General features: G+C 53.8%; 1 protein-coding gene across 1 annotated transcript; it reads left to right on the forward strand.

Moving 5' to 3' along the window:
* The first annotated feature begins 13,382 nt into the window (after window positions 1-13,382).
* On the forward strand, window positions 13,383-115,806 carry LOC140721956 (ribonuclease inhibitor-like). Its single transcript, XM_073036781.1, has 5 exons — window positions 13,383-13,548; window positions 113,932-114,018; window positions 114,174-114,344; window positions 114,500-114,667; window positions 114,832-115,806. The coding sequence occupies exons 1-5, from the start codon at window positions 13,400-13,402 to the stop codon at window positions 114,935-114,937; spliced, it is 681 nt and encodes a 226-aa protein (XP_072892882.1). The 5' UTR covers window positions 13,383-13,399; the 3' UTR covers window positions 114,938-115,806.
* The last annotated feature ends 26,123 nt before the right edge of the window (window positions 115,807-141,929 follow it).

Raw genomic sequence — 141,929 nt, forward strand, 5'->3', positions numbered from 1 at the left:
TACGCCATTAAACGCTTCTGAAAGAATGTCTATGCCCAGATCTTCTTGGGCTTGTATCAGTTCCATTGATATTTCATCAGGTCCAGTGGCTTTACCATGCTTCATGCTTTTCATTGCTTTAGTTATTTCTTCTTTGGCAATCGGTGGGCCAGAATTAGGGTGTTTAATATCTGGGGGTTCCCCTCTACAACCTTCAGAAAAAGCTGCTCTATATACTGAATCCAGCTCTCACATACTTTATTGATCTGTTATGCATCCTGTAGAGGAGGTTTCCTTAATCCCAGTAATTTCCTTTTTTTGTGCATATCTTTGCTGTTGTTAACATAGCCTTCTAATTGATTGCATTTTTGATTCAGCGATTTTTCCTTTGCAATATTGCACAATTGTCTGGTCTGTGACATTGATTCTATGTTCATAAGTTGACGTTGGGTACAGGAATGTCTGGACATCCGGAGAGTGACATTGATTGTCTGTCCATAAAGTGAGGTTAAGCACAGGAGTGTCTGGACATATGGGGACTGACATTGATTGTCTGTCCATAAAATGACGTTAGGCACAGGAGTGTCTGGACATATGGAGACTGACATTGATTGTCTGTCCATAAAGTGACGTTAGGCACAGGAGTGTTTGGAACTGTCAGGAAATGTTAAACTGGTAGTGGGTGGGGTGTGGAGCGTGGGTTAGTGAGTAGAGGTGTTGATCAGGCTTACTACTTGGGGAAAATAACTGTTTTGAGCCTGATTGTCCTGGTGTGGGTGTTACAGATCCACAATTCCTTTAAGGTAGCACCAGAGTCATAAACAGAGTTTTGGGCAGATTGACCTTCACAACGCGGGCTATTACGAAGAGGGGTTGGGATATTAATGCTAAAGTTGAAAAGGGCACCATGATTCTACAATAGGCAGAATTGTCTGCAGTTCTGGTCAGCTACTTGGAGGAAAGTTACCGATCAGCGTGAAAGAGTGCAGGGAAAATTACACGGACATTGCTGGTATTTCAGGAATTAATTATAGTGATAGTTTGAACAGGTGAATCTTTATTATCCGGAATACAAGGGAATGACGGGGTACCCGAGCAGTGTTCCAACTTTTCTAAGCCATTTTGCCCTACAATTAAAGGAAGGGTGTATGGACCCAAGTTGGGAACCCCTGCTAGAGATACATAAATCTATGATGCTATAAGCAGGGTGAATGCAGGGAGACATTTTCCCCTCAGGCTGGGTAAGATCAAGGATTTGGGGCAAAAACTGACACATTGAAGGGGAATCTGAGGGGGAACTACTTCACTCACTGGGTGGTGCGAATGCGGAACAAGCTCCCAGCAGAAGTGAGAGATGAAGGTTCGATTGTGGTATTTGAGCGATGTTTGGTTGGGTATCTAGATGAGTGAGGTATAGAGGGCTGTGGTCTGGGTGAAGGGGGTTGGGACCACACCGAACACGGCACGGACTGGATGGGCTAACAGTCCTGTGTCTGTGCTCTAAGGACTCTGCGAATCTCAATTGAAACTTCTGCACATCATCGACATTTGTTGCAGAAGGGTCATATCCAACAATTTGTTTTTATGTTGGACCAGCATCTACGCCGCTGAGAGTTCTGTAGAGCTGGAACCACCATGAGATTTACCGAATGAACCTCGACAGGGTAAAAACAACCACCGGAATTTTAGTGTCACCATTACAAAATGGCTGAATGTTCAGTTCATCTTCCTCACAATGAAACTGAGAACATGTCACACTGAGTTTGTTATTTCCCCGCTCGGTTATCTTTGCGAGCCACTTCCTCCGTCGCCAGGGCAACAGCTCACCAGAGCTGCAGAGAGTGTTGAACATGTTTCTCGCTCTCTGGTTGCTGACTCCCAGAGGAGAGAGAGTGGCCTCAGAGACGAGGATGCTTTGAGCATTTACTGTCCGGGATGGAATGAAGAAGATTGCAGGGATAGTATTTATGCAATTCTGTTCTGGGTGTCAAACACCTTGCAGTCAGTGAATCGTTTCTACGTCAAAAGAACAAAAAAAAATCTCCTGTACTGAGGGCTATATTTTCAATTTAATATTTAAAACATTTTGTTCCTGTTACACGACGAGGAAAGGGGCTGCTAATTGAACTGGGCTACACTGCACTCAACAATAAAATAATGAACAACTGTGCTCAATGTAACTGCGGAGACAAGTATCAGCGCCCTCTTTGTGACCCAATGCCCACGTTTCCCGGCTGATCCCCGTCCAGACAAAGGATCATCAGGCTCCAGTTCTGCCGTGGGTTGGTGTGGGAGTGTACGTTTTTGAACTGGGATTAGCTGAGACACTGCCGCATATTACCGGCAGCACAGAGCCCTGAGAGAGTTGGTGCTTGAGATACAATCTTGGGATGGGGGCTCCAGGAATATGGAACTGGCAGTGTCTGGGCTTCGGTCTGCGTCGGTGCTTTTACAGAGGCGGCTTGATGTTCCTCCTTCCGCAATGATGCAGACGTCTCCGGGGGCTGGATATTAGTAGCATGAATCTCTCATTGTGAGATGTGGGAACTCCCAGTGTGAGGTGTGGGAAAGATGTGAGAGTCTCTCATTGTGAGATGTGGGAACTCCCAGTGTGAGGTGTGGGAAAGATGTGAGAGTCTCTCGGTGTGGGCTGTGGGAACACCCAGTGTGAGGTGTGGGAAGGATGAGAGAGTCTCTCGGTGTGGGCTGTGACCCTCTGAGGTTGGACCTGGGATACCACACCTGATCTGATCCAGATAAAATGAGTCAGGGGATCAAGCTGTCCGGATTTATGAGATGCGGAGCGAGTATTTCTGTTCTGTGCTCAGGTGTTTGGTTGTGAAGTTCCTTTGGAAGCAAAGCAGAGAACGAGTCCCCGTTCCATCCCTCACAGGGAGAGGCTGTGGTTAAATACGCTGTTTTGTGTTTGCACCGGTAGAAGGAGACCGGGGTTTCAAAATTCAATTCGTATTTGGAAATTCCCCCTGACTGTCACCTGTCCATCTGCCAGTGGGAGTCAAAGAGAAATTCCTGGTGCTGAAAATGGAACAGAACATGGAACAGTACATCGCAGGAACAGGTCTTCCCGCCACAATGGTGTGTCAAACCAACTGAAAAGTAAATCAACACCCCCGAAATAAACTAATGACTCCCTCCTACACAATGTCCATATCCTCTCAGTCTTCCTCACACCCATGTGCTTATCTTAACGTCGCTTAGAAGCCCCCATTGTATTTGCTTCCACCTCCATAACAGACAGGGCAATCCGGGCATCCACACCTCTCTGAGTAGAACAACTTACCCTCAGTCAGAATCAGAGTTTCCATTGACTCACTCAGGAGAAAGTTTGGTGAGTCTCATTCACTCAAACGCTAGTTCTTTAGACATTACATTTCTGTACCAAGGAAGGTAGAAAATAGCTGGAGTCAGACTGAATAAGCCTAGAAATACCATTTATGCCTCTATCAGACTCAGTCGCAATCATTGCAGATGTCAGCATCAGCTCTGCGAAGCCACGCACATTCCCTCACATTGCTTGTCCATTTCCAACATCACCTCTGACCTTTCCTTGCTTCGTCTGTGTTACGTCACAATTATCTCAAAATGCGTGGAGAATTTCCTCCCGTTAGAAGACGCCGCCTTTGTTTCCTGCTGCAGTGATTGCAGAAATGTGGAATCACCATGAACTACAGCAACATCTCATTGACTCCTCTGTCTATTGCAAGCTGCAATTATATACTTGCCCTCGAGTATATCGTCGTGCGAGCCTCTGCTGAAAGCAAACCCCCTTGAAGCCAAATGTCCCAACACTACATTTCATTCAGTCCGAACTAGCAAATGCCAACCAATAATTTGCATTGACATACCCTGTCGTCATCAAGTGCTTTTCTACTAATAAATTGTCAGAACCTGCGAATCTGTGATTAAGCAGAATTAGGTTTTACAATGAAGTTATGTTCCTGTTTGACCATTTCAGTACCAAAGGCCTGAAAATTAGGACCATCTCAGTGCACACTGTGGTCAGCATTGTCTCGATGGGCTGAAGGGTCAGTATCTGTGATCTGTTGCTCTGTGCCTCTATAGGAAGTATGTTCCAGATATCATTGGACAGACATACAGATATGGTTTGGGAGTTGATGCGAACTGCGGCTCTGATACAGAGAATGGCTGTACTGTCACATTTGCAAAGTAATCCAACTCTCTCTGACTCACTGTCTGCTTGTTGTGTGTAATTCAGGTCATCACCAGAAGGCGGCGCTGTCCTGCACCGGGATCAAAGTGTAAACAAGACGACGACAATCAACAACCGTCAGTCAGAATCAGAATGGCTACAGGTATGTTCACCCGGATCTTTATAACTAAACTTCTGCCCTGTTGGTGCACAATAGTTCAGATGAAGAAGCTTACACAGGCGCTAACAGGGCAGAGAAAAAGTTTCATCAAGCAGTGTCATTGATCCCACTGGTAAAGTGCCTTTGTGTAATCGATGGGTCCCATAGTTCCAGCGCAGGGACCTGACACCAGTAATGGTCGAATGACTCCACTCACCAGGCAAAGCTTCACCTGAGTGAAAGGAGCCGGAGACCCTGAATCAGCAGGTTGAGAGTGAAACACAAACAGGAATGTGACAGCGGTGCTGTTTGTTATGTAAAAGTCTACAGACAGACGGACATACTTTATTGATCCCGAGGGAAATTGGATTTCGTTACAGCCGCACCAACCACGGATAGTGCAGAAATATAGCAAAATAAAACCATAAACAATTAAATAATAATAAGTTAATCACGCAGTGGAAATAAGTCCAGGACCCGCCTATTGGCTCAGGGTGTCTGACACTCCGAGGGAGGAGTTGTAAAGTTTGATGGCCACAGGCAGGAATGACTTCCTATGACGCTCAGTGTTGCATCTCGGTGGAATGAGTCTCCGGCTGAATACTCCTGTGCCTAACCAGTACATTATTGAGTGGATGGGAGCATTTTCCAAGATGGCATGCAACTTGGACAGCATCCTCTTTTCAGACACCACCGTCAGAGAGTCCAGTTCCACCCCTACAACATTATCTAGGTTCAGGGTCTGTTGCACATCAGGGCCTGTTTAGAGGTGAAAGAAATCTTCAACTTAAAGTTATAAAATTCAGAGGCAGGTGACAAGAGCATTTCCTGGATTTCAAAGATTGTGCGATAATACAACACTTCATGTTTTGTCCGGGCAGCTCTCAACTCCCCGCTCGCTGCGCAAAGTAGATGAGGGGAGTTTTCCGAACTCAGTTTTCTGTAGCCGAGCCGAGAACATTGCCAGCCTTGGAAATAGCTGAGGATCAGGAGACACTTCATTTGTGGTCTGCATCGGTCTGTCACTGTCTGGTATGGAGGGGCTACTGCACAGGACCGAGAGAAGCTGCCGGAAGTTGTAAATCTTCAGGGAGCGGTGTCTCAGAAAGGCAGCGTCCATTATTAAGGACGTGTAGCACCCAGGGCATGCCCTTTTCTCACTGTTACCATCAGGGAGTAGGTACAGAAGCCTGAATGCACACACTCAGTGATTCAGGAACAGATTCGTCCTCTCTGCCATCCCATTCCTAAATGGACATTGAATCTTTGGACACTACCTAACTTTGTTCAAAATATACAGTCTTTCTGTTTTTGCACATTTTTTAAAAATCTATTCAATATACATAATTGGTTTAATTGTGTACTTTTTAAAAATTTTAATCATTATTATTTTTTCCCTGCTGGATTACCTATTGCATTGAACTGCTGCTGCTAAGTTAACAAATTTCACCTCACATGCCGGTGATAATAAAACTGATTCTGATTCTGATTCTGTTTTACGTGTGCAGGTTTACCCTTCAAGCTCCCGTGTTCCGGGGCAAACTGTCCCAGCCGAACCAGATAACAAACAACCCCATCCGGTAACGTACTTGTGAATCTCCCCGACACTCTTCCCAGCTGAGTCACATCCATCCTGTAGATTGCTAGCAACTGCATCCTTAGCAAATGCAAAGCTCTCTCAGCGAGACTTTGTTCAGCTACTGGAACTGCACGCAAGATTCTCCCTTTGCCAATGACTTGTATAGTTGCTACATGACAATTATTATCCAGGAGACGGGATGGGACCCAGGGGACCAGGCATCATGGGCTTCAAGGTTATGTTCAATCTGTAACCCAGGGGACTGGACGTTGTCCGTCTCAAGGCAGTGGTCAGTCTTTGACCCAGGGGACAAGACAGTGTGTGACAAAGCAACCGGAGAACGTTTGATCTGGAGGATCGGACCACGAGTAATCCAGTGGATTGTCTGTGAGTGATACAGGTGACTGGACAGTTTGTGATCCAGGGAGATTTATGTTTGTGGGAGTTAATCCCAGTGATAATTCCCGGTATCACCTGATGCCGTTCATTAATAACCGCTGGTTATTGGTGTGTTCAGCTAATGCGTAGTCGGTGATCAGTATTACTGTGTCTATCTAGTTCTTTTTCTGGGAGTGGATGTGTCCACTCACTGGCTTACCGGGATGGTAACCTGGCAGGAGGTGTGGTTCACATTCACCAGCACAGTCCCACTCCAAATCCGGTCAGCCGGGTTCCTGGCTCCATTGCAGACACCCATTGAGAATCCTTGTTCGAGCATAAATCACTCTAAACCTGCAATTCATCATTTACTGCAGGTGGGAAATTAAATCCGGTACAGAAAGTACTCGAGGCTTTTACCAGGTAGCTCATCGAGGAAGATGATCGGGACACGGGAAGCAAGGTTCCAAAGCAGGGTCAGATTGAGAGCAATGTCCCAATGGATTGCGGTCCGGCCGCAGAGGAGGAGGAGCAAATTCAGCTCAGAGACAGTGACGTCAGAGACACTGAGCAGGTCCCTGGACCCAGCACAAGTGAGGCGACTGCCTGTCAGCCCAGAGACAGTGACGTCAGAGACACTGAGCAGGACCCTAGAACCGGCACAAGTGAGGCGACTGCCTGTCAGCTCGGAAACTCATTAAACACGGAATTGTCAAGTGCCCAACAGGGAGTGGGTGAGTAAAACATGAGGGTGATGTGTTCGCAGAATGAGGGGGGAAGTGGGTAAATGTGATTCCTTGTTGGAGGGTTGGTCAGAGAGGGGGAAAGTGTGGGCGTGGTGCATGCGGTGTAGTGTGGCACCGGTTACCGCACTACAGGAAATGTCCTACCTGCTCTGAGGATTTCCAGGATGTGTATCGGAGGAAATGCAGCTATCCGGATAAGGGAGTATTTCCAGGATATGAGTTATGGGAAATGCATTCGCCAGGATAGAGAGAGTGTCTCTGGGAAGCGACTATATTGACAGTCCCAACATTTATTGCCCATTTTAAACTGAAATCGGTGAGTGGGTGGGACGGTGGGAGAGACAGGTTTCTGGTGAATGGGTTCCTTCTGGGAACGTCTAGCACAGCGCATTGATGGGTCGGTTTTTTAAGGCCAGTGTTGGAGATTAGGGCAAAATACGTGTTTCCAGCTGAAAGCAGGTAAACACTGAGGTTCAAGACATGACTGGTTTGTTAGGGCTGGGTGAGAGCGGTGGAGACAAGCGAGATTTGAGTTTGTGACTACATTCTCATTTTATATTTGCCGAGCCAGAGTTTACAATCTCCGACCTCCTGGCAGAGGGGGGCGAGTATCGACTGTACCAACTGACCAAGTTCTACAGGGACAGACTCAAACAAGCGATTGAAGAAAAGGTTGAAAGACTCGGTTGGATGTTGACAAAGGAGGGACATTTCAGTAGAGAAGAAAATGAGGTGAGTGTATTCAGTGTAATGCCACTGAACTGCCGGTATCAGAGGGAATAGTGATCGATATTAATCTCCTGCACGTTCTAGGAGTTCTACATGGCAATGGAGACTTTGCTCTCTGACTTGTCTTCAGTAGATCTGATTCGGCTGTTCAGGTGGGGAGCACTGGGAACTGCAGGTTCAGAGTCACCTTCTCCTCTCACACCTGCTGTATTTATCAGTGTACCGGAACTCAGTAAGACCTTTGTCTTCAGTAGATCTGTTTCAGCTGTTCAGGTGGGGAGCACTGGGAACTGCAGGTTCAGAGTCACCTTCTCCTCTCACACCTGCTGTATTTATCAGTGTACCGGACCTCAGTCAGACCTTTGTCTTCAGTAGATCTGTTTCAACTGTTCAGGTGGGGAGCACTGGGAACTGCAGGTTCAGAGTCACCTTCTCCTCTCACACCTGCTGTATTTATCAGTGTACCGGACCTCAGTCAGACCTTTGACTTCAGTAGATCTGTTTCGGCTGTTCAGGTGGGGAGCACTGGGAACTGCAGGTTCAGAGTCACCTTCTCCTCTCACACCTGCTGTATTTATCAGTGTACCAGACCTCAGTCAGACCTTTGACTTCAGTAGATCTGTTTCAGCTGTTCAAATGGGGAGCACTGGGAACTGCAGGTTCAACGTCACCTTTTCCTCTCACACCTGCTGTATTTATCAGTGTACCAGACCTCAGTCAGACCTTTGTCTTCAGTAGATCTGTTTCAGCTGTTCAGGTGGGGCGCACTGGGAACTGCAGGTTCAGAGTCACCTTCTCCTCTCACACCTGCTGTATTTATCAGTGGACCGGACCTCAGTAAGACCTTTGACAAGGTTCCGCACGGTAGGTTAGTTAGGAAGGTTCAATCGTTAGGTATTAATATTGAAGTTGTGAAATGGATTCAACAGTGGCTGGATGGGAGATCCCAGAGAGTATTGGTGGATAACTGTTTGTCAGGATGGAGGCCGGTGACTGGTGGTGTGCCTCAGGGATCTGTAATGGGTCCAGTGTTGTTTGTAATGTACATAAATGATCTGGATGATGGGGTGGTACATTGGATTACTAAGTATGCAGAGGACACTAAGATAGGTGGCGTTGTGGATAATGAAGTAGGTTTTCAAATCTTACAGAGAGATTTAGGCCAGTTAGAAGAGTGGGCTGAAAGATAGCAGATGGAGTTTAATGCTGATAAGTGTGAGGTGCTACATTTTGGTAGGACTAATCAAAATAGGACATACATGGTAAATGGTAGGGCATTGAGGAATGCAGTATAACAGAGTGAACTATTAATAATGGTGCATAGTTCACTGAAGGTGGAATCTCATGTGGATAGGGTGGTGAAGAAAGCTTTTGGTATGCTGTCCTTCATAAATCAGAACATTGAGTACAGGAGTTGGGAAGTAAAGATATATTGTACAAGGCATTGGTAAGGTCAAATTTGGAGTATTGTGTACAGTTCTGGCCACTGAAATATAGGAAAGATGTCAACAAAATATAGAGAGTACAGAGGAGATTTACTAGAATGTTAACTGGGTCTCAGCACCTAAGTACAGAGAAAGGTTGAACAAGTTAAGTCTTTATTCTTTAGAGCGTTGAACTTTGGGGGGGGGGACTTGATAGAGGCATTTAAAATTATGAGGGGATAGATAGAGTTGACGTGCATAGGGTTTTTTCCATTTAGAGTAGACGAGATTCAAACAAGAGGACATGAGTTGAGAGTTGGGTGCAAAAGTTTAGGGGTAACACGAGGGGGAACTTCTTTACTCAGAGAGTGGTAACTGTGTGGAATGAGCTTACAGTAGAAGTGGCAAAGGCAGGTTCAATATTGTCATTTTAAAAACTGGATATGTATATGGACAGGAAGAGAATGGAGGGTTATGGGCTGAGTGCAGTTAGGTGGGACTAGGTGAGAGTAAGCGCTCGGCACGGACTGTGTTACTGTGCTGTAATAGTCATATCGTTGTATGACATAAGTGCAAGGGCTGCATATCTGGACTGTTGAAATTAATTTTGCATCTTATCAGGACCGTCGGTCAAACTCACCTCAGCTCATTAATCCAGGATGAATATTAATCTGTGAGATTCGCCATGTCTGTCCATCTACTCCACAATAAATTAATTGTTTGCTTTTATAGAAAGTCACTGAACTGACAGAGAAGGGAAACCGGACAGAGAGTTCCAGACTCTTCCTCAGTTTGGTGATGGGCAAAGGTTCCCGGGCCCGGAGGGCGATGTGGGAATCCTTTGTGATGTGGAGGACTGAGTTACCGAAGTTGGACAGGATACTGAGGGAAATACAGGAGCTCGGTATGTTAAAAACACGCACTGAACACAAAGGCACATTGAATAGTTGTAATTATTTTAGTTCTGTTTTCATGAACTCTTTTGTTGATTTAAACAGGTCCTGACCCAGAGGAATACATAAACATTGCACAAGGGTTGTCTGAGTTACCCACTGAACTGACAGGTGAGTGATGAAATGCTCAGTTCAAACCACATCTCAAATGTTAGACTGTGACTTGGCAGAATCTGGGAACGAAAATCCACCATCAATCATTCGCCGATCTCTGGTTTCAGGTTACAATTCAGATCATCTCTCGTTGCAGCCTGAACATTGTAAAGCGTATTTTTCCAGCTGTTCCAGCTGTTGATGTATTAATCCAGCCCTTGTGTCTCTGAACCCTCCACTCCGGGTCCTAACGCTCTGGGAATCCCCACACACCCCAGACAGGCTCCTGACACACTGTATGACCCAGTCCAGGTGACCTTTCTCTCTTCAGACCTTTCAGATTCCGAAGCACCTTCTCCTTCGTAATAGCAGCTGCACTCAATTCTGTCCGCTGATGCTCTTTACAATTTGGAATTCTGCTAGTGACTTCCACAGAGTATGTCTGACATTTCCTTTTGCACCCATTACTAAATCTACAACTTCATTTTCCAGCGGTTCGATATCAACCCTCTACTTTTTTTACTCTTTATATATCTGGGAAAGAACAAAAAAAACCACTTTGTTATCCTCTCTTATGCTATTGACCATACCCTCGCATTTCCTGCACATTCACGTATCCCTTGAAGAACCTATAACATAGTTGCCTCCAACACGACCCAGGCTGTAAATTCCAGGCACACACCACTCAGTGAAAAATCTGCCCACATGTACTCTAAATTTATCCCATTTCAACTTTACCAAATGCCCTCTGCTATGAGTCATCAATCCTAAGTTGAAAGTAAAATACAGGCTCTCTACCCCAAATCTTATCTCTCAATCTTATAAACATCAGGCAGATCTCTATTCTAACTCCAGAATAAACAATCCAAGTTTCTCAAAGCTCTACTTGCCTCACATGCCTCCGAATCCAAGCAACATCCTGGTGAACCTGTTCTGCACCCTCTCCAATCATCCCCAGTGCTGGACAAGCAGAAGTGAACACAATACTCTAGATACTCCCTAAAACCATAAGTCTTAGGAAGATAATGAAGCCATTCAGCTCATTGAATTTGCTCTGCAATTCTTCTCAACCCCATTATCCTGCCTTCTCTAAATGCTGACGCTCTTCCGAATCAGGAACATCTCTGAGTAAAGAAACCCCCATTTCCCGCATGTTCTGTTCCTGTTTTGACACCATTGGTGTTTGCAGTGGACACCTGTGACTCCCCAGTGTGTAGCTTTGCCAAAATGCACAGTGTCCTGCTCTCCATATTTCCACACCAGGTCAGCAATAACATCGTCTGTTAATGATGCAAACAATGCTTTAAATATAGTGGAATATTGTAATGGGAGTGCAGTCAGGATTGCAATGGGATATCCGGGGAACGTTCACCTTCATCAGTCATTAGCGTCAGAATATCAGGATTGGACATTTTTCTGAGACAATCATCGCTGTTAGCTCCTGTGTCTGTGAACAGAATTTTACTTTCTGTCCTAATATCCATGGAAGCATTGAATTAATTCATGTAATCCCAAACACTGAATATTGGAATGCAGTTATAAAGACCTTTGTCAGTTGAGCTAGTTAACATTTTGAATATGTTTTTGTTCCCATGAAGATGTTCAACAGAAACACAAGGAGACTCTGCGGGCACAAACTGAAACATTGAGAGTGAACACGATCCTGATGAGGGAGAAGGTGAAGGTTTTCCAGCTGGATGATCGATACACAAAGCTCACGGTCATTTCTACTCTTCGAGATCGGAGACTGGTGGAACACGAGCTGCTGGCAAGAGGCAGAGACCACGAGGATTATAGAGAGAAACATTTCCGTGGAGCGTTAGAAAAAATACAGACTGCTCAGTTATTCCACAGCAGTTTTTCCCGCAGTAAATCCAAATCTGGGAGTTCCGCAGCAGTAGCCGGAGTGCCAGGAATAGGGAAAACAACAATGGTACAAAAGATTGTTTATGACTGGGCCGCCGGGAAAATATTCCAACAATTCCAGTTTGTCTTCAGTTTCACATTCCGGGATTTAAACTCTATTAACTGCAGAATAAACCTGAGGGAACTGATTCTGGATCAGTATCCTTACTTTGGGAATATCCTGAGAGAGGTCTGGAAGAACCCAGAGGGATTGCTGTTTATATTCGATGGTTTGGATGAATTCAAGCACAGAATCGATTTTGCGGACAGTCGGAGAGATACAGAACCCAAGCACCAGTGCCCAGATCCCGAGTGGTGGTGTGAAGTGTCTGACATAGTGTACAGTTTAATCCAGGGCAAGCTGCTCCCAGGGTGTTCAGTGCTGGTGACCACCCGTCCCACTGTGTTACATTTATTGAAAGAGGCGAAGATCGGTGTCTGGGCTGAAATCCTGGGATTGGTTGGTGAGGAACGGAAGGAATATTTCATCCGGTATTTTGAAGATCAGACGGTGGCAGCAGCTGTTTTCAAACACGTGCAGGAGAACGAGATCCTGTACACCATGAGCTACAACCCCTCCTACTGCTGGATCCTCGCTCTGACACTGGGCCCCTTCTTCACACAAAGAGTCAGGGACCCGCAGCGAGTTCCCAAGACCATCACTCAACTGTACTCCTACTATATTTACAATATCCTGAAAAACCACGGCCGTGAGATTGAGAGACCCCGTGATGTGTTACTCAGGGTGGGTCAGATGGCCTACAGAGGAGTGTCCGAGAAGAAGATTGTGTTTACAGACGGAGATTTGATCAAGTTCAATCTGCAGCCTTCCCAGTTCCTGTCCGGGTTCCTGATGGAGCTTTTGGAGAGAGAGGATTCTGCCCACAGCGTGGTGTACACATTCCCACACCTCACCATCCAAGAGTTTGTAGCTGCAGTCGCACAATTCCTGACTGTACATCCCGAGGATATCCTGAAATTCCTCATTGAAGCCCACAAGACGGAAGATGGGCGATTTGAGGTATTTCTCCGTTTTGTTGCTGGTCTCTCCAACCCAATGACAGCTCGGGGCCTGGAGGAGTTTCTGGGTCCATTTCCTAATCAAACAACCTGCCGGGTGATTGACTGGGTGAAGGAGGAGGTTAAACGCCAGAGTGGAAACACGGAGAGTGAAGCTGGTAAAAGGAGCCTCCTGAACACATTGCACTTCCTGTTTGAGTCTCAGAATCGTGGACTGGCTCAGGCTACACTGGGATCTATGAAAACACTTTCATTCAGTGGAATGACACTGACCCCTATTGACTGCGCGGTCCTGTCTCATGCCATTGGACTCTGTGATACAATAAAACACCTCGACCTGCAGCGCTGCCACATTCAGTGTGAAGGAATCCAGCGGCTGGGACCCGGGCTGCACAAGTGCCAGGAGTTGGGGTAACTTGATTTAGCTCTCACTCAGAACTGTGAAACTGTTCCATTGTGCTGTTTGAATGAAAAGGGATTTGGGTAAAACTGCAGTAAATCAGATTGAGATGAATTGTGACAAATGCCACCCCCTTCATCCTGTGCAACCACTCTTCCCCATCCCCCTTTTTCCTGTTGGATTTCTCTTAGCCATTACCCTTCCTCTTTTCAGATTTCTCCTCCACACCCACGTTCCTGCTGTGGGATCTCCCTCCTGTCGGATCTCTTTCCCCATCCCCCTTCCTGTGGGATCTCTCATCCCCATCCCCCTTCTTCCCGAGGGATCTCTCTTCCCCAAACCCCCAACTCTTGTGGGATCTCTTCTCCCCATCCCAGTTCTTCCTGCGGGATCTCATTTCCTCATCCCCTTCCTCCTGTGGGATGTTTCTTCCCCATCCCCCTTCCTCCTGCAGGATCTCTCTTTCCTATCCCCCTTCCACATGTGGGAACTCTCTTCCCAATCCCCCCATAACTGTGGTATCTCTCTTCCCCATCCCTCTTCCTCCTGTGGGACCTCTCTTCCCCATCCTCTTCATCCTGTAGGATCTCCCTTCCCCATCCCCGTCCTCCTGTGGGATCTCTCTTCCCCATCCCAGTCCTCCTGTGGGATCTTGCCTTCCCAACCCCTTTCCTCCTGTGGGATCACCTTTCCCCATCCCCTTCCTCATGTAGGATCTCCCTTCCCCATCCCCATTCCTGCATTGGGATCTCTTTTCCCCATCCCCCATGTAGATTTATTTTCCCGATCTCCTTCCTCACTTTCTATCTCTCTTCCTAATTCAGCTTCCTACTGCGGGATCTCTCTTCTATATCCCTTGGATCTCTCTTCCCCAGCCCTCTTCCTCCTGTGGGATCTCTCTTCGCCATCCGCTTCCCCGTGTATATTTATTTTCCAGATCTCCTTCCTCCCGTTCGATCTCTCTTCCTGATTCAGCTTCCTACTGCAGGATCTCTCTTCTATATCCACTTCCTCCTCTGGGATCTCTCTTCACCAGCCCTCTTCCTCCTGTGGGATATCTCTTTCCCATCCTCTTCCTCCTGTAACATCTGTCTTCCCCATCCGCCTTCCACGTGTGGGATCTCTTTTCCCCATCACCCTTCCTCCTGTGGGATCTCTCTTCCCATTTCTCCTTCCGCCTGTGGGATCACTCTTCCCTATCTATTTCGTCCTGTGGGATCTCTTCCCCATCCCCATCCTCCTGTGGGATCTCTCATCCCCATCCCCCTTCCTCCTGTGGGATCTCTTTTTTCCTATCTATTTCCTCCTGAGGGAATTCTCTTCCACATCCCCCTTCCTCCTGTGGGATCTCTCTCCCCAGCCCCCTTCCTCCTGTAGGATCTCTCTTCCCCAGCCCCCTGCCTCCTGCAGGATCGCTCTTCCCCAGCCCCCTTCCTCCTGTGGGATCTCTCTTCCCCAGCCCCCTTCCTCCTGTGGGATCTCTTTTTCCCCATAAGCCTTCCTCCTGTGGGAACTTTCTTCCACATCCCCCTTCCTCCTGTGGGATCTCTTTTTTCCTATCTATTTCCTCCTGAGGGAACTCTCTTCCACATCCCACTTCCTCCTGTGGGATCTCTCTCCCCAGCCCCCTTCCTCCTGTAGGATCTCTCTTCCCCAGCCCCCTTCCTCCTGTAGGATCTCTCTTCCCCAGCCCCCTTCCTCCTGTGGGATCTCTCTTCCCCAGCCCCCTTCCTCCTGTGGGATCTCTTTTTCCCCATAAGCCTTCCTCCTGTGGGAACTTTCTTCCACATCCCCCTTCCTCCTGTGGGATCTCTCTTCCCCATCCCCCTTCCTCCTGTGGGATATCTTTTCCACATCCCACTTCCTCCTGTGGGATCTCCTTTCCCAATCAGCCTTCCTCCTGTTGAATCTCTCTTCCCCAGCCCCCTTCCTCCTATGGGATGTCTCTTCCCCATCCCCCTTCCTCCTTTGGGATCTCTTTTCCCCATCCACTTTCTCCTGTGGGATCTCTCTTCCCCATCCCCCTACCTCCTGTTTGATCTCTCTTCCTGATTCTGCTTCCTACTGTGGGATCTCTCTTCCCCATCCGCGTTCCTCCTGCCGGAAATTTCTTCCCTATCACACTTTCGCCTGAGGGATCTCTCTGCCGCATCCCACTTCCTCCTGTGGTTTCTCTCTTTCCCATCCCCCTTGCTCCTATGTGATCTCTCTTCCCATCTTGCTCCTGTGGGATCTCTCATCGCCTTCCCATTCTCCTGTGGGATCTCTATTCACCTTCCCCTTCTCCTGTGGGATCTCTCTTCCCCATCCCTCTTCCTCCTGTGGTTTCTCTCTTTCCCATCCCCCTTGCTCCTATGTGATCTCTCTTCCGATCTTGCTCCTGTGGGATCTCTCATCACCTTCCCCTTCTACTGTGGGATCTCTATTTCCCATCCCCCTTCCTCCTGTGGGATCTCTCTTCCCCATCCCCCTTCCTCCTGTGGGATATCTTTTCCACATCCCCCTTCCTCCTGTGGGATCTCTCTCCCCAGCCCCCTTCCTCCTGTAGGATCTCTCTTCCCCAGCCCCCTTCCTCCTGTAGGATCTCTCTTCCCCAGCCCCCTTCCTCCTGTAGGATCTCTCTTCCCCAGCCCCCTTCCTCCTGTAGGATCTCTCTTCCCCAGCCCCCTTCCTCCTGTGGGATCTCCTTTCCCCATCAGCCTTCCACCTGTTGAATCTCTCTTCCCCAGCCCCCTTCCTCCTATGGGATCTCTCTTCCCCATCCCCCTTCCTCCTTTGGGATCTCTTTTCCCCATCCACTTTCTCCTGTGGGATCGCTCTTCCCCAGCCCCCTTCCTCCTGTGGGATCTCCTTTCCCCATCCCCCTCCCTCCTGTGGTATCTCTCTTCCCCATTCTCCTTCCTACTGTGTGATCTCTCTTCCCAATCGCCTTCCTCCTGTGGGATCTCCCTTCCCCATCCCCTTCCTCCTGTGGGACCTCTTCCCCATCCCCCTTCCTCCTGTGGGACCTCTCCTACCGTTACCCCCCAAATCCTGTGGGATCTCTTCTCCCCATCCCAATTCTTCCTGCGGGATCTCATTTCCTCATCCTCTCCCTCCTGTGGGATGTTTCTCACCCATTAACCTTCCTGCTTTGGGATCTCTTTACCCATCCCCCATGTATATTTATTTTCCCGATCTCCTTCCTCCCTTTCGATCTCTCTTCCTGATTCAGCTTCCTACTGCGGGATCTCTCTTCAATGTCCACTTCCGCCTCCGGGATCTCTCTTCCCCATCCCTCTTCCTCCTGTGGGATATCTCTTTCCCATCCCCTTCCTCCTGTGGGATCTCTCTTCCCCTTTCTCCTTACTCCCGTAGGCTCTCTCTTCCCCATCCCCCTACGACTGTGGGATCTCTTTTCCCCATCCCAATTCCACCTGTGGGATCTCTTTTTCCCATCCCTCTTCCTCCTGTGGGATCTCTTTTTCCCATCCCCTTCGTCCTCTGGGATCTCTCTTCCCATTCCATTCCGCCTGTGGGATCTCTCTTCTCTATATCCACTTCCTCCACTGGGATCACTCTTCCCCATCCCCCTCCTCCTCTGGGAAGTCGATTCCCCATTCTCCTTCCTACTGTGTGATCTCTCTTCCCCATCCCCCTTTTTCCTGTGCGATCTCCCTTCCCCATCCCCCTTCCTCCTGTGGGATCTCTCTCCGCAGCCCCCTTCCTCCTGTGGAATCTCTCTTCCCCAGCCCCCTTCCTCCTGTAGGATTTCACGTCCCAAGCCCCCTTCCTCCTGTGGGATCTCTTTTTGCCCATCAGCCTTCCTCCTGTGGGATATCTCTTCCCCAGCCCCCTTCCTCCTGTAGGATTTCTCGTCCCAAGCCCCCTTCCTCCTGTGGGATCTCCTTTTGCCCATCAGCCTTCCTCCTGTGGGATATCTCTTCCCCAGCCCCCTTCCTCCTGTAGGATCTCTCGTCCCAAGCCCCCTTCCTCCTGTGGGATCTCTTTTTCCCCATCAGCCTTCGTCCTGTGGGAACTTTCTTCCACATCCCCCTTCCTCCTGTGGGATCTCTCTTCCCCATCCCCCTTCCTCCTGTGGGATCTCTCTTTCCCATCCCCCTACCTGCAGTAGGATCTCTCTTCCCCATCTCCCTTCCTCCTGAGGGAACTCTCTTCCACATCCCCCTTCCTCCTGTGGGATCTCTCTTTCCCATCCCCCTACCTGCAGTAGGATCTCTCTTCCCCATCTCCCTTCCTCCTGAGGGAACTCTCTTCCACCTCCCCCTTCCTCCTGTGGGATCTCTCTTCCCCATCCCCCTTCCTCCTGTGGGATCTCTCTTTCCCCAGCCCCCTTCCTCCTGTGGGATCTCTCTTTCCCCAGCCCCTACCTGCAGTGGGATCTCTCTACCCCATCTCCCTTCCTCCTGAGGGAACTCTATTCCACATCCCCCTTCCTCCTGTGGGATCTCTCTTCCACATCCCCCTTCCTCCTGTAGGATCTCTCTTCCCCAGCCCCCTTCCTCCTGTGGGATCTCTTTTTCCCCATCAGCCTTCCTCCTGTGGGAACTTTCTTCCACATCCTCCTTCCTCCTGTGGAATCTCTCTTCTCCATCCCCCTTCCTCCTGTAGGATCTCTCTTCCCCATCCCCCTTCCTCCTGTGGGATCTCTCTCCCCAGCCCCCTTCCTCCTTTGGAATCTCTCTTCCCCATCCCCCTTCCTCCTGTGGGATCTTTCTCCCCAGCCCCCTTCCTCCTTTGGAATCTCTCTTCCCCATCCCCCTTACTCCTGTGGGATCTCTTTCCCCATCCCCCTCCCGCCTGTGGGATCTCTTTTTCCCATCCACTTTCTCCTGTGGGATCGCTCTTCCCCAGCCCCCTTCCTCCTGTGGGATCTCCTTTCCCCATCCCCCTCCCTCCTGTGGTATCTCTCTTCCCCTTTCTCCTTACTCCCGTAGGCTCTCTCTTCCCCAGCCCCCTTCCTCCTGTAGGATTTCACGTCCCAAGCCCCCTTCCTCCTGTGGGATCTCTTTTTGCCCATCAGCCTTCCTCCTGTGGGATATCTCTTCCCCAGCCCCCTTCCTCCTGTAGGATTTCTCGTCCCAAGCCCCCTTCCTCCTGTGGGATCTCCTTTTGCCCATCAGCCTTCCTCCTGTGGGATATCTCTTCCCCAGCCCCCTTCCTCCTGTAGGATCTCTCGTCCCAAGCCCCCTTCCTCCTGTGGGATCTCTTTTTCCCCATCAGCCTTCGTCCTGTGGGAACTTTCTTCCACATCCCCCTTCCTCCTGTGGGATCTCTCTTCCCCATCCCCCTTCCTCCTGTGGGATCTCTCTTTCCCATCCCCCTACCTGCAGTAGGATCTCTCTTCCCCATCTCCCTTCCTCCTGAGGGAACTCTCTTCCACATCCCCCTTCCTCCTGTGGGATCTCTCTTTCCCATCCCCCTACCTGCAGTAGGATCTCTCTTCCCCATCTCCCTTCCTCCTGAGGGAACTCTCTTCCACCTCCCCCTTCCTCCTGTGGGATCTCTCTTCCCCATCCCCCTTCCTCCTGTGGGATCTCTCTTTCCCCAGCCCCCTTCCTCCTGTGGGATCTCTCTTTCCCCAGCCCCTACCTGCAGTGGGATCTCTCTACCCCATCTCCCTTCCTCCTGAGGGAACTCTATTCCACATCCCCCTTCCTCCTGTGGGATCTCTCTTCCACATCCCCCTTCCTCCTGTAGGATCTCTCTTCCCCAGCCCCCTTCCTCCTGTGGGATCTCTTTTTCCCCATCAGCCTTCCTCCTGTGGGAACTTTCTTCCACATCCTCCTTCCTCCTGTGGAATCTCTCTTCTCCATCCCCCTTCCTCCTGTAGGATCTCTCTTCCCCATCCCCCTTCCTCCTGTGGGATCTCTCTCCCCAGCCCCCTTCCTCCTTTGGAATCTCTCTTCCCCATCCCCCTTCCTCCTGTGGGATCTTTCTCCCCAGCCCCCTTCCTCCTTTGGAATCTCTCTTCCCCATCCCCCTTACTCCTGTGGGATCTCTTTCCCCATCCCCCTCCCGCCTGTGGGATCTCTTTTTCCCCATCTATTTCCTCCTGTGGGAACTTTCTTCCACATCCCCCTTCCTCCTGTGGGATCTCTCTTCCCCAGCCCCCTTCCTCCTGTAGGATCTCTCTTCCCCAGCCCCCTTCCCCCTGTGGGATCTCTTTTTCCCCATCAGCCTTCCTCTTGTGGGAACTTTCTTCCACATCCCCCTTCCTCCTGTGGAATCTCTCTTCCCCAGCCCCCTTCCTCCTGTGGGATCTCTCTCCCCAGCCCCCTTCCTCCTGTGAAATCTCGCTTTCCTATCACCTTTCCTCCTGTGGGATCTCTCTTCCCCATCCCTCTTCCTCCTGTGGTTTCTCTCTTTCCCATCCCCCTTGCTCCTATGTGATCTCTCTTCCCATCTTGCTCCTGTGGGATCTCTCATCACCTTCCCCTTCTCCTGTGGGATCTCTCTTCCCCATCCCCTTCATCCTGTGAGATCTCTATTTCCCATCCCCCTTCCTCCTGTGGGATCTCCTTTCCCCATCCCCCTTCCTCCTGTGGGATCTCTCTTCCCCATCCCCCTTCCTCCTGTGGGATATCTTTTCCACATCCCCCTTCCTCCTGTGGGATCTCTCTCCCCAGCCCCCTTCCTCCTGTGAGATCTCTATTTCCCATCCCCCTTCCTCCTGTGGGATCTCCTTTCCCCATCCCCCTTCCTCCTGTGGGATCTCTCTTCCCCATCCCCCTTCCTCCTGTGGGATATCTTTTCCACATCCCCCTTCCTCCTGTGGGATCTCTCTCCCCAGCCCCCTTCCTCCTGTAGGATCTCTCGTCCCAAGCCCCCTTCCTCCTGTGTGATCTCTTTTTCCCCATCAGCCTTCCTCCTGTGGGAACTTTCTTCCACATCCCCCTTCCTCCTGTGGGATCTCTCTTCCCCATCCCCCTTCCTCCTGTGGGATCTCTCTTTCCCATCCCCCTACCTGCAGTAGGATCTCTCTTCCCCATCTCCCTTCCTCCTGAGGGAACTCTCTTCCACATCCCCCTTCCTCCTGTGGGATCTCTCTTTCCCATCCCCCTACCTGCAGTAGGATCTCTCTTCCCCATCTCCCTTCCTCCTGAGGGAACTCTCTTCCACATCCCCCTTCCTCCTGTGGGATCTCTCTTCCCCATCCCCCTTCCTCCTGTGGGATCTCTCTTTCCCCAGCCCCCTTCCTCCTGTGGGATCTCTCTTTCCCCAGCCCCTACCTGCAGTGGGATCTCTCTACCCCATCTCCCTTCCTCCTGTGGGAACTTTCTTCCCCATCCCCCTTCCTCCTGTGGAATCTCTCTTCTCCATCCCCCTTCCTCCTGTGGGATCTCTCTCCCCAGCCCCCTTCCTCCTTTGGAATCTCTCTTCCCCATCCCCCTTCCTCCTGTGGGATCTTTCTCCCCAGCCCCCTTCCTCCTTTGGAATCTCTCTTCCCCATCCCCCTTACTCTTGTGGGATCTCTTTCCCCATCCCCCTCCCGCCTGTGGGATCTCTTTTTTCCCATCTATTTCCTCCTGTGGGAACTTTCTTCCACATCCCCCTTCCTCCTGTGGGATCTCTCTTCCCCAGCCCCCTTCCTCCTGTAGGATCTCTCTTCCCCAGCCCCCTTCCCCCTGTGGGATCTCTTTTTCCCCATCAGCCTTCCTCTTGTGGGAACTTTCTTCCACATCCCCCTTCCTCCTGTGGAATCTCTCTTCCCCAGCCCCCTTCCTCCTGTGGGATCTCTCTCCCCAGCCCCCTTTTTCCTGTGCGATCTCCCTTCCCCATCCCCCTTCCTCCTGTGGGATCTCTCTCCCCAGCCCCCTTCCTCCTGTGGAATCTCTCTTCCCCAGCCCCCTTCCTCCTGTAGGATTTCTCGTCCCAAGCCCCCTTCCTCCTGTGGGATCTCTTTTTGCCCATCAGCCTTCCTCCTGTGGGATATCTCTTCCCCAGCCCCCTTCCTCCTGTAGGATCGCTCGTCCCAAGCCCCCTTCCTCCTGTGGGATCTCTTTTTCCCCATCAGCCTTCGTCCTATGGGAACTTTCTTCCACATCCCCCTTCCTCCTGTGGGATCTCCCTTCCCCATCCCCCTTCCTCCTGTGGGATCTCTCTTTCCCATCCCCCTACCTGCAGTAGGATCTCTCTTCCCCATCTCCCTTCCTCCTGAGGGAACTCTCTTCCACATCCCCCTTCCTCCTGTGGGATCTCTCTTTCCCATCCCCCTACCTGCAGTAGGATCTCTCTTCCCCATCTCCCTTCCTCCTGAGGGAACTCTCTTCCACATCCCCCTTCCTCCTGTGGGATCTCTCTTCCCCATCCCCCTTCCTCCTGTGGGATCTCTCTTTCCCCAGCCCCCTTCCTCCTGTGGGATCTCTCTTTCCCCAGCCCCTACCTGCAGTGGGATCTCTCTACCCCATCTCCCTTCATCCTGTGAGATCTCTATTTCCCATCCCCCTTCCTCCTGTGGGATCTCCTTTCCCCATCCCCCTTCCTCCTGTGGGATCTCTCATCACCTTCCCCTTCTCCTGTGGGATCTCTCTTCCCCATCCCCTTCATCCTGTGAGATCTCTATTTCCCATCCCCCTTCCTCCAGTGGGATCTCCTTTCCCCATCCCCCTTCCTCCTGTGGGATCTCTCTTCCCCATCCCCCTTCCTCCTGTGGGATATCTTTTCCACATCCCCCTTCCTCCTGTGGGATCTCTCTTCCCCAGACCCCTTCCTCCTGTAGGATCTCTTGTCCCAAGCCCCCTTCCTCCTGTGGGATCTCTTTTTCCCCATCAGCCTTCCTCCTGTGGGAACTTTCTTCCACATCCCCCTTCCTCCTGTGGGATCTCTCTTCCCCATCCCCCTTCCTCCTGTGGGATCTCTCTTTCCCATCCCCCTACCTGCAGTAGGATCTCTCTTCCCCATCTCCCTTCCTCCTGAGGGAACTCTCTTCCACATCCCCCTTCCTCCTGTGGGATCTCTCTTTCCCATCCCCCTACCTGCAGTAGGATCTCTCTTCCCCATCTCCCTTCCTCCTGAGGGAACTCTCTTCCACATCCCCCTTCCTCCTGTGGGATCTCTCTTCCCCATCCCCCTTCCTCCTGTGGGATCTCTCTTTCCCCAGCCCCCTTCCTCCTGTGGGATCTCTCTTTCCCCAGCCCCTACCTGCAGTGGGATCTCTCTACCCCATCTCCCTTCCTCCTGAGGGAACTCTCTTCCACATCCCCCTTCCTCCTGTGGGATCTCTCTTCCACATCCCCCTTCCTCCTGTAGGATCTCTCTTCCCCAGCCCCCTTCCTCCTGTGGGATCTCTTTTTCCCCATCAGCCTTCCTCCTGTGGGAACTTTCTTCCACATCCTCCTTCCTCCTGTGGAATCTCTCTTCTCCATCCCCCTTCCTCCTGTGGGATCTCTCTCCCCAGCCCCATTCCTCCTGTGAAATCTCGCTTTCCTATCCCCCTTCCTCCTGTGGGATCTCTCTTCCCCATCCCTCTTCCTCCTGTGGTTTCTCTCTTTCCCATCCCCCTTGCTCCTATGTGATCTCTCTTCCCATCTTGCTCCTGTGGGATCTCTCATCACCTTCCCCTTCTCCTGTGGGATCTCTCTTCCCCATCCCCTTCATCCTGTGAGATCTCTATTTCCCATCCCCCTTCCTCCTGTGGGATCTCCTTTCCCCATCCCCCTTCCTCCTGTGGGATCTCTCTTCCCCATCCCCCTTCCTCCTGTGGGATATCTTTTCCACATCCCCCTTCCTCCTGTGGGATCTCTCTCCCCAGCCCCCTTCCTCCTGTAGGATCTCTCTTCCCCAGCCCCCTTCCTCCTGTAGGATCTCTCTTCCCCAGCCCCCTTCCTCCTGTAGGATCTCTCTTCCCCAGCCCCCTTCCTCCTGTAGGATCTCTCTTCCCCAGCCCCCTTCCTCCTGTAGGATCTCTCTTCCCCAGCCCCCTTCCTCCTGTGGGATCTCCTTTCCCCATCAGCCTTCCTCCTGTTGAATCTCTCTTCCCCAGCCCCCTTCCTCCTATGGGATCTCTCTTCCCCATCCCCCTTCCTCCTTTGGGATCTCTTTTCCCCATCCACTTTCTCCTGTGGGATCTCTCTTCCCCATCCCCCTACCTCCTGTTTGATCTCTCTTCCTGATTCTGCTTCCTACTGTGGGATCTCTCTTCCCCATCCGCGTTCCTCCTGCCGGAAATTTCTTCCCTATCACACTTTCGCCTGAGGGATCTCTCTGCCGCATCCCTCTTCCTCCTGTGGTTTCTCTCTTTCCCATCCCCCTTGCTCCTATGTGATCTCTCTTCCCATCTTGCTCCTGTGGGATCTCTCATCGCCTTCCCATTCTCCTGTGGGATCTCTATTCACCTTCCCCTTCTCCTGTGGGATCTCTCTTCCTCATCCCTCTTCCTCCTGTGGTTTCTCTCTTTCCCATCCCCCTTCCTCCTGTGGGATCTCTCTTCCCCATTCTCCTTCCTACTCTGTGATCGCTCTTCCCTATCGCCTTCCTCCTATTGGACCTATTCCCCATCCCCCTCCCTCCTGTGGTATCTCTCTTCCCCATTCTCCTTCCTACTGTGTGATCTCCCTTCCCCATCCCCTTCCTCCTGTGGGACCTCTTCCCCATCCCCCTTCCTCCTGTGGGACCTCTCCTACCGTTACCCCCAAATCCTGTGGGATCTCTTCTCCCCATCCCACTTCTTCCTGCGGGATCTCATTTCCTCATCCTCTCCCTCCTGTGGGATGTTTCTCACCCATTAACCTTCCTGCTTTGGGATCTCTTTACCCATCCCCCATGTATATTTATTTTCCCGATCTCCTTCCTCCCTTTCGATCTCTCTTCCTGATTCAGCTTCCTACTGCGGGATCTCTCTTCAATGTCCACTTCCGCCTCCGGGATCTCTCTTCCCCATCCCTCTTCCTCCTGTGGGATATCTCTTTCCCATCCCCTTCCTCCTGTGGGATCTCTCTTCCCCTTTCTCCTTACTCCCGTAGGCTCTCTCTTCCCCATCCCCCTACGACTGTGGTATCTCTTTTCCCCATCCCAATTCCACCTGTGGGATCTCTTTTTCCCATCCCTCTTCCTCCTGTGGGATCTCTTTTTCCCATCCCCTTCGTCCTCTGGGATCTCTCTTCCCATTCCATTCCGCCTGTGGGATCTCTCTTCTCTATATCCACTTCCTCCACTGGGATCACTCTTCCCCATCCCCCTCCTCCTCTGGGAAGTCGATTCCCCATTCTCCTTCCTACTGTGTGATCTCTCTTCCCCATCCCCCTTTTTCCTGTGCGATCTCCCTTCCCCATCCCCCTTCCTCCTGTGGGATCTCTCTCCCCAGCCCCCTTCCTCCTGTGGAATCTCTCTTCCCCAGCCCCCTTCCTCCTGTAGGATTTCTCGTCCCAAGCCCCCTTCCTCCTGTGGGATCTCTTTTTGCCCATCAGCCTTCCTCCTGTGGGATATCTCTTCCCCAGCCCCCTTCCTCCTGTAGGATCTCTCGTCCCAAGCCCCCTTCCTCCTGTGGGATCTCTTTTTCCCCATCAGCCTTCGTCCTGTGGGAACTTTCTTCCACATCCTCCTTCCTCCTGTGGAATCTCTCTTCTCCATCCCCCTTCCTCCTGTAGGATCTCTCTTCCCCATCCCCCTTCCTCCTGTGGGATCTCTCTCCCCAGCCCCCTTCCTCCTTTGGAATCTCTCTTCCCCATCCCCCTTCCTCCTGTGGGATCTTTCTCCCCAGCCCCCTTCCTCCTTTGGAATCTCTCTTCCCCATCCCCCTTACTCCTGTGGGATCTCTTTCCCCATCCCCCTCCCGCCTGTGGGATCTCTTTTTCCCCATCTATTTCCTCCTGTGGGAACTTTCTTCCACATCCCCCTTCCTCCTGTGGGATCTCTCTTCCCCAGCCCCCTTCCTCCTGAGGGATCTCTCTTCCCCAGCCCCCTTCCCCCTGTGGGATCTCTTTTTCCCCATCAGCCTTCCTCTTGTGGGAACTTTCTTCCACATCCCCCTTCCTCCTGTGGAATCTCTCTTCCCCAGCCCCCTTCCTCCTGTGGGATCTCTCTCCCCAGCCCCCTTCCTCCTGTGAAATCTCGCTTTCCTATCCCCTTTCCTCCTGTGGGATCTCTCTTCCCCATCCCTCTTCCTCCTGTGGTTTCTCTCTTTCCCATCCCCCTTGCTCCTATGTGATCTCTCTTCCCATCTTGCTCCTGTGGGATCTCTCATCACCTTCCCCTTCTCCTGTGGGATCTCTCTTCCCCATCCCCTTCATCCTGTGAGATCTCTATTTCCCATCCCCCTTCCTCCTGTGGGATCTCCTTTCCCCATCCCCCTTCCTCCTGTGGGATCTCTCTTCCCCATCCCCCTTCCTCCTGTGGGATCTCTTTTCCACATCCCCCTTCCTCCTGTGGGATCTCTCTCCCCAGCCCCCTTCCTCCTGTGAGATCTCTATTTCCCATCCCCCTTCCTCCTGTGGGATCTCCTTTCCCCATCCCCCTTCCTCCTGTGGGATCTCTCTTCCCCATCCCCCTTCCTCCTGTGGGATCTCTCTTCCCCATCCCCCTTCCTCCTGTGGGATATCTTTTCCACATCCCCCTTCCTCCTGTGGGATCTCTCTCCCCAGCCCCCTTCCTCCTGTAGGATCTCTCGTCCCAAGCCCCCTTCCTCCTGTGTGATCTCTTTTTCCCCATCAGCCTTCCTCCTGTGGGAACTTTCTTCCACATCCCCCTTCCTCCTGTGGGATCTCTCTTCCCCATCCCCCTTCCTCCTGTGGGATCTCTCTTTCCCATCCCCCTACCTGCAGTAGGATCTCTCTTCCCCATCTCCCTTCCTCCTGAGGGAACTCTCTTCCACATCCCCCTTCCTCCTGTGGGATCTCTCTTTCCCATCCCCCTACCTGCAGTAGGATCTCTCTTCCCCATCTCCCTTCCTCCTGAGGGAACTCTCTTCCACATCCCCCTTCCTCCTGTGGGATCTCTCTTCCCCATCCCCCTTCCTCCTGTGGGATCTCTCTTTCCCCAGCCCCCTTCCTCCTGTGGGATCTCTCTTTCCCCAGCCCCTACCTGCAGTGGGATCTCTCTACCCCATCTCCCTTCCTCCTGTGGGAACTTTCTTCCCCATCCCCCTTCCTCCTGTGGAATCTCTCTTCTCCATCCCCCTTCCTCCTGTGGGATCTCTCTCCCCAGCCCCCTTCCTCCTTTGGAATCTCTCTTCCCCATCCCCCTTCCTCCTGTGGGATCTTTCTCCCCAGCCCCCTTCCTCCTTTGGAATCTCTCTTCCCCATCCCCCTTACTCCTGTGGGATCTCTTTCCCCATCCCCCTCCCGCCTGTGGGATCTCTTTTTTCCCATCTATTTCCTCCTGTGGGAACTTTCTTCCACATCCCCCTTCCTCCTGTGGGATCTCTCTTCCCCAGCCCCCTTCCTCCTGTAGGATCTCTCTTCCCCAGCCCCCTTCCCCCTGTGGGATCTCTTTTTCCCCATCAGCCTTCCTCTTGTGGGAACTTTCTTCCACATCCCCCTTCCTCCTGTGGAATCTCTCTTCCCCAGCCCCCTTCCTCCTGTGGGATCTCTCTCCCCAGCCCCCTTTTTCCTGTGCGATCTCCCTTCCCCATCCCCCTTCCTCCTGTGGGATCTCTCTCCCCAGCCCCCTTCCTCCTGTGGAATCTCTCTTCCCCAGCCCCCTTCCTCCTGTAGGATTTCTCGTCCCAAGCCCCCTTCCTCCTGTGGGATCTCTTTTTGCCCATCAGCCTTCCTCCTGTGGGATATCTCTTCCCCAGCCCCCTTCCTCCTGTAGGATCGCTCGTCCCAAGCCCCCTTCCTCCTGTGGGATCTCTTTTTCCCCATCAGCCTTCGTCCTATGGGAACTTTCTTCCACATCCCCCTTCCTCCTGTGGGATCTCTCTTCCCCATCCCCCTTCCTCCTGTGGGATCTCTCTTTCCCATCCCCCTACCTGCAGTAGGATCTCTCTTCCCCATCTCCCTTCCTCCTGAGGGAACTCTCTTCCACATCCCCCTTCCTCCTGTGGGATCTCTCTTTCCCATCCCCCTACCTGCAGTAGGATCTCTCTTCCCCATCTCCCTTCCTCCTGAGGGAACTCTCTTCCACATCCCGCTTCCTCCTGTGGGATCTCTCTTCCCCATCCCCCTTCCTCCTGTGGGATCTCTCTTTCCCCAGCCCCCTTCCTCCTGTGGGATCTCTCTTTCCCCAGCCCCTACCTGCAGTGGGATCTCTCTACCCCATCTCCCTTCATCCTGTGAGATCTCTATTTCCCATCCCCCTTCCTCCTGTGGGATCTCCTTTCCCCATCCCCCTTCCTCCTGTGGGATCTCTCATCACCTTCCCCTTCTCCTGTGGGATCTCTCTTCCCCATCCCCTTCATCCTGTGAGATCTCTATTTCCCATCCCCCTTCCTCCAGTGGGATCTCCTTTCCCCATCCCCCTTCCTCCTGTGGGATCTCTCTTCCCCATCCCCCTTCCTCCTGTGGGATATCTTTTCCACATCCCCCTTCCTCCTGTGGGATCTCTCTTCCCCAGACCCCTTCCTCCTGTAGGATCTCTCGTCCCAAGCCCCCTTCCTCCTGTGGGATCTCTTTTTCCCCATCAGCCTTCCTCCTGTGGGAACTTTCTTCCACATCCCCCTTCCTCCTGTGGGATCTCTCTTCCCCATCCCCCTTCCTCCTGTGGGATCTCTCTTTCCCATCCCCCTACCTGCAGTAGGATCTCTCTTCCCCATCTCCCTTCCTCCTGAGGGAACTCTCTTCCACATCCCCCTTCCTCCTGTGGGATCTCTCTTTCCCATCCCCCTACCTGCAGTAGGATCTCTCTTCCCCATCTCCCTTCCTCCTGAGGGAACTCTCTTCCACATCCCCCTTCCTCCTGTGGGATCTCTCTTCCCCATCCCCCTTCCTCCTGTGGGATCTCTCTTTCCCCAGCCCCCTTCCTCCTGTGGGATCTCTCTTTCCCCAGCCCCTACCTGCAGTGGGATCTCTCTACCCCATCTCCCTTCCTCCTGAGGGAACTCTCTTCCACATCCCCCTTCCTCCTGTGGGATCTCTCTTCCACATCCCCCTTCCTCCTGTAGGATCTCTCTTCCCCAGCCCCCTTCCTCCTGTGGGATCTCTTTTTCCCCATCAGCCTTCCTCCTGTGGGAACTTTCTTCCACATCCTCCTTCCTCCTGTGGAATCTCTCTTCTCCATCCCCCTTCCTCCTGTGGGATCTCTCTCCCCAGCCCCCTTCCTCCTGTGAAATCTCGCTTTCCTATCCCCCTTCCTCCTGTGGGATCTCTCTTCCCCATCCCTCTTCCTCCTGTGGTTTCTCTCTTTCCCATCCCCCTTGCTCCTATGTGATCTCTCTTCCCATCTTGCTCCTGTGGGATCTCTCATCACCTTCCCCTTCTCCTGTGGGATCTCTCTTCCCCATCCCCTTCATCCTGTGAGATCTCTATTTCCCATCCCCCTTCCTCCTGTGGGATCTCCATTCCCCATCCCCCTTCCTCCTGTGGGATCTCTCTTCCCCATCCCCCTTCCTCCTGTGGGATATCTTTTCCACATCCCCCTTCCTCCTGTGGGATCTCTCTCCCCAGCCCCCTTCCTCCTGTAGGATCTCTCTTCCCCAGCCCCCTTCCTCCTGTAGGATCTCTCTTCCCCAGCCCCCTTCCTCCTGTAGGATCTCTCTTCCCCAGCCCCCTTCCTCCTGTAGGATCTCTCTTCCCCAGCCCCCTTCCTCCTGTAGGATCTCTCTTCCCCAGCCCCCTTCCTCCTGTGGGATCTCCTTTCCCCATCAGCCTTCCTCCTGTTGAATCTCTCTTCCCCAGCCCCCTTCCTCCTATGGGATCTCTCTTCCCCATCCCCCTTCCTCCTTTGGGATCTCTTTTCCCCATCCACTTTCTCCTGTGGGATCTCTCTTCCCCATCCCCCTACCTCCTGTTTGATCTCTCTTCCTGATTCTGCTTCCTACTGTGGGATCTCTCTTCCCCATCCGCGTTCCTCCTGCCGGAAATTTCTTCCCTATCACACTTTCGCCTGAGGGATCTCTCTGCCGCATCCCTCTTCCTCCTGTGGTTTCTCTCTTTCCCATCCCCCTTGCTCCTATGTGATCTCTCTTCCCATCTTGCTCCTGTGGGATCTCTCATCGCCTTCCCATTCTCCTGTGGGATCTCTATTCACCTTCCCCTTCTCCTGTGGGATCTCTCTTCCTCATCCCTCTTCCTCCTGTGGTTTCTCTCTTTCCCATCCCCCTTCCTCCTGTGGGATCTCTCTTCCCCATTCTCCTTCCTACTCTGTGATCGCTCTTCCCTATCGCCTTCCTCCTATTGGACCTATTCCCCATCCCCCTCCCTCCTGTGGTATCTCTCTTCCCCATTCTCCTTCCTACTGTGTGATCTCCCTTCCCCATCCCCTTCCTCCTGTGGGACCTCTTCCCCATCCCCCTTCCTCCTGTGGGACCTCTCCTACCGTTACCCCCAAATCCTGTGGGATCTCTTCACCCCATCCCACTTCTTCCTGCGGGATCTCATTTCCTCATCCTCTCCCTCCTGTGGGATGTTTCTCACCCATTAACCTTCCTGCTTTGGGATCTCTTTACCCATCCCCCATGTATATTTATTTTCCCGATCTCCTTCCTCCCTTTCGATCTCTCTTCCTGATTCAGCTTCCTACTGCGGGATCTCTCTTCAATGTCCACTTCCGCCTCCGGGATCTCTCTTCCCCATCCCTCTTCCTCCTGTGGGATATCTCTTTCCCATCCCCTTCCTCCTGCGGGATCTCTCTTCCCCTTTCTCCTTACTCCCGTAGGCTCTCTCTTCCCCATCCCCCTACGACTGTGGTATCTCTTTTCCCCATCCCAATTCCACCTGTGGGATCTCTTTTTCCCATCCCTCTTCCTCCTGTGGGATCTCTTTTTCCCATCCCCTTCGTCCTCTGGGATCTCTCTTCCCATTCCATTCCGCCTGTGGGATCTCTCTTCTCTATATCCACTTCCTCCACTGGGATCACTCTTCCCCATCCCCCTCCTCCTCTGGGAAGTCGATTCCCCATTCTCCTTCCTACTGTGTGATCTCTCTTCCCCATCCCCCTTTTTCCTGTGCGATCTCCCTTCCCCATCCCCCTTCCTCCTGTGGGATCTCTCTCCCCAGCCCCCTTCCTCCTGTGGAATCTCTCTTCCCCAGCCCCCTTCCTCCTGTAGGATTTCTCGTCCCAAGCCCCCTTCCTCCTGTGGGATCTCTTTTTGCCCATCAGCCTTCCTCCTGTGGGATATCTCTTCCCCAGCCCCCTTCCTCCTGTAGGATCTCTCGTCCCAAGCCCCCTTCCTCCTGTGGGATCTCTTTTTCCCCATCAGCCTTCGTCCTGTGGGAACTTTCTTCCACATCCCCCTTCCTCCTGTGGGATCTCTCTTCCCCATCCCCCTTCCTCCTGTGGGATCTCTCTTCCCCATCCCCCTTCCTCCTGTGGGATCTCTCTTTCCCATCCCCCTACCTGCAGTAGGATCTCTCTTCCCCATCTCCCTTCCTCCTGAGGGAACTCTCTTCCACATCCCCCTTCCTCCTGTGGGATCTCTCTTCCCCATCCCCCTTCCTCCTGTGGGATCTCTCTTCCCCATCCCCCTTCCTCCTGTAGGATCTCTCTTTCCCATCCCCCTACCTGCAGTAGGATCTCTCTTCCCCATCTCCCTTCCTCCTGAGGGAACTCTCTTCCACATCCCCCTTCCTCCTGTGGGATCTCTCTTTCCCATCCCCCTACCTGCAGTAGGATCTCTCTTCCCTATCTCCCTTCCTCCTGAGGGAACTCTCTTCCACATCCCCCTTCCTCCTGTGGGATCTCTCTTCCCCATCCCCCTTCCTCCTGTGGGATCTCTCTTTCCCCAGCCCCCTTCCTCCTGTGGGATCTCTCTTTCCCCAGCCCCTACCTGCAGTGGGATCTCTCTACCCCATCTCCCTTCATCCTGTGAGATCTCTATTTCCCATCCCCCTTCCTCCTGTGGGATCTCCTTTCCCCATCCCCCTTCCTCCTGTGGGATCTCTCATCACCTTCCCCTTCTCCTGTGGGATCTCTCTTCCCCATCCCCTTCATCCTGTGAGATCTCTATTTCCCATCCCCCTTTCTCCTGTGGGATCTCCTTTCCCCATCCCCCTTCCTCCTGTGGGATCTCTCTTCCCCATCCCCCTTCCTCCTGTGGGATATCTTTTCCACATCCCCCTTCCTCCTGTGGGATCTCTCTTCCCCAGACCCCTTCCTCCTGTAGGATCTCTCGTCCCAAGCCCCCTTCCTCCTGTGGGATCTCTTTTTCCCCATCAGCCTTCCTCCTGTGGGAACTTTCTTCCACATCCCCCTTCCTCCTGTGGGATCTCTCTTCCCCATCCCCCTTCCTCCTGTGGGATCTCTCTTTCACATCCCCCTACCTGCAGTAGGATCTCTCTTCCCCATCTCCCTTCCTCCTGAGGGAACTCTCTTCCACATCCCCCTTCCTCCTGTGGGATCTCTCTTTCCCATCCCCCTACCTGCAGTAGGATCTCTCTTCCCCATCTCCCTTCCTCCTGAGGGAACTCTCTTCCACATCCCCCTTCATCCTGTGGGATCTCTCTTCCCCATCCCCCTTCCTCCTGTGGGATCTCTCTTTCCCCAGCCCCCTTCCTCCTGTGGGATCTCTCTTTCCCCAGCCCCTACCTGCAGTGGGATCTCTCTTCCCCATCTCCCTTCCTCCTGAGGGAACTCTCTTCCACATCCCCCTTCCTCCTGTGGGATCTCTCTTCCCCATCCCCCTTCCTCCTGTGGGATCTCTCTTTCCCCAGCCCCCTTCCTCCTGTGGGATCTCTCTTTCCCCAGCCCCTACCTGCAGTGGGATCTCTCTACCCCATCTCCCTTCCTCCTGAGGGAACTCTCTTCCAAATCCCCCTTCCTCCTGTGGGATCTCTCTTCCACATCCCCCTTCCTCCTGTAGGATCTCTCTTCCCCAGCCCCCTTCCTCCTGTGGGATCTCTTTTTCCCCATCAGCCTTCCTCCTGTGGGAACTTTCTTCCACATCCTCCTTCCTCCTGTGGAATCTCTCTTCTCCATCCCCCTTCCTCCTGTGGGATCTCTCTCCCCAGCCCCCTTATGCTTTGGAATCTCTCTTCCCCATCCCCCTTCCTCCTGTGGGATCTTTCTCCCCAGCCCCCTTCCTCCTTTGGAATCTCTCTTCCCCATCCCCCTTACTCCTGTGGGATCTCTTTCCCCATCCCCCTCCCGCCTGTGGGATCTCTTTTTTCCCATCTATTTCCTCCTGTGGGAACTTTCTTCCACATCCCCCTTCCTCCTGTGGGATCTCTCTTCCCCAGCCCCCTTCCTCCTGTAGGATCTCTCTTCCCCAGCCCCCTTCCCCCTGTGGGATCTCTTTTTCCCCATCAGCCTTCCTCTTGTGGGAACTTTCTTCCACATCCCCCTTCCTCCTGTGGAATCTCTCTTCCCCAGCCCCCTTCCTCCTGTGGGATCTCTCTCCCCAGCCCCCTTCCTCCTGTGAAATCTCGCTTTCCTATCCCCCTTCCTCCTGTGGGAGCTCTCTTCCCCATCCCTCTTCCTCCTGTGGTTTCTCTCTTTCCCATCCCCCTTGCTCCTATGTGATCTCTCTTCCCATCTTGCTCCTGTGGGATCTCTCATCACCTTCCCCTTCTCCTGTGGGATCTCTCTTCCCCATCCCCTTCATCCTGTGAGATCTCTATTTCCCATCCCCCTTCCTCCTGTGGGATCTCCTTTCCCCATCCCCCTTCCTCCTGTAGGATCTCTCTTCCCCAGCCCCCTTCCTCCTGTAGGATCTCTCTTCCCCAGCCCCCTTCCTCCTGTAGGATCTCTCTTCCCCAGCCCCCTTCCTCCTGTAGGATCTCTCTTCCCCAGCCCCCTTCCTCCTGTGGGATCTCCTTTCCCCATCAGCCTTCCTCCTGTTGAATCTCTCTTCCCCAGCCCCCTTCCTCCTATGGGATCTCTCTTCCCCATCCCCCTTCCTCCTTTGGGATCTCTTTTCCCCATCCACTTTCTCCTGTGGGATCTCTCTTCCCCATCCCCCTACCTCCTGTTTGATCTCTCTTCCTGATTCTGCTTCCTACTGTGGGATCTCTCTTCCCCATCCGCGTTCCTCCTGCCGGAAATTTCTTCCCTATCACACTTTCGCCTGAGGGATCTCTCTGCCGCATCCCTCTTCCTCCTGTGGTTTCTCTCTTTCCCATCCCCCTTGCTCCTATGTGATCTCTCTTCCCATCTTGCTCCTGTGGGATCTCTCATCCCCTTCCCATTCTCCTGTGGGATCTCTATTCACCTTCCCCTTCTCCTGTGGGATCTCTCTTCCTCATCCCTCTTCCTCCTGTGGTTTCTCTCTTTCCCATCCCCCTTCCTCCTGTGGGATCTCTCTTCCCCATTCTCCTTCCTACTCTGTGATCGCTCTTCCCTATCGCCTTCCTCCTATTGGACCTATTCCCCATCCCCCTCCCTCCTGTGGTATCTCTCTTCCCCATTCTCCTTCCTACTGTGTGATCTCCCTTCCCCATCCCCTTCCTCCTGTGGGACCTCTTCCCCATCCCCCTTCCTCCTGTGGGACCTCTCCTACCGTTACCCCCAAATCCTGTGGGATCCCTTCTCCCCATCCCACTTCTTCCTGCGGGATCTCATTTCCTCATCCTCTCCCTCCTGTGGGATGTTTCTCACCCATTAACCTTCCTGCTTTGGGATCTCTTTACCCATCCCCCATGTATATTTATTTTCCCGATCTCCTTCCTCCCTTTCGATCTCTCTTCCTGATTCAGCTTCCTACTGCGGGATCTCTCTTCAAGGTCCACTTCCGCCTCCGGGATCTCTCTTCCCCATCCCTCTTCCTCCTGTGGGATATCTCTTTCCCATCCCCTTCCTCCTGTGGGATCTCTCTTCCCCTTTCTCCTTACTCCCGTAGGCTCTCTCTTCCCCATCCCCCTACGACTGTGGGATCTCTTTTCCCCATCCCAATTCCACCTGTGGGATCTCTTTTTCCCATCCCTCTTCCTCCTGTGGGATCTCTTTTTCCCATCCCCTTCGTCCTCTGGGATCTCTCTTCCCATTCCATTCCGCCTGTGGGATCTCTCTTCTCTATATCCACTTCCTCCACTGGGATCACTCTTCCCCATCCCCCTCCTCCTCTGGGAAGTCGATTCCCCATTCTCCTTCCTACTGTGTGATCTCTCTTCCCCATCCCCCTTTTTCCTGTGCGATCTCCCTTCCCCATCCCCCTTCCTCCTGTGGGATCTCTCTCCCCAGCCCCCTTCCTCCTGTGGAATCTCTCTTCCCCAGCCCCCATCCTCCTGTAGGATTTCACGTCCCAAGCCCCCTTCCTCCTGTGGGATCTCTTTTTGCCCATCAGCCTTCCTCCTGTGGGATATCTCTTCCCCAGCCCCCTTCCTCCTGTGGGATATCTCTTCCCCAGCCCCCTTCCTCCTGTAGGATCTCTCGTCCCAAGCCCCCTTCCTCCTGTGGGATCTCTTTTTCCCTATCAGCCTTCGTCCTGTGGGAACTTTCTTCCATATCCCCCTTCCACCTGTGGGATCTCTCTTCCCCATCCCCCTTCCTCCTGTGGGATCTCTCTTTCCCATCCCCCTACCTGCAGTAGGATCTCTCTTCCCCATCTCCCTTCCTCCTGAGGGAACTCTCTTCCACATCCCCCTTCCTCCTGTGGGATCTCTCTTTCCCATCCCCCTACCTGCAGTAGGATCTCTCTTCCCCATCTCCCTTCCTCCTGAGGGAACTCTCTTCCACATCCCCCTTCCTCCTGTGGGATCTCTCTTCCCCATCCCCCTTCCTCCTGTGGGATCTCTCTTCCCCAGCCCCCTTCCTCCTGTAGGATCTCTCTTCCCCAGCCCCCTTCCCCCTGTGGGATCACTTTTTCCCCATCAGCCTTCCTCTTGTGGGAACTTTCTTCCACATCCCCCTTCCTCCTGTGGAATCTCTCTTCCCCAGCCCCCTTCCTCCTGTGGGATCTCTCTCCCCAGCCCCCTTCCTCCTGTGAAATCTCGCTTTCCTATCCCCCTTCCTCCTGTGGGATCTCTCTTCCCCATCCCTCTTCCTCCTGTGGTTTCTCTCTTTCCTATCCCCCTTGCTCCTATGTGATCTCTCTTCCCATCTTGCTCCTGTGGGATCTCTCATCACCTTCCCCTTCTCCTGTGGGATCTCTCTTCCCCATCCCCTTCATCCTGTGAGATCTCTATTTCCCATCCCCCTTCCTCCTGTGGGATCTCCTTTCCCCATCCCCCTTCCTCCTGTGGGATCTCTCTTCCCCATCCCCCTTCCTCCTGTGGGATATCTTTTCCACATCCCCCTTCCTCCTGTGGGATCTCTCTCCCCAGCCCCCTTCCTCCTGTAGGATCTCTCTTCCCCAGCCCCCTTCCTCCTGTAGGATCTCTCTTCCCCAGCCCCCTTCCTCCTGTAGGATCTCTCTTCCCCAGCCCCCTTCCTCCTGTAGGATCTCTCTTCCCCAGCCCCCTTCCTCCTGTGGGATCTCCTTTCCCCATCAGCCTTCCTCCTGTTGAATCTCTCTTCCCCAGCCCCCTTCCTCCTCTGGGATCTCTCTTCCCCATCCCCCTTCCTCCTTTGGGATCTCTTTTCCCCATCCACTTTCTCCTGTGGGATCTCTCTTCCCCATCCCCCTACCTCCTGTTTGATCTCTCTTCCTGATTCTGCTTCCTACTGTGGGATCTCTCTTCCCCATCCGCGATCCTCCTGCCGGAAATTTCTTCCCTATCACACTTTCGCCTGAGGGATCTCTCTGCCGCATCCCTCTTCCTCCTGTGGTTTCTCTCTTTCCCATCCCCCTTGCTCCTATGTGATCTCTCTTCCCATCTTGCTCCTGTGGGATCTCTCATCGCCTTCCCATTCTCCTGTGGGATCTCTATTCACCTTCCCCTTCTCCTGTGGGATCTCTCTTCCTCATCCCTCTTCCTCCTGTGGTTTCTCTCTTTCCCATCCCCCTTCCTCCTGTGGGATCTCTCTTCCCCATTCTCCTTCCTACTCTGTGATCGCTCTTCCCTATCGCCTTCCTCCTATTGGACCTATTCCCCATCCCCCTCCCTCCTGTGGTATCTCTCTTCCCCATTCTCCTTCCTACTGAGTGATCTCTCTTCCCAATCGCCTTCCTCCTGTGGGTTCTCCCTTCCCCATCCCCTTCCTCCTGTGGGACCTCTTCCCCATCGCCCTTCCTCCTGTGGGACCTCTTCCCCATTCACTTACTCCTGTTTGATCTCTCTTTCCTATCCCCCTTCCTCCTGTGGGATCTCTCCTACCATTACCCCCAAATCCTGTGGGATCTCTTCTCCCCATCCCACTTCTTCCTGCGGGATCTCATTTCCTCATCCTCTCCCTCCTGTGGGATGTTTCTCACCCATTAACCTTCCTGCTTTGGGATCTCTTTACCCATCCCCCATGTATATTTATTTTCCCGATCTTCTTCCTCCCTTTCGATCTCTCTTCCTGATTCAGCTTCCTACCTCGGGATCTCTCTTCAATGTCCACTTCCGCCTCCGGGATCTCTCTTCCCCATCCCTCTTCCTCCTGTGGGATATCTCTTTCCCATCCCCTTCCTCCTGTGGGATCTCTCTTCCCCTTTCTCCTTACTCCCGTGGGATCCCTCTTCCCCATCCCCCTACAACTGTGGTATCTCTTTTCCCCATCCCAATTCCACCTGTGGGATCTCTTTTTCCCATCCCTCTTCCTCCTGTGGGATCTCTTTTTCCCATCCCCTTCGTCCTCTGGGATCTCACTTCCCATCCCATTCCGCCTGTAGGATCTCTCTTCTCTATAACCACTTCCTCCACTGGGATCACTCTTCCCCATCCCCCTCCTCCTCTGGGAAGTCGATTCCCCATTCTTCTTCCTACTGTGTGATCTCTCTTCCCCATCCCCCTTTTTCCTGTGGGATCTCCCTTCCCCATCCCCCTTCCTCCTGTGGAATCTCTCTTCCCCAGCCCCCTTCCTACTGTAGGATTTCTCGTCCCAAGCCCCCTTCCTCCTGTGGGATCTCTTTTTGCCCATCAGCCTTCCTCCTGTGGGATATCTCTTCCCCAGCCCCCTTCCTCCTGTAGGATCTCTCGTCCCAAGCCCCCTTCCTCCTGTGGGATATCTCTTCCCCAGCCCCCTTCCTCCTGTAGGATCTCTCGTCCCAAGCCCCCTTCCTCCTGTGGGATCTCTTTTTCCCCATCAGCCTTCCTCCTGTGGGAACTTTCTTCCACATCCCACTTCCTCCTGTGGGATCTCTCTCCCCAGCCCCCTTCCTCCTTTGGAATCTCTCTTCCCCATCCCCCTTCCTCCTGTGGGATCTCTCTCCCCAGCCCCCTTCCTCCTGTAGGATCTCTCTTCCCCAGACCACTTCCTCCTGTGGAATCTCTCTTCCCCAGCCCCCTTCCTCCTGTTTGATCTCTCTTCCTGATTCTGCTTCCTACTGTGGGATCTCTCTTCCCCATTCACTTCCTCCTGCCGGAAATATCTTCCCTATCACACTTTCGCCTGAGGGATCTCTCTGCCGCATCCCCCTTCCCCCTGTGGGATCTCTCTTCAACCATCCCCCATCCTCCTTTGGGATCTCTTTTCCCCATCCCCCTCCCGCCTGTGGGATCTCTTTTTTCCCATCTATTTCCTCCTGTGGGAACTTTCTTCCACATCCCCCTTCCTCCTGTGGGATCTCTCTTCCCCAGCCCCCTTCCTCCTGTGGGATGTCTATTCCCCATCCCTCTTCCTCCTGTGGGATATCTCTTCCCATCTTGCTCCTCTGGGATCTCTCATCACCTTCCCCTTCTCCTGTGGAATCTCTCTTCCCCTGCCCCCTTCTCCTGTGGGATCTCTCTTCCTGATTCTGTTTCTGACTGCGAGATCTCTCTTCCCAATCTCTTTCACCATGTGGTATCTCTTCCCCATCCTCCTTACTCCTGCGGGATCTCAGTTCCACATCCCCTCCTTCCTGTGGGATCTATCTTCCCCAGCCCCCTTCCTCCTGTGGGATCTCTCTTCCCCATCCCCCTTCCTTCTGTGGGAATTCTCTTCCGGATCCCCTTCCTCCTGTGGTATCTCTCTTCCCCATCCCCTTCCTCCTGTGGGACCTCTTCCCCATCCCCCTTCCTCCTGTGGGAGCTCTTCCCCATTCCCCTTACTCCCGTTTGATCTCTCTTTCCTATCCCCCTTCCTCCTGTGGGATCTCTCCTACCATTACCCCCAAATCCTGTGGGATCTCTTCTCCCCATCCCACTTCTTCCTGCGGGATCTCATTTCCTCATCCTCTCCCTCCTGTGGGATGTTTCTCACCCATTAACCTTCCTGCTTTGGGATCTCTTTACCCATCCCCCATGTATATTTATTTTCCGGATCTCCTTCCTCCCTTTCGATCTCTCTTCCTGATTCAGCTTCCTACTGCGGGATCACTCTTCAATGTCCACTTCCGCCTCCGGGATCTCTCTTCCCCATTCCTCTTCCTCCTGTGGGATATCTCTTTCCCATCCCCTTCCTCCTGTGGGATCTCTATTCCCCTTTCTCCTTACTCCCGTCGGATCTCTCTTCCCCATCCCCCTACAACTGTGGTATCTCTTTTCCCCATCCCAATTCCACCTGTGGGATCTCTTTTTCCCATCCCTCTTCCTCCTGTGGGATCTCTTTTTCCCATCCCCTTCGTCCTCTGGGATCTCCCTTCCCCATCCCCCTTCCTCCTGTGGGATCTCTCTCCCCAGCCCCCTTCCTCCTGTAGGATTTCTCGTCCCAAGCCCCCTTCCTCCTGTGGGATCTCTTTTTGCCCATCAGCCTTCCTCCTGTGGGATATCTCTTCCCCAGCCCCCTTCCTCCTGTAGGATCTCTCGTCCCAAGCCCCCTTCCTCCTGTGGGATCTCTTTTTCCCCATCAGCCTTCCTCCTGTGGGAACTTTCTTCCACATCCCCCTTCCTCCTGTGGGATCTCTCTTCCCCATCCCCCTTCCTCCTGTGGGATCTCTCTTTCCTATCCCCCTACCTGCAGTAGGATCTCTCTTCCCCATCTCCCTTCCTCCTGAGGGAACTCTCTTCCACATCCCCCTTCCTCCTGTGGGATCTCTCTTTCCCCAGCCCCTACCTGCAGTGGGATCTCTCTTCCCCATCTCCCTTCCTCCTGAGGGAACTCTCTTCCACATCCCCCTTCCTCCTGTGGGATCTCTCTTCCACATCCCCCTTCCTCCTGTAGGATCTCTCTTCCCCAGCCCCCTTCCTCCTGTGGGATCTTTTTTTCCCCATCAGCCTTCCTCCTGTGGGAACTTTCTTCCACATCCCCCTTCCTCCTGTAGGATCTCTCTTCCCCAGCCCCCTTCCTCCTGTGGGATCTTTTTTTCCCCATCAGCCTTCCTCCTGTGGGAACTTTCTTCCACATCCTCCTTCCTCCTGTGGAATCTCTCTTCCCCATCCCCCTTCCTCCTGTGGGATCTCTCTCCCCAGCCCCCTTCCTCCTTTGGAATCTCTCTTCCCCATCCCCCTTCCTCCTGTGGGATCTTTCTCCCCAGCCCCCTTCCTCTTTTGGAATCTCTCTTCCCCATCCCCCTTCCTCCTGTGGGATCTCTTTCCACATCCCCCTTCCTCCTGTGGAATCTCTCTTCCCCATCCCCGTTCCTCCTGTGGGATCTCTCTTTCCCATCCCCCTACCTGCAGTAGGATCTCTCTTCCCCATCTACCTTCCTCCTGAGGGAACTCTCTTCCACATCCCCCTTCCTCCTGTGGGATCTCTCTTCCCCATCTCCCTTCCTCATGTGGGAACTCTCTTCCACATCCCCATTCCTCCTGTGGGATCACTCTTCCACATCCCCCTTCCTCCTGTAGGATCTCTCTTCCCCAGCCCCCTTCCTCCTGTGGGATCTCTTTTTCCCCATGAGCCTTCCTCTTGTGGGAACTTTCTTCCACATCCCCCTTCCTCCTGTGGAATCTCTCTTCCCCATCCCCCTTCCTCCTGTGGGATCTCTCTTCCCCATCCCCCTTCCTCCTGTGGGATCTCTCTCCCCAGCCCCCTTCCTCCTGTGGAATCTCTCTTCCCCATCCCCCTTCCTCCTGTGGGATATCTCTCCCCAGCCCCCTTCCTCCTGTAGGATCTCTCTTCCCCAGACCCCTTCCTCCTGTGGAATCTCTCTTCCCCAGCCCCCTTCGTCCTGTGGGATCTCACTTCCCCATCCCCCTACCTCCTGTTTGATCTCTCTTCCTGATTCTGCTTCCTACTTTGGGATCTCTCTTCCCCATCCACTTCCTCCTGCCGGAAATTTCTTCCCTATCACCCTTTCTCCTGAGGGATCTCACTGCCGCATCCCTCTTCCTCCTGTGGGATCTCTCATCACCTTCCCCTTCTCCTGTGGGATCTCTCTTCCCCTGCCCCCTTCTCCTGTGGGATCTCTCTTCCTGATTCTGTTTCTGACTGCGAGATCTCTCTTCCCAATCTCTTTCACCATGTGGTATCTCTTCCCCATCCTCCTTACTCCTGTGGGATCTCAGTTCCACATCCCCTCCTTCCTGTGGGATCTATCTTCCCCAGCCCCCTTCCTCCTGTGGGATCTCTCTTCCCCATCCCCCTTCCTTCTGTGGGAATTCTCTTCCGGATCCCCTTCCTCCTGTGGTATCTCTCTTCCCCATCCCCCTTGCTCCTATGTGATCTCTCTTCCGATCTTGCTCCTGTGGGATCTCTCATCACCTTCCCCTTCTACTGTGGGATCTCTCTTCCCCATCCCCCTACCTCCTGTTTGATCTCTCTTCCTGATTCTGCTTCCTACTTTGGGATCTCTCTTCCCCATCCACTTCCTCCTGCCGGAAATTTCTTCCCTATCACCCTTTCTCCTGAGGGATCTCACTGCCGCATCCCTCTTCCTCCTGTGGGATCTCTCATCACCTTCCCCTTCTCCTGTGGGATCTCTCTTCCCCTGCCCCCTTCTCCTGTGGGATCTCTCTTCCTGATTCTGTTTCTGACTGCGAGATCTCTCTTCCCAATCTCTTTCACCATGTGGTATCTCTTCCCCATCCTCCTTACTCCTGCGGGATCTCAGTTCCACATCCCCTCCTTCCTGTGGGATCTATCTTCCCCAGCCCCCTTCCTCCTGTGGGATCTCTGTTCCCCATCCCCCTTCCTCCTGTGGGATCTCTCTTTCCCATCCCCCTACCTGCAGTAGGATCTCTCTTCCCCATCTCCCTTCCTCCTGAGGGAACTCTCTTCCACATCCCCCTTCCTCCTGTGGGATCTCTCTTTCCCCAGCCCCTACCTGCAGTGGGATCTCTCTTCCCCATCTCCCTTCCTCCTGAGGGAACTCTCTTCCACATCCCCCTTCCTCCTGTGGGATCTCTCTTCCACATCCCCCTTCCTCCTGTAGGATCTCTCTTCCCCAGCCCCCTTCCTCCTGTGGGATCTTTTTTTCCCCATCAGCCTTCCTCCTGTGGGAACTTTCTTCCACATCCCCCTTCCTCCTGTAGGATCTCTCTTCCCCAGCCCCCTTCCTCCTGTGGGATCTTTTTTTCCCCATCAGCCTTCCTCCTGTGGGAACTTTCTTCCACATCCTCCTTCCTCCTGTGGAATCTCTCTTCCCCATCCCCCTTCCTCCTGTGGGATCTCTCTCCCCAGCCCCCTTCCTCCTTTGGAATCTCTCTTCCCCATCCCCCTTCCTCCTGTGGGATCTTTCTCCCCAGCCCCCTTCCTCTTTTGGAATCTCTCTTCCCCATCCCCCTTCCTCCTGTGGAATCTCTCTTCCCCATCCCCGTTCCTCCTGTGGGATCTCTCTTTCCCATCCCCCTACCTGCAGTAGGATCTCTCTTCCCCATCTACCTTCCTCCTGAGGGAACTCTCTTCCACATCCCCCTTCCTCCTGTGGGATCTCTCTTCCCCATCTCCCTTCCTCCTGTGGGAACTCTCTTCCACATCCCCATTCCTCCTGTGGGATCACTCTTCCACATCCCCCTTCCTCCTGTAGGATCTCTCTTCCCCAGCCCCCTTCCTCCTGTGGGATCTCTTTTTCCCCATGAGCCTTCCTCTTGTGGGAACTTTCTTCCACATCCCCCTTCCTCCTGTGGAATCTCTCTTCCCCATCCCCCTTCCTCCTGTGGGATCTCTCTTCCCCATCCCCCTTCCTCCTGTGGGATCTCTCTCCCCAGCCCCCTTCCTCCTGTGGAATCTCTCTTCCCCATCCCCCTTCCTCCTGTGGGATATCTCTCCCCAGCCCCCTTCCTCCTGTAGGATCTCTCTTCCCCAGACCCCTTCCTCCTGTGGAATCTCTCTTCCCCAGCCCCCTTCGTCCTGTGGGATCTCACTTCCCCATCCCCCTACCTCCTGTTTGATCTCTCTTCCTGATTCTGCTTCCTACTTTGGGATCTCTCTTCCCCATCCACTTCCTCCTGCCGGAAATTTCTTCCCTATCACCCTTTCTCCTGAGGGATCTCACTGCCGCATCCCTCTTCCTCCTGTGGGATCTCTCATCACCTTCCCCTTCTCCTGTGGGATCTCTCTTCCCCTGCCCCCTTCTCCTGTGGGATCTCTCTTCCTGATTCTGTTTCTGACTGCGAGATCTCTCTTCCCAATCTCTTTCACCATGTGGTATCTCTTCCCCATCCTCCTTACTCCTGCGGGATCTCAGTTCCACATCCCCTCCTTCCTGTGGGATCTATCTTCCCCAGCCCCCTTCCTCCTGTGGGATCTCTCTTCCCCATCCCCCTTCCTTCTGTGGGAATTCTCTTCCGGATCCCCTTCCTCCTGTGGTATCTCTCTTCCCCATCCCCCTTGCTCCTATGTGATCTCTCTTCCGATCTTGCTCCTGTGGGATCTCTCATCACCTTCCCCTTCTACTGTGGGATCTCTCTTCCCCATCCCCCTACCTCCTGTTTGATCTCTCTTCCTGATTCTGCTTCCTACTTTGGGATCTCTCTTCCCCATCCACTTCCTCCTGCCGGAAATTTCTTCCCTATCACCCTTTCTCCTGAGGGATCTCACTGCCGCATCCCTCTTCCTCCTGTGGGATCTCTCATCACCTTCCCCTTCTCCTGTGGGATCTCTCTTCCCCTGCCCCCTTCTCCTGTGGGATCTCTCTTCCTGATTCTGTTTCTGACTGCGAGATCTCTCTTCCCAATCTCTTTCACCATGTGGTATCTCTTCCCCATCCTCCTTACTCCTGCGGGATCTCAGTTCCACATCCCCTCCTTCCTGTGGGATCTCTCTTCCCCATCCCCCTTCCTCCTGTTTGATCTCTCTTCCTGATTCTGCTTCCTACTTTGGGATCTCTCTTCCCCATCCACTTCCTCCTGCCGGAAATTTCTTCCCTATCACCCTTTCTCCTGAGGGATCTCACTGCCGCATCCCTCTTCCTCCTGTGGGATCTCTCATCACCTTCCCCTTCTCCTGTGGGATCTCTCTTCCCCTGCCCCCTTCTCCTGTGGGATCTCTCTTCCTGATTCTGTTTCTGACTGCGAGATCTCTCTTCCCAATCTCTTTCACCATGTGGTATCTCTTCCCCATCCTCCTTACTCCTGCGGGATCTCAGTTCCACATCCCCTCCTTCCTGTGGGATCTCTCTTCCCCATCCCCCTTCCTCCTGTGGGATCTCTCTTCCCCATCCCCCTTCCTTCTGTGGGAATTCTCTTCCGGATCCCCTTCCTCCTGTGGTATCTCTCTTCCCCATCCCCCTTGCTCCTATGTGATCTCTCTTCCGATCTTGCTCCTGTGGGATCTCTCATCACCTTCCCCTTCTACTGTGGGATCTCACTTCCCCATCCCCCTACCTCCTGTTTGATCTCTCTTCCTGATTCTGCTTCCTACTTTGGGATCTCTCTTCCCCATCCCCCTTCCTTCTGTGGGAATTCTCTTCCGGATCCCCTTCCTCCTGTGGTATCTCTCTTCCCCATCTCCCTTCCTCCTGTGGGATCTCTCTGCCGCATCCCTCTTCCTCCTGTGGTTTCTCTCTTTCCCATCCCCCTTGCTCCTATGTGATCTCTCTTCCGATCTTGCTCCTGTGGGATCTCTCATCACCTTCCCCTTCTACTGTGGGATCTCTCTTCCCCATCCCCTTCATCCTGTGAGATCTCTATTTCCCATCCCCCTTCCTCCTGTGGGATCTCCTTTCCCCATCCCCCTTCCTCCTGTGGGATCTCTCTTCCCCATCCCTCTTCCTCCTGTGGGATATCTTTTCCACATCCCCCTTCCTCCTGTGGGATCTCTCTCCCCAGCCCCCTTCCTCCTGTAGGATCTCTCGTCCCAAGCCCCCTTCCTCCTGTGGGATCTCTTTTTCCCCATCAGCCTTCCTCCTGTGGGAACTTTCTTCCACATCCCACTTCCTCCTGTGGGATCTCTCTCCCCAGCCCGGTTCCTCCTTTGGAATCTCGCTTCCCCATCCCCCTTCCTCCTGTGGGATCTCTCTCCCCAGCCCCCTTCCTCCTGTGGGATCTCTTTCCACATCCCCCTTCCTCCTGTGGAATCTCTCTTCCCCATCCCCGTTCCTCCTGTGGGATCTCTCTTTCCCATCCCCCTACCTGCAGTAGGATCTCTCTTCCCCATCTACCTTCCTCCTGAGGGAACTCTCTTCCACATCCCCCTTCCTCCTGTGGGATCTCTCTTCCCCATCTCCCTTCCTCCTGTGGGAACTCTCTTCCACATCCCCATTCCTCCTGTGGGATCACTCTTCCACATCCCCCTTCCTCCTGTAGGATCTCTCTTCCCCAGCCCCCTTCCTCCTGTGGGATCTCTTTTTCCCCATGAGCCTTCCTCTTGTGGGAACTTTCTTCCACATCCCCCTTCCTCCTGTGGAATCTCTCTTCCCCATCCCCCTTCCTCCTGTGGGATCTCTCTTCCCCATCCCCCTTCCTCCTGTGGGATCTCTCTCCCCAGCCCCCTTCCTCCTGTGGAATCTCTCTTCCCCATCCCCCTTCCTCCTGTGGGATATCTCTCCCCAGCCCCCTTCCTCCTGTAGGATCTCTCTTTCCCAGACCCCTTCCTCCTGTGGAATCTCTCTTCCCCAGCCCCCTTCGTCCTGTGGGATCTCACTTCCCCATCCCCCTACCTCCTGTTTGATCTCTCTTCCTGATTCTGCTTCCTACTTTGGGATCTCTCTTCCCCATCCACTTCCTCCTGCCGGAAATTTCTTCCCTATCACCCTTTCTCCTGAGGGATCTCACTGCCGCATCCCTCTTCCTCCTGTGGGATCTCTCATCACCTTCCCCTTCTCCTGTGGGATCTCTCTTCCCCTGCCCCCTTCTCCTGTGGGATCTCTCTTCCTGATTCTGTTTCTGACTGCGAGATCTCTCTTCCCAATCTCTTTCACCATGTGGTATCTCTTCCCCATCCTCCTTACTCCTGTGGGATCTCAGTTCCACATCCCCTCCTTCCTGTGGGATCTATCTTCCCCAGCCCCCTTCCTCCTGTGGGATCTCTCTTCCCCATCCCCCTTCCTTCTGTGGGAATTCTCTTCCGGATCCCCTTCCTCCTGTGGTATCTCTCTTCCCCATCCCCCTTGCTCCTATGTGATCTCTCTTCCGATCTTGCTCCTGTGGGATCTCTCATCACCTTCCCCTTCTACTGTGGGATCTCTCTTCCCCATCCCCCTACCTCCTGTTTGATCTCTCTTCCTGATTCTGCTTCCTACTTTGGGATCTCTCTTCCCCATCCACTTCCTCCTGCCGGAAATTTCTTCCCTATCACCCTTTCTCCTGAGGGATCTCACTGCCGCATCCCTCTTCCTCCTGTGGGATCTCTCATCACCTTCCCCTTCTCCTGTGGGATCTCTCTTCCCCTGCCCCCTTCTCCTGTGGGATCTCTCTTCCTGATTCTGTTTCTGACTGCGAGATCTCTCTTCCCAATCTCTTTCACCATGTGGTATCTCTTCCCCATCCTCCTTACTCCTGCGGGATCTCAGTTCCACATCCCCTCCTTCCTGTGGGATCTATCTTCCCCAGCCCCCTTCCTCCTGTGGGATCTCTGTTCCCCATCCCCCTTCCTCCTGTGGGATCTCTCTTTCCCATCCCCCTACCTGCAGTAGGATCTCTCTTCCCCATCTCCCTTCCTCCTGAGGGAACTCTCTTCCACATCCCCCTTCCTCCTGTGGGATCTCTCTTTCCCCAGCCCCTACCTGCAGTGGGATCTCTCTTCCCCATCTCCCTTCCTCCTGAGGGAACTCTCTTCCACATCCCCCTTCCTCCTGTGGGATCTCTCTTCCACATCCCCCTTCCTCCTGTAGGATCTCTCTTCCCCAGCCCCCTTCCTCCTGTGGGATCTTTTTTTCCCCATCAGCCTTCCTCCTGTGGGAACTTTCTTCCACATCCCCCTTCCTCCTGTAGGATCTCTCTTCCCCAGCCCCCTTCCTCCTGTGGGATCTTTTTTTCCCCATCAGCCTTCCTCCTGTGGGAACTTTCTTCCACATCCTCCTTCCTCCTGTGGAATCTCTCTTCCCCATCCCCCTTCCTCCTGTGGGATCTCTCTCCCCAGCCCCCTTCCTCCTTTGGAATCTCTCTTCCCCATCCCCCTTCCTCCTGTGGGATCTTTCTCCCCAGCCCCCTTCCTCTTTTGGAATCTCTCTTCCCCATCCCCCTTCCTCCTGTGGGATCTCTTTCCACATCCCCCTTCCTCCTGTGGAATCTCTCTTCCCCATCCCCGTTCCTCCTGTGGGATCTCTCTTTCCCATCCCCCTACCTGCAGTAGGATCTCTCTTCCCCATCTACCTTCCTCCTGAGGGAACTCTCTTCCACATCCCCCTTCCTCCTGTGGGATCTCTCTTCCCCATCTCCCTTCCTCCTGTGGGAACTCTCTTCCACATCCCCATTCCTCCTGTGGGATCACTCTTCCACATCCCCCTTCCTCCTGTAGGATCTCTCTTCCCCAGCCCCCTTCCTCCTGTGGGATCTCTTTTTCCCCATGAGCCTTCCTCTTGTGGGAACTTTCTTCCACATCCCCCTTCCTCCTGTGGAATCTCTCTTCCCCATCCCCCTTCCTCCTGTGGGATCTCTCTTCCCCATCCCCCTTCCTCCTGTGGGATCTCTCTCCCCAGCCCCCTTCCTCCTGTGGAATCTCTCTTCCCCATCCCCCTTCCTCCTGTGGGATATCTCTCCCCAGCCCCCTTCCTCCTGTAGGATCTCTCTTCCCCAGACCCCTTCCTCCTGTGGAATCTCTCTTCCCCAGCCCCCTTCGTCCTGTGGGATCTCACTTCCCCATCCCCCTACCTCCTGTTTGATCTCTCTTCCTGATTCTGCTTCCTACTTTGGGATCTCTCTTCCCCATCCACTTCCTCCTGCCGGAAATTTCTTCCCTATCACCCTTTCTCCTGAGGGATCTCACTGCCGCATCCCTCTTCCTCCTGTGGGATCTCTCATCACCTTCCCCTTCTCCTGTGGGATCTCTCTTCCCCTGCCCCCTTCTCCTGTGGGATCTCTCTTCCTGATTCTGTTTCTGACTGCGAGATCTCTCTTCCCAATCTCTTTCACCATGTGGTATCTCTTCCCCATCCTCCTTACTCCTGCGGGATCTCAGTTCCACATCCCCTCCTTCCTGTGGGATCTATCTTCCCCAGCCCCCTTCCTCCTGTGGGATCTCTCTTCCCCATCCCCCTTCCTTCTGTGGGAATTCTCTTCCGGATCCCCTTCCTCCTGTGGTATCTCTCTTCCCCATCCCCCTTGCTCCTATGTGATCTCTCTTCCGATCTTGCTCCTGTGGGATCTCTCATCACCTTCCCCTTCTACTGTGGGATCTCTCTTCCCCATCCCCCTACCTCCTGTTTGATCTCTCTTCCTGATTCTGCTTCCTACTTTGGGATCTCTCTTCCCCATCCACTTCCTCCTGCCGGAAATTTCTTCCCTATCACCCTTTCTCCTGAGGGATCTCACTGCCGCATCCCTCTTCCTCCTGTGGGATCTCTCATCACCTTCCCCTTCTCCTGTGGGATCTCTCTTCCCCTGCCCCCTTCTCCTGTGGGATCTCTCTTCCTGATTCTGTTTCTGACTGCGAGATCTCTCTTCCCAATCTCTTTCACCATGTGGTATCTCTTCCCCATCCTCCTTACTCCTGCGGGATCTCAGTTCCACATCCCCTCCTTCCTGTGGGATCTCTCTTCCCCATCCCCCTTCCTCCTGTTTGATCTCTCTTCCTGATTCTGCTTCCTACTTTGGGATCTCTCTTCCCCATCCACTTCCTCCTGCCGGAAATTTCTTCCCTATCACCCTTTCTCCTGAGGGATCTCACTGCCGCATCCCTCTTCCTCCTGTGGGATCTCTCATCACCTTCCCCTTCTCCTGTGGGATCTCTCTTCCCCTGCCCCCTTCTCCTGTGGGATCTCTCTTCCTGATTCTGTTTCTGACTGCGAGATCTCTCTTCCCAATCTCTTTCACCATGTGGTATCTCTTCCCCATCCTCCTTACTCCTGCGGGATCTCAGTTCCACATCCCCTCCTTCCTGTGGGATCTCTCTTCCCCATCCCCCTTCCTCCTGTGGGATCTCTCTTCCCCATCCCCCTTCCTTCTGTGGGAATTCTCTTCCGGATCCCCTTCCTCCTGTGGTATCTCTCTTCCCCATCCCCCTTGCTCCTATGTGATCTCTCTTCCGATCTTGCTCCTGTGGGATCTCTCATCACCTTCCCCTTCTACTGTGGGATCTCACTTCCCCATCCCCCTACCTCCTGTTTGATCTCTCTTCCTGATTCTGCTTCCTACTTTGGGATCTCTCTTCCCCATCCCCCTTCCTTCTGTGGGAATTCTCTTCCGGATCCCCTTCCTCCTGTGGTATCTCTCTTCCCCATCTCCCTTCCTCCTGTGGGATCTCTCTGCCGCATCCCTCTTCCTCCTGTGGTTTCTCTCTTTCCCATCCCCCTTGCTCCTATGTGATCTCTCTTCCGATCTTGCTCCTGTGGGATCTCTCATCACCTTCCCCTTCTACTGTGGGATCTCTCTTCCCCATCCCCTTCATCCTGTGAGATCTCTATTTCCCATCCCCCTTCCTCCTGTGGGATCTCCTTTCCCCATCCCCCTTCCTCCTGTGGGATCTCTCTTCCCCATCCCTCTTCCTCCTGTGGGATATCTTTTCCACATCCCCCTTCCTCCTGTGGGATCTCTCTCCCCAGCCCCCTTCCTCCTGTAGGATCTCTCGTCCCAAGCCCCCTTCCTCCTGTGGGATCTCTTTTTCCCCATCAGCCTTCCTCCTGTGGGAACTTTCTTCCACATCCCACTTCCTCCTGTAGGATCTCTCTCCCCAGCCCCCTTCCTCCTTTGGAATCTCGCTTCCCCCATCCCCCTTCCTCCTGTGGGATCTCTCTCCCCAGCCCCCTTCCTCCTGTAGGATCTCTCTTCCCCAGACCACTTCCTCCTGTGGAATCTCTCTTCCCCAGCCCCCTTCCTCCTGTTTGATCTCTCTTCCTGATTCTGCTTCCTACTGTGGGATCTCTCTTCCCCATTCACTTCCTCCTGCCGGAAATTTCTTCCCTATCACCCTTCCTTCTGAGGGATCTCTCTGCCGCATCCCCCTTCCCCCTGTGGGATCTCTCTTCAACCATCCCCCTTCCTCCTTTGGGATCTCTTTTCCCCATCCCCCTCCCGCCTGTGGGATCTCTTTTTTCCCATCTATTTCCTCCTGTGGGAACTTTCTTCCACATCCCCCTTCCTCCTGTGGGATCTCTCTTCCCCAGCCCCCTTCCTCCTGTGGGATGTCTATTCCCCATCCCTCTTCCTCCTGTGGGATATCTCTTACGCATCCTCTTCCTCCTGTGGGATCTCTCTTTCCCATCCCCCTACCTGCAGTAGGATCTCTCTTTCCCATCTACCTTCCTCCTGAGGGAACTCTCTTCCACATCCCCCTTCCTCCTGTGGGATCTCTCTTCCCCAGCCCCCTTCCTCCTGTGGGATCTCTCTTTCCCCAGCCCCTACCTGCAGTGGGATCTCTCTTCCCCATCTCCCTTCCTCCTGAGGGAACTCTCTTCCACATCCCCCTTCCTCCTGTGGGATCTCTCTTCCACATCCCCCTTCCTCCTGTAGGATCTCTCTTCCCCAGCCCCCTTCCTCCTGTGGGATCTTTTTTTCCCCATCAGCCTTCCTCCTGTGGGAACTTTCTTCCACATCCCCCTTCCTCCTGTAGGATCTCTCTTCCCCAGCCCCCTTCCTCCTGTGGGATCTTTTTTTCCCCATCAGCCTTCCTCCTGTGGGAACTTTCTTCCACATCCCCCTTCCTCCTGTAGGATCTCTCTTCCCCAGCCCCCTTCCTCCTGTGGGATCTTTTTTTCCCCATCAGCCTTCCTCCTGTGGGATCTCTTTCCACATCCCCCTTCCTCCTGTGGAATCTCTCTTCCCCATCCCCGTTCCTCCTGTGGGATCTCTCTTTCCCATCCCCCTACCTGCAGTAGGATCTCTCTTCCCCATCTACCTTCCTCCTGAGGGAACTCTCTTCCACATCCCCCTTCCTCCTGTGGGATCTCTCTTCCCCATCTCCCTTCCTCCTGTGGGAACTCTCTTCCACATCCCCATTCCTCCTGTGGGATCACTCTTCCACATCCCCCTTCCTCCTGTAGGATCTCTCTTCCCCAGCCCCCTTCCTCCTGTGGGATCTCTTTTTCCCCATGAGCCTTCCTCTTGTGGGAACTTTCTTCCACATCCCCCTTCCTCCTGTGGAATCTCTCTTCCCCATCCCCCTTCCTCCTGTGGGATCTCTCTTCCCCATCCCCCTTCCTCCTGTGGGATCTCTCTCCCCAGCCCCCTTCCTCCTGTGGAATCTCTCTTCCCCATCCCCCTTCCTCCTGTGGGATATCTCTCCCCAGCCCCCTTCCTCCTGTAGGATCTCTCTTCCCCAGACCCCTTCCTCCTGTGGAATCTCTCTTCCCCAGCCCCCTTCGTCCTGTGGGATCTCACTTCCCCATCCCCCTACCTCCTGTTTGATCTCTCTTCCTGATTCTGCTTCCTACTTTGGGATCTCTCTTCCCCATCCACTTCCTCCTGCCGGAAATTTCTTCCCTATCACCCTTTCTCCTGAGGGATCTCACTGCCGCATCCCTCTTCCTCCTGTGGGATCTCTCATCACCTTCCCCTTCTCCTGTGGGATCTCTCTTCCCCTGCCCCCTTCTCCTGTGGGATCTCTCTTCCTGATTCTGTTTCTGACTGCGAGATCTCTCTTCCCAATCTCTTTCACCATGTGGTATCTCTTCCCCATCCTCCTTACTCCTGCGGGATCTCAGTTCCACATCCCCTCCTTCCTGTGGGATCTATCTTCCCCAGCCCCCTTCCTCCTGTGGGATCTCTCTTCCCCATCCCCCTTCCTTCTGTGGGAATTCTCTTCCGGATCCCCTTCCTCCTGTGGTATCTCTCTTCCCCATCTCCCTTCCTCCTGAGGGATCTCTCTGCCGCATCCCTCTTCCTCCTGTGGTTTCTCTCTTTCCCATCCCCCTTGCTCCTATGTGATCTCTCTTCCGATCTTGCTCCTGTGGGATCTCTCATCACCTTCCCCTTCTACTGTGGGATCTCTCTTCCCCATCCCCTTCATCCTGTGAGATCTCTATTTCCCATCCCCCTTCCTCCTGTGGGATCTCCTTTCCCCATCCCCCTTCCTCCTGTGGGATCTCTCTTCCCCATCCCTCTTCCTCCTGTGGGATATCTTTTCCACATCCCCCTTCCTCCTGTGGGATCTCTCTCCCCAGCCCCCTTCCTCCTGTAGGATCTCTCTTCCCCAGCCCCCTTCCTCCTGTAGGATCTCTCTTCCCCAGCCCCCTTCCACCTGTAGGATCGCTCTTCCCCAGCCCCCTTCCTCCTGTGGGATCTCCTTTCCCCATCCCCCTCCCTCCTGTGGTATCTCTCTTCCCCATTCTCCTTCCTACTGTGTGATCTCTCTTCCCAATCGCCTTCCTCCTGTGGGATCTCCCTTCCCCATCCCCTTCCTCCTGTGGGACCTCTTCCCCATCCCCCTTCCTCCTGTGGGACCTCTTCCCCATTCCCCTTACTCCCGTTTGATCTCTCTTTCCTATCCCCCTTCCTCCTGTGGGATCTCTCCTACCATTACCCCCAAATCCTGTGGGATCTCTTCTCCCCATCCCACTTCTTCCTGCGGGATCTCATTTCCTCATCCTCTCCCTCCTGTGGGATGTTTCTCACCCATTAACCTTCCTGCTTTGGGATCTCTTTACCCATCCCCCATGTATATTTATTTTCCCGATCTCCTTCCTCCCTTTCGATCTCTCTTCCTGATTCAGCTTCCTACTGCGGGATCACTCTTCAATGTCCACTTCCGCCTCCGGGATCTCTCTTCCCCATTCCTCTTCCTCCTGTGGGATATCTCTTTCCCATCCCCTTCCTCCTGTGGGATCTCTATTCCCCTTTCTCCTTACTCCCGTCGGATCTCTCTTCCCCATCCCCCTACAACTGTGGTATCTCTTTTCCCCATCCCAATTCCACCTGTGGGATCTCTTTTTCCCATCCCTCTTCCTCCTGTGGGATCTCTTTTTCCCATCCCCTTCGTCCTCTGGGATCTCCCTTCCCCATCCCCCTTCCTCCTGTGGGATCTCTCTCCCCAGCCCCCTTCCTCCTGTGGAATCTCTCTTCCCCAGCCCCCTTCCTCCTGTAGGATTTCTCGTCCCAAGCCCCCTTCCTCCTGTAGGATATCTCTTCCCCAGCCCCCTTCCTCCTGTAGGATCTCTCGTCCCAAGCCCCCTTCCTCCTGTGGGATCTCTTTTTCCCCATCAGCCTTCCTCCTGTGGGAACTTTCTTCCACATCCCCCTTCCTCCTGTGGGATCTCTCTTCCCCATCCCCCTTCCTCCTGTGGGATCTCTCTTTCCCATCCCCCTACCTGCAGTAGGATCTCTCTTCCCCATCTCCCTTCCTCCTGAGGGAACTCTCTTCCACATCCCCCTTCCTCCTGTGGGATCTCTCTTTCCCCAGCCCCCTTCCTCCTGTGGGATCTCTTTCCCCAGCCCCTACCTGCAGTGGGATCTCTCTTCCCCATCTCCCTTCCTCCTGAGTGAACTCTCTTCCACATCCCCCTTCCTCCTGTGGGATCTCTCCTCCACATCCCCCTTCCTCCTGTAGGATCTCTCTTCCCCAGCCCCCTTCCTCCTGTGGGATTTTTTTTTCCCCATCAGCCTTCCTCCTGTGGGAACTTTCTTCCACATCCCCCTTCCTCCTGTAGGATCTCTCTTCCCCAGCCCCCTTCCTCCTGTGGGATCTTTTTTTCCCCATCAGCCTTCCTCCTGTGGGAACTTTCTTCCACATCCTCCTTCCTCCTGAGGAATCTCTCTTCCCCATCCCCCTTCCTCCTGTGGGATCTCTCTCCCCAGCCCCCTTCCTCCTTTGGAATCTCTCTTCCCCATCCCCCTTCCTCCTGTGGGATCTTTCTCCCCAGCCCCCTTCCTCCTTTGGAATCTCTCTTCCCCATCCCCCTTCCTCCTGTGGGATCTCTTTCCCCAGCCCCCTTCCTCCTGTGAGATCTCTCTTCCCCATCCCCCTTCCTCCTGTAGGATCTCTCTTCCCCAGACCCCTTCCTCCTGTGGAATCTCTCTTCCCCAGCCCCCTTCCTCCTGTGGGATCTCTCTTCCCCAGCCCCCTTCCTCCTGTAGGATCTCTCTTCCCCAGCCCCCTTCCCCCTGTGGGATCTCTTTTTCCCCATCAGCCTTCCTCTTGTGGGAACTTTCTTCCACATCCCCCTTCCTCCTGTGGAATCTCTCTTCCCCATCCCCCTTCCTCCTGTGGAATCTCTCTTCCCCATCCCCCTTCCTCCTGTGGGATCTCTCTCCCCAGCCCCCTTCCTCCTGTGAAATCTCGCTTTCCTATCCCCCTTCCTCCTGTGGGATCTCTCTTCCCCATCCCTCTTCCTCCTGTGGTTTCTCTCTTTCGCATCCCCCTTGCTCCTATGTGATCTCTCTTCCCATCTTGCTCCTGTGGGATCTCTCGTCACCTTCCCCTTCTCCTGTGGGATCTCTCTTCCCCATCCCCTTCATCCTGTGAGATCTCTATTTCCCATCCCCCTTCCTCCTGTGGGATCTCCTTTCCCCATACCCCTTCCTCCTGTGGGATCTCTCTTCCCCATCCCCCTTCCTCCTGTGGGATATCTTTTCCAAATCCGCCTTCCTCCTGTGGGATCTCTCTCCCCAGCCCCCTTCCTCCTGTAGGATCTCTCTTCCCCAGCCCCCTTCCTCCTGTAGGATCTCTCTTCCCCAGCCCCCTTCCTCCTGTAGGATCTCTCTTCCCCAGCCCCCTTCGTCCTGTGGGATCTCCTTTCCCCATCTGCCTTCCTCCTGTTGAATCTCTCTTCCCCAGCCCGCTTCCTCCTATGGGATCTCTCTTCCCCATCCACTTTCTCCTGTGGGATCTCTCTTCCCCATCCCCCTACCTCCTGTTTGATCTCTCTTCCTGATTCTGCTTCCTACTGTGGGATCTCTCTTCCCCATCCGCGTTCCTCCTGCCGGAAATTTCTTCCCTATCACACTTTCGCCTGAGGGATCTCTCTGCCGCAACCCTCTTCCTCCTGTGGTTTCTCTCTTTCCCATCCCCCTTGCTCCTATGTGATCTCTCTTCCCATCTTGCTCCTGTGGGATCTCTCATCGCCTTCCCATTCTCCTGTGGGATCTCTATTCACCTTCCCCTTCCTCCTGTAGAATCTCTCTTCCCCAGACCCCTTCCTCCTGTGGAATCTCTCTTCCCCAGCCCCCTTCGTCCTGTGGGATCTCACTTCCCCATCCCCCTACCTCCTGTTTGATCTCTCTTCCTGATTCTGCTTCCTACTTTGGGATCTCTCTTCCCCATCCACTTCCTCCTGCCGGAAATTTCTTCCCTATCACCCTTTCTCCTGAGGGATCTCACTGCCGCATCCCTCTTCCTCCTGTGGGATCTCTCATCACCTTCCCCTTCTCCTGTGGGATCTCTCTTCCCCTGCCCCCTTCTCCTGTGGGATCTCTCTTCCTGATTCTGTTTCTGACTGCGAGATCTCTCTTCCCAATCTCTTTCACCATGTGGTATCTCTTCCCCATCCTCCTTACTCCTGCGGGATCTCAGTTCCACATCCCCTCCTTCCTGTGGGATCTATCTTCCCCAGCCCCCTTCCTCCTGTGGGATCTCTCTTCCCCATCCCCCTTCCTTCTGTGGGAATTCTCTTCCGGATCCCCTTCCTCCTGTGGTATCTCTCTTCCCCATCTCCCTTCCTCCTGAGGGATCTCTCTGCCGCATCCCTCTTCCTCCTGTGGTTTCTCTCTTTCCCATCCCCCTTGCTCCTATGTGATCTCTCTTCCGATCTTGCTCCTGTGGGATCTCTCATCACCTTCCCCTTCTACTGTGGGATCTCTCTTCCCCATCCCCTTCATCCTGTGAGATCTCTATTTCCCATCCCCCTTCCTCCTGTGGGATCTCCTTTCCCCATCCCCCTTCCTCCTGTGGGATCTCTCTTCCCCATCCCCCTTCCTCCTGTGGGATATCTTTTCCACATCCCCCTTCCTCCTGTGGGATCTCTCTCCCCAGCCCCCTTCCTCCTGTAGGATCTCTCTTCCCCAGCCCCCTTCCTCCTGTAGGATCTCTCTTCCCCAGCCCCCTTCCACCTGTAGGATCGCTCTTCCCCAGCCCCCTTCCTCCTGTGGGATCTCCTTTCCCCATCCCCCTCCCTCCTGTGGTATCTCTCTTCCCCATTCTCCTTCCTACTGTGTGATCTCTCTTCCCAATCACCTTCCTCCTGTGGGATCTCCCTTCCCCATCCCCTTCCTCCTGTGGGACCTCTTCCCCATCCCCCTTCCTCCTGTGGGACCTCTTCCCCATTCCCCTTACTCCCGTTTGATCTCTCTTTCCTATCCCCCTTCCTCCTGTGGGATCTCTCCTACCATTACCCCCAAATCCTGTGGGATCTCTTCTCCCCATCCCACTTCTTCCTGCGGGATCTCATTTCCTCATCCTCTCCCTCCTGTGGGATGTTTCTCACCCATTAACCTTCCTGCTTTGGGATCTCTTTACCCATCCCCCATGTATATTTATTTTCCCGATCTCCTTCCTCCCTTTCGATCTCTCTTCCTGATTCAGCTTCCTACTGCGGGATCACTCTTCAATGTCCACTTCCGCCTCCGGGATCTCTCTTCCCCATTCCTCTTCCTCCTGTGGGATATCTCTTTCCCATCCCCTTCCTCCTGTGGGATCTCTATTCCCCATTCTCCTTACTCCCGTCGGATCTCTCTTCCCCATCCCCCTACAACTGTGGTATCTCTTTTCCCCATCCCAATTCCACCTGTGGGATCTCTTTTTCCCATCCCTCTTCCTCCTGTGGGATGTCTTTTTCCCATCCCCTTCGTCCTCTGGGATCTCCCTTCCCCATCCCCCTTCCTCCTGTGGGATCTCTCTCCCCAGCCCCCTTCCTCCTGTGGAATCTCTCTTCCCCAGCCCCCTTCCTCCTGTAGGATTTCTCGTCCCAAGCCCCCTTCCTCCTGTAGGATATCTCTTCCCCAGCCCCCTTCCTCCTGTAGGATCTCTCGACCCAAGCCCCCTTCCTCCTGTGGGATCTCTCTTCCCCATCCCCCTTCCTCCTGTGGGATCTCTCTTTCCCATCCCCCTACCTGCAGTAGGATCTCTCTTCCCCATCTCCCTTCCTCCTGAGGGAACTCTCTTCCACATCCCCCTTCCTCCTGTGGGATCTCTCTTCCCCATCCCCCTTCCTCCAGTGGGATCTCTCTTTCCCCAGCCCCCTTCCTCCTGTGGGATCTCTCTTTCCCCAGCCCCTACCTGCAGTGGGATCTCTCTTCCCCATCTCCCTTCCTCCTGAGGGAACTCTCTTCCACATCCCCCTTCCTCCTGTGGGATCTCTCTTCCACATCCCCCTTCCTCCTGTAGGATCTCTCTTCCCCAGCCCCCTTCCTCCTGTGGGATCTTTTTTTCCCCATCAGCCTTCCTCCTGTGGGAACTTTCTTCCACATCCCCCTTCCTCCTGTAGGATCTCTCTTCCCCAGCCCCCTTCCTCCTGTGGGAACTTTCTTCCACATCCCCCTTCCTCCTGTGGGATCTCTCTTCCCCATCCCCCTTCCTCCTGTGGGATCTCTCTTTCCCATCCCCCTACCTGCAGTAGGATCTCTCTTCCCCATCTCCCTTCCTCCTGAGGGAACTCTCTTCCACATCCCCCTTCCTCCTGTGGGATCTCTCTTCCCCATCCCCCTTCCTCCTGTGGGATCTCTCTTTCCCCAGCCCCCTTCCTCCTGTGGGATCTCTCTTTCCCCAGCCCCTACCTGCAGTGGGATCTCTCTTCCCCATCTCCCTTCCTCCTGAGGGAACTCTCTTCCACATCCCCCTTCCTCCTGTGGGATCTCTCTTCCACATCCCCCTTCCTCCTGTAGGATCTCTCTTCCCCAGCCCCCTTCCTCCTGTGGGATCTCTTTTTCCCATCCCTCTTCCTCCTGTGGGATGTCTTTTTCCCATCCCCTTCGTCCTCTGGGATCTCCCTTCCCCATCCCCCTTCCTCCTGTGGGATCTCTCTCCCCAGCCCCCTTCCTCCTGTGGAATCTCTCTTCCCCAGCCCCCTTCCTCCTGTAGGATTTCTCGTCCCAAGCCCCCTTCCTCCTGTAGGATATCTCTTCCCCAGCCCCCTTCCTCCTGTAGGATCTCTCGTCCCAAGCCCCCTTCCTCCTGTGGGATCTCTCTTCCCCATCCCCCTTCCTCCTGTGGGATCTCTCTTTCCCATCCCCCTACCTGCAGTAGGATCTCTCTTCCCCATCTCCCTTCCTCCTGAGGGAACTCTCTTCCACATCCCCCTTCCTCCTGTGGGATCTCTCTTCCCCATCCCCCTTCCTCCAGTGGGATCTCTCTTTCCCCAGCCCCCTTCCTCCTGTGGGATCTCTCTTTCCCCAGCCCCTACCTGCAGTGGGATCTCTCTTCCCCATCTCCCTTCCTCCTGAGGGAACTCTCTTCCACATCCCCCTTCCTCCTGTGGGATCTCTCTTCCACATCCCCCTTCCTCCTGTAGGATCTCTCTTCCCCAGCCCCCTTCCTCCTGTGGGATCTTTTTTTCCCCATCAGCCTTCCTCCTGTGGGAACTTTCTTCCACATCCCCCTTCCTCCTGTAGGATCTCTCTTCCCCAGCCCCCTTCCTCCTGTGGGAACTTTCTTCCACATCCCCCTTCCTCCTGTGGGATCTCTCTTCCCCATCCCCCTTCCTCCTGTGGGATCTCTCTTTCCCATCCCCCTACCTGCAGTAGGATCTCTCTTCCCCATCTCCCTTCCTCCTGAGGGAACTCTCTTCCACATCCCCCTTCCTCCTGTGGGATCTCTCTTCCCCATCCCCCTTCCTCCTGTGGGATCTCTCTTTCCCCAGCCCCCTTCCTCCTGTGGGATCTCTCTTTCCCCAGCCCCTACCTGCAGTGGGATCTCTCTTCCCCATCTCCCTTCCTCCTGAGGGAACTCTCTTCCACATCCCCCTTCCTCCTGTGGGATCTCTCTTCCACATCCCCCTTCCTCCTGTAGGATCTCTCTTCCCCAGCCCCCTTCCTCCTGTGGGATCTTTTTTTCCCCATCAGCCTTCCTCCTGTGGGAACTTTCTTCCACATCCCCCTTCCTCCTGTAGGATCTCTCTTCCCCAGCCCCCTTCCTCCTGTGGGATCTTTTTTTCCCCATCAGCCTTCCTCCTGTGGGAACTTTCTTCCACATCCTCCTTCCTCCTGTGGAATCTCTCTTCCCCATCCCCCTTCCTCCTGTGGGATCTCTCTTCCCCATTCCTCTTCCTCCTGTGGGATATCTCTTTCCCATCCCCTTCCTCCTGTGGGATCTCTATTCCCCTTTCTCCTTACTCCCGTCGGATCTCTCTTCCCCATCCCCCTACAACTGTGGTATCTCTTTTCCCCATCCCAATTCCACCTGTGGGATCTCTTTTTCCCATCCCTCTTCCTCCTGTGGGATCTCTTTTTCCCATCCCCTTCGTCCTCTGGGATCTCCCTTCCCCATCCCCCTTCCTCCTGTGGGATCTCTCTCCCCAGCCCCCTTCCTGCTGTGGAATCTCTCTTCCCCAGCCCCCTTCCTCCTGTAGGATTTCTCGTCCCAAGCCCCCTTCCTCCTGTAGGATATCTCTTCCCCAGCCCCCTTCCTCCTGTAGGATCTCTCGTCCCAAGCCCCCTTCCTCCTGTGGGATCTCTCTTCCCCATCCCCCTTCCTCCTGTGGGATCTCTCTTTCCCATCCCCCTACCTGCAGTAGGATCTCTCTTCCCCATCTCCCTTCCTCCTGAGGGAACTCTCTTCCACATCCCCCTTCCTCCTGTGGGATCTCTCTTCCCCATCCACCTTCCTCCTGTGGGATCTCTCTTTCCCCAGCCCCCTTCCTCCTGTGGGATCTCTCTTTCCCCAGCCCCTACCTGCAGTGGGATCTCTCTTCCCCATCTCCCTTCCTCCTGAGGGAACTCTCTTCCACATCCCCCTTCCTCCTGTGGGATCTCTCTTCCACATCCCCCTTCCTCCTGTAGGATCTCTCTTCCCCAGCCCCCTTCCTCCTGTGGGATCTTTTTTTCCCCATCAGCCTTCCTCCTGTGGGAACTTTCTTCCACATCCCCCTTCCTCCTGTAGGATATCTCTTCCCCAGCCCCCTTCCTCCTGTGGGAACTTTCATCCACATCCCCCTTCCTCCTGTGGGATCTCTCTTCCCCATCCCCCTTCCTCCTGTGGGATCTCTCTTTCCCATCCCCCTACCTGCAGTAGGATCTCTCTTCCCCATCTCCCTTCCTCCTGAGGGAACTCTCTTCCACATCCCCCTTCCTCCTGTGGGATCTCTCTTTCCCCAGCCCCCTTCCTCCTGTGGGATCTCTCTTTCCCCAGCCCCTACCTGCAGTGGGATCTCTCTTCCCCATCTCCCTTCCTCCTGAGGGAACTCTCTTCCACATCCCCCTTCCTCCTGTGGGATCTCTCTTCCACATCCCCCTTCCTCCTGTAGGATCTCTCTTCCCCAGCCCCCTTCCTCCTGTGGGATCTTTTTTTCCCCATCAGCCTTCCTCCTGTGGGAACTTTCTTCCACATCCCCCTTCCTCCTGTAGGATCTCTCTTCCCCAGCCCCCTTCCTCCTGTGGCATCTTTTTTTCCCCATCAGCCTTCCTCCTGTGGGAACTTTCTTCCACATCCTCCTTCCTCCTGTGGAATCTCTCTTCCCCATCCCTCTTCCTCCTGTGGGATCTCTCTCCCCAGCCCCCTTCCTCCTTTGGAATCTCTCTTCCCCATCCCCCTTCCTCCTGTGGGATCTTTCTCCCCAGCCCCCTTCCTCCTTTGGAATCTCTCTTCCCCATCCCCCTTCCTCCTGTGGGATCTCTTTCCCCAGCCCCCTTCCTCCTGTGGGATCTCTCTTCCCCATCCCCCTTCCTCCTGTAGGATCTCTCTTCCCCAGACCCCTTCCTCCTGTGGAATCTCTCTTCCCCAGCCCCCTTCCTCCTGTGGGATCTCTCTTCCCCAGCCCCCTTCCTCCTGTAGGATCTCTCTTCCCCAGCCCCCTTCCCCCTGTGGGATCTCTTTTTCCCCATCAGCCTTCCTCTTGTGGGAACTTTTTCCACATCCCCCTTCCTCCTGTGGAATCTCTCTTCCCCATCCCCGTTCCTCCTGTGGGATCTCTCTCCCCAGCCCCCTTCCTCCTGTGAAATCTCGCTTTCCTATCCCCTTCCTCCTGTGGGATCTCTCTTCCCCATCCCTCTTCCTCCTGTGGTTTCTCTCTTTCCCATCCCCCTTGCTCCTATGTGATCTCTCTTCCCATCTTGCTCCTGTGGGATCTCTCGTCACCTTCCCCTTCTCCTGTGGGATCTCTCTTCCCCATCCCCTTCATCCTGTGAGATCTCTATTTCCCATCCCCCTTCCTCCTGTGGGATCTCCTTTCCCCATCCCCCTTCCTCCTGTGGGATCTCTCTTCCCCATCCCCCTTCCTCCTGTGGGATAGCTTTTCCAAATCCGCCTTCCTCCTGTGGGATCTCTCTCCCCAGCCCCCTTCCTCCTGTAGGATCTCTCTTCCCCAGCCCCCTTCCTCCTGTAGGATCTCTCTTCCCCAGCCCCCTTCCTCCTGTAGGATCTCTCTTCCCCAGCCCCCTTCGTCCTGTGGGATCTCCTTTCCCCATCTGCCTTCCTCCTGTTGAATCTCTCTTCCCCAGCCCGCTTCCTCCTATGGGATCTCTCTTCCCCATCCACTTTCTCCTGTGGGATCTCTCTTCCCCATCCCCCTACCTCCTGTTTGATCTCTCTTCCTGATTCTGCTTCCTACTGTGGGATCTCTCTTCCCCATCCGCGTTCCTCCTGCCGGAAATTTCTTCCCTATCACACTTTCGCCTGAGGGATCTCTCTGCCGCATCCCTCTTCCTCCTGTGGTTTCTCTCTTTCCCATCCCCCTTGCTCCTATGTGATCTCTCTTCCCATCTTGCTCCTGTGGGATCTCTCATCGCCTTCCCATTCTCCTGTGGGATCTCTATTCACCTTCCCCTTCCTCCTGTAGGATCTCTCTTCCCCAGACCCCTTCCTCCTGTGGAATCTCTCTTCCCCAGCCCCCTTCGTCCTGTGGGATCTCACTTCCCCATCCCCCTACCTCCTGTTTGATCTCTCTTCCTGATTCTGCTTCCTACTTTGGGATCTCTCTTCCCCATCCACTTCCTCCTGCCGGAAATTTCTTCCCTATCACCCTTTCTCCTGAGGGATCTCACTGCCGCATCCCTCTTCCTCCTGTGGGATCTCTCATCACCTTCCCCTTCTCCTGTGGGATCTCTCTTCCCCTGCCCCCTTCTCCTGTGGGATCTCTCTTCCTGATTCTGTTTCTGACTGCGAGATCTCTCTTCCCAATCTCTTTCACCATGTGGTATCTCGTCCCCATCCTCCTTACTCCTGCGGGATCTCAGTTCCACATCCCTTCCTTCCTGTGGGATCTATCTTCCCCAGCCCCCTTCCTCCTGTGGGATCTCTCTTCCCCATCCCCCTTCCTTCTGTGGGAATTCTCTTCCGGATCCCCTTCCTCCTGTGGTATCTCTCTTCCCCATCTCCCTTCCTCCTGAGGGATCTCTCTGCCGCATCCCTCTTCCTCCTGTGGTTTCTCTCTTTCCCATCCCCCTTGCTCCTATGTGATCTCTCTTCCGATCTTGCTCCTGTGGGATCTCTCATCACCTTCCCCTTCTACTGTGGGATCTCTCTTCCCCATCCCCTTCATCCTGTGAGATCTCTATTTCCCATCCCCCTTCCTCCTGTGGGATCTCCTTTCCCCATCCCCCTTCCTCCTGTGGGATCTCTCTTCCCCATCCCTCTTCCTCCTGTGGGATATCTTTTCCACATCCCCCTTCCTCCTGTGGGATCTCTCTCCCCCGCCCCCTTCCTCCTGTAGGATCTCTCTTCCCCAGCCCCCTTCCTCCTGTAGGATCTCTCTTCCCCAGCCCCCTTCCACCTGTAGGATCGCTCTTCCCCAGCCCCCTTCCTCCTGTGGGATCTCCTTTCCCCATCCCCTCCCTCCTGTGGTATCTCTCTTCCCCATTCTCCTTCCTACTGTGTGATCTCTCTTCCCAATCGCCTTCCTCCTGTGGGATCTCCCTTCCCCATCCCCTTCCTCCTGTGGGACCTCTTCCCCATCCCCCTTCCTCCTGTGGGACCTCTTCCCCATTCCCCTTACTCCCGTTTGATCTCTCTTTCCTATCCCCCTTCCTCCTGTGGGATCTCTCCTACCATTACCCCCAAATCCTGTGGGATCTCTTCTCCCCATCCCACTTCTTCCTGCGGGATCTCATTTCCTCATCCTCTCCCTCCTGCGGGATGTTTCTCACCCATTAACCTTCCTGCTTTGGGATCTCTTTACCCATCCCTCATGTATATTTATTTTCCCGATCTCCTTCCTCCCTTTCGATCTCTCTTCCTGATTCAGCTTCCTACTGCGGGATCACTCTTCAATGTCCACTTCCGCCTCCGGGATCTCTCTTCCCCATTCCTCTTCCTCCTGTGGGATATCTCTTTCCCATCCCCTTCCTCCTGTGGGATCTCTATTCCCCTTTCTCCTTACTCCCGTCGGATCTCTCTTCCCCATCCCCCTACAACTGTGGTATCTCTTTTCCCCATCCCAATTCCACCTGTGGGATCTCTTTTTCCCATCCCTCTTCCTCCTGTGGGATCTCTTTTTCCCATCCCCTTCGTCCTCTGGGATCTCCCTTCCCCATCCCCCTTCCTCCTGTGGGATCTCTCTCCCCAGCCCCCTTCCTCCTGTGGAATCTCTCTTCCCCAGCCCCCTTCCTCCTGTAGGATTTCTCGTCCCAAGCCCCCTTCCTCCTGTAGGATATCTCTTCCCCGGCCCCCTTCCTCCTGTAGGATCTCTCGTCCCAAGCCCCCTTCCTCCTGTGGGATCTCTTTTTCCCCATCAGCCTTCCTCCTGTGGGAACTTTCTTCCACATCCCCCTTCCTCCTGTGGGATCTCTCTTCCCCATCCCCCTTCCTCCTGTGGGATCTCTCTTTCCCATCCCCCTACCTGCAGTAGGATCTCTCTTCCCCATCTCCCTTCCTCCTGAGGGAACTCTCTTCCACATCCCCCTTCCTCCTGTGGGATCTCTCTTCCCCATCCCCCTTCCTCCTGTGGGATCTCTCTTTCCCCAGCCCCCTTCCTCCTGTGGGATCTCTCTTTCCCCAGCCCCTACCTGCAGTGGGATCTCTCTTCCCCATCTCCCTTCCTCCTGAGGGAACTCTCTTCCACATCCCCCTTCCTCCTGTGGGATCTCTCTTCCACATCCCCCTTCCTCCTGTAGGATCTCTCTTCCCCAGCCCCCTTCCTCCTGTGGGATCTTTTTTTCCCCATCAGCCTTCCTCCTGTGGGAACTTTCTTCCACATCCCCCTTCCTCCTGTAAGATCTCTCTTCCCCAGCCCCCTTCCTCCTGTGGGATCTTTTTTTCCCCATCAGCCTTCCTCCTGTGGGAACTTTCTTCCACATCCTCCTTCCTCCTGTGGAATCTCTCTTCCCCATCCCCCTTCCTCCTGTGGGATCTCTCTCCCCAGCCCCCTTCCTCCTTTGGAATCTCTCTTCCCCATCCCCCTTCCTCCTTTGGAATCTTTCTTTCCAGCCCCCTTCCTCCTGTGGGATCTCTCTTCCCCATCCCCCTTCCTCCTGTGGGATCTCTTTCCCCATCCCCCTTCCTCCTGTGGGATCTCTCTTCCCCAGACCCCTTCCTCCTGTGGAATCTCTCTTCCCCAGCCCCCTTCCTCCTGTGGGATCTCTCTTCCCCAGCCCCCTTCCTCCTGTAGGATCTCTCTTCCCCAGCCCCCTTCCCCCTGTGGGATCTCTTTTTCCCCATCAGCCTTCCTCTTGTGGGAACTTTCTTCCACATCCCCCTTCCTCCTGTGGAATCTCTCTTCCCCATCCCCTTTCCTCCTGTGGGATCTCTCTCCCCAGCCCCCTTCCTCCTGTGAAATCTCGCTTTCCTATCCCCCTTCCTCCTGTGGGATCTCTCTTCCCCATCCCTCTTCCTCCTGTGGTTTCTCTCTTTCCCATCCCCCTTGCTCCTATGTGATCTCTCTTCCCATCTTGCTCCTGTGGGATCTCTCATCACCTTCCCCTTCTCCTGTGGGATCTCTCTTCCCCATCCCCTTCATCCTGTGAGATCTCTATTTCCCATCCCCCTTCCTCCTGTGGGATCTCCTTTCCCCATCCCCCTTCCTCCTGTGGGATGTCTCTTCCCCATCCCCCTTCCTCCTGTGGGATATCTTTTCCAAATCCGCCTTCCTCCTGTGGGATCTCTCTCCCCAGCCCCCTTCCTCCTGTAGGATCTCTCTTCCCCAGCCCCCTTCCTCCTGTAGGATCTCTCTTCCCCAGCCCCCTTCCTCCTGTAGGATCTCTCTTCCCCAGCCCCCTTCCTCCTGTAGGATCTCTCTTCCCCAGCCCCCTTCGTCCTGTGGGATCTCCTTTCCCCATCTGCCTTCCTCCTGTTGAATCTCTCTTCCCCAGCCCGCTTCCTCCTATGGGATCTCTCTTCCCCATCCACTTTCTCCTGTGGGATCTCTCTTCCCCATCCCCCTACCTCCTGTTTGATCTCTCTTCCTGATTCTGCTTCCTACTGTGGGATCTCTCTTCCCCATCCGCGTTCCTCCTGCCGGAAATTTCTTCCCTATCACACTTTCGCCTGAGGGATCTCTCTGCCGCATCCCTCTTCCTCCTGTGGTTTCTCTCTTTCCCATCCCCCTTGCTCCTATGTGATCTCTCTTCCCATCTTGCTCCTGTGGGATCTCTCATCGCCTTCCCATTCTCCTGTGGGAACTCCATTCACCTTCCCCTTCTCCTGTGGGATCTCTCTTCCTCATCCCTCTTCCTCCTGTGGTTTCTCTCTTTCCCATCCCCCTTCCTCCTGTGGGATCTCTCTTCCCCATTCTCCTTCCTACTCTGTGATCGCTCTTCCCTATCGCCTTCCTCCTATTGGACCTATTCCCCATCCCCCTCCCTCCTGTGGTATCTCTCTTCCCCATTCTCCTTCCTACTGTGTGATCTCTCTTCCCAATCGCCTTCCTCCTGTGCGATCTCCCTTCCCCATCCCCTTCCTCCTGTGGGACCTCTTCCCCATCCCCCTTCCTCCTGTGGAACCTCTTCCCCATTCCCCTTACTCCTGTTTGATCTCTCTTTCCTATCCCCCTTCCTCCTGTGGGATCTCTCCTACCATTACCCCCAAATCCTGTGGGATCTCTTCTCCCCATCCCACTTCTTCCTGCGGGATCTCATTTCCTCATCCTCTCCCTCCTGTGGGATGTTTCTCACCCATTAACCTTCCTGCTTTGGGATCTCTTTACCCATCCCCCATGTATATTTATTTTCCCGATCTCCTTCCTCCCTTTCGATCTCTCTTCCTGATTCAGCTTCCTACCTCGGGATCTCTCTTCAATGTCCACTTCCGCCTCCGGGATCTCTCTTCCCCATCCCTCTTCCTCCTGTGGGATATCTCTTTCCCATCCCCTTCCTCCTGTGGGATCTCTCTTCCCCTTTCTACTTACTCCCGGGGGATCCCTCTTCCCCATCCCCCTACAACTGTGGTATCTCTTTTCCCCATCCCAATTCCACCTGTGGGATCTCTTTTCCCCATCCCAATTCCACCGGTGGGATCTCTTTTTCCCATCCCTCTTCCTCCTGTGGGATCTCTTTTTCCCATCCCCTTCGTCCTCTGGGATCTCTCTTCCCATCCCATTCCGCCTGTGGGATCTCTCTTCTCTATATCCACTTCCTCCACTGGGATCACTCTTCCCCATCCCCCTCCTCCTCTGGGAAGTCGATTCCCCATTCTCCTTCCTACTGTGTGATCTCTCTTCCCCATCCCCCTTTTTCCTGTGGGATCTCCCTTCCCCATCCCCCTTCCTCCTGTGGGATCTCTCTCCCCAGCCCCCTTCCTCCTGTGGAATCTCTCTTCCCCAGCCCCCTTCCTCCTGTAGGATTTCTCGTCCCAAGCCCCCTTCCTCCTGTGGGATCTCTTTTTGCCCATCAGCCTTCCTCCTGTGGGATATCTCTTCCCCAGCCCCCTTCCTCCTGTAGGATCTCTCGTCCCAAGCCCCCTTCCTCCTGTGGGATCTCTTTTTGCCCATCAGCCTTCCTCCTGTGGGATATCTCTTCCCCAGCCCCCTTCCTCCTGTAGGATTTCTCTTCCCAAGCCCCCTTCCTCCTGTGGGATCTCTTTTTCCCCATCAGCCTTCCTCCTGTGGGAAGTTTCTTCGACATCCCCCTTCCTCCTGTGCGATCTCTCTTCCCCATCCCCCTTCCTCCTGTGGGATCTCTCTTTCCCCAGCCCCCTTCCTCCTGTAGGATCTCTCTTCCCCAGCCCCCTTCCCCCTGTGGGATCTCTTTTTCCCCATCATCCTTCCTCCTGTGGGAACTTTCTTCCACATCCCCCTTCCTCCTGTGGAATCTCTCTTCCCCATCCCCCTTCCTCCTGTGGGATCTCTCTCCCCAGCCCCCTTCCTCCTTTGGAATCTCTCTTCCCCATCCCCCTTCCTCCTGTGGGATCTCTCTCCCCAGCCCCCTTCCTCCTGTAGGATCTCTCTTCCCCAGACCACTTCCTCCTGTGGAATCTCTCTTCCCCAGCCCCCTTCCTCCTGTGGGATCTCTCTTCCCCATCCCCCTACCTCCTGTTTGATCTCTCTTCCTGATCCTGCTTCCTACTGTGGGATCTATCTTCCCCATCCACTTCCTCCTGCCGGAAATTTCTTCCCTATCACCCTTCCTCCAGAGGGATCTCTCTGCCGCATCCCCCTTCCCCCAGTGGGATCTCTCTTCAACCATCCCCCTTCCTCCTTTGGGATCTCTTTTCCCCATCCCCCTCCCGCCTGTGGGATCTCTTTTTTCCCATCTATTTCCTCCTGTGGGAACTTTCTTCCACATCCCCCTTCCTCCTGTGGGATCTCTCTTCCCCAGCCCCCTTCCTCCTGTGGGATGTCTATTCCCCAGCCCTCTTCCTCCTGTGGGATATCTCTTACGCATCCTCTTCCTCCTGTGGGATCTCTCTTCCCCATCCCCCTTCCTCCTGTGGGATCTCTCTTTCCCATCCCCCTACCTGCAGTAGGATCTCTCTTCCCCATCAGCCTTCCTCCTGTGGGATATCTCTTCCCCAGCCCCCTTCCTCCTGTAGGATCTCTCGTCCCAAGCCCCCTTCCTCCTGTGGGATCTCTTTTTCCCCATCAGCCTTCCTCCTGTGGGAACTTTCTTCGACATCCCCCTTCCTCCTGTGGGATCTCTCTTCCCCATCCCACTTCCTCCTGTGGGATCTCTCTTTCCCATCCCCCTACCTGCAGTAGGATCTCTCTTCCCCATCTCCCTTCCTCCTGAGGGAACTCCCTTCCACATCCCCCTTCCCCCTGTGCGATCTCTCTTCCCCATCCCCCTTCCTCCTGTGGGATCTCTCTTTCCCCAGCCCCCTTCCTCCTGTGGGATCTCTCTTTCCCCAGCCCCTACCTGCAGTGGGATCTCTCTTCCCCATCTCCCTTCCTCCTGAGAGAACTCTCTTCCACATCCCCCTTCCTCCTGTAGGATCTCTCTTCCCCAGCCCCCTTCCCCCTGTGGGATCTCTTTTTCCCCATCAGCCTTCCTCCTGTGGGAACTTTCTTCCACATCCCCCTTCCTCCTGTGGAATCTCTCTTCCCCATCCCCCTTCCTCCTGTGGGATCTCTCTCCCCAGCCCCCTTCCTCCTTTGGAATCTCTCTTCCCCATCCCCCTTCCTCCTGTGGGATCTCTCTCCCCAGCCCCCTTCCTCCTGTAGGATCTCTCTTCCCCAGACCACTTCCTCCTGTGGAATCTCTCTTCCCCAGCCCCCTTCCTCCTGTAGGATCTCTCTTCCCCAGCCCCCTTCCTCCTGTAGGATCTCTCTTCCCCAGCCCCCTTCGTCCTGTGGGATCTCCTTTCCCCATCTGCCTTCCTCCTGTTGAATCTCTCTTCCCCAGCCCGCTTCCTCCTATGGGATCTCTCTTCCCCATCCACTTTCTCCTGTGGGATCTCTCTTCCCCATCCCCCTACCTCCTGTTTGATCTCTCTTCCTGATTCTGCTTCCTACTGTGGGATCTCTCTTCCCCATCCGCGTTCCTCCTGCCGGAAATTTCTTCCCTATCACACTTTCGCCTGAGGGATCTCTCTGCCGCATCCCTCTTCCTCCTGTGGTTTCTCTCTTTCCCATCCCCCTTGCTCCTATGTGATCTCTCTTCCCATCTTGCTCCTGTGGGATCTCTCATCGCCTTCCCATTCTCCTGTGGGAACTCCATTCACCTTCCCCTTCTCCTGTGGGATCTCTCTTCCTCATCCCTCTTCCTCCTGTGGTTTCTCTCTTTCCCATCCCCCTTCCTCCTGTGGGATCTCTCTTCCCCATTCTCCTTCCTACTCTGTGATCGCTCTTCCCTATCGCCTTCCTCCTATTGGACCTATTCCCCATCCCCCTCCCTCCTGTGGTATCTCTCTTCCCCATTCTCCTTCCTACTGTGTGATCTCTCTTCCCAATCGCCTTCCTCCTGTGCGATCTCCCTTCCCCATCCCCTTCCTCCTGTGGGACCTCTTCCCCATCCCCCTTCCTCCTGTGGAACCTCTTCCCCATTCCCCTTACTCCTGTTTGATCTCTCTTTCCTATCCCCCTTCCTCCTGTGGGATCTCTCCTACCATTACCCCCAAATCCTGTGGGATCTCTTCTCCCCATCCCACTTCTTCCTGCGGGATCTCATTTCCTCATCCTCTCCCTCCTGTGGGATGTTTCTCACCCATTAACCTTCCTGCTTTGGGATCTCTTTACCCATCCCCCATGTATATTTATTTTCCCGATCTCCTTCCTCCCTTTCGATCTCTCTTCCTGATTCAGCTTCCTACCTCGGGATCTCTCTTCAATGTCCACTTCCGCCTCCGGGATCTCTCTTCCCCATCCCTCTTCCTCCTGTGGGATATCTCTTTCCCATCCCCTTCCTCCTGTGGGATCTCTCTTCCCCTTTCTACTTACTCCCGGGGGATCCCTCTTCCCCATCCCCCTACAACTGTGGTATCTCTTTTCCCCATCCCAATTCCACCGGTGGGATCTCTTTTTCCCATCCCTCTTCCTCCTGTGGGATCTCTTTTTCCCATCCCCTTCGTCCTCTGGGATCTCTCTTCCCATCCCATTCCGCCTGTGGGATCTCTCTTCTCTATATCCACTTCCTCCACTGGGATCACTCTTCCCCATCCCCCTCCTCCTCTGGGAAGTCGATTCCCCATTCTCCTTCCTACTGTGTGATCTCTCTTCCCCATCCCCCTTTTTCCTGTGGGATCTCCCTTCCCCATCCCCCTTCCTCCTGTGGGATCTCTCTCCCCAGCCCCCTTCCTCCTGTGGAATCTCTCTTCCCCAGCCCCCTTCCTCCTGTAGGATTTCTCGTCCCAAGCCCCCTTCCTCCTGTGGGATCTCTTTTTGCCCATCAGCCTTCCTCCTGTGGGATATCTCTTCCCCAGCCCCCTTCCTCCTGTAGGATCTCTCGTCCCAAGCCCCCTTCCTCCTGTGGGATCTCTTTTTGCCCATCAGCCTTCCTCCTGTGGGATATCTCTTCCCCAGCCCCCTTCCTCCTGTAGGATTTCTCTTCCCAAGCCCCCTTCCTCCTGTGGGATCTCTTTTTCCCCATCAGCCTTCCTCCTGTGGGAAGTTTCTTCGACATCCCCCTTCCTCCTGTGCGATCTCTCTTCCCCATCCCCCTTCCTCCTGTGGGATCTCTCTTTCCCCAGCCCCCTTCCTCCTGTAGGATCTCTCTTCCCCAGCCCCCTTCCCCCTGTGGGATCTCTTTTTCCCCATCATCCTTCCTCCTGTGGGAACTTTCTTCCACATCCCCCTTCCTCCTGTGGAATCTCTCTTCCCCATCCCCCTTCCTCCTGTGGGATCTCTCTCCCCAGCCCCCTTCCTCCTTTGGAATCTCTCTTCCCCATCCCCCTTCCTCCTGTGGGATCTCTCTCCCCAGCCCCCTTCCTCCTGTAGGATCTCTCTTCCCCAGACCACTTCCTCCTGTGGAATCTCTCTTCCCCAGCCCCCTTCCTCCTGTGGGATCTCTCTTCCCCATCCCCCTACCTCCTGTTTGATCTCTCTTCCTGATCCTGCTTCCTACTGTGGGATCTATCTTCCCCATCCACTTCCTCCTGCCGGAAATTTCTTCCCTATCACCCTTCCTCCAGAGGGATCTCTCTGCCGCATCCCCCTTCCCCCAGTGGGATCTCTCTTCAACCATCCCCCTTCCTCCTTTGGGATCTCTTTTCCCCATCCCCCTCCCGCCTGTGGGATCTCTTTTTTCCCATCTATTTCCTCCTGTGGGAACTTTCTTCCACATCCCCCTTCCTCCTGTGGGATCTCTCTTCCCCAGCCCCCTTCCTCCTGTGGGATGTCTATTCCCCAGCCCTCTTCCTCCTGTGGGATATCTCTTACGCATCCTCTTCCTCCTGTGGGATCTCTCTTCCCCATCCCCCTTCCTCCTGTGGGATCTCTCTTTCCCATCCCCCTACCTGCAGTAGGATCTCTCTTCCCCATCAGCCTTCCTCCTGTGGGATATCTCTTCCCCAGCCCCCTTCCTCCTGTAGGATCTCTCGTCCCAAGCCCCCTTCCTCCTGTGGGATCTCTTTTTCCCCATCAGCCTTCCTCCTGTGGGAACTTTCTTCGACATCCCCCTTCCTCCTGTGGGATCTCTCTTCCCCATCCCACTTCCTCCTGTGGGATCTCTCTTTCCCATCCCCCTACCTGCAGTAGGATCTCTCTTCCCCATCTCCCTTCCTCCTGAGGGAACTCCCTTCCACATCCCCCTTCCCCCTGTGCGATCTCTCTTCCCCATCCCCCTTCCTCCTGTGGGATCTCTCTTTCCCCAGCCCCCTTCCTCCTGTGGGATCTCTCTTTCCCCAGCCCCTACCTGCAGTGGGATCTCTCTTCCCCATCTCCCTTCCTCCTGAGAGAACTCTCTTCCACATCCCCCTTCCTCCTGTAGGATCTCTCTTCCCCAGCCCCCTTCCCCCTGTGGGATCTCTTTTTCCCCATCAGCCTTCCTCCTGTGGGAACTTTCTTCCACATCCCCCTTCCTCCTGTGGAATCTCTCTTCCCCATCCCCCTTCCTCCTGTGGGATCTCTCTCCCCAGCCCCCTTCCTCCTTTGGAATCTCTCTTCCCCATCCCCCTTCCTCCTGTGGGATCTCTCTCCCCAGCCCCCTTCCTCCTGTAGGATCTCTCTTCCCCAGACCACTTCCTCCTGTGGAATCTCTCTTCCCCAGCCCCCTTCCTCCTGTGGGATCTCTCTTCCCCATCCCCCTACCTCCTGTTTGATCTCTCTTCCTGATTCTGCTTCCTACTGTGGGATCTATCTTCCCCATCCACTTCCTCCTGCCGGAAATTTCTTCCCTATCACCCTTCCTCCAGAGGGATCTCTCTGCCGCATCCCCCTTCCCCCAGTGGGATCTCTCTTCAACCATCCCCCTTCCTCCTTTGGGATCTCTTTTCCCCATCCCCCTACCGCCTGTGGGATCTCTTTTTTCCCATCTATTTCCTCCTGTGGGAACTTTCTTCCACATCCCCCTTCCTCCTGTGGGATCTCTCTTCCCCAGCCCCCTTCCTCCTGTGGGATGTCTATTCCCCATCCCTCTTCCTCCTGTGGGATATCTCTTACGCATCCCCCTTCCTCCTGTGGGATCTCTCTTTCCCATCCCCCTACCTGCAGTAGGATCTCTCTTCCCCATCTACCTTCCTCCTGAGGGAACTCTCTTCCACATCCCCCTTCCTCCTGTGGGATCTCTCTTCCCCATCTCCCTTCCTCCTGTGGGAACTCTCTTCCACATCCCCATTCCTCCTGTGGGATCACTCTTCCACATCCCCCTTCCTCCTGTGGGATCTCTTTTTCCCCATCAGCCTTCCTCTTGTGGGAACTTTCTTCCACATCCCCCTTCCTCCTGTGGAATCTCTCTTCCCCATCCCCCTTCCTCCTGTGGGATCTCTCTTCCCCATCCCCCTTCCTCCTGTGGGATCTCTCTCCCCAGCCCCCTTCCTCCTGTGGAATCTCTCTTCCCCATCCCCCTTCCTCCTGTGGGATCTCTCTCCCCAGCCCCCTTCCTCCTGTAGGATCTCTCTTCCCCAGACCCCTTCCTCCTGTGGAATCTCTCTTCCTCAGCCCCCTTCGTCCTGTGGGATCTCTCTTCCCCATCCCCCTACCTCCTGTTTGATCTCTCTTCCTGATTCTGCTTCCTACTTTGGGATCTCTCTTCCCCATCCACTTCCTCCTGCCGGAAATTTCTTCCCTATCACCCTTTCTCCTGAGGGATCTCACTGCCGCATCCCTCTTCCTCCTGTGGGATCTCTCTTTCCCATCCCCCTTCCTCCTATGTGATCTCTCTTCCCATCTTGCTCCTCTGGGATCTCTCATCACCTTCCCCTTCTCCTGTGGGATCTCTCTTCCCCAGCCCCCTTCTCCTGTGGGATCTCTCTTCCTGATTCTGTTTCTGACTGCGAGATCTCTCTTCCCAATCTCTTTCACCATGTGGTATCTCTTCCCCATCCTCCTTACTCCTGCGGGATCTCAGTTCCACATCCCCTCCTTCCTGTGGGATCTATCTTCCCCAGCCCCCTTCCTCCTGTGGGATCTGTCTTCCCCATCCCCCTTCCTTCTGTGGGAATTCTCTTCCGGATCCCCTTCCTCCTGTGGTATCTCTCTTCCCCATCTCCCTTCCTCCTGAGGGATCTCTCTGCCGCATCCCTCTTCCTCCTGTGGTTTCTGTCTTTCCCATCCCCCTTGCTCCTATGTGATCTCTCTTCCGATCTTGCTCCTGTGGGATCTCTCATCATCTTCCCCTTCTACTGTGGGATCTCTCTTCCCCATCCCCTTCATCCTGTGAGATCTCTATTTCCCATCCCCCTTCCTCCTGTGGGATCTCCTTTCCCTATCCCCCTTCCTCCTGTGGGATCTCTCTTCCCCATCCCCCTTCCTCCTGTGGGATATCTTTTCCACATCCCCCTTCCTCCTGTGGGATCTCTCTCCCCAGCCCCCTTCCTCCTGTAGGATCTCTCTTCCCCAGCCCCCTTCCTCCTGTAGGATCTCTCTTCCCCAGCCCCCTTCCTCCTGTAGGATCGCTCTTCCCCAGCCCCCTTCTTCCTGTGGGATCTCCTTTCCCCATCCCCCTCCCTCCTGTGGTATCTCTCTTCCCCATTCTCCTTCCTACTGTGTGATCTCTCTTCCCAATCGCCTTCCTCCTGTGGGATCTCCCTTCCCCATCCCCTTCCTCCTGTGGGACCTCTTCCCCATCCCCCTTCCTCCTGTGGGAACTCTTCCCCATTCCCCTTACTCCTGTTTGATCTCTCTTTCCTATCCCCCTTCCTCCTGTGGGATCTCTCCTACCATTACCCCCAAATCCTGTGGGATCTCTTCTCCCCATCCCACTTCTTCCTGCAGGATCTCATTTCCTCATCCTCTCCCTCCTGTGGGATGTTTCTCACCCATTAACCTTCCTGCTTTGGGATCTCTTTACCCATCCCCCATGTATATTTATTTTCCCGATCTCCTTCCTCCCTTTCGATCTCTCTTCCTGATTCAGCTTCCTACTGCGGGATCTCTCTTCAATGTCCACTTCCGCCTCCGGGATCTCTCTTCCCCATTCCTCTTCCTCCTGTGGGATATCTCTTTCCCATCCCCTTCCTCCTGTGGGATCTCTCTTCCCCTTTCTCCTTACTCCCGTGGGATCTCTCTTCCCTGATCCCAGTACAACTGTGGTATCTCTTTTCCCCATCCCAATTCCACCTGTGGGATCTCTTTTTCCCATCCCTCTTCCTCCTGTGGGATCTCTTTTTCCCATCCCCTTCGTCCTCTGGGATCTCCCTTCCCCATCCCCCTTCCTCCTGTGGACTCTCTCTTCCCCAGCCCCCTTCCTCCTGTAGGATTTCTCGTCCCAAGCCCCCTTCCTCCTCTGGGATCTCTTTTTGCCCATCAGCCTTCCTCCTGTGGGATATCTCTTCCCCAGCCCCCTTCCTCCTGTAGGATCTCTCGTCCCAAGCCCCCTTCCTCCTGTGGGATCTCTTTTTCCCCATCAGCCTTCCTCCTGTGGGATCTCTCTTCCCCATCCCCCTTCCTCCTGTGGGATCTCTCTTTCCCATCCCCCTTCCTGCAGTAGGATCTCTCTTCCCCATCTCCCTTCCTCCTGAGGGAACTCTCTTCCACATCACCCTTCCTCCTGTGGGATCTCTCTTCCCCATCCCCCTTCCTCCTGTGGGATCTCTCTTTCCCCAGCCCCCTTCCTCCTGTGGGATCTCTCTTTCCCCAGCCCCTACCTGCAGTGGGATCTCTCTTACCCATCTCCCTTCCTCCTGAGGGAACTCTCTTCCACATCCCCCTTCCTCCTGTGGGATCTCTCTTCCCCAGCCCCCTTCCTCCTGTGGGATCTTTTTTTCCCCATCAGCCTTCCTCCTGTGGGAACTTTCTTCCACATCCCCCTTCCTCCTGTAGGATCTCTCTTCCCCAGCCCCCTTCCTCCGGTGGGATCTTTTTTTCCCCATCAGCCTTCCTCCTGTGGGAACTTTCTTCCACATCCCCCTTCCTCCTGTAGGATCTCTCTTCCCCAGCCCCCTTCCTCCTGTAGGATCTCTCTTCCCCAGCCCCCTTCCTCCTGTAGGAACTCTCTTCCCCAGCCCCCTTCCTCCTGTAGGATCTCTCTTCCCCAGCCCCCTTCCTCCTATGGGATCTCTCTTCCCCATCCCCCTTCCTCCTTTGGGATCTCTTTTCCCCATCCACTTTCTCCTGTGGGATCTCTCTTCCCCATCCCCCTACCTCCTGTTTGATCTCTCTTCCTGATTCTGCTTCCTACTGTGGGATCTCTCTTCCCCATCCGCGTTCCTCCTGCCGGAAATTTCTTCCCTATCACACTTTCGCCTGAGGGATCTCTCTGCCGCATCCCTCTTCCTCCTGTGGTTTCTCTCTTTCCCATCCCCCTTGCTCCTATGTGATCTCTCTTCCCATCTTGCTCCTGTGGGATCTCTCATCGCCTTCCCATTCTCCTGTGGGATCTCTATTCACCTTCCCCTTCTCCTGTGGGATCTCTCTTCCTCATCCCTCTTCCTCCTGTGGTTCTCTCTTTCCCATCCCCCTTCCTCCTGTGGGATCTCTCTTCCCCATTCTCCTTCCTACTCTGTGATCGCTCTTCCCCATCGCCTTCCTCCTATTGGACCTATTCCCCATCCCCCTCCCTCCTGTGGGATCTCCCTTCCCCATCCCCTTCCTCCTGTGGGACCTCTTCCCCATCCCCCTTCCTCCTGTGGGACCTCTTCCCCATTCCCCTTACTCCTGTTTGATCTCTCTTTCCTATCCCCCTTCCTCCTGTGGGATCTCTCCTACCATTACCCCCAAATCCTGTGGGATCTCTTCTCCCCATCCCACTTCTTCCTGCGGGATCTCATTTCCTCATCCTCTCCCTCCTGTGGGATGTTTCTCACCCATTAACCTTCCTGCTTTGGGATCTCTTTACCCATCCCCCATGTATATTTATTTTCCCGATCTCCTTCCTCCCTTTCGATCTCTCTTCCTGATTCAGCTTCCTACTGCGGGATCTCTCTTCAATGTCCACTTCCGCCTCCGGGATCTCTCTTCCCCATCCCTCTTCCTCCTGTGGGATATCTCTTTCCCATCCCCTTCCTCCTGTGGGATCTCTCTTCCCCTTTCTCCTTACTCCCGTGGGATCTCTCTTCCCTGATCCCCCTACAACTGTGGTATCTCTTTTCCCCATCCCAATTCCACCTGTGGGATCTCTTTTTCCCATCCCTCTTCCTCCTGTGGGATCTCTTTTTCCCATCCCCTTCGTCCTCTGGGATCTCTCTACCCATCCCATTCCGCCTGTGGGATCTCTCTTCTCTATATCCACTTCCTCCACTGGGATCACTCTTCCCCATCCCCCTCCTCCTCTGGGAAGTCGATTCCCCATTCTCCTTCCTACTGTGTGATCTCTCTTCCCCATCCCCCTTTTTCCTGTGGGATCTCCCTTCCCCATCCCCCTTCCTCCTGTGGGATCTCTCTCCCCAGCCCCCTTCCTCCTGTGGAATCTCTCTTCCCCAGCCCCCTTCCTCCTGTAGGATTTCTCGTCCCAAGCCCCCTTCCTCCTGTGGGATCTCTTTTTGCCCATCAGCCTTCCTCCTGTGGGATATCTCTTCCCAAGCCCCCTTCCTCCTGTGGGATCTCTTTTTCCCCATCAGCCTTCCTCCTGTGGGAACTTTCTTCGACATCCCCCTTCCTCCTGTGCGATCTCTCTTCCCCATCCCCCTTCCTCCTGTGGGATCTCTCTTTCCCCAGCCCCCTTCCTCCTGTAGGATCTCTCTTCCCCAGCCCCCTTCCCCCTGTGGGATCTCTTTTTCCCCATCAGCCTTCCTCCTGTGGGAACTTTCTTCCACATCCCCCTTCCTCCTGTGGAATCTCTCTTCCCCATCCCCCTTCCTCCTGTGGGATCTCTCTCCCCAGCCCCCTTCCTCCTTTGGAATCTCTCTTCCCCATCCCCCTTCCTCCTGTGGGATCTCTCTCCCCAGCCCCCTTCCTCCTGTAGGATCTGTCTTCCCCAGACCACTTCCTCCTGTGGAATCTCTCTTCCCCAGCCCCCTTCCTCCTGTGGGATCTCTCTTCCCCATCCCCCTACCTCCTGTTTGATCTCTCTTCCTGATTCTGCTTCCTACTGTGGGATCTATCTTCCCCATCCACTTCCTCCTGCCGGAAATTTCTTCCCTATCACCCTTCCTCCAGAGGGATCTCTCTGCCGCATCCCCCTTCCCCCAGTGGGATCTCTCTTCCCCAGCCCCCTTCCTCCTGTGGGATGTCTATTCCCCACCCCTCTTCCTCCTGTGGGATATCTCTTACGCATCCTCTTCCTCCTGTGGGATCTCTCTTCCCCATCCCCCTTCCTCCTGTGGGATCTCTCTTTCCCATCCCCCTACCTGCAGTAGGATCTCTCTTCCCCATCAGCCTTCCTCCTGTGGGATATCTCTTCCCCAGCCCCCTTCCTCCTGTAGGATCTCTCGTCCCAAGCCCCCTTCCTCCTGTGGGATCTCTTTTTCCCCATCAGCCTTCCTCCTGTGGGAACTTTCTTCGACATCCCCCTTCCTCCTGTGGGATCTCTCTTCCCCATCCCACTTCCTCCTGTGGGATCTCTCTTTCCCATCCCCCTACCTGCAGTAGGATCTCTCTTCCCCATCTCCCTTCCTCCTGAGGGAACTCTCTTCCACATCCCCCTTCCTCCTGTGCGATCTCTCTTCCTCATCCCCCTTCCTCCTGTGGGATCTCTCTTTCCCCAGCCCCCTTCCTCCTGTGGGATCTCTCTTTCCCCAGCCCCTACCTGCAGTGGGATCTCTCTTCCCCATCTCCCTTCCTCCTGAGGGAACACTCTTCCACATCCCCCTTCCTCCTGTAGGATCTCTCTTCCCCAGCCCCCTTCACCCTGTGGGATCTCTTTTTCCCCATCAGCCTTCCTCCTGTGGGAACTTTCTTCCACATCCCCCTTCCTCCTGTGGAATCTCTCTTCCCCATCCCCCTTCCTCCTGTGGGATCTCTCTCCCCAGCCCCCTTCCTCCTTTGGAATCTCTCTTCCCCATCCCCCTTCCTCCTGTGGGATCTCTCTCCCCAGCCCCCTTCCTCCTGTAGGATCTCTCTTCCCCAGACCACTTCCTCCTGTGGAATCTCTCTTCCCCAGCCCCCTTCCTCCTGTGGGATCTCTCTTCCCCATCCCCCTACCTCCTGTTTGATCTCTCTTCCTGATTCTGCTTCCTACTGTGGGATCTCTCTTCCCCATCCACGTCCTCCTGCCGGAAATTTCTTCCCTATCACCCTTCCTCCTGAGGGATCTCTCTGCCGCATCCCCCTTCCCCCTGTGGGATCTCTCTTCAACCATCCCCCTTCCTCCTTTGGGATCTCTTTTCCCCATCCCCCTCCCGCCTGTGGGATCTCTTTTTTCCCATCTATTTCCTCCTGTGGGAACTTTCTTCCACATCCCCCTTCCTCCTGTGGGATCTCTCTTCCCCAGCCCCCTTCCTCCTGTGGGATGTCTATTCCCCATCCCTCTTCCTCCTGTGGGATATCTCTTACGCATCCTCTTCCTCCTGTGGGATCTCTCTTCCCCATCCCCCTTCCTCCTGTGGGATCTCTCTTTCCCATCCCCCTACCTGCAGTAGGATCTCTCTTCCCCATCTACCTTCCTCCTGAGGGAACTCTCTTCCACATCCCCCTTCCTCCTGAGGGAACTCTCTTCCACATCCCCATTCCTCCTGTGGGATCACTCTTCCACATCCCCCTTCCTCCTGTAGGATCTCTCTTCCCCAGCCCCCTTCCTCCTGTGGGATCTCTTTTTCCCCATCAGCCTTCCTCTTGTGGGAACTTTCTTCCACATCCCCCTTCCTCCTGTGGAATCTCTCTTCCCCATCCCCCTTCCTCCTGTGGGATCTCTCTTCCCCATCCCCCTTCCTCCTGCGGGATCTCTCTCCCCAGCCCCCTTCCTCCTGTGGAATCTCTCTTCCCCATCCCCCTTCCTCCTGTGGAATCTCTCTTCCCCATCCCCCTTCCTCCTGTGGGATCTCTCTCCCCAGCCCCCTTCCTCCTGTAGGATCTCTCTTCCCCAGACCCCTTCCTCCTGTGGAATCTCTCTTCCCCAGCCCCCTTCCTCCTGTGGGATCTCTCTTCCCCATCCCCCTACCTCCTGTTTGATCTCTCTTCCTGATTCTGCTTCCTACTGTGGGATCTCTCTTCCCCATCCCCCTTCCTCCTGCGGGATCTCTCTCCCCAGCCCCCTTCCTCCTGTGGAATCTCTCTTCCCCATCCCCCTTCCTCCTGTGGAATCTCTCTTCCCTATCACCCTTTCTCCTGAGGGATCTCTCTGCCGCATCCCTCTTCCTCCTGTGGGATCTCTCTTTCCCATCCCCCTTCCTCCTATGTGATCTCTCTTCCCATCTTGCTCCTGTGGGATCTCTCATCACCTTCCCCTTCTCCTGTGGGATCTCTCTTCCCCAGCCCCCTTCTCCTGTGGGATCTCTCTTCCTGATTCTGTTTCTGACTGCGAGATCTCTCTTCCCAATCTCTTTCACCATGTGGTATCTTGTCCCCATCCTCCTTACTCCTGCGGGATCTCAGTTCCACATCCCCTCCTTCCTGTGGGATCTATCTTCCCCAGCCCCCTTCCTCCTGTGGGATCTCTCTTCCCCATCCCCCTTCCTTCTGTGGGAATTCTCTTCCGGATCCCCTTCCTCCTGTGGTATCTCTCTTCCCCATCTCCCTTCCTCCTGTGGGATCTCTCTTCCCCAGCCCCCTTCCTCCTGTGGGTTCTCTCTTCCCCATCAACCTTCCTCCTGTGAGATCTCGCTTTCCTATCCCCCTTCCTCCTGTGGGATCTCTCTTCCCCAGCCCCCTTACTCCAGTGGGATCTCTCTTTCCCATTCTCCTTCCTCTTGTGGGAACTGTCTTCCCCATCTCCCTTCCTTCTGTGGGAATTCACTTCCGGATCACCTTCCTCCTGTGGGATCTATCTTCCCCATCCCCCTTCCTCCTGTGGGATCTCACTTTCCCAAGCCCCCTTCCTCCTGTGGGATCTCTCTTTCCCATCCCCCTACCTGCAGTGGGATCTCTCTTCCCCCATCTCCCTTCCTTCTGTGGGAATTCTCTTCTGGATCCCCTTCCTCCTGTGGTATCTCTCTTCCCCATCTCCCTTCCTCCTGTGGGATATCTCTTCCCCAGCCCCCTTCCTCCTGTGGGATCTCTCTTCAACCATCCCCCTTCTTCCTTTGGGATCTCTTTTCCCCATCCCCCTCCCGCCTGTGGGATCTCTTTTTTCCCATCTATTTCCTCCTGTGGGAACTTTCTTCCACATCCCCCTTCCTCCTGTGGGATCTCTCTTCCCCAGCCCCCTTCCTCCTGTGGTATGTCTATTCCCCATCCCCCTACCTCCTGTTTGATCTCTTTTCCTGATTCTGCTTCCTACTGTGGGATCTCTCTTCCCCATCCACTTCCTCCTGCCGGAAATTTCTTCCCTATCACCCTTTCTCCTGAGGGATCTCTCTGCCGCATCCCTCTTCCTCCTGTGGGATCTCTCTTTCCCATCCCCCTTCCTCGTATGTGATCTCTCTTCCCATCTTGCTCCTGTGGGATCTCTCATCACCTTCCCCTTCTCCTGTGGGATCTCTCTTCCCCAGCCCCCTTCTCCTGTGGGATCTCTCTTCCTGATTCTGTTTCTGACTGCGAGATCTCTCTTCCCAATCTCTTTCACCATGTGGTATCTCTTCCCCAGCCCCCTTCCTCCTGTGGGATCTCCTTTCCCCATCAGCCTTCCTCCTGTTGAATCTCTCTTCCCCAGCCCCCTTCCTCCTATGGGATCTCTCTTCCCCATCCCCCTTCCTCCTTTGGGATCTCTTTTCCCCATCCACTTTCTCCTGTGGGATCTCTCTTCCCCATCCCCCTACCTCCTGTTTGATCTCTCTTCCTGATTCTGCTTCCTACTGTGGGATCTCTCTTCCCCATCCGCGTTCCTCCTGCCGGAAATATCTTCCCTATCACACTTTCGCCTGAGGGATCTCTCTGCCGCATCCCTCTTCCTCCTCTGGTTTCTCTTTTTCCCATCCCCCTTGCTCCTATGTGATCTCTCTTCCCATCTTGCTCCTGTGGGATCTCTCATCGCCTTCCCATTCTCCTGTGGGATCTCTATTCACCTTCCCCTTCTCCTGTGGGATCTCTCTTCCCCATCCCTCTTCCTCCTGTGGTTTCTCTCTTTCCCATCCCCCTTGCTCCTATGTGATCTCTCTTCCCATCTTGCTCCTGTGGGATCTCTCATCACCTTCCCCTTCTACTGTGGGATCTCTCTTCCCCATCCCCTTCATCCTGTGAGATCTCTATTTCCCATCCCCCTTCCTCCTGTGGGATCTCCTTTCCCCATCCCCCTTCCTCCTGTGGGATCTCTCTTCCCCATTCTCTTTCCTACTCTGTGATCGCTCTTCCCCATCGCCTTCCTCCTATTGGACCTATTCCCCATCCCCCTCCCTCCTGTGGTATCTCTCTTCCCCATTCTCCTTCCTACTGTGTGATGTCTCTTCCCAATCGCCTTCCTCCTGTGGGATCTCCCTTCCCCTTCCCCTTCCTCCTGTGGGACCTCTTCACCATCCCCCTTCCTCCTGTGGGACCTCTTCCCCATTCCCCTTACTCCTGTTTGATCTCTCTTTCCTATCCCCCTTCCTCCTGTGGGATCTCTCCTACCATTACCCCCAAATCCTGTGGGATCTCTTCTCCCCATCCCACTTCTTCCTGCGGGATCTCATTTCCTCATCCTCTCCCTCCTGTGGGATGTTTCTCACCCATTAACCTTCCTGCTTTGGGATCTCTTTACCCATCCCCCATGTATATTTATTTTCCCGATCTCCTTCCTCCCTTTCGATCTCTCTTCCTGATTCAGCTTCCTACTGCGGGATCTCTCTTCAATGTCCACTTCCGCCTCCGGGATCTCTCTTCCCCATTCCTCTTCCTCCTGTGGGATATCTCTTTCCCATCCCCTTCCTCCTGTGGGATCTCTCTTCCCCTTTCTCCTTACTCCCGTGGGATCTCTCTTCCCTGATCCCCCTACAACTGTGGTATCTCTTTTCCCCATCCCAATTCCACCTGTGGGATCTCTTTTTCCCATCCCTCTTCCTCCTGTGGGATCTCTTTTTCCCATCCCCTTCGTCCTCTGGGATCTCCCTTCCCCATCCCCCTTCCTCCTGTGGACTCTCTCTTCCCCAGCCCCCTTCCTCCTGTAGGATTTCTCGTCCCAAGCCCCCTTCCTCCTCTGGGATCTCTTTTTGCCCATCAGCCTTCCTCCTGTGGGATATCTCTTCCCCAGCCCCCTTCCTCCTGTAGGATCTCTCGTCCCAAGCCCCCTTCCTCCTGTGGGATCTCTTTTTCCCCATCAGCCTTCCTCCTGTGGGAACTTTCTTCCACATCCCCCTTCCTCCTGTGGGATCCCTCTTCCCCATCCCCTTCCTCCTGTGGGATCTCTCTTTCCCATCCCCCTACCTGCAGTAGGATCTCTCTTCCCCATCTCCCTTCCTCCTGAGGGAACTCTCTTCCACATCACCCTTCCTCCTGTGGGATCTCTCTTTCCCCAGCCCCCTTCCTCCTGTGGGATCTCTCTTTCCCCAGCCCCTACCTGCAGTGGGATCTCTCTTCCCCATCTCCCTTCCTCCTGAGGGAACTCTCTTCCACATCCCCCTTCCTCCTGTGGGATCTCTCTTCCCCAGCCCCCTTCCTCCTGTGGGATCTTTTTTTCCCCATCAGCCTTCCTCCTGTGGGAACTTTCTTCCACATCCCCCTTCCTCCTGTAGGATCTCTCTTCCCCAGCCCCCTTCACCCTGTGGGATCTCTTTTTCCCCATCAGCCTTCCTCCTGTGGGAACTTTCTTCCACATCCCCCTTCCTCCTGTGGAATCTCTCTTCCCCATCCCCCTTCCTCCTGTGGGATCTCTCTCCCCAGCCCCCTTCCTCCTTTGGAATCTCTCTTCCCCATCCCCCTTCCTCCTGTGGGATCTCTCTCCCCAGCCCCCTTCCTCCTGTAGGATCTCTCTTCCCCAGACCACTTCCTCCTGTGGAATCTCTCTTCCCCAGCCCCCTTCCTCCTGTGGGATCTCTCTTCCCCATCCCCCTACCTCCTGTTTGATCTCTCTTCCTGATTCTGCTTCCTACTGTGGGATCTCTCTTCCCCATCCACGTCCTCCTGCCGGAAATTTCTTCCCTATCACCCTTCCTCCTGAGGGATCTCTCTGCCGCATCCCCCTTCCCCCTGTGGGATCTCTCTTCAACCATCCCCCTTCCTCCTTTGGGATCTCTTTTCCCCATCCCCCTCCCGCCTGTGGGATCTCTTTTTTCCCATCTATTTCCTCCTGTGGGAACTTTCTTCCACATCCCCCTTCCTCCTGTGGGATCTCTCTTCCCCAGCCCCCTTCCTCCTGTGGGATGTCTATTCCCCATCCCTCTTCCTCCTGTGGGATATCTCTTACGCATCCTCTTCCTCCTGTGGGATCTCTCTTCCCCATCCCCCTTCCTCCTGTGGGATCTCTCTTTCCCATCCCCCTACCTGCAGTAGGATCTCTCTTCCCCATCTACCTTCCTCCTGAGGGAACTCTCTTCCACATCCCCCTTCCTCCTGAGGGAACTCTCTTCCACATCCCCATTCCTCCTGTGGGATCACTCTTCCACATCCCCCTTCCTCCTGTAGGATCTCTCTTCCCCAGCCCCCTTCCTCCTGTGGGATCTCTTTTTCCCCCATCAGCCTTCCTCTTGTGGGAACTTTCTTCCACATCCCCCTTCCTCCTGTGGAATCTCTCTTCCCCATCCCCCTTCCTCCTGTGGGATCTCTCTTCCCCATCCCCCTTCCTCCTGCGGGATCTCTCTCCCCAGCCCCCTTCCTCCTGTGGAATCTCTCTTCCCCATCCCCCTTCCTCCTGTGGAATCTCTCTTCCCCATCCCCCTTCCTCCTGTGGGATCTCTCTCCCCAGCCCCCTTCCTCCTGTAGGATCTCTCTTCCCCAGACCCCTTCCTCCTGTGGAATCTCTCTTCCCCAGCCCCCTTCCTCCTGTGGGATCTCTCTTCCCCATCCCCCTACCTCCTGTTTGATCTCTCTTCCTGATTCTGCTTCCTACTGTGGGATCTCTCTTCCCCATCCCCCTTCCTCCTGCGGGATCTCTCTCCCCAGCCCCCTTCCTCCTGTGGAATCTCTCTTCCCCATCCCCCTTCCTCCTGTGGAATCTCTCTTCCCTATCACCCTTTCTCCTGAGGGATCTCTCTGCCGCATCCCTCTTCCTCCTGTGGGATCTCTCTTTCCCATCCCCCTTCCTCCTATGTGATCTCTCTTCCCATCTTGCTCCTGTGGGATCTCTCATCACCTTCCCCTTCTCCTGTGGGATCTCTCTTCCCCAGCCCCCTTCTCCTGTGGGATCTCTCTTCCTGATTCTGTTTCTGACTGCGAGATCTCTCTTCCCAATCTCTTTCACCATGTGGTATCTTGTCCCCATCCTCCTTACTCCTGCGGGATCTCAGTTCCACATCCCCTCCTTCCTGTGGGATCTATCTTCCCCAGCCCCCTTCCTCCTGTGGGATCTCTCTTCCCCATCCCCCTTCCTTCTGTGGGAATTCTCTTCCGGATCCCCTTCCTCCTGTGGTATCTCTCTTCCCCATCTCCCTTCCTCCTGTGGGATCTCTCTTCCCCAGCCCCCTTCCTCCTGTGGGTTCTCTCTTCCCCATCAACCTTCCTCCTGTGAGATCTCGCTTTCCTATCCCCCTTCCTCCTGTGGGATCTCTCTTCCCCAGCCCCCTTACTCCAGTGGGATCTCTCTTTCCCATTCTCCTTCCTCTTGTGGGAACTGTCTTCCCCATCTCCCTTCCTTCTGTGGGAATTCACTTCCGGATCACCTTCCTCCTGTGGGATCTATCTTCCCCATCCCCCTTCCTCCTGTGGGATCTCACTTTCCCAAGCCCCCTTCCTCCTGTGGGATCTCTCTTTCCCATCCCCCTACCTGCAGTGGGATCTCTCTTCCCCCATCTCCCTTCCTTCTGTGGGAATTCTCTTCTGGATCCCCTTCCTCCTGTGGTATCTCTCTTCCCCATCTCCCTTCCTCCTGTGGGATATCTCTTCCCCAGCCCCCTTCCTCCTGTGGGATCTCTCTTCAACCATCCCCCTTCTTCCTTTGGGATCTCTTTTCCCCATCCCCCTCCCGCCTGTGGGATCTCTTTTTTCCCATCTATTTCCTCCTGTGGGAACTTTCTTCCACATCCCCCTTCCTCCTGTGGGATCTCTCTTCCCCAGCCCCCTTCCTCCTGTGGTATGTCTATTCCCCATCCCCCTACCTCCTGTTTGATCTCTTTTCCTGATTCTGCTTCCTACTGTGGGATCTCTCTTCCCCATCCACTTCCTCCTGCCGGAAATTTCTTCCCTATCACCCTTTCTCCTGAGGGATCTCTCTGCCGCATCCCTCTTCCTCCTGTGGGATCTCTCTTTCCCATCCCCCTTCCTCGTATGTGATCTCTCTTCCCATCTTGCTCCTGTGGGATCTCTCATCACCTTCCCCTTCTCCTGTGGGATCTCTCTTCCCCAGCCCCCTTCTCCTGTGGGATCTCTCTTCCTGATTCTGTTTCTGACTGCGAGATCTCTCTTCCCAATCTCTTTCACCATGTGGTATCTCTTCCCCATCCTCCTTACTCCTGCGGGATCTCAGTTCCACATCCCCTCCTTCCTGTGGGATCTATCTTCCCCAGCCCCCTTCCTCCTGTGGGATCTCTCTTCCCCATCCCCCTTCCTTCTGTGGGAATTCTCTTCCGGATCCCCTTCCTCCTGTGGTATCTCTCTTCCCCATCCCCCTTGCTCCTATGTGATCTCTCTTCCGATCTTGCTCCTGTGGGATCTCTCATCACCTTCCCCTTCTACTGTGGGATCTCTCTTCCCCATCCCCCTACCTCCTGTTTGATCTCTCTTCCTGATTCTGCTTCCTACTTTGGGATCTCTCTTCCCCATCCACTTCCTCCTGCCGGAAATTTCTTCCCTATCACCCTTTCTCCTGAGGGATCTCACTGCCGCATCCCTCTTCCTCCTGTGGGATCTCTCATCACCTTCCCCTTCTCCTGTGGGATCTCTCTTCCCCTGCCCCCTTCTCCTGTGGGATCTCTCTTCCTGATTCTGTTTCTGACTGCGAGATCTCTCTTCCCAATCTCTTTCACCATGTGGTATCTCTTCCCCATCCTCCTTACTCCTGTGGGATCTCAGTTCCACATCCCCTCCTTCCTGTGGGATCTATCTTCCCCAGCCCCCTTCCTCCTGTGGGATCTCTCTTCCCCATCCCCCTTCCTTCTGTGGGAATTCTCTTCCGGATCCCCTTCCTCCTGTGGTATCTCTCTTCCCCATCCCCCTTGCTCCTATGTGATCTCTCTTCCGATCTTGCTCCTGTGGGATCTCTCATCACCTTCCCCTTCTACTGTGGGATCTCTCTTCCCCATCCCCCTACCTCCTGTTTGATCTCTCTTCCTGATTCTGCTTCCTACTTTGGGATCTCTCTTCCCCATCCACTTCCTCCTGCCGGAAATTTCTTCCCTATCACCCTTTCTCCTGAGGGATCTCACTGCCGCATCCCTCTTCCTCCTGTGGGATCTCTCATCACCTTCCCCTTCTCCTGTGGGATCTCTCTTTCCCATCCCCCTACCTGCAGTAGGATCTCTCTTCCCCATCTCCCTTCCTCCTGAGGGAACTCTCTTCCACATCCCCCTTCCTCCTGTGCGATCTCTCTTCCCCATCCCCCTTCCTCCTGTGGGATCTCTCTTTCCCCAGCCCCCTTCCTCCTGTGGGATCTCTCTTTCCCCAGCCCCTACCTGCAGTGGGATCTCTCTTCCCCATCTCCCTTCCTCCTGTGGGAACTTTCTTCCCCATCCCCCTTCCTCCTGTGGAATCTCTCTTCCCCATCCCCCTTCCTCCTGTGGGATCTCTCTTCCCCATCCCCCTTCCTCCTGCGGGATCTCTCTCCCCAGCCCCCTTCCTCCTGTGGAATCTCTCTTCCCCATCCCCCTTCCTCCTGTGGAATCTCTCTTCCCCATCCCCCTTCCTCCTGTGGGATCTCTCTCCCCAGCCCCCTTCCTCCTGTAGGATCTCTCTTCCCCAGACCACTTCCTCCTGTGGAATCTCTCTTCCCCAGCCCCCTTCCTCCTGTGGGATCTCTCTTCCCCATCCCCCTACCTCCTGTTTGATCTCTCTTCCTGATTCTGCTTCCTACTGTGGGATCTCTCTTCCCCATCCCCCTTCCTCCTGCGGGATCTCTCTCCCCAGCCCCCTTCCTCCTGTGGAATCTCTCTTCCCCATCCCCCTTCCTCCTGTGGAATCTCTCTTCCCTATCACCCTTTCTCCTGAGGGATCTCTCTGCCGCATCCCTCTTCCTCCTGTGGGATCTCTCTTTCCCATCCCCCTTCCTCCTATGTGATCTCTCTTCCCATCTTGCTCCTGTGGGATCTCTCATCACCTTCCCCTTCTCCTGTGGGATCTCTCTTCCTGATTCTGTTTCTGACTGCGAGATCTCTCTTCCCAATCTCTTTCACCATGTGGTATCTCGTCCCCATCCTCCTTACTCCTGCGGGATCTCAGTTCCACATCCCCTCCTTCCTGTGGGATCTATCTTCCCCAGCCCCCTTCCTCCTGTGGGATCTCTCTTCCCCATCCCCCTTCCTTCTGTGGGAATTCTCTTCCGGATCCCCTTCCTCCTGTGGTATCTCTCTTCCCCATCTCCCTTCCTCCTGTGGGATCTCTCTTCCCCAGCCCCCTTCCTCCTGTGGGTTCTCTCTTCCCCATCAACCTTCCTCCTGTGAGATCTCGCTTTCCTATCCCCCTTCCTCCTGTGGGATCTCTCTTCCCCAGCCCCCTTACTCCAGTGGGATCTCTCTTTCCCATTCTCCTTCCTCTTGTGGGAACTGTCTTCCCCATCTCCCTTCCTTCTGTGGGAATTCACTTCCGGATCACCTTCCTCCTGTGGGATCTATCTTCCCCATCCCCCTTCCTCCTGTGGGATCTCACTTTCCCAAGCCCCCTTCCTCCTGTGGGATCTCTCTTTCCCATCCCCCTACCTGCAGTGGGATCTCTCTTCCCCCATCTCCCTTCCTTCTGTGGGAATTCTCTTCTGGATCCCCTTCCTCCTGTGGTATCTCTCTTCCCCATCTCCCTTCCTCCTGTGGGATATCTCTTCCCCAGCCCCCTTCCTCCTGTGGGATCTCTCTTCAACCATCCCCCTTCTTCCTTTGGGATCTCTTTTCCCCATCCCCCTCCCGCCTGTGGGATCTCTTTTTTCCCATCTATTTCCTCCTGTGGGAACTTTCTTCCACATCCCCCTTCCTCCTGTGGGATCTCTCTTCCCCAGCCCCCTTCCTCCTGTGGTATGTCTATTCCCCATCCCCCTACCTCCTGTTTGATCTCTTTTCCTGATTCTGCTTCCTACTGTGGGATCTCTCTTCCCCATCCACTTCCTCCTGCCGGAAATTTCTTCCCTATCACCCTTTCTCCTGAGGGATCTCTCTGCCGCATCCCTCTTCCTCCTGTGGGATCTCTCTTTCCCATCCCCCTTCCTCGTATGTGATCTCTCTTCCCATCTTGCTCCTGTGGGATCTCTCATCACCTTCCCCTTCTCCTGTGGGATCTCTCTTCCCCAGCCCCCTTCTCCTGTGGGATCTCTCTTCCTGATTCTGTTTCTGACTGCGAGATCTCTCTTCCCAATCTCTTTCACCATGTGGTATCTCTTCCCCAGCCCCCTTCCTCCTGTGGGATCTCCTTTCCCCATCAGCCTTCCTCCTGTTGAATCTCTCTTCCCCAGCCCCCTTCCTCCTATGGGATCTCTCTTCCCCATCCCCCTTCCTCCTTTGGGATCTCTTTTCCCCATCCACTTTCTCCTGTGGGATCTCTCTTCCCCATCCCCCTACCTCCTGTTTGATCTCTCTTCCTGATTCTGCTTCCTACTGTGGGATCTCTCTTCCCCATCCGCGTTCCTCCTGCCGGAAATATCTTCCCTATCACACTTTCGCCTGAGGGATCTCTCTGCCGCATCCCTCTTCCTCCTCTGGTTTCTCTTTTTCCCATCCCCCTTGCTCCTATGTGATCTCTCTTCCCATCTTGCTCCTGTGGGATCTCTCATCGCCTTCCCATTCTCCTGTGGGATCTCTATTCACCTTCCCCTTCTCCTGTGGGATCTCTCTTCCCCATCCCTCTTCCTCCTGTGGTTTCTCTCTTTCCCATCCCCCTTGCTCCTATGTGATCTCTCTTCCCATCTTGCTCCTGTGGGATCTCTCATCACCTTCCCCTTCTACTGTGGGATCTCTCTTCCCCATCCCCTTCATCCTGTGAGATCTCTATTTCCCATCCCCCTTCCTCCTGTGGGATCTCCTTTCCCCATCCCCCTTCCTCCTGTGGGATCTCTCTTCCCCATTCTCCTTCCTACTCTGTGATCGCTCTTCCCCATCGCCTTCCTCCTATTGGACCTATTCCCCATCCCCCTCCCTCCTGTGGTATCTCTCTTCCCCATTCTCCTTCCTACTGTGTGATGTCTCTTCCCAATCGCCTTCCTCCTGTGGGATCTCCCTTCCCCATCCCCTTCCTCCTGTGGGACCTCTTCACCATCCCCCTTCCTCCTGTGGGACCTCTTCCCCATTCCCCTTACTCCTGTTTGATCTCTCTTTCCTATCCCCCTTCCTCCTGTGGGATCTCTCCTACCATTACCCCCAAATCCTGTGGGATCTCTTCTCCCCATCCCACTTCTTCCTGCGGGATCTCATTTCCTCATCCTCTCCCTCCTGTGGGATGTTTCTCACCCATTAACCTTCCTGCTTTGGGATCTCTTTACCCATCCCCCATGTATATTTATTTTCCCGATCTCCTTCCTCCCTTTCGATCTCTCTTCCTGATTCAGCTTCCTACTGCGGGATATCTCTTCAATGTCCACTTCCGCCTCCGGGATCTCTCTTCCCCATCCCTCTTCCTCCTGTGGGATATCTCTTTCCCATCCCCTTCCTCCTGTGGGATCTCTATTCCCCTTTCTCCTTACTCCAGTCGGATCTCTCTTCCCCATCCCCCTACAACTGTGGTATCTCTTTTCCCCATCCCAATTCCACCTGTGGGATCTCTTTTTCCCATCCCTCTTCCTCCTGTGGGATCTCTTTTTCCCATCCCCTTCGTCCTCTGGGATCTCTCTTCCCATCCCATTCCGCCTGTGGGATCTCTCTTCTCTATATCCACTTCCTCCACTGGGATCACTCTTCCCCATCCCCCTCCTCCTCTGGGACGTCGATTCCCCATTCTCCTTCCTACTGTGTGATCTCTCTTCCCCATTCTCCTTCCTACTGTGTGATCTCTCTTCCCCATCCCCCTTTTTCCTGCGGGATCTCCCTTCCCCATCCCCCTTCCTCCTGTGGGATCTCTCTCCCCAGCCCCCTTCCTCCTGTGGAATCTCTCTTCCCCAGCCCCCTTCCTCCTGTAGGATTTCTCGTCCCAAGCCCCCTTCCTCCTGTGGGATCTCTTTTTGCCCATCAGCCTTCCTCCTGTAGGATATCTCTTCCCCAGCCCCCTTCCTCCTGTAGGATCTCTCGTCCCAAGCCCCCTTCCTCCTGTGGGATCTCTTTTTCCCCATCAGCCTTCCTCCTGTGGGAACTTTCTTCCACATCCCCCTTCCTCCTGTAGGATCTCTCTTCCCCATCCCCCTTCCTCCTGTGGGATCTCTCTTTCCCATCCCCCTACCTGCAGTAGGATCTCTCTTCCCCATCTCCCTTCCTCCTGAGGGAACTCTCTTCCACATCCCCCTTCCTCCTGTGGGATCTCTCTTTCCCATCCCCCTACCTGCAGTAGGATCTCTCTTCCCCATCAGCCTTCCTCCTGTGGGAACTTTCTTCCACATCCCCCTTCCTCCTGTAGGATCTCTCTTCCCCAGCCCCCTTCCTCCTGTAGGATCTCTCTTCCCCAGCCCCCTTCCTCCTGTAGGATCTCTCTTCCCCAGCCCCCTTCCTCCTGTAGGATCTCTCTTCCCCAGCCCCCTTCCTCCTGTGGGATCTCCTTTCCCCATCAGCCTTCCTCCTGTTGAATCTCTCTTCCCCAGCCCCCTTCCTCCTATGGGATCTCTCTTCCCCATCCCCCTTCCTCCTTTGGGATCTCTTTTCCCCATCCACTTTCTCCTGTGGGATCTCTCTTCCCCATCCCCTTCTCCTGTGGGATCTCTCTTCCCCAGCCCCCTTCTCCTGTGGGATCTCTCTTCCTGATTCTGTTTCTGACTGCGAGATCTCTCTTCCCAATCTCTTTCACCATGTGGTATCTCGTCCCCATCCTCCTTACTCCTGCGGGATCTCAGTTGCACATCCCCTCCTTCCTGTGGGATCTATCTTCCCCAGCCTCCTTCCTCCTATGGGACCTCTTCCCCATTCCCCTTCCTCCTGTGGGATCTCTCTTCCCCATCCACCTTCCTCCTGTGGGATCTCTCCTTCCCATTCCCTTTCCTCCCATAGGATCTCTCTTTCCTAACCCCTTCCACCTGTGGGAACTCCCCATCCCCCCAACTCCTGCGGCATCTCCTTTCCTCATCCCTTCCTTCCTTTGGGATCACTTTTCCCCATCCCCCTTCCTCCTGTGGGATCCGTTTTCCCCATCCCCTTCCTCCTGTGGGATATCTCTTCCCCGTGACCTTTCCTCCTGCAGGATCTCTCTTTCCTATCCCCCTTAAACCTGTGGGAACTCTCTTCCCAATCCCCCCATATTTGTAGTATCTCTCTTCCCCATCCCATTTCCTACTGCGGGATCACTTATCAACATCCAGCTTCCTCCTGTGGGATCTCTTTTCTCGATCTCCTTCCTCCTGTGGGATATCTCTTCCCCATTCCTTTCTTCCTGTTGGATCTCTCTTCCCCATCCCCCTTCCTCCTATGGGATCTCTCTTCCCCATCCCCTTCCGCTTGTGGGATCTCTCATGCCCATCACTCTTTTTCCTGAGGGATCACTCTTCCCCATCCCCTTCCTCCTCTGGGATCTCGATAACCCATCCCCTTCCTCCTGTGGAATCTCCCTTCCCCATCCCCCTTCCTCCTGTGGAATCTCTCTTCCCGATTCTGCTTCCTATTGTGGGATCTCTCTTCCGCATCCAATAACTCCTGCCGGAAATTTCTTCCCAATCCTCCTTCCCTCTGTGGGATCACTCTTCCACATCCCCCTTCCTCCTGTGGGATCTCTCTTCCCCATCTCCCATCCTCCTGTGGGATCTCTCTTCCACATCCCCCTTCCTCCTGTGGGGTCTCTCTTCCCCATCCCCCTTCCTCCTGTGGGATCTCTCTTTCCCCAGCCCCCTTCCTCCTGTGGGATCTCTCTTTCCCCAGCCCCTACCTGCAGTGGGATCTCTCTTCCCCATCTCCCTTTCCTCCGGAGGGATCTCTTTTTCCCATCGTCCTGCATCCTGTGGGATCTCTCTCCCCCATCCACCTTCCTCCTGTGGCATCTCTCTTCCCCATCGTCCTTCATCCTGTGGGATCTCTCTCCCCCATCCCCCTTCCTCCTGTGGGATCTCTCTTCCCTATCCCCCTTTCCTCCGGAGGGATCTCTTTTTCCCCATGCATTTCCACCTGTGGGATCTCTATTCCCCATCGTCCTTCATCCTGTGGGATCTCTCTCCCCCATCCACCTTCCTCCTGTTGGATCTCTCTTCCCCATCTCCTTCCTCCTATGGGACCTCTTCCCCATTCCCCTTCCTCCTGTGGGATCTCTCTTCCCCATCCACCTTCCTCCTGTGGGATCTCTCCTTCCCATTCCCTTTCCTCCCATAGGATCTCTCTTTCCTAACCCCTTCCACCTGTGGGAATTCCCCATCCCCCCAACTCCTGCGGCATCTCCTTTCCTCATCCCTTCCTTCCTTTGGGATCACTTTTCCCCATCCCCCTTCCTCCTGTGGGATCCGTTTTCCCCATCCCCTTCCTCCTGTGGGATATCTCTTCCCCGTGACCTTTCCTCCTGCAGGATCTCTCTTTCCTATCCCCCTTAAACCTGTGGGAACTCTCTTCCCAATCCCCCCATAACTGTAGTATCTCTCTTCCCCATCCCATTTCCTACTGCGGGATCACTTATCAACATCCAGCTTCCTCCTGTGGGATCTCTTTTCGCGATCTCCTTCCTCCTGTGGGATATCTCTTCCCCATTCCTTTCTTCCTGTTGGATCTCTCTTCCCCATCCCCCTTCCTCCTATGGGATCTCTCTTCCCCATCCCTTTCCGCTTGTGGGATCTCTCATGCCCATCACTCTTTTTCCTGAGGGATCACTCTTCCCCATCCCCTTCCTCCTCTGGGATCTCGATAACCCATTCCCTTTCTCCTGTGGAATCTCCCTTCCCCATCCCCCTTCCTCCTGTGGAATCTCTCTTCCCGATTCTGCTTCCTATTGTGGGATCTCTCTTCCGCATCCAATAACTCCTGCCGGAAATTTCTTCCCAATCCTCCTTCCCTCTGTGGGATCTCTCTTCCACATCCCCCTTCCTCCTGTGGGATCTCTCTTCCCCATCTACCATCCTCCTGTGGGATCTCTCTTCCCCAGCCCCCTACCTCCAGTGGGATCTCTCTTTCCCATTCTCCTTCCTCTTGCGGGATCTCTCTTCCCCATCTCCCTTCCTTCTGTGGGAATTCTATTCCGGATCCCCTTCCTGCTGTGGTAACTCTCTTTCCCATCCCCCTACCACCTGTTGGATCTCTCTTCCTGATGCTGCTTCCTACTGTGGGACCACTCTTCCCCATCCACTTCCTCCTGCCGGAAATTTCCTCCCCATCCCCCGTCCTCCTGTGGGATCTCTATTCCACATCCCCCATCCTCCTGTGGGATCTCTTTTCCCCATCCCCCTTCCTCCTGTGGGATCTCTTCCCCACCCCCCTTCCTCCTATAGGATCTCTCTTCCCCATCCCCCTTCCTCCTGTTGGATCTCTCTTCCCCATCCCCCCTCCTTCTATGGGATCTCTCTTCCCCATCCCCTTCCTCCTGTCAAATCTCTCTTCCTCATCCCCTTCATCCTGTGGGATCTCGCTTCCCCATCCCCCTCCTTTTGTGGGATCTCTCTTCCCCATCTCCCTTCCTCCTGTGGGATCTCTCTTCCCAATCCCCTTCCTCCTGTGGTATCTCTCTTTCGCATCCCCCTACCTCCTGTTGGATCTCTCTTCCTGATTCGGCTTCCTATTCTGGGATCTCTCTTCCGCATCCAATAACTCCTGCCGGAAATTTCTTCCCAATCCTCCTTCCCTCTGTGGGATCTATCTTCCACATCCCCCTTCCTCCTGTGGGATCTCTCTTCCCCATCTCCCATCCTCCAGTGGGATCTCTCTTTCCCATTCTCCTTCCTCTTGTGGGATCTCTCTTCCCCATCTCCCTTCCTTCTGTGGGAATTCTCTTCCGGATCTCCTTCCTCCTGTGGTATCTCTCTTTCCCATCCCCCTACCACCTGTTGGATCACTCTTCCTGATGCTGCTTCCTACTGTGGGATCACTCTTCCCCATCCACTTCCTCCTGCAGGAAATTTCCTCCCCATCCCCCGTCCTCCTGTGGGACAATAGACAATAGGTGCAGAAGTAGACCATTCGGCCCTTCGAGCCTGCACCGCCATTTTGAGATCATGGCTGATCATCTACTATCAATACCCGGTTCCTGCCTTGTCCCCATATCCCTTGATTCCCCTATCCATATGATAGCTATCTATCTCCTTCTTGAAAGCATCCAGAGAATTGGCCTCCACTTCCTTCCGAGGCAGTACATTCCAGACACCCACAACTCTCTGGGAGAAATTTTTCCTTAACACTGTCCTAAATGACCTGCCCCTTATTCTCAAACCATGCCCTCTGGTACTGGACTCTCCCAGCATCTGGAACATATTTCCTGCCTCTATCTTGTCCAATCCCTTAATAATATTATATGTTTCAATCAGATCCCCTCTCAATCTCCTTAATTCCAGCATGTACAAGCCCAGTCTCTCTAACCTCTCTGCGTAAGACAGTCCAGACATCCCAGAAATCAACCTCGTGAATCTACTCTGCACATCCTCTACAGCCAGGATGTCATTCCTTAACCCTGGAGACCAAAACTGTACACAATACTCCAGGTGTGGTCTCACCAGGGATCTGTACAAATGCAAGAAGATTTCCTTGCTCTTGTACTCAATTCCCTTTGTAATAAAGGCCAACATTCCATTAGCCTTCTTCACTGCCTGCTGTACTTGCTCATTCAATTTCAGTGACTGATGAACAAGGACTCCTAGATCTCTTTGTATTTCTCCCTTACCTAACTCTACACCGTTCAGATAATAATCTGCCTTCCTGTTCTTATTCCCAAAGTGGATAACCTCACACTTATTCACATTAAACATCATCTGCCAAGTATCTGCCCACTCACCCAGCCTATCCAAGTCACCCTGAATTCTCCTAACATCCTCATCACATGTCACACTGCCACCCAGCTTAGTATCATCAGCAAATTTGCTGATGTTATTCTCAATGCCTTCATCTAAATCGTTGATGTAAATTGTAAACAGCTGTGGTCCCAATACCGAGCCCTATGGCACCCCACTAGTCACCACCTGCCATTCCGAGAAACACCCATTCACCGCTACCCTTTGCTTTCTATCTGCCAAAAAGTTTTCTATCCATGTCAATGTCTTTCCCCCGATGCCCTGAGCTTTGATTTTACCCACCAATCTCCTATGTGGGACCTTATCAAATGCCTTCTGAAAATCGAGGTACACTACATCCACTGGATCTCACCCGTCTTTAACTTCCTGGTTACATCCTCGAAAAACTCCAACAGATTAGTCAAGCATGATTTACCCTTGGTAAATCCATGCTGGCTCGTCCCAATCCTATCACTGCTATCTAGATATGCCACAATTTCATCCTTAATAGATAGATAGATAGATAGATAGATACTTTATTCATCCCCATGGGGAAATTCAACTTTTTTTTTCCAATGTCCCATACACTTGTTGTAGCAAAACTAATTACATACAATACTTAACTCAGTAAAAAAAAAATATGATATGCATCTAAATCACTATCTCAAAAAGCATTAATAATAGCTTTTAAAAAGTTCTTAAGTCCTGGCGGTTGAATTGTAAAGCCTAATGGCATTGGGGAGTATTGACCTCTTCATCCTGTCTGAGGAGCATTGCATCGATAATAATGGACTCTAGCATCTTCCCCACCACAGATGTCAGGCTGACAGGTCGATAGTTCTGTTTTCTCCCTCCCTCCTTTCTTAAAAAATGGGATAACATTAGCCATTCTCAAATCCTCAGGAACTGATCCTGAATCTAAGGAACATTGGAAAATGATTACCAATGCATCCGCAATTTCCAGGGCCACTTCCTTTAGTACCCTAGGATGCAGACCATCTGGACCTGGGGATTTGTCAGCCTTCAGCCCCATCAGTCTACTCATCACCGTTTCCTTCCTAATGTCAATCTGTTTCATTTCCTCTGTTACCCTATGTCCTTGGCCCATCCATACATCTGGGAGATTGCTTGTGTCTTCCCTAGTGAAGACAGATCTAAAGTACTCATTAAATTCTTCTGCCATTTCTCTGTTTCCCATAACAATTTCACCCAATTCATTCTTCAAGGGCCCAACATTGTTCTTAACTATCTTCTTTCTCTTCACATACGTAAAAAGCTTTTGCTATCTTCCTTTATATTCCTGGCTAGCTTGCGTTCATACCTAATTTTATTCTCCCCGTATTGCCTTTTAAGTTAAGTTCTGTTGTTCTTTAAAAACTTCCCAATCATCTGTCCTCCCACTCACCTTAGCTCTGTCATACTTCCTTTTTTTTTAAATGCTATTCAATCTCTGACTTCCTTTGTCAACCACTGTGGCCCCTTTCCCCCCTTTGAATCCTTCCTTCTCTGGGGATGAACTGATTTTGCACCTTGTGCATTATTCCCAAGAATACCTGCCATTGCTGTTCCACTGTCTTTTCTGCTAGGATATCCGTCCAGTCAACTTTAGCCAGCTCCTCCCTCATGGCTCCATAGTTTCCCCTGTTCAACTGCAACACTGACACCTCCGAGCTGCCATTATCCTTCTCAAACTGTAGATAAAAGCATACCATGTTATGGTCACTACCTCCTAATGGCTCCTTTACTTCAAGATAGCTTATCAAATCCTGTTCATTACACAAGACTAAATCCAGAACAGCCTTGTCCCTGGTCGGCTCTCGTATAAGCTGTTCCAAGAATGCATCCCGTAGGCACTCTACAAACCCCCTATCCTGAGGTCCAGCACCAAACTGTTTCTCCCAGTTCACCTGCATGTTGAAATTCCCCATCCTCCTACCTCCTGTGGGATCTCTTTTCCACATCCATTTCCTCCTGTGGGATCTCTCTTCCCCATCCCCCCTCCTTCTATGGGATCTCTCTTCCCCATCCCCCTACCTCCTGTTGGATCTCTCTTCCTGATTCTGCTTCCTATTGTGGGATCTCTCTTCCCCAGCCCCCTTCCTCCAGTGGGATCTCTCTTTCCCATTCTCCTTCCTCTTGTGGGATCTCTCTTCCCCATCTCCCTTCCTTCTGTGGGAATTCTCTTCCGGATCCCCTTCCTCCTGTGGTATCTCTCTTTCCCATCCCCCTACCACCTGTTGGATCTCTCTTCCTGATGCTGCTTCCGACTCTGGGATCACTCTTCCCCATCCACCTCCTATAACCATATAACAATCACAGCACGGAAACAGGCCATTCCGGCCCTCCTAGTCCGTGCTGAACTCTTAATCTCACCTAGTCCCACCTACCCTCCACTCCTTTCCTGTCCATATACCTATCCAACTTTACCTTAAATGACACAACTGAACTGGCCTCTACTACTTCTACAGGAAGCTCATTCCACACAGCTATCACTCTCTGAGTAAAGAAAGACCCCCTCGTGTTTCCCTTAAATTTTGCCCCCTAACTCTCAAATCATGTCCTCTCGTTTGAATCTCCCCTACTCTCAATGGAAACAGCCTATTCACGTCAACTCTATCTATCCCTCTCAACATTTTAAAGACTTCGATCAAATCCCACCTCAACCTTCTACGCTCCAATGAATAGAGACCTAACTTGTTCAACCTTTCCCTGTAACTTAAGTGCTGAAACCCAGGTAACATCCTAGTAAATCGTCTCTGCACTCTCTCTAATTTATTGATATCTTTCCTATAATTCGGTGACCAGAACTGTACACAATATTCCAAATTTGGCCTTACCAATGCCTTGTACAATTTTAACATTACATCCCAACTTCTGTACTCAATGCTCTGATTTATAAAGGCCAGCGTTCCAAAAGCCTTCTTCACCACCCTATCTACATGAGACTCCACCTTCAGGGAACTATGCACAGTTATTCCTAGATCTCTCTGTTCCACTGCATTCCTCAATGCCCTACCAGTTACCCTGTATGTTCTATTTGGATTATTCCTGCCAAAATGCCTCCTGCTGGAAATTTCCTCCCAATCCACCGTCCTACTGTGGGATCTCTATTCCACATCCCCCATCCTCCTGTGGGATCTCTCTTCCCCATCTCCCTTCCTCCTGTGGGATCTCTCTTCCCAATCCCCTTCCTCCTGTGGTATCTCTCTTTCCCATCCCCCTACCTCCTGTTGGATCTCTCTTCCTGATTCTGCTTCCTATTGTGGGATCTCTCTTCCGCATCCAATAACTCCTGCCGGAAATTTCTTCCCAATCCTCCTTCCCTCTGTGGGATCTCTCTTCCACATCCCCCTTCCTCCTGTGGGAACTCTCTTCCCCATCTCCCATCCTCCTGTGGGATCTCTCTTCCCCAGCCCCCTTCCTCCTGTGGGATCTCTCTTCCCCATCTCCCATCCTCCTGTGGGATCTCTCTTCCCCAGCCCCCTTCCTCCTGTGGGATCTCTCTTCCCCATCTCCCATCCTCCTGTGGGATCTCTCTTCCCCAGCCCCATTCCTCCTGTGGGATCTCTCTTCCCCATCTCCCATCCTCCTGTGGGATCTCTCTTCCCCAGCCCCCTACCTCCAGTGGGATCTCTCTTTCCCATTCTCCTTCCTCTTGTGGGATCTCTCTTCCCCATCTCCCTTCCTTCTGTGGGAATTCTCTTCCGGATCCCCTTCCTCCTGTGGTATCTCTCTTTCCCATCCCCCTACCACCTGTTGGATCTCTCTTCCTGATGCTGCTTCCTACTGTGGGATCACTCTTCCCCATCCACCTCCTCCTGCTGGAAATTTCCTCCCCATCCCCCGTCCTCCTGTGGGATCTCTATTCCACATCCCCCATCCTCCTGAGGGATCTCTCTTCCCCATCTCCCTTCCTCCTGTGGGATCTCTCTTCCCAATCCCCTTCCTCCTGTGGTATCTCTCTTTCCCATCCCCCTACCTCCTGTTGGATCTCTCTTCCTGATTCTGCTTCCTATTGTGGGATCTCTCTTCCGCATCCAATAACTCCTGCCGGAAATTTCTTCCCAATCCTCCTTCCCTCTGTGGGATCTCTCTTCCACATCCCCCTTCCTCCTGTGGGATCTCTCTTCCCGATCTCCCATCCTCCTGTGGGATCTCCCTTCCCCAGCCCCCTTCCTCCTGTGGGATCTCTCTTCCCCATCTCCCATCCTCCTGTGGGATCTCTCTTCCCCAGCCCCCTTCCTCCTGTGGGATCTCTCTTCCCCATCTCCCATCCTCCTGTGGGATCTCTCTTCCCCAGCCCCATTCCTCCTGTGGGATCTCTCTTCCCCATCTCCTATCCTCCTGTGGGATCTCTCTTCCCCAGCCCCCTACCTCCAGTGGGATCTCTCTTTCCCATTCTCCTTCCTCTTGTGGGATCTCTCTTCCCCATCTCCCGTCCTCCTGTGGGATCTCTATTCCACATCCCCCATCCTCCTGTGAGATCTCTCTTCCCCATCTCCCTTCCTCCTGTGGGATCTCTCTTCCCAATCCCCTTCCTCCTGTGGTATCTCTCTTTCCCATTCCCCTACCTCCTGTTGGATGTCTCTTCCTAATTCTGCTTCCTATTGTGGGATCTCTCTTCCGCATCCAATACCTCCTGCCGGAAATTTCTTCCCAATCCTCCTTCCCTCTGTGGGATCTCTCCTCCACATCCCCCTTCCTCCTGTGGGATCTCTCTTCCCCATCTCCCATCCTCCTGTGGGATCTCTCTTCCCCAGCCCTCTTCCTCCTGTGGGATCTCTCTTCCCCATCTCCCATCCTCCTGTGGGATCTCTCTTCCCCAGCCCCCTTCCTCCTGTGGGATCTCTCTTCCCCATCTCCCATCCTCCTGTGGGATCTCTCTTCCCCAGCCCCCTATCTCCAGTAGGATCTCTCTTTCCCATTCTCCTTCCTCCTGTGGGATCTCTCTTCCCCAGCCCCATTCCTCCTGTGGGATCTCTCTTCCCCATCTCCCATCCTCCTGTGGGATCTCTCTTCCCCAGCCCCCTACCTGCAGTGGGATCTCTCTTTCCCAATCCCCTTCCTCCTGTGGTATCTCTCTTTCCCATCCCTCTACCTCCTGTTGGATCTCTCTTCCTGATTCTGCTTCCTATTGTGGGATCTCTCTTCCGCATCCAATATCTCCTGCCGGAAATTTCTTCCCAATCCTCCTTCCCTCTGTGGGATCTCTCTTCCACATCCCCCTTCCTCCTGTGGGAACTCTCTTCCCCATCTCCCATCCTCCTGTGGGATCTCTCTTCCCCAGCCCCCTTCCTCCTGTGGGATCTCTCTTCCCCATCTCCCATCCTCCTGTGGGATCTCTCTTCCCCATCTCCCATCCTCCTGTGGGATCTCTCTTCCCCATCTCCCTTCCTCCTGTGGGATCTCTCTTCCCCATCTCCCTTCCTCCTGTGGGATCTCTCTTCCCCATCTCCCATCCTCCTGTGGGATCTCACTTCCCCAGCCCCATTCCTCCTGTGGGATCTCTCTTCGCCATCTCCCATCCTCCTGTGGGATCTCTCTTCCCCAGCCCCCTACCTTCCGTGGGATCTCTCTTTCCCATTCTCCTTCCTCTTGTGGGATCTCTCTTCCCCATCTCCCTTCCTTCTGTGGGAATTCTCTTCCGGATCCCCTTCCTCCTGTGGTATCTCTCTTCCCATCCCCCTACCACCTGTTGGATCTCTCTTCCTGATGCTGCTTCCTACTGTGGGATCACTCTTCCCCATCCACCTCTTCCTGCTGGAAATTTCCTCCCCATCCCCCGTCCTCCTGTGGGATCTCTATTCCACATCCCGCATCCTCCTGTGGGATCTCTCTTCCCCATCTCCCTTCCTTCTGTGGGAATTCTCTTCCGGATCCCCTTCCTCCTGTGGTATCTCTCTTCCCATCCCCCTACCACCTGTTGGATCTCTCTTCCTGATGCTGCTTCCTACTGTGGGATCACTCTTCCCCATCCACTTCCTCCTGCAGGAAATTTCCTCCCCATCCCCCGTCCTCCTGTGGGACAATAGACAATAGTTGCAGAAGTAGACCATTCGGCTCTTCGAGCCTGCACCGCCATTTTGAGATCATGGCTGATCATCTACTATCAATACCCGGTTCCTGCCTTGTCCCGATATCCCTTGATTCCCCTATCCATAAGATAGCTATCTAGCTTCTTCTTGAAAGCATCCAGCGAATTGGCCTCCACTTCCTTCCAAGGCAGTACATTCCAGACACCCACAACTCTCTGGGAGAAATTTTTCCTTAACTCTGTCCTAAATGACCTACCCCTTATTCTCAAACCATGCCCTCTGCTACTGGACTCTCCCAGCATCTGGAACATATTTCCTGCCTCTATCTTGTCCAGTCCCTTAAACCTCTATGTTTCAATCAGATCCCTTCTCAATCTCCTTAATTCCAGTGTGTACAAGCCCAGTCTCTCTAACCTCTCTGCGTAAGACAGTCCAGAGATCCCAGGAATTAACCTCGTAAATCTACGCTGCACTTCCTCTACAGCCAGGATGTCCTTCCTTAACCCTGGAGACCAAAACTGTACACAATACTCCAGCTGTGGTCTCACCAGGGCTCTGTACAAATGCAAGAGGATTTCCTTGCTCTTGTACTCAATTCCCTTTGTAATAAAGGCCAACATTCCATTAGCCTTCTGCACTGCCTGCTGCACTTGCTCATTCACCTTCAGTGACTGATGAACAAGGACTCCTAGATCTCTCTGTATTTCTCCCTTACCTAACTCTACACCGTTCAGATAATAATCTGCCTTCCTGTGCTTACTCCCAATGTGGATAACCTCACACTTATTCACATTAAACGTCATCTGCCAAGTATCTGCCCACTCACCCAGCTTATCCAAGTCACCCTGAATTCTCCTAACATCCTCATCACATGTCACACTGCCACCCAGCTTAGTATCATCAGCAAATTTGCTGATGTTATTCTCAATGGCTTTATCTAAAACATTGATGTAAATTGTAAACAGCTGTGGTCCCAATACCGAGCCCTATGGCACCCCACTAGTCACCACCTGCCATTCCGAGAAACACCCATTCACCGCTACCCTTTGCTTTCTATCTGCCAAAAAGTTTTCTATCCATGTCAATGTCTTTCCCCCGATGCCCTGAGCTTTGATTTTACCCACCAATCTCCTATGTGGGACCTTATCAAATGCCTTCTGAAAATCGAGGTACACTACATCCACTGGATCTCACCCGTCTTTAACTTCCTGGTTACATCCTCGAAAAACTCCAACAGATTAGTCAAGCATGATTTACCCTTGGTAAATCCATGCTGGCTCGTCCCAATCCTATCACTGCTATCTAGATATGCCACAATTTCATCCTTAATAGATAGATAGATAGATAGATAGATACTTTATTCATCCCCATGGGGAAATTCAACTTTTTTTTTCCAATGTCCCATACACTTGTTGTAGCAAAACTAATTACATACAATACTTAACTCAGTAAAAAAAAAATATGATATGCATCTAAATCACTATCTCAAAAAGCATTAATAATAGCTTTTAAAAAGTTCTTAAGTCCTGGCGGTTGAATTGTAAAGCCTAATGGCATTGGGGAGTATTGACCTCTTCATCCTGTCTGAGGAGCATTGCATCGATAATAATGGACTCTAGCATCTTCCCCACCACAGATGTCAGGCTGACAGGTCGATAGTTCTGTTTTCTCCCTCCCTCCTTTCTTAAAAAATGGGATAACATTAGCCATTCTCAAATCCTCAGGAACTGATCCTGAATCTAAGGAACATTGGAAAATGATTACCAATGCATCCGCAATTTCCAGGGCCACTTCCTTTAGTACCCTAGGATGCAGACCATCTGGACCTGGGGATTTGTCAGCCTTCAGCCCCATCAGTCTACTCATCACCGTTTCCTTCCTAATGTCAATCTGTTTCATTTCCTCTGTTACCCTATGTCCTTGGCCCATCCATACATCTGGGAGATTGCTTGTGTCTTCCCTAGTGAAGACAGATCTAAAGTACTCATTAAATTCTTCTGCCATTTCTCTGTTTCCCATAACAATTTCACCCAATTCATTCTTCAAGGGCCCAACATTGTTCTTAACTATCTTCTTTCTCTTCACATACGTAAAAAGCTTTTGCTATCTTCCTTTATATTCCTGGCTAGCTTGCGTTCATACCTAATTTTATTCTCCCCGTATTGCCTTTTAAGTTAAGTTCTGTTGTTCTTTAAAAACTTCCCAATCATCTGTCCTCCCACTCACCTTAGCTCTGTCATACTTCCTTTTTTTTTAAATGCTATTCAATCTCTGACTTCCTTTGTCAACCACTGTGGCCCCTTTCCCCCCTTTGAATCCTTCCTTCTCTGGGGATGAACTGATTTTGCACCTTGTGCATTATTCCCAAGAATACCTGCCATTGCTGTTCCACTGTCTTTTCTGCTAGGATATCCGTCCAGTCAACTTTAGCCAGCTCCTCCCTCATGGCTCCATAGTTTCCCCTGTTCAACTGCAACACTGACACCTCCGAGCTGCCCTTATCCTTCTCAAACTGTAGATAAAAGCATACCATGTTATGGTCACTACCTCCTAATGGCTCCTTTACTTCAAGATAGCTTATCAAATCCTGTTCATTACACAAGACTAAATCCAGAACAGCCTTGTCCCTGGTCGGCTCTCGTATAAGCTGTTCCAAGAATGCATCCCGTAGGCACTCTACAAACCCCCTATCCTGAGGTCCAGCACCAAACTGTTTCTCCCAGTTCACCTGCATGTTGAAATTCCCCATCCTCCTACCTCCTGTGGGATCTCTTTTCCACATCCATTTCCTCCTGTGGGATCTCTCTTCCCCATCCCCCCTCCTTCTATGGGATCTCTCTTCCCCATCCCCCTACCTCCTGTTGGATCTCTCTTCCTGATTCTGCTTCCTATTGTGGGATCTCTCTTCCCCAGCCCCCTTCCTCCAGTGGGATCTCTCTTTCCCATTCTCCTTCCTCTTGTGGGATCTCTCTTCCCCATCTCCCTTCCTTCTGTGGGAATTCTCTTCCGGATCCCCTTCCTCCTGTGGTATCTCTCTTTCCCATCCCCCTACCACCTGTTGGATCTCTCTTCCTGATGCTGCTTCCGACTCTGGGATCACTCTTCCCCATCCACCTCCTATAACCATATAACAATCACAGCACGGAAACAGGCCATTCCGGCCCTCCTAGTCCGTGCTGAACTCTTAATCTCACCTAGTCCCACCTACCCTCCACTCCTTTCCTGTCCATATACCTATCCAACTTTACCTTAAATGACACAACTGAACTGGCCTCTACTACTTCTACAGGAAGCTCATTCCACACAGCTATCACTCTCTGAGTAAAGAAAGACCCCCTCGTGTTTCCCTTAAATTTTGCCCCCTAACTCTCAAATCATGTCCTCTCGTTTGAATCTCCCCTACTCTCAATGGAAACAGCCTATTCACGTCAACTCTATCTATCCCTCTCAACATTTTAAAGACTTCGATCAAATCCCACCTCAACCTTCTACGCTCCAATGAATAGAGACCTAACTTGTTCAACCTTTCCCTGTAACTTAAGTGCTGAAACCCAGGTAACATCCTAGTAAATCGTCTCTGCACTCTCTCTAATTTATTGATATCTTTCCTATAATTCGGTGACCAGAACTGTACACAATATTCCAAATTTGGCCTTACCAATGCCTTGTACAATTTTAACATTACATCCCAACTTCTGTACTCAATGCTCTGATTTATAAAGGCCAGCGTTCCAAAAGCCTTCTTCACCACCCTATCTACATGAGACTCCACCTTCAGGGAACTATGCACAGTTATTCCTAGATCTCTCTGTTCCACTGCATTCCTCAATGCCCTACCAGTTACCCTGTATGTTCTATTTGGATTATTCCTGCCAAAATGCCTCCTGCTGGAAATTTCCTCCCAATCCACCGTCCTACTGTGGGATCTCTATTCCACATCCCCCATCCTCCTGTGGGATCTCTCTTCCCCATCTCCCTTCCTCCTGTGGGATCTCTCTTCCCAATCCCCTTCCTCCTGTGGTATCTCTCTTTCCCATCCCCCTACCTCCTGTTGGATCTCTCTTCCTGATTCTGCTTCCTATTGTGGGATCTCTCTTCCGCATCCAATAACTCCTGCCGGAAATTTCTTCCCAATCCTCCTTCCCTCTGTGGGATCTCTCTTCCACATCCCCCTTCCTCCTGTGGGAACTCTCTTCCCCATCTCCCATCCTCCTGTGGGATCTCTCTTCCCCAGCCCCCTTCCTCCTGTGGGATCTCTCTTCCCCATCTCCCATCCTCCTGTGGGATCTCTCTTCCCCAGCCCCCTTCCTCCTGTGGGATCTCTCTTCCCCATCTCCCATCCTCCTGTGGGATCTCTCTTCCCCAGCCCCATTCCTCCTGTGGGATCTCTCTTCCCCATCTCCCATCCTCCTGTGGGATCTCTCTTCCCCAGCCCCCTACCTCCAGTGGGATCTCTCTTTCCCATTCTCCTTCCTCTTGTGGGATCTCTCTTCCCCATCTCCCTTCCTTCTGTGGGAATTCTCTTCCGGATCCCCTTCCTCCTGTGGTATCTCTCTTTCCCATCCCCCTACCACCTGTTGGATCTCTCTTCCTGATGCTGCTTCCTACTGTGGGATCACTCTTCCCCATCCACCTCCTCCTGCTGGAAATTTCCTCCCCATCCCCCGTCCTCCTGTGGGATCTCTATTCCACATCCCCCATCCTCCTGAGGGATCTCTCTTCCCCATCTCCCTTCCTCCTGTGGGATCTCTCTTCCCAATCCCCTTCCTCCTGTGGTATCTCTCTTTCCCATCCCCCTACCTCCTGTTGGATCTCTCTTCCTGATTCTGCTTCCTATTGTGGGATCTCTCTTCTGCATCCAATAACTCCTGCCGGAAATTTCTTCCCAATCCTCCTTCCCTCTGTGGGATCTCTCTTCCACATCCCCCTTCCTCCTGTGGGATCTCTCTTCCCGATCTCCCATCCTCCTGTGGGATCTCCCTTCCCCAGCCCCCTTCCTCCTGTGGGATCTCTCTTCCCCATCTCCCATCCTCCTGTGGGATCTCTCTTCCCCAGCCCCCTTCCTCCTGTGGGATCTCTCTTCCCCATCTCCCATCCTCCTGTGGGATCTCTCTTCCCCAGCCCCATTCCTCCTGTGGGATCTCTCTTCCCCATCTCCTATTCTCCTGTGGGATCTCTCTTCCCCAGCCCCCTACCTCCAGTGGGATCTCTCTTTCCCATTCTCCTTCCTCTTGTGGGATCTCTCTTCCCCATCTCCCGTCCTCCTGTGGGATCTCTATTCCACATCCCCCATCCTCCTGTGAGATCTCTCTTCCCCATCTCCCTTCCTCCTGTGGGATCTCTCTTCCCAATCCCCTTCCTCCTGTGGTATCTCTCTTTCCCATTCCCCTACCTCCTGTTGGATGTCTCTTCCTAATTCTGCTTCCTATTGTGGGATCTCTCTTCCGCATCCAATACCTCCTGCCGGAAATTTCTTCCCAATCCTCCTTCCCTCTGTGGGATCTCTCCTCCACATCCCCCTTCCTCCTGTGGGATCTCTCTTCCCCATCTCCCATCCTCCTGTGGGATCTCTCTTCCCCAGCCCTCTTCCTCCTGTGGGATCTCTCTTCCCCATCTCCCATCCTCCTGTGGGATCTCTCTTCCCCAGCCCCCTTCCTCCTGTGGGATCTCTCTTCCCCATCTCCCATCCTCCTGTGGGATCTCTCTTCCCCAGCCCCCTATCTCCAGTAGGATCTCTCTTTCCCATTCTCCTTCCTCCTGTGGGATCTCTCTTCCCCAGCCCCATTCCTCCTGTGGGATCTCTCTTCCCCATCTCCCATCCTCCTGTGGGATCTCTCTTCCCCAGCCCCCTACCTGCAGTGGGATCTCTCTTTCCCAATCCCCTTCCTCCTGTGGTATCTCTCTTTCCCATCCCTCTACCTCCTGTTGGATCTCTCTTCCTGATTCTGCTTCCTATTGTGGGATCTCTCTTCCGCATCCAATATCTCCTGCCGGAAATTTCTTCCCAATCCTCCTTCCCTCTGTGGGATCTCTCTTCCACATCCCCCTTCCTCCTGTGGGAACTCTCTTCCCCATCTCCCATCCTCCTGTGGGATCTCTCTTCCCCAGCCCCCTTCCTCCTGTGGGATCTCTCTTCCCCATCTCCCATCCTCCTGTGGGATCTCTCTTCCCCATCTCCCATCCTCCTGTGGGATCTCTCTTCCCCATCTCCCTTCCTCCTGTGGGATCTCTCTTCCCCATCTCCCTTCCTCCTGTGGGATCTCTCTTCCCCATCTCCCATCCTCCTGTGGGATCTCACTTCCCCAGCCCCATTCCTCCTGTGGGATCTCTCTTCGCCATCTCCCATCCTCCTGTGGGATCTCTCTTCCCCAGCCCCCTACCTTCCGTGGGATCTCTCTTTCCCATTCTCCTTCCTCTTGTGGGATCTCTCTTCCCCATCTCCCTTCCTTCTGTGGGAATTCTCTTCCGGATCCCCTTCCTCCTGTGGTATCTCTCTTCCCATCCCCCTACCACCTGTTGGATCTCTCTTCCTGATGCTGCTTCCTACTGTGGGATCACTCTTCCCCATCCACCTCTTCCTGCTGGAAATTTCCTCCCCATCCCCCGTCCTCCTGTGGGATCTCTATTCCACATCCCGCATCCTCCTGTGGGATCTCTCTTCCCCATCCCCCTTCCTCCTGTGGGACAATAGACAATAGTTGCAGAAGTAGACCATTCGGCTCTTCGAGCCTGCACCGCCATTTTGAGATCATGGCTGATCATCTACTATCAATACCCGGTTCCTGCCTTGTCCCGATATCCCTTGATTCCCCTATCCATAAGATAGCTATCTAGCTTCTTCTTGAAAGCATCCAGCGAATTGACCTCCACTTCCTTCCAAGGCAGTACATTCCAGACACCCACAACTCTCTGGGAGAAATTTTTCCTTAACTCTGTCCTAAATGACCTACCCCTTATTCTCAAACCATGCCCTCTGCTACTGGACTCTCCCAGCATCTGGAACATATTTCCTGCCTCTATCTTGTCCAGTCCCTTAAACCTCTATGTTTCAATCAGATCCCTTCTCAATCTCCTTAATTCCAGTGTGTACAAGCCCAGTCTCTCTAACCTCTCTGCGTAAGACAGTCCAGAGATCCCAGGAATTAACCTCGTAAATCTACGCTGCACTTCCTCTACAGCCAGGATGTCCTTCCTTAACCCTGGAGACCAAAACTGTACACAATACTCCAGCTGTGGTCTCACCAGGGCTCTGTACAAATGCAAGAGGATTTCCTTGCTCTTGTACTCAATTCCCTTTGTAATAAAGGCCAACATTCCATTAGCCTTCTGCACTGCCTGCTGCACTTGCTCATTCACCTTCAGTGACTGATGAACAAGGACTCCTAGATCTCTCTGTATTTCTCCCTTACCTTACTCTACACCGTTCAGATAATAATCTGCCTTCCTGTGCTTACTCCCAATGTGGATAACCTCACACTTATTCACATTAAACGTCATCTGCCAAGTATCTGCCCACTCACCCAGCTTATCCAAGTCACCCTGAATTCTCCTAACATCCTCATCACATGTCACACTGCCACCCAGCTTAGTATCATCAGCAAATTTGCTGATGTTATTCTCAATGGCTTTATCTAAAACATTGATGTAAATTGTAAACAGCTGTGGTCCCAATACCGAGCCCTGTGGCACCCCACTAGTCACCACCTGCCATTCTGAGAAACACCCATTCACCGCAACCCTTTGCTTTCTATCTGCCAACCAGTTTTCTATCCATGTCAATATCTTCCCCCCAATGCCATGAGCTCTGATTTTACCCACCAATCTCCTATGTGGGACCTTATCAAATGCCTTCTGAAAATCGAGGTACACTACATCCACTGGATCTCACCCGTCTAACTTCCTGGTTACATACTCGAAAAACTCCAACAGATTAGTCAAGCATGATTTACCCTTGGTAAATCCATGCTGGCTCGGCCCAATCCTATCACTGCTATCTAGATATGCCACTATTTCATCCTTAATAATGGACACTAGCATCTTCCCCACCACTGATGTCAGGATGACAGGTTGTTAGTTCGCTGTTTTCTCCCTCCCTCCTTTCTTAAAAAATGGGATAACATTAGCCATTCTCCAATCCTCAGGAACTGATCCTGAATCTAAGGAACATTGGAAAATGATTACCAATGCATCCGCAATTTTCAGGGCCACCTCCTTTAGTACCCTAGGATGCAGACCATCTGGACCTGGGGATTTGTCAGCCTTCAGACCCATCAGTCTACTCATCACCGTTTCCTTCCTAATGTCAATCTGTTTCATTTCCTCTGTTACCCTATGTCCTTGGCCCATCCATACATCTGGGAGATTGCTTGTGTCTTCCTTAGTGAAAACAGATCTAAAGTACTCATTAAATTTTTCTGCCATTTCTCTGTTTCCCATAACAATTTCACCCAATTCATTCTTCAAGGGCCCAACATTGTTCTTAACTATCTTCTTTCTCTTCACATACCTAAAAAAGCTTTTGCTATCTTCCTTTATATTCCTGGCTAGCTTGCGTTCGTACCTCATTTTTTTCTCCCCGTATTGCCTTTTTAGTTAAGTTCTGTTGTTCCTTAAAAACTTCCCAATCATCTGTCCTCCCACTCAGCTTAGCTCTGTCATACTTCCTTTTTTTTTAATGCTATGCAATCTCTGACTTCCTTTGTCAACCACTGTGGCCCCTTTCCCCCCTTTGAATCCTTCCTTCTCTGGGGATGAACTGATTTTGCACCTTGTGCATTATTCCCAAGAATACCTGCCATTGCTGTTCCACTGTCTTTTCTGCTAGGCATTCCGTCCAGTCAACTTTGGCCAGATCCTCCCTCATGGCTCCATAGTTTCCCCTGTTCAACTGCAACACTGACACCTCCAAGCTGCCCTTATCCTTCTCAAACTGTAGATAAAAACATATCATGTTATGGACACTACCTCCTAATGGCTCTTTTGCTTCAAGATCACTTATCAAACCCTGTTCATTACACAAGACTAAATCCAGAATAGCCTTGTCCCTGGTCGGCTCTCGTACAAGCTGTTCCAAGAATGCATCCCGTAGGCACTCTACAAACTCCCTATCCTGGGGTCCAGCACCAAACTGTTTCTCCCAGTTCACCTGTATGTTGAAATTACCCATCCCTCTTCCTCCTGTGGGATCTCTTTTTCACCATCCATTTCCTCCTGTGGGATCTCTCTTCCCCATCCCCTTCCTCCTGAGGGATCTCTCTTCCCCATCCCCCCTCCTTCTATGGGATCTCTCTTCCTCATCCCCTTCCTCCTGTGAGATATCTCTTCCCCATCCCCCTCCTTTTGTGGGATCTCTCTTCCCCATCTCCCTTCCTCCTGTGGGATCTCTCTTCCGGATCCCCTTCCTCCTGTGGTATCTCTTTCCCATCCCCCTACCTCCTGTGGGATCTCTCTTCCCCATCCCCCTTCCTCCTGTGGTATCTCTTTTTCCCATCACCCTACCTCCTGTTGGATCTCTCTTCCTGATTCTGCTTCCTATTGTGGGATCTCTCTTCCCCATCCAATTCCTCCTGCCGGAAATTTCTTCCCCATCCCCTTCCTCCTGTGGGATCTCTCTTCCCCATCCCCCTTCCTCCAGAGAGATCACTGTTCCCCAACGTCCTTCCTTCTGTGGGATATCTCTTCCCCATCCGCCTTCCTCCTGTGGGTTCTCTCTTCCACATCCCCTTCCTCCTGTGGGATCTCCCTGCCCCATCCGACTTCCCCCTGTGGGGTCTCTCCGTCCCATTGCCCTTCCTCCCGTAGGATCTCTTTCCTAACCCCCGCCCTCCTGTAGGATGTTTCTTCCCCATTCTCCTTCCTCCTGTCGGATCTCTCTTCCCCATCCCCTTCCTCCTGTAGGATCTCTCTTCCCCATCCACCTCTTCTTGTGGGATCTCTCTACCCCATCGCCCTTCCTCATGTGGGATCTCTCTTCCCTATCCCCCTTTCCTCCGGAGGGATCTCATTTTCCCCATCCATTTCCACCTGTGGGATCTCTCTTCCCCATCATCCTTCATCCTGTGGGATCTCTCTTCCCCATCATCCTTCATCCTGTGGGATCTCTCTTCCCTATCCCCCTTTCCTCCTGTGGGATCTCTCTTCCCCATCTCCTTCCTGTGGGATCTCTCTTCCCCATCCCCCTTCCTCCTGTGGCATCTCTCTTCCCCATCATCCTTCATCCTGTGGGATCTCACTTACCCATCATCCTTCATCCTGTGGGATCTCTCTTCCCTATCCCCCTTTCCTCCTGTGGGATCTCTCTTCCCTATCCCCCTTTCCTCCGGAGGGATCTCTTTTTCCCCATCCATTTCCACCTGTGGGATCTCTCTTCCACATCCCCCTTCCTACTGTGGGATCTCTCTTCCCATCACCTTTCCACCTGTGGGATCTCTCTACCCCATCCCTCTTCCTCCTGTGGGATCTCACTTACCCATCCCCCTTCCTCCTGTGGGATCTCTCTTCCCCATCCTCCTTCCTCCTGTGGGATCTCTCGTCCCCATCCCCCATCCTCCTGTGGGATCTCTCTTCCCCATCCCCCTACCTCCTGTTGGATCTCTCTTCCTGATTCTGCTTCCTACTGTGGGATCACTCTTCCCCATCCACTTCCTCCTGCTGGAAATTTCTTCCCCATCCCCCTTTCTCCGGAGGGATCTCTCATTGCCTTCCCCTTCTCCCGTGGGATCTCTCCTGCTGATTCCGTTTCCGACTGTGGGATCTTTCTTCCCAATCTCTTTCACCCTGTGGGATCTCTTCCCCATCCTCCTTCCTCCTGTGGGATCTCTTCCCCATCCTCCTTCCTCCTGTGGGGTCTCTCTTCCCCATCCCCATCCTCCTGTTGGATCTCTCTTCCCCATCTCCTTCCTCCTATGGGACCTCTTCCCCATTCCCCTTCCACCTGTGGGATCTCTCTTCCCCATCCACCTTCCTCCTGTGGGATCTCTCCTTCCCATTCCCTTTCCTCCCATAGGATCTCTCTTTCCTAACCCCTTCCACCTGTGGGAACTCTCTTCCCCATCCCCCCAACTCCTGCGGCATCTCCTTTCCTCATCCCTTCCTTCCTTTGGGATCACTTTTCCCCATCCCCCTTCCTCCTGTGGGATCTCTTTTTCCCCATCCATTTCCTCCTGTGGGATCTCTTCCCCATCCTTCCTCCTGTGGGATCTCTTCCCCATCCTCCTTCCTCCTGTGGGATCTCTCTTCCCCATCCCTGTCCTCCTGTTGGATCTCTCTTCCCCATCTCCTTCCTCCTATGGGACCTCTTCCCCATCCCCTTCTTCCTGTGGGATCTCCCTTCCCCATCCCACTTCTTCCTGCCAGATCTCATTTCCTCATCCCCTCCCTCCTGTGTGATATCTCTTCCCCATCCCTTTCTTCCTGTGGGATATCTCCTCCCCATCCCCTTCCTCCTGTAGATCTCTTTTCCCAATCTCCTTTCTCCTGTGGGATCTCTTTTCCTGATTCAGCTTCCTACTGCGGGATCTCTCTTCCCCATCCACTTCCTCCTCTAGGATCTCTCTTCCCCTTTCCTCTTCCTCCTGTGGGATATCTCTTTCCCATCCTCTTCCTCCTGTGGGATCTCTCATCCCCATCCCCCTTCCTCCTGTGGGATCTCTCATCCTCATCCCCCTTTCTCCTGTGGGATCTCTCTTCCCCGTCCCCCGGTGGGATCTCTCCTTCCCCATCCCCCCATAACTGAGGTATCTCTTTTCCCCATCCCACTTCCTCCTGTGGGATCTCGTTTCCCCATCCCTTTCCTCTTGTGTCTTTCCATCCGTTCCCTCAGGTGGGGTCTCTTCCTCCATTTCCCATCGACATTTCCCGATTTACAAAGCTTCCTCACTGTGGGGCTATATCACCCCCATCCCTGCCCCTTCTGACACTCTGTGGTCAGTAACACTTTTCTAGGCAACGGAGAACGAGACAGAAAATGTGGAGTTCACAGGGTCACAGCAACAGACTAAATGACTGACATTGGGTGAATACCCTGGAGCTGGGCAGTGAGGGACATTGACAGTGATGGGAACTCCGATCAGTGATTTACGGAAGGGTTTAATGTTTCCTGAAATATCCGCTTGAGAGAATTACCCTCAGTCCCACGGTTTGTATCACTTTGTTCATCAATTTGTCTGTTTGTGTTTAGACTTGGGGCGAATGACCTGGGAGATTCAGGAGTGAAACTGGTCTCTGCGGCTCTGAGGAACCCGGAGTGTAAAATACAGAAACTGCGGTAAGTACCAGACTGTGGGAGATTGTGTTTACAGTCACTGGGTGTCTGACACTGAACATTAATGAAATCAGTAATAGTGTTACTGATAAACACTGGGGATCTGTACCGTCTCCTGTCTCTCTGTGTCCTTCACCCTCACTCTCTCTCATCTCCAGGATGAGGAATGTCGGTCTCACAGATTCTGGTGCCGAGGATTTCGCCTCCGCTCTCAGTACAAATCGATCACTGACGGAGCTGGACCTGAGTGATAATGAACTGGGAGATTCAGGAGTGAAACTGGTGTCTGCGGCTCTGGTGAACTCGGAGTGTAAAATACAGAAACTGCGGTAAGTACCAGACTGTGGGAGATTGTGTTTACAGTCACTGGGTGTCTGACATTGAACGTTAATGTAATCAGTAATTGTGTTACTGATAAACACTGGGGATCTGTACCGTCTCCTGTCTCTCTGTGTCCTTCACCCTCACTCTCTCTCATCTCCAGGATGAGGAATGTCGGTCTCACAGATTCTGGGGCCGAGGATCTCGTCTCCGCTCTCAGTACAAAACCATCACTGACGGAGCTGGACCTGAGATCAAACTCTCTGACAGACGGATCTGTCCCCGGTCTCCGCCGCCTCATACTGACCCTCCCGAGTCTGAAGCTGATCTGGTGAGTGTTTGTGTTAATGTTCAATGTGATAAAATGTCAGCGGATCCGCGGGTTTTCTGGTGATATTTGTCTGTGAGTGTTGTTGAAACATTAACCCCGGTCCCCTGTTACTGACACTGTTGTGTAATCTGTTTATTTCATCTTCATTCTCCCATCTGTTTCAGGCTGTGGGTGAATCGGTTCAGTCAGACCGGGATGAAGGAACTGAGATCTCTGCAGGAAGTCAGACCCGGACTGACAGTGTGGATCTGTGAACTTCTGAATGTGTGAACATCCCCGCCCGCGGGATGGAGCCGATTCCCCGCTTTAACTCCCCCCTCCCCTTTAACTCCCCACTCCCCTTTAACTCCCCCTCCCCTTTAACTCCCGCCCTTACCTTTAACGGCCGCGCGCCGGGGCTGATTCCCAACGGTTTTAACGGAACTGGCTCCGGTCTCGAGCTCGGTGATATCGGAAGCGCTCCCGCGGTGACGCACTCCGCCGGATGTGCCGGTCCGAGACTCGCTCGCGTGACACCCCGGGGAATTACCCGGACAGGAGGAGCCCGGGGGGGGGCCGGAGCTCAGTCTGGGACACCGGTGTCCCGGGAGAGAATTCTTTTGCTCCCGTTGCCGAGGACGGTGCATTCGGCAGTCTGGCCGATACAATGGTGTTAAATTGACAAATCCCTCGGCAATGGCCTCGGATCCGCAGCGATCCCGGACACGGCCCTGAAGTGTGATTGGATGCAGAGTGACGGTGAGAAACGGGACTGATTAATCTACCGGTCACCCGTTGTTACCGGTCAGTTAATTGTGAGTGAGTCGGGAACAGTGTGGCGACCCACTTTCTGCGCAGGCGCATAGACTCACAAATAGCCAGCGCGGTGAGCACCTCTGACGTCATTTCCGCTCGGAGAGGGCGGGCACTCGGGATTAAATGCGCAGGCGCATCGGCTCACAAATACCCAGGGATTAAATGCCAGCGCCGCGAAGTTTGAATAAACTAGTCTGGAACAGACTCACCGACTGCGTGTTGTTGTCTCTCGCTCTGTACATAGTACATCGCTACAACAGTGTATTTATTCCCGCAAGTCAGCAGCTCACATACTGTTTAATTATCATTTATCATGATGAAATCAATAAACCGCTGTAACTTCCTGCCTTGGTGTCGGACTTGAGTTTGTTTGAGGTTTCCGCTGCCCCCCGCACCCTGTGCACTGTAACAGTGGGTCGGAGCTCCTCACACTGACACAGTAGCGTCTCAGCTCCAGGCTGAGGGAGGTCGGACTGGCAGAGACTGGGTGCCCAGGATCTCGTCTCAAATTAACCCCCTTCCTGGCTAACCGTCCCCCTCCTGTACCCCGCAGACAGTTAATATCGGCTCGAATATCAGACGTGAGTCACTGAGGTCCCGAGTACGAGACGGATGGAGGATGGAATACCGGCGTGAAACACAGAGTGAAGCCCCCTCCACACCATCCCATCACACACTCCCGGGATCAGACACAGAGTGAATCTCCCTCCACACCGACCCATCACACACTCCCGGGGTGAGACACAGAGTGAATCTCCCTCCACACCGTCCCATCACACACTCCCGGGGTCAGACACAGAGTGAATCTCCCTCCACACCATCCCATCACACAATCCCGGGGTCAGACACAGAGTGAATCTCCCTCCACACCGTCCCATCACACACTCCCGGGGTCAGACACAGAGTGAATCTCCCTCCACACCGTCCCATCACACAATCCCGGCGTCAGACACAGAGTGAATCTCCCTCCGCACCGTCCCATCACACACTCCCGGGGTCAGACACAGAGTGAATCTCCCTCCACACCATCCCATCACACACTCCCGGGGTCAGACACAGAGTGAATCTCCCTCCACACCGTCCGATCACACACTCCCGGGGTCAGACACAGAGTGAATCTCCCTCCACACCGTCCCATTACACACTCCCGGGATCAGACACAGAGTGAATCTCCCTCCTCACCGTTCCATTACACACTCCCGGGGCCAGACACAGAGGGAATCTCCCTCCACACCATCCCATCACACACTCCTGGGGTCCGACACAGAATGAATCTCCCTCCGCACCGTCCCATCACACACTGCCGGGGTCAGACACAGAGTGAATCTCCCTCCACACGGTCTGATCACCCTCACTCCCGGGGTTAGACATAGAGTGAATCTTCCTCCATACCACCCCATCAAACACTCCCGGGGTCAGACACAGAGTGAATCTCCCTCCACACCGTTCCGTCACACACACCCAGGGTCAGACACACAGGGAATCTCCCTCCACACGGTCCGATCAAACTCACTCACGGGGTTAGAAACAGAGTGAATCTCCCTCCATTATGCCCCAACACACACTCCCGGGGTCAGACACAGAGTATATCCCCCTCCAAACCGTCCCATCACACACACCCGGGGTCAGATACAGAGTGAATCTCCCTCCACACAGTCCGATCACACTTACACCCGGGGTCAGACACAGAGTGAATCTCCCTACATACCGCCCCATCAAACACTCCCGGGGTCAGACACAGAGTGAATCTCCCTCCACACCGTTCCTTCACACATACCCGGGGTCAGACACACAGTGAATCTCCCTCCACACGGTCCGATCAAACTCACTCACGGGGTAAGACACAGAGTGAATCTCCCTCCATACCGCCCCATCACACACTCCCGGGGTCAGACACAGAGTGAGTCTCCCTCCACACCGTCCCATCACACACTCCCGGGGTCAGACACAGAGTGCAGCTCCCTCCACACTATCCCATTACACTTACACCCGGGGTCAGACACAGAGTGAATCTCCCTCCACACTGCCCCATCACACATTCCCAGGGTCAGACACAGAGTGAGTCTCCCTCCACACCGTCCCATCACACACTCCCGGGGTCAGACACAGAGTGAATCTCCCTCCACACTGTCCATTCACACTTACACCCGGGGTCAGACACAGAGTGAATCTCCCTCCGCACCGTCCCATCACACACTGCCGGGGTCAGACACAGAGTGAATCTCCCTCCACACGGTCTGATCACCCTCACTCCCGGGGTTAGACATAGAGTGAATCTTCCTCCATACCACCCCATCAAACACTCCCGGGGTCAGACACAGAGTGAATCTCCCTCCACACCGTTCCGTCACACACACCCGGGGTCAGACACACAGTGAATCTCCCTCCACACGGTCCGATCAAACTCACTCACGGGGTTAGAAACAGAGTGAATCTCCCTCCATTATGCCCCTACACACACTCCCGGGGTCAGACACAGAGTAAATCCCCCTCCACACCGTCCCATCACACACACCCGGGGTCAGATACAGAGTGAATCTCCCTCCACACAGTCCGATCACACTTACACCCGGGGTCAGACACAGAGTGAATCTCCCTCCACACCATCCCATCACACACTCCCGGGGTCAGACACATAGTGAATCTCCCTCCACACGGTCCGATCACACTCACTCCCGGGGTTAGACACAGAGTGAATCTCCCTACATACCGCCCCATCAAACACTCCCGGGGTCAGACACAGAGTGAATCTCCCTCCACACCGTTCCTTCACACACACCCGGGGTCAGACACACAGTGAATCTCCCTCCACACGGTCCGATCAAACTCACTCACGGGGTAAGACACAGAGTGAATCTCCCTCCATACCATCCCATCACACACTCCCGGGGTCAGACACAGAGTGCAGCTCCCTCCACACTATCCCATTACACTTACACCCGGGGTCAGACACAGAGTGAATCTCCCTCCACACTGCCCCATCACACATTCCCAGGGTCAGACACAGAGTGAGTCTCCCTCCACACCGTCCCATCACACACTCCCGGGGTCAGACACAGAGTGAATCTCCCTCCACACCGTTCCTTCACACACACCCGGGGTCAGACACACAGTGAATCTCCCTCCACACGGTCCGATCAAACTCACTCACGGGGTAAGACACAGAGTGAATCTCCCTCCACACCGTCCCATCACACACTCCCGGGGTCAGACACAGAGTGCAGCTCCCTCCACACTATCCCATTACACTTACACCCGGGGTCAGACACAGAGTGAATCTCCCTCCACACTGCCCCATCACACATTCCCAGGGTCAGACACAGAGTGAGTCTCCCTCCACACCGTCCCATCACACACTCCCGGGGTCAGACACAGAGTGAATCTCCCTCCACACTGTCCATTCACACTTACACCCGGGGTCAGACACAGAGTGAATCTCCCTCCGCACCGACCCATCACACACTCCCGGGGTCAGACACAGAGTGAATCTCCCTCCACACTGCCCCATCACACATTCCCAGGGTCAGACACAGAGTGAGTCTCCCTCCACACCGTCCCATCACACACTCCCGGGGTCAGACACAGAGTGAATCTCCCTCCACACTGTCCATTCACACTTACACCCGGGGTCAGACACAGAGTGAATCTCCCTCCGCACCGTCCCATCACACACTGCCGGGGTCAGACACAGAGTGAATCTCCCTCCACACGGTCTGATCACCCTCACTCCCGGGGTTAGACATAGAGTGAATCTTCCTCCATACCACCCCATCAAACACTCCCGGGGTCAGACACAGAGTGAATCTCCCTCCACACCGTTCCGTCACACACACCCGGGGTCAGACACACAGTGAATCTCCCTCCACACGGTCCGATCAAACTCACTCACGGGGTTAGAAACAGAGTGAATCTCCCTCCATTATGCCCCTACACACACTCCCGGGGTCAGACACAGAGTAAATCCCCCTCCACACCGTCCCATCACACACACCCGGGGTCAGATACAGAGTGAATCTCCCTCCACACAGTCCGATCACACTTACACCCGGGGTCAGACACAGAGTGAATCTCCCTCCACACCATCCCATCACACACTCCCGGGGTCAGACACATAGTGAATCTCCCTCCACACGGTCCGATCACACTCACTCCCGGGGTTAGACACAGAGTGAATCTCCCTACATACCGCCCCATCAAACACTCCCGGGGTCAGACACAGAGTGAATCTCCCTCCACACCGTTCCTTCACACACACCCGGGGTCAGACACACAGTGAATCTCCCTCCACACGGTCCGATCAAACTCACTCACGGGGTAAGACACAGAGTGAATCTCCCTCCATACCATCCCATCACACACTCCCGGGGTCAGACACAGAGTGCAGCTCCCTCCACACTATCCCATTACACTTACACCCGGGGTCAGACACAGAGTGAATCTCCCTCCACACTGCCCCATCACACATTCCCAGGGTCAGACACAGAGTGAGTCTCCCTCCACACCGTCCCATCACACACTCCCGGGGTCAGACACAGAGTGAATCTCCCTCCACACCGTTCCTTCACACACACCCGGGGTCAGACACACAGTGAATCTCCCTCCACACGGTCCGATCAAACTCACTCACGGGGTAAGACACAGAGTGAATCTCCCTCCACACCGTCCCATCACACACTCCCGGGGTCAGACACAGAGTGCAGCTCCCTCCACACTATCCCATTACACTTACACCCGGGGTCAGACACAGAGTGAATCTCCCTCCACACTGCCCCATCACACATTCCCAGGGTCAGACACAGAGTGAGTCTCCCTCCACACCGTCCCATCACACACTCCCGGGGTCAGACACAGAGTGAATCTCCCTCCACACTGTCCATTCACACTTACACCCGGAGTCAGACACAGAGTGAATCTCCCTCCGCACCGACCCATCACACACTCCCGGGGTCAGACACAGAGTGAATCTCCCTCCACATCGTCCCATCACAATTACACCCGGGGTCAGACACAGAGTGAATCTCCCTCCACACTGTCCGATTGCACAGTGAGGTATTATGAAACAGCGAATCTCCCTCTCTGCCCACTGTCCTCTCTGACCATTCATTATAGGCTCAGAACTGAGAGATTGATTTGTGGTTCAAGGGGGGAGTCTAACTCCAGAATTCAACTCTCCCCCATTCCATCCACAAATCCCTGTCAACACAGAGAGGGAGGCGTTTGGGGAGAGAGGGGGTGTGACAGAGACGAGGGGGCTGCATGGCTGTGGTAGGTCACGGGGAGGGAGACGATGACGGAGAAGGGGATTGTGGTAGATGTTGAAGGGGTCGAAGGAGACGGAGAGGCGTGCAGGTGAGGGATGTGTCAACTGATGTGAGGAGAACAGCAGCGGAGGTTGGAGTATCCGAGGACGTGTCTCTCCCCTGCAGTCTGAATTACACCCCCCCCCCCCGCTTCAAAAGGCGACAATCATACCAGTGCCGGAGAAGAGTAGGGAGAGCTGCCTCAACAACAATCACCCAGTGACACTCACACCTACTGGGATTAACTGCTTTGACAATACACAATAGGTGCAGGAGTAGGCCATTCGGCCCTTCTAACCAGCACCACCATTCACTGTGTTCATGGCTGATCATCCACAATCAGTACCCCATTCCTGCCCTCTCCCCATATCCCTTGACCCCGCTATCTATAAGAGCTCTATCTAACTCACTCTTGAATGCATCCAGAGACTTGGCCTCCACTGCCTTCTGAGGCAGAGCATTCCACATATCCTCCACTCTCTGGGTGAAAAAGATTTTCCGCATCTCCGTTCTAAATGGCCTACCCCTTATTCTTAAACTGTGGCCTCTAGTTCTGGACTCACCCATCAGCGGGAACATGCTTCCTTCCTCCAGTGTGTCCAATCCCTTAATAATCTTATATGTTTCAGTCAGATCCCCTCTCATCCTTCTAAACTCCAGTGTATACAAGCCCAGTCGCTCCAATCTTTCAATATATGACAGTCCCGCCATTCCGGGAATTAACCTTCTGAACCTACGCTGCACTCCCTCAATGGCAAGAATGTCCTTCCTCAAATCGGGAGACCGAAACTGCACACAATACTCCAGGTGTGGTCTCACCAGGGCCCTGTACAGCTGCAGAAGGACCTCTTTACTCCTATACTCAATTCCTCTTGTTATAAAGGCCAGCATGCCATTGGCTTTCTTCACTGCCTGCTGTACCTGCATGCTTGCTTTCATTGACTGATGTACAAGAACACCTAGATCTCGCTGTACTTCCCCTTTTCCTAACTTGAATCCATTTAGATAGTAATCTGCCTTCCTGTTCTTGCCACCAAAGTGGATAACCTCACATTTACCCACATTAAACTGCATCCGCCATTCATTTGCCCACTCACCCAACCTGTCCAAGTCACCCTGCATTCTCATAACATCTTCCATACATTTCACACTGCCACCCAGGTTTGTGTCATGACTTGGAGCAAGGTTCTTCTCTCTCTGAGAGTCGACCAACAATCCGGCAAGGGCTGACCGGAGCTGTCGGAGTCTTATCCTCTGGTGGCGAATGGAAACCAGGTGCTGGTGATTGAGAGGAATTGGGAACGATTGAGAATCAAGTGCGGGGATCTGGTTGAGAGGCTGGTCATACCCAGAGTCGACCCCTTCTCCAGCGAGGACGTGGGCCCGCTGTGAATTGGGGAAACTCGACGAAAGGTCTACCGCGGATACGATCTCACTCGCTCTCCCCTGGTCCCTGGGCATTACAACACCGACGCCAGGCTGCTGATGACTGAGACCAGCTCGGCGTTCAGCATCATCCTCCCCTCCGTTCTGATCCACAGGCTCCGGATCCTGGGCCAGCGAACCTCCCTCTGGAACTGGATGATGGAGATCCTCATCACCGTGACTCCCTCAGCACCGGGACAGGCTCCCGGCTCACTGCCGCCATCGGGGAAGGGAGAGGAGCCTGAAAACTCGACGATTCAGCAACACCTTCTTCCCCTCCGCCATCAGGTGTTTGGATGCGTCAGAGCACCCCCGACATTTCTGCCGTATTTATTATATATATATATAAACAACAGGGAGGGGGAGAGATAGGGAAGAGAGAGAGAGACTGAGCAGTTGTTCACTTCAAGGAGGGACGGGGGAGTGAGGGGGGAGAGAGAGAGAAGGAGGGAGAGATTCGGGAAGAGAGAGAAAGACTGAGGAGTTGTTCATTTCACTCGGAGGGAGGGAGAGAGAGAAGGAGGGATGGAGAGAGAGGGAGGGGGAGAGATTTTAGGGAAGAGAGAGAGAGTGAGGAGTTGTTCATTTCACTCGGAGGGAGGGGGAGAGAGAGACTGTGAGGAGTTGTTTATTTCACTCTCAGGGAGGGGGAGAGAGAGAGAGTGAGAGAGACTGTGAGGAATTGTTCATTTCACTCGGAGGGAGGGAGAGAGAGAGAGTGTGAGAGACTGTGAGGAATTGTTCATTTCACTCGGAGGGAGGGAGAGAGAGAGAGTGTGAGAGACTGTGAGGAGTTGTTTATTTCACTCTGAGGGAGGGGGAGAGAGTGAGAGAGGCTGAGGAGTTGCTCATTTCACTCGGAGAGGGGGGGGAGAGAGAAGGAGGGATGGAGAGAGAGGGAGGGATGGAGAGAGGGAGGGGGAGAGATTTTAGGGAAGAGAGAGAGAGAGTGAGGAGTTGTTCATTTCACTCGGAGGGAGGGGGAGAGAGAGACTGTGAGGAGTTGTTTATTTCACTCTGAGGGAGGGGGAGAGAGTGAGAGAGGCTGAGGAGTTGCTCATTTCACTCGGAGGGGGGGAGAGAGAAGGAGGGATGGAGAGAGAGGGAGGGGGAGAGATTTTAGGGAAGAGAGAGAGAGAGAGAGAGAGAGAGTGAGGAGTTGTTCATTTCACTCGGAGGGAGGGTGAGAGAGAGACTGTGAGGAGTTCATTTCACTCGGAGGGAGGGGGAGAGAGAGAGACTGTGAGGAGTTGTTCATTTCACTCGGAGGGAGGGGGAGAGAGAGAGAGAGAGAGAGAGAGAGAGAGAGAGGGAGAGAGAGAGAGAGAGAGAGACTGTGAGGAGTTGTTTATTTCACTCTGAGGGAGGGGGAGAGAGTGAGAGAGGCTGAGGAGTTGCTCATTTCACTCGGAGGGAGGAGGAGAGAGAGACTGTGTGGAGTTGTTCTTTTCACTCGAAGGGAGGGGGCTCGCTTGCTTTGGTGGGTGTCGGGTGTTTGTCCCCGGGCTGTGGTTTCCCGTGCACAGAGGGTCTGAATCCCCGGCGATGAGCAGGGCAATGGGAGGGTCCGCCGGTCAAACCGGGAACCGACCGCGGGTGTGTTGGGTGGGGGGTGTGTCGATGGGACACAATTCCCCAGGACAACAAGGCTCAGCATGACTGATACATACTACTCTGTATTTCACTCCTTCTCTAATCTCCTTCTTCCACTCCTTTCCCCCTCCCTTCTCTTTATACCCCCCTCCGTCCATTAACTTTACATCCTTTTTGCTTTACCGGTTGCGCAAAAGAACAAATCTCAGGTCGTGTAAATCACCGATGGTAAATCGGACCGTGAATCCGGCAGAAGAGATGCGACACAGGGGGACGGGACATTCGACACGCCGGCGTCCGTCAGTCGGGACACTGAGTACGGGAGTCGGGGGGTCACGTCCCAGTTGTACAAGACGTCGGTGAGGCCGCACTGGGAGTCCGGTGTTCGGTTTTGGTCGCCCTGCTGGGGGAAAGATGCCCTCGAGCTGGGAGGAGTCCGGGGGAAGATTTGCGAGGAACTCGGGGGACTGGGATACGGAGAGAGCTCAGGAATGTTGACGATCTGTTCTGTGACTTTTCAGAGATGTATCAAAGTACGAGGGGGACACAGATCAGGCGAATGCGTGCGCTTTATTTCCCCCGGGACTGGGGTATCGAGAGCAACAGCGCACGTGATCGAGGTGAAAGCAGCTGAAGAGGGGAGAGGGAGAGCGAGAGGGTTTGGATAAAAGGGAAAGCGGGGTCGAGAGGGAGTAGAGAATGGGAAGAGAGAGAATGATCGGAAGGGGGAAGAGTTGGGGGAAAGGGAGGCAAGGTAGCGAGAGGAAGGAAAATGAGGATGTAACAGCGGAGGGGAGGAGGATGAGAAAGAGAGAGAGTTCAGAGGAACGAGGGTAAAGAGAAAGCAAGATGGCGAGTGAGAGCGATAGAAGGAGGGAGGTTAGGGACGAGGGGCAGAGAGGATGGGTTAGTGAGAGTCGGAGAGAGAGAGATGGGGAGAACGAGGGTGTTGTCATGTGATTGGAGTCGGACCCACGGGCTGTTGACAGAGATCCCGGATGTTTTCAGGAATATCCGGGCACAGAGGTGCAGGCTTCTCACAGATGAAACGATGGTGAACCTGACTGCAGCGGGAGAGATGAGTGTACCATGTACATCCTTTGCATTCGAACTCTCCAGCGTTCTTCCCGTACACGACCTGAGAGGCCACTTTTCTGTCGAGGGGAAAACCACCTCAAATGACAACTCCAGCAGACAGCCCTGTGTCAGTCCCCAAAGTCACTGACACCCTCCCTCACCACTGACCTGTAGCAGACCCCAACATCTCCCACTTCCCCAACACAGCCCTGTGTCAGTCTCCAAAGTCACTGACACCCTCCCTCACCACTGACCTGTAGCAGACCCCAACATCTCCCACTTCCCCAAAACAGCCCTGTGTCAGTCTCCAATGTCACTGACACCCTCCCTCACCACTGACCTGTAGCAGACCCCAACATCTCCCACTTCCCCAACACAGCCCTGTGTCAGTCCCCAAAGTCACTGACACCCTCCCTCACCACTGACCTGTAACAGACCCCAACATCTCCCACTTCCCCAAAACAGCCCTGTGTCAGTCTCCAATGTCACTGACACCCTCCCTCACCACTGACCTGTAGCAGACCCCAACATCTCCCACTTCCCCAACACCGCCCTGTGTCAGTCCCCAAAGTCACTGACACCCTCCCTCACCACTGACCTGTAGCAGACCCCAACATCTCCCACTCTCCCAACACAGCCGTGTGTCAGCCTCCGGAATACACCCACTGACCCACACTCTCCCTCAGGCTTATGTCAGTCCCCAAACTAATCGCTTACCCCACAGTCCCGTGTCCCATTATGTTCCCACTGACACACCATAGAACAGTACAGGCCCTTCAGCCCTCCATGTTGTGCTGACCCATATAATCCTTAAAAAAAGTACTAAACCCACACTACCCCATAACCCTCCATTTTCCTTTCATCCATGTGCCTGTCCAAGACGTTCTTAAACACCCCTAATGTTTTAGCCTCTATCACTATCCCTGGCAAGTCATTCCAGGCACTCCCAGCCCTCTGTGTAAAAATTTTACCCCCGATGTCTCCCCTAAACTTCCCTCTCTTAATTTTGTGCCTATGCCCTCTGGTGTTTGCTATTGGTGCCCTGGGAAACGGGTACTGGCTATCCATCCTATCTATGCCTCTCATAATCTTGTACACCTCTTTCAAGTCCCCTCTCATTCTTCTACACTCCAAAGAGAAAAGTCCCAGCTCTGCTAACCTTGCTTCATATGACTTGTTCTCCAAACCAGGCAACATCCTGGTAAATCTCCTCTGCACCCCCTCCATAGCTGCGGAGACGTGTTATCCTGTAAGGCATATATGTCAAACTCAAGGCCCGCGGGCCAAATCCGGCCCGCGGTGGGATTATCTTTGGCCCGCGAGATAATATCTAATTGTAGCGGTGTGCTACACGCAGCGCTAAAATAACGACACGGAGTCGGTAAACTGCAGTCAGAGATGAAGTTTATTCCAACTTCACAGTCTTGCTTTAAAGACTCGCTCACCCACAGGATGCCTCTACTGGCACGTACTAAAACCCCCTCAGGCTTTCTCCTTTGTGCCTGCACTCTGGCTAATTGTCAGCCGGTTCGAGTGTGCTAGTAATTGGGTCGCCACATAACACCCCCCCCCCCCAGAACCGGCGATACACCCCCCAATGTCCACAGTCTGGGCCGGGCCCTGTTTGAGAGGTCGGCCTCTGCGCCGCGGTGCCGGAAACTCGACCGGTTGCGCCAAGTCCACATGGGCCGGTTTGAGTCGGTCCACCGTGAAAACCTCCTCTCTCCCCCCAACGTCCAGCACGAACGTGGACCCGTTGTTCCTGATCACCGTAAACGGCCCCTCGTAGGGCCGTTGCAGCGGCGGCCGATGCCCGCCCCGTCGTACAAACACAAACTTACAGTTCTGCAGGTCTTTGGGTACGCAGGTCGGGTGCTGCCCATGCTGCGAAGTGGGTATGGGGGCCAGGTTACCGAGCCTCTCGCGTAGTCTGCCCAGGACTGCCGCGGGTTCTTCCTCTCGCCCCCTCGGGACTGGTATGAACTCCCCGGGAACGACCAGGGGTGCGCCGTACACCAACTCGGCCGACGAAGCGCGCAGATCGTCTTTTGGCGCCGTGCGGATGCCGAGCAGGACCCAGGGAAGCTCGTCCGCCCAGTTAGCTCCTCGCAGGCGCGCCATGAGAGCCGACTTCAGGTGACGGTGGAAACGCTCCACCAGTCCGTTCGACTGTGGGTGGTAGGCAGTGGTGTGGTGCAGCTGAGTCCCCAACAGGCTGGCCATCGCTGACCACAGGCTGGAGGTGAACTGGGCGCCTCTGTCGGAGGTAATGTGGGCCGGTACACCAAAGCGGGACACCCAGTTGGCGAGCAGTCACCGGCCGCAAGATTCGGAGGTGGTGTCGGTGAGCGGGATCGCCTCTGGCCATCTGGTGAACCGGTCCACGATAGTCAGGAGGTGCCGCGCTCCGCGCGACACTGGCAGGAGGCCGACGATATCCACATGAATGTGGTCGAAACGCCGGTGGGTGGGGTGGAACTGCTGCGGCGGGGCCTTGGTGTGTCGCTGCACCTTGGCCGTCTGGCAGTGCAGGCACGTTCTGGCCCATTCACTGACCTGCTTGCGGAGTCCGTGTCACACGAATCTGCTGGAGACCATCCGGCCTGTAGTGCGGATGGAGGGGTGCGCCAAGTTATGACACGGAGCGGGGCTGGCCGGTGGTGACGTCACAGAGTAGGGTCCTCTCACCTGGGCCTACGGGGAGGTCCTGGAGCTGCAAACCAGAGACTGCGGTTCTGTAACTCGGGATCTCCTCATCTGCCTGCTGCGCTTCTGCCAGCGCCTCAAAGTCTACCCCTTGGGAAAGGGCGTGAATGTTAGGGCAAGAGAGCGCATCTGCCACGACATTGTCCTTATGCCGGACATCCGTCGTGTAATCGGAGATGTAGGACAGATGTCGCTGCTGGCGGGACGACCAGGGGTCGGATGCTTTCGTGAACGCAAAGGTAAGCGGTTTGTGGTCCGTGAACGCGGTGAAGGGCCTACCTTCTAAGAAGTACCTGAAATGCCGGATTGCCAGGTATAGCACCAACACTTCCCGGTCGAAAGCACTGCATTTGAGCTCGGGTGGTCGCAGGTGTTTGCTGAAAAACGCCAGGGGTTGCCAGCGACCCTCGATGAGTTGTTCCAGCACCCCACCGACTGCCCTGTTAGATGCGTCCACTGTGAGGGCGGTAGGGACGTCCGTTCTGGGGTGCACTAGCTTCGCGGCGTTTGCTAAGGCTTCTTTGGTTTTAATGAAAGCGGCGGCGGATTCCTCGTCCCAGGTAATGTCCTTGCCCTTACCTGACATCAGGGCGAACAGGGGGCGCATGATTCGGGCAGCTGAAGGGAGGAAGCGGTGGTTGAAATTTACCATACCCACGAATTCCTGAAGGCCTTTGATTGTGGTGGGTCGGGGGAAATGGCGGACCGCGTCTACCTTAGCGGGCAGAGGGGTTGCCCCATCTTTGGTAATCCTGTAGCCCAGGAAGCCGATGGTGCCGAGCCCGAACTGGCATTTGGCCGGGTTGATTGTCAGGCCGTATTCACTCAGTGGGGTGTAGAGTTGATGGAGGTGGGACAGATGCTCCTGGCGACTGCTGCTGGCTATGAGGATGTCGGCCAAATAGATGAAAGCGAAGTCTAGGTCGCGTCCCACCGCGTCCATTAACCGCTGAAACTTCTGTGCGGCATTCGTTAGGCCGAACGGCATGCGGAGGAACTCGAAAAGGCCGAACGGGGTGATGAGAGCCGTTTTGGGGACGTCGTCCGGATGCATCGGGATTTGATGGTATCCCCGGACGGGGTCCACCTTGGAGAAGATCCGTGTGCCGTGCAGGTTTGCTGCAAAATCCTGTATTAGCGGCACAGGGTAGCGGTCCGGTGTTGTAGCCTCGTTCAGCCTGCGGTAGTCGCCGCACGGTCTCCAGCCCCCTGTCGCTTTGGGCACCATGTGCAGGGGGGAGGCCCATGGGCTGTCGGACCGCCGGATGATCCCCAATTCCTCCATCCTCTTGAACTCCTCCTTCGCCAGTCGGAGCTTGTCCGGGGGAAGCCTTCGAGCACGGGCGTGGAGGGGTGGTCCTTGGCTCGGGATGTGGTGCTGTACACCGTGTCTGGGCATGGCTGCCGTGAACTGCGGTGCCAGAACCTATGGGAAATCCGCCAGGATACTGGTGAAGTCGTTGTCGGACAGCGTGATGGAGTTTAGGCGTGGGGCCGGCAACTGGGCTTCACCCAGGGAGAACGTTTGAAAGGTCTCGGCGTGGACCAATCTCTTCCCTTGCAGGTTGACCAGTCGGCTATGAACCCGTAAAAAGTCCACGCCCAGGAGTGGTTGGGCTACGCCGGCCAGTGTGAAGTCCCAAGTGAACAGGCTGCAGCAGAACTGTAGCCACACTGTACGGGTGCCGTAGGTCCTTACTGTGCTGCCGTTCGCGGCCCGCAGGGTGGGACCCGGCGCCCTGTTGCGAGTGTCGTAACTCGTCGGAGGTAAGACGCCCATCTCGGCCCCGGTGTCGACCAAAAAGCGGCGTCCCGACCGCTTGTCCTAGACATACAGGAGTCTATCCCGATGGCCAGCCGCCGTAGCCATCAGCGGCGGTTGGCCCTGGCGTTTCCCGGGAACTTGCAGGGCGGGCAACAGAAGCGGGCTTCTGCGCCGCACCGCTGGTGGTAGAAGCACCATTGTTCGTTGGCCTCCTCACCCCTGCCTCTGGGGTTAGCGGGCTCTGCGGCCGGGCCTGGTCTGGTTTGCTGCTGGGAGCGTGGTCTGGTGATCTGTGCGACGGACGCCCCACTCTCCTTCTTGGCTTTCCACAGCACGTCCGCCCGGGCCGCCACCCTCCGGGGTTCGCTGAAATTCGTGTCGGACAGCAGCAGGCGTATGTCCTCGGGCAGCTGCTCCAGGAATGCCTGCTCAATCATCAGGCAGGGCTTGTGTCCTCCGGTCAGGGAGAGCATCTCGTTCATCAAAGCCGAAGGCGCCTTGTCATCAAACCATCCAGGTGCAGTAAGCGGGCAGCTCGATCGCGCCGTGAGAGTCCGAAAGTCCTTCTGAGCAGGGCTTTGAATTCTGTGTATTTGCCGTCCGCTGGGGGCGGCTGTATGAACTCCTCACCCTGGGCAGCTGTTTCCTGGTCGAGGGAGCTCACCACGTAGTAGTAACGTGTGGCATGAGAGGTTATCTGTCGAATGTGGCATTGGGCTTCTGCTTGCTGGAACCATCGGTGAGGTCGCAGCGTCCAGAAGCTTGGCAGTTTTAACGAAACTGCATGAACAGTTGCAGCGTCGTTCGTTTTCGGCCCAAACGATATTTGTCGGGGTCACCAATTGCAGCGGTGTGCTACACGCAGCGCTACAATAACGACACGCAGTCAGTGAGCTGCAGTTGCAAAAGAGATTTATTCAAACTTCGCAGCCTCCCTTTAAAGCCTTCCTGATCCCGCCCTCCCCGGTCGGGAATGCTGTAGGGGGCGCGTATTCACAGTCCCGTCCCGCGCGCGGGCTTTTCCCCTTGCAGGGGAAGCAGGCCTGGCGACCTCTTTGGGACCGGCCTCAATGCCGGCGCGGGCCGCTTTGTGAGCCGGTTCGAGTGCGCTGGGAAGTGGGTCGCTGCAGTACCTCAGTTTTACCTTCGCCGGCTTCACCTTTACCTTGTCGCCTATCCTTAACCAGCCTACCTTTCGTTTCCCTATTCTGTTTTCCCTTATTCGTATCATATTCCCCACACAGTCCTTTTAGTGTCTCCCGCGATTTCAAATTTCCTTCATTATCACATACACTAATCCATCTTCGACCTGCTTTACCAAATGTTTTGGCTCGGTCTATTAATTAATTCTTCGGCCGTTTATTTTTTCTCCAATTGGACATTAAACCTTCCATTTTTGTCCGGCATTACGTTTCCAAATTGCTTCCTCTGCCTTCAGACATTTATCTAAGTCCCAGCTCCCACCCAAAGGCTAAATTCCACGACCCAATTTCTTATTTAGCCATGCCGATAAGATAACCTCCGGTAATCATTTGCTCTTTCAGGGTCAACTCTGCATATTCTAAATAATGGCGTGTTATTCCCGGACTGATCTAATGCTTGCCCCATGCTTCCTAACCGAGTGGGTCAGCCGCCTCCTTTTCACACATCCACTTTAAGATCTGGACCTTCGCGTGGGGGGTTTCCCCTCTAAACCACCGGTCTGAGGCTGGAGGCTGATACCCCAGAGTGAGGTTTTACCACCAGATACCCCACAGCCCCTGTTCCCCGTTAATCTTGTGCCGTGTCTCTCTGCATCCACTTCAAGATCCTGACCTTCGCGTGGGGGATTTCCCCTCTTAACCACCGGTCTAAGGCTGGATGCTGAGACAGGCGAATTATCATAAGCGTACTCCCATTGCGTATTTATAACATCCGGATAGACTGCAGGAGAGAGCCACTTCCCCTGTGTTTCGCCAAACTTCTGTTCTGTCCCGTGCTGGTCAGTTTACCGCGCCACGCCCCCCTGCACACCCACCCCCCCCCCCCCCCCCCATATCCCCGCCAATTAAGGTGCTCACCATCTTGAAATATAATAGGTTACTGCCACTAACCCACTGCCCAATTCGCGGCGACGCACCCGAAGATAAATGTAATAGATCACTGTTAATTATCCGCTGCCCAAATCTTCAGCACACACAGACTTTAATTCATACAATACCTCACAAACTTAAATACTCGCAATATCTCGTCGGGTCCTCTGTTACCCCGATACCTCATAAACTTTATTACCCACAATCCCACGGTGGGTCCTCCGTTACTCCGAATCTACTGACCTGTGGTAGTCCGACGATCCTCAGCTCAGGTTTCGGAAGGAGTCGGTCAGAGGTTACCCGCCAGACGAATGGGTCGTCAACGTGGACAATGAATGAGAGAGCTCAAGGTCAATCCAACTCAGGTCACGGCCACCGACGCGACCACTGACGCCGTCTGTCGGGAATACCTCGTCTTGGACTCCTGTCTGGCTCGCCAAATTCTCAAAGGCGGATCGACCCGATGCAGTTACGCAAGGTAACAGGAAGTCAATAAAACCATAAAACAAGCGGTAATTCATCAAACTTCACTCTTTATTCATAGCAAGCTCCGTGAGAGTTACAGGCTGATCACCCAAAGCGACAGTCCGGACACTGCCCACCCCCCGAACACAATCCCACACAATTTATAACATTGATCATTACAGGAAATATTATAATAACGCGAGTAAATACAGTTTGAGAATAGTTTCGATCACATGCTAAGATACAATTAGGTGTAATATCATTATTGGACAGTTATAATTATTTCTGCCGAGACCAGCATGGATACAATCTCAATTCCTCATGCCGACACCTGCGCCTGCTCTCCAACATTCTACCACCCCCACCCCCGCACTATATATTTTATTTAGACCTATTTCCAACGCTATTAGGGAGCAATATCTGGTCCATCATTTGTTGATGGGTAAGGTTCCCTATTTTTGCTGTACAGCAACTAACATAAGGTACCGAAAAGGTAAATAAACTAATCAAACCCCTTAATCCATTCCCCCATTTACCTATCCCTCTACCGAAGTTTATCGTTCCCTTCATCACTAGAACACTTAAACACTCCCTTGGTATTCACCGTTTTTGCAGTATTGATTATTTTCCCCAATTTACGGTAATTTCGCATCTTTGCACCGTACCGAGGTCAGGTTGGAGTTGTACAGGGCGTCGGTGAGGCCGCGCTTGGAGGGCTGTGTTCAGTTCTGTCCGCCCTCCTGTAGGACAGATGCCACTGAGCTGGAAACAGCGCAGAGGGAGATTCTCGAGGATGTTGCCGGGACTCGAGGGTCTGAGTTATGGAGAGAAGGCAAGAAGGAGGGAACTTCGTTCCTTAGAGCGTGGGTATGAAGCCAGGAGGGGCACAGATACGGTGAATGTGCACACTTTTTCCCCTGGGTTGGGGAATTGTGAACCAGATTGCACAGAATTGAGGTGAGAGTGTGTGGAGAGAACGGCGAGAGGAGAAGCAGAGAATGGGGTCCGAGAGGGAGAGGAGGGGGAAAACGGAGTAAATTGCTGATAAGGGAAATAAATGGGGGAGCGGGGAGAGCGGGACAGGGAGCGGAGAAGAGTGGACAAGATGGGGAGAGTGGTGGGGGAGAATGGGGATGCGAGTAGAGGAGGAAATTGCGGTAGGTAGAAGTGGCAGAGAGGGTGGGAGTGGATCAGAGGGGAAGAGCGAGAGTAGTGGGGGAGAATGGGGATGCGATTAAAGGAGGAAATTAGGGTAAGAGGGAAGGGATGAGAGGGTGTGAAGGGGTACAATGATGGGGGAGTGAGAGTGGGGTAGATTGAATAGGAGAAGCGGGGTGAATTCACTTGATTGAAGTCGGCTCGACAGTCTGTTGACAGAGACCTCGGATCTCTTCAGCAATATCAGGGTATAAATATGCCGATTTCTCGCAGATGAATCTGTGTTTCCTTTTGCAATTGTAGTTGTAACTGTACGAGTCACACTTACTGCAGCTGGGCGATCCATAGAACATCTTGTACAGAAGATCAGAGGCCACATTGCTATGAAAGAGGTTGAGACTTTTTCAACACAGAGAAAACAGATCCAGCAGACAACAGGAGATCGTCTCCAAACTAATCCCACTAATCTGCGCTCTCCACAGCCCCGGGGTCCTGGCCGTACGAATCCCATTACCCCGCTCAACCCTACAGTCCCGAGTCAGCTCCCAAATTACTGCCACTTGCCCACCCTCTCTCGACAACCCCGCATGAGTCAACAAAATAATCCCACTCTCCTGATCGGCCTGTGTCAGTCTCCAAACTAGCCCCACTTCCCGACTCTCCTGACCGCCCTGTGTCAGTCTGAAAACCAATCCCACTGACCCACTCTCTCTCCACGGCCTCGTGTCACTCTCAAACCACCGACCTGTAACAGTCCAAACCTCACCCGTCTCTGCATCTTCCAATCCAGTAAGTTCTGTATACATCACTGACCGAGGTGGAAACAAATTCCTGTGAAGTGAAATCCCTTCCATTAATTTGCATGCAACGTCCTGGGAAATGTTTCACTGCTAATGTAATGGTTTCTCTGTAGCAGTAGTGTGTTTGTGTTATGACGAGAGATAACGGGGTCTTTGGAATGTGTGGCGTCCCCTGATGGGAGGGGTTTTCTTTCCTGTGAGCCCGAGAGCGAGGGATTCGCGGGCTTTTGTTCGGCAGAAGATGGAGAGAGAAGATGCCAGATCGGGGTAATCGTAGACTGCAGCCCTGAGCGGATTTGGAATGGGGTCGGGAGTCGACCACGCCCGGGGGAAATCGATGGAGAACGGACGGACGGGAAAACAGTGAGCTCCAAGGAGAGCATTAGACTGTTTCGCTAAAATGGGCCCTTCTTCTCTTCGTTTTCTGAACTAACCCTGGAGTCAAATGAAGAATCGTAAAGCCCAGTCGTTTAATTGCAAATGGTGAACTGCTCGTAATGTCGTGGGATTGATTTGTAACCGGGACACACATCCACACAAACGGGATTTCTCAGTTTGACCGGCCCGGTATCGCCGCCCGACCCCCAGACAAACGCATGCTGGTTGAACCGGATGTTAACATTTAGCCTCTCTCCATGCCTGACAACAGGAAAACGTGAAGAGATGGGGTCACCCAGTGATGCTCCCAGGAATGTGTGATGGGACGTTGTGGAGTGAGGTTCACTATGTGTCTGACGCTAGGAGTGTGTGACGGGATGGCGTGGAGGGACTACATTCGGTCACACTCAGTTGTACCATGGAGAGCATTCTGACAGGTAGCATCACTGTCTGGTATGGAAAGGCTATTGCACAGGACCAAAAGAAGCTAGCGAAGGTTGTAAATCTAGTGAGCTCCATCGTGGGCACTAATCTACAAAGTACCCAGGCCATCTTCAGGAAGTCATGTCTCAGAAAGGAAGTGTCCATTATTAAAGACCTCCAGCACCCAGGGCATACCCGTTTCTCACTGTGACCATCAGGTACGAGGTACAGAAGCCGGAAGGCACACTCTCAGCGATTCAGGAACAGATTCTTTCTCTCTGCCATCCGATTCCTGAATGAAGCTTTGGACACTTCACCATCTTTTATAATATACACCAATTTTTTGACGTTTTAAATAATCTATTCAAAATGCCTGATATATTTACTTGTTTATTTTTTACAATGCTTTATTTTATTTATTATTTTTTCTCACTCTGCTAGATTACGTATGGCATTGAACTGCTGCTGCTAAGTTAACAAATTTTACGACACATGCCGGTGATAAAAAACCTGATTCTGATTCTGATTCTGGAGGGAGATTCACTCTGTGTCTGACCCCGGGAGTGTGTGATGGGACGGTGTGGAGGGAGATTCACTCTGTGTCTGACCCCGGGAGTGTGTGATGGGACGGTGTGGAGGGAGATTCACTCTGTATCTGACCCCGGGAGTGTGTGATGGGACGGTGTGGAGGGAGATTCACTCAGTGTCTGACCACGCATTGTGTGACGGGACGGTGTGGAGGAAGATTCACTCTGTGTCTGACCCCGGGAGTATGTGATGGGACGGTGTGGAGGGAGATTCACTCTGTATCTGACCCCGGGAGTGTGTGATGGGACGGTGTGGAGGGAGATTCACTCTGTGTCTGACCCCGGGAATGTGTGATGGGACGGTGTGGAGGGAGATTCACTCTGTGTCTGACCCCGGGAATGTGTGATGGGACGGTGTGGAGGGAGATTCACTCTGTGTCTGACCCCGGGAGTGTGTGATGGGACGGTGTGGAATAATTCGATCCAGGTTAGACCCCGGGAGTCACTTACATCTTCCTCGTTTGATTTTATTTCGAGAAGCCTTGCATCAAATTTTGAACAAAATTCCCTCGCTCCATCATAAGGTTTCTCCAAGGTGGATATGAAATAACACCGATCTTCGTTTTCGATCCAGTTCTGAGGACACGTTTGTACTGCAAATCAGGAATTAAATAAAACACTAAATCTCCCTCCATACCTCCCATTGCACCGACTTGGATCAGAAAAAGTCAACCTCCCTCCACAACGTTCCATCCCGGTTTCAGACAGCAGGTGTCGCTGCTTTCTCACCTTCCCATCACGCACTCCTACAGCCAGACTCGGAGTGAACCTTCCTCCATACCGTCCCATCACACACTCCCGGGGTCAGACACAGAGTGAACCTTCCTCCATACCGTCCCATCACACAATCCCGTGGGCAGACACAGAGTGAATCTCCCTCCACACCGGCCCATCACACATTTCCGTGGTCAGACACAGAGTGAAGTTCCCTCCAGCCTGTCCCATCACACTGTCCCGGGATAAGAGGCGATGCGAAGCTCTCCACCTCCTCCCTCCCCCTCCCCACCCCTCCCCCCCCCCCCCCGTGATTAGAAGCAGGATAAGCGGGAGATGTTCTTTCACCTCTTCTCCTGGTGAGGTATTGGCACATCAGAGCTTGTCTTTCGGTGAAGATTCTCTCCTTCATTTCGAGCTGTTTGAATTGATGGCGGAGATCGGTGTGCGTTTGATTCAGCTCTGAGAGATTGTAGTTGAGGACGGAAATGTTGTTTTCGAGAATGGAGATGTTGTCGTTGAGGATTGCAAGATTCTTCAGACAAATCCTTTGGGAGAGATCCAGGCGGAAATTTTTAGATATCCTGGAATCTAGGGTTGAGTTCAACTCATGGACTCGCTGTTGACACTGGCGCTGGGTCCTGTTCATCTCCTGATGTTCTTCCCAAAGTCTCTGATAGTTTCGGTGGGAGGTGATCAGAGACCGACGAGTCTGTGATACTGAGAGTGATAGTAAAGGGTGTCAGTGACACGGTGTGAGGATAGTCGGTGTCACAGTGTGGGGATTGTCGGCGTCAGGTGAGTGTCCTGTCGGTTTCACGGTGTGGGGAATGTCGGTGTCACAGTGTGGGGATTGTCGGCGTCAGGTGAGTGGTGTGTCGGTTTCACGGTGTGGGGAATGTCGGTGTCACAGTGTGGGGATTGTTGGTGTCACGCATAGGGCTGTATCAGTGTCACGAAGAAGGTTGAGTCGTTGTCACAGTAAGGGAAGTGTCGGAGTCAGGGTGAAGGGAGTGTGAATATTACGGTGTTGGGTGTGTAAGTGTCACGGTCAGGAGACATTCGGTGTCACCGTGACGGGAGTGTCGGTGTCACAGTGAGGGACGCGTGGTGTCACAGTGACGTGAGTGTCGCTGTCACAGTGTGGAGCGTGCCGTAGTCATGGTGAGGGGCGTGACGCTGTCACTATGAGGCTCGTGTCACTGTTTCGGTGTGGGGTGTGTAAGCGTCACGTTAAAGGGCGCGCTGGTTTAACAGTGCGGGCTTCACAGTGTCACGGCGAGGGAGGTGTGCCGGTGCCAATGTGTTCGCAGTCTCGGTGTCAAGCTGAGAGGAATATCGGTGTCACAGTGAACGAAAAGTCATTGTCACGGTATGGAGCGTGTCGGGATCACTGTGTTGAGAGTGTCGGTGTCGAAGTGAGGGGTGCGTTGGTGTCACGGAGGGGTATTTGCCGTTGCCACAGTGATGGGAGTTTCAGTGCCATGCAGAGGGTTGGCAGTGTTACAGTGAAGGCTGTGTGGTATCACAGTGAGCCTTGTATCAGTACGACAGAGAGGGAGGTGTCGCTGTCACAGTGAGGGGGAGATTCCATGTCACCGTGACGGGGCGTTTCCGTGTCACGGTGAGGGACGATGTCGCGGTGTGGGGACTGTCGGTGTCACGGTCAGGGGCGTGACAGCGTCTCTGTAAGGGCACTGTCACTCTTACGGTGTGGGGTGTGTAAGTGTCAGGGTGAGTGGAGTATTGGTGTAACTGTGTGGCCTGGACGGTGTCACGGTGTTGCGAGTATCGATGCTACAGTGTGGGGAATGTTGGTGTCATGGAGATTGGAGTGTCGGTTTCACGGTGAGAGGCGTGTCGGTGTCACAGTTAGGTGTGTGCAGTCATTTCGGTAAAGGCAGTGTCAGTGTCACGGTTAGAGTGTCGGTTTCACAGTGAGGGCTGCGTCAGTGCAGCGTCAGTGTATTGTCGAGCACGGTGTGCGTGTACTGACATTGTAACGGTAATGGGTCTCACCGATGTAGAGGAGGCGGCACCGGGCTACGATGAAGTTTACGTCTGTGTCACAGTGAGGGACGTGTCTGTGTCTCGGCGATAGAGTGTCGGTGTCACAGTGAAGTGTGTGTCCGTGTCACGCTGAGCTGTTGCGCTAACATTTCATTCCACTCTGCCTGTTTACGGCCGGACTCCACCAGGAGCCAGTTCGACTTACCATAGATCGACAGCCCGACAACTATCGCGACGAGGGCGAACGTAACCAGGCAGAGTAGGTAAATCTTACGGTAAGGTCTATTTCCGATGTTCTGTTTCGTTTCCTGTTTATTCTGACCTATAGAGAGACCATTCAGCGAGTGTGTGAATTCAGGCGTTTCGCCCACGGGACACCCTCCCACCCACCATCCGCGCTTTCTCCTGCCACCACGATCACCCCCTCCGTCTCTCAATCTCATCGACTTTCAGCCGTCATCGCCGAGAGTCCAAATTCCTTGACTTGGCAAAGGCTGACAGGCGTCTGACGGATTCCAGAGATCAGTCAGATCTCCCCTGAGCCTCCTCCGCTCCAGAGGAAGCGACCGAGGTGTCCGACCTCTCGTTTTAACACATGCCATCGAATCCCGGCAGAGTCCTGTTAAAACCCTCCGGAGGCTCCCCAACACCCCGACATCCTTCCGATAATGGGGTGACCAGAACTGTATACAATACGCCTGTTTCAGCCTAACTAGTGATTTTATAATGTTGTAACATAACTCCATGACATTTGTACTCAATGCCCCGAATAATAAAGGCAAGAATGCCATAGACCTGCTTAACCATCCCAACAAACTCTGCAGCCACGTTCAGGGAGGTATGAACGTAGAGTGCAAGATCTTCTGCTCATCGAGACTGTTTCGGGACTAATTTACAGAGAGAAGTCAGGCAGGTTGGGACTTTGTTCCTTGGAGCGGAGGGGTGACTTGCAACGGCGTATGAAATCACGAGCGGTGAATGCGTACAGTTATTGTCCCGAGATTTGGAGAACTGAGGAGCAGAGAGCAGAGGTCCAAGTTGAGATAGGAAAGGGATTTAATAGGGGAGCGAGTGACAAGCTTTCTTTACCCAGATTGTGATTAGTCTATGGAACGAGCTGACAGAGGAAGTGGTCGAGACAGATGCATTTTAAACCTGGACACCTGGGAGCATGACATGTGACCGCTCCAGAATGACGTAATCACTGTGAACTCTGAACTGTTTGTCCAGTGAGAGTGGGGAGGGATATGGGAGGGAGTCGGGGAGAGAGAGAGGGGTGGGGAAGAGAAAGAGGGGCATAGGTGAGGGGGAGAGAAGGGGTGAGACAGCAAGAGTGAGGGTAATGGAGAAGGAGGAGGAGAGGACAGACGTGGAGACAGAGAGAAAGCTATAATCATTGACAGAGGGGAGAGAGTGATGTGGGCATTGGGCAGGAAAAGGTGAGAGAAAGAATGGGGAGAGAGAACTGGGAGGGAATGGGGAGAGGGGGCAGACCGTGTCGGGGGGAGAAACGAGTGAGTGGAGTGAGAGAAGGAGAGCGGGTTGAAAAGTGAGTCGGAGGGAAGGGAGAAGTGGAAGACGGATGGGAAAGAGACAACAAGAGAATTTCAGAGACAGAGAGGGGAATGAGCGAGGGGGGAGAGCGTCGGGGAGCGGGAGAGGGGTAAATGGAGAGGAGAAGGCGTGGAGGGGAGATGAGCGGCAAACTGAGGGACAGAGAAAGGTGGTAGCAGCGGGAGGGGTAGTGGACGAGGTGTATGAGAGTGAGCAGAGAGAGAGGGAAAGAGTGCAAGGGAGAGACCGAGAGTGGTAGAGACGGTGACTGTGATAGAGGGGAGACGGGAGAAATGCGACTGGGCGAAGAGAACGGGACAGGGGAGCCAGCTTTGGAAATAGAGTGAGGCAGGGACAGGGGACAGAGGAAGAGAGGATACGGGGTGAGAGAAGGGGAAAGAAGGAAAATAGTGTGGGGTTAGAAAAGAGAGAGAGGGGTAAAGGTTTTATACCGCGCTCCCTCCTCACCGTCTCTCCCACTGTCCACCCTCCAAACCACAACAATACGGCGCTAACATCTCTACAAACCCGCCGCAGGGCGTTCGCTCCTCATCACTCCCTCCTCCACACGGCCCAACCCAAACGATCTCGACTCGCCGATCTTCCCCACAACACTCACACCTCACCACATCCCACGGCGTTCCCTCTATTCAGCCACTCCCAGGGCGCAACACACCACACCGACCATCAAAGAGAGTTCCCTCCTCTTCGCATCCCTCACGCGATCCCTCCGTGTTATTCTCAAACAGGGAATCATTAGGGTCAACTGTACGTTTGCGCTGAGATCTCTCAACAGGATTGGACACGTCACCTTAACAGGGCCAAAGCAGCATCGATGAAACTAACCTCGATCAGTCCGGACTCGGGGCTCAGAGATGGTCTTTAAATTGATTTCCAGTTGCGATACATCAGGTTCAGCTGCGGACCGCACAGTGAGAGTCAGACACAGAGAGAAGTTCCCTCCACATCGTCCCATCACACACTCCCGGGGTCAACACGGAGTGAATCTCCCTCCACACCGTCCCATCGCACACTCCCGGGGTCAGACACAGAGTGAATTTCCATCCACACCGTCCGATCACATACTCCCGGGGTCATACACAGTGTGAATCTCCATCCACACCGTCCCAGCCCCCTCTCCCGGGGTCAGACACAGAGTGAATCTTCCTCCATACCGTTCCATCATAAACTACCGTGGTCAGACACAGAGCGAATCCCCCTCAACACCGTCCATTCACACACACCCCGGGTCAGACACAGACAGTGAATCTATCTCCACACCGTCGCATCGCACACTCCCGGGGTCAGACACAGAGCGAATTCGCCTCCACACCGTCCCATCACACATTCCCGGGGTCAGACACAGAGCGAATCCCCCTCCACACCGTCCCATCACACACTCCCCGGGTCAGACACAGAGCGAATCTCACTCCATACCGTTCCATCATATACTCCTGTGCTCAGACACAGAGTGAATCTCACCCCGCACCGTCCCATCACACACTCCCGCGGTCAGACACGGAGTGAATCTCCCTCCACACCGTCCCATCACAGACTCCCCGGGTCAGACACAGAGCGAATCTTCCTCCATACCGTTCCACCATAAACTACCGTGGTCAGTCACAGAGCGAATCTCCCTCCACACCGTCCCATCTCACACTCCCGTGGTCAGACACAGAGTCAATTTCCACCACACCGTCCCATCGCACACTGCTGGGGTTAGAGAGAGAGTGAATCTCCCTCCAGATCGTCCCATTGCACACTCCCCGGGTCAGACACAGAGCGAATCTCCCTCCATACCGTTCCATCATATACTCCTGTGCTCAGACAAAGAGTGAATCTCCTTCCACACCGTCCCATCGCACACTCCCGGGGTCATACACAGAGTGAATCTCCCTCCGCACCGTCCCATCACACACTCCCGGGGTCAGACAGAGTGAATCTATCTCCACACCGTCGCATCGCACACTCCCGGGGTCAGACACAGAGATAATCCCCCTCCACACCGTCCCATCACACACTCCCGGGGTCAGACACAGAGTGAATCTCCCTCCACACCGTCCCATCACACACTCCCGCGGTCAGACACGGAGTGAATCTCCCTCCACACCGTCACATCACACACTCCCGGTGTCAGACACAGGGTGAATATCCCTCGACACCGTCCCATCACACAGTCCCGGGGTCAGACACGGAGTGAATTTCCCTCCACACCGTCCCATCACACACTCCCGGGGTCAGACACAGAGGGAATCTCCCTTTACACCGTCCCATCGCAAACTCCCGGGGTCATACACAGAGTGAATCTCCCTCCACACCGTCCCATCACCCACTCCCGGTGTCAGACACAGAGTAAATTTACCTCCACACCGTCCGATCACACAGTCCCGGGGTCAGACACAGAGTGAATCTCCCTCCACACCGTCGCATCGCACTCTCC

Source organism: Hemitrygon akajei, unplaced genomic scaffold, assembly GCF_048418815.1.
Source record: "Hemitrygon akajei unplaced genomic scaffold, sHemAka1.3 Scf000065, whole genome shotgun sequence".
NCBI lineage: Eukaryota > Metazoa > Chordata > Chondrichthyes > Myliobatiformes > Dasyatidae > Hemitrygon > Hemitrygon akajei.

What these genes read in the sequence shown, in the direction of transcription:
- LOC140721956 (XM_073036781.1), top strand. Translation starts at nt 13,400, where the DNA reads ATGACACTGACCCCTATTGACTGCGCGGTCCTGTCTCATGCCATTGGA. An exon ending in TGTAAAATACAGAAACTGCG is followed by an intron (nt 114,019 to 114,173) that starts GTAAGTACCAGA and finishes TCTCATCTCCAG; the next exon opens with GATGAGGAATGTCGGTCTCA. An exon ending in CCGAGTCTGAAGCTGATCTG is followed by an intron (nt 114,668 to 114,831) that starts GTGAGTGTTTGT and finishes CATCTGTTTCAG; the next exon opens with GCTGTGGGTGAATCGGTTCA.